This window comes from Dreissena polymorpha, chromosome 9 (assembly GCF_020536995.1).
Source record: "Dreissena polymorpha isolate Duluth1 chromosome 9, UMN_Dpol_1.0, whole genome shotgun sequence".
Classification (NCBI taxonomy): Eukaryota; Metazoa; Mollusca; class Bivalvia; order Myida; family Dreissenidae; genus Dreissena; species Dreissena polymorpha.
This window is the reverse complement of record NC_068363.1, coordinates 14,812,147-14,934,555: the sequence shown is the minus strand read 5'-3', so window position 1 is coordinate 14,934,555 and position 122,409 is coordinate 14,812,147. Positions and strand designations below refer to the sequence as shown.

The 122,409-nt window shown below is 35.2% G+C and overlaps 3 protein-coding genes and 1 long non-coding RNA gene across 4 annotated transcripts; 3 read left to right on the top strand and 1 right to left on the bottom strand.

Moving 5' to 3' along the window:
• Positions 1–1,391: 1,391 nt before the first annotated feature.
• LOC127845540 (kinesin-like protein KIF28) lies at positions 1,392–71,071 on the bottom strand. Its single transcript, XM_052376551.1, has 27 exons — positions 70,492–71,071; positions 68,367–68,405; positions 67,719–67,795; positions 61,659–61,698; positions 56,539–56,663; positions 46,818–46,896; positions 45,374–45,627; positions 44,710–44,859; positions 41,352–41,449; positions 39,946–40,043; positions 39,491–39,641; positions 39,136–39,214; positions 38,476–38,582; positions 36,983–37,182; positions 35,708–35,853; positions 34,093–34,239; positions 31,857–32,013; positions 28,555–28,642; positions 27,762–28,055; positions 26,602–26,871; positions 24,479–24,646; positions 18,016–18,144; positions 17,446–17,544; positions 16,187–16,225; positions 13,547–13,621; positions 9,765–9,944; positions 1,392–1,796 (listed from the first exon to the last, which is right to left on the bottom strand). The coding sequence occupies exons 1-27, from the start codon at positions 70,503–70,505 to the stop codon at positions 1,671–1,673; spliced, it is 3,429 nt and encodes a 1,142-aa protein (XP_052232511.1). The 5' UTR covers positions 70,506–71,071; the 3' UTR covers positions 1,392–1,670.
• Positions 71,072–93,799: 22,728 nt separating this feature from the next.
• On the top strand, positions 93,800–96,676 carry LOC127845656 (uncharacterized). Its single transcript, XR_008033307.1, has 3 exons — positions 93,800–93,940; positions 95,445–95,544; positions 96,421–96,676. It is a non-coding gene; the product is annotated as an uncharacterized LOC127845656 (long non-coding RNA).
• A 5,655-nt stretch (positions 96,677–102,331) lies between these two features.
• LOC127845877 (protein-glutamine gamma-glutamyltransferase K-like) lies at positions 102,332–111,660 on the top strand. Its single transcript, XM_052377053.1, has 12 exons — positions 102,332–102,706; positions 103,275–103,388; positions 104,168–104,342; positions 104,716–104,857; positions 105,202–105,305; positions 106,411–106,573; positions 106,976–107,088; positions 107,498–107,580; positions 107,718–107,916; positions 108,266–108,426; positions 110,333–110,472; positions 110,710–111,660. Exons 1-12 carry the CDS (start codon positions 102,548–102,550, stop codon positions 110,846–110,848), a joined length of 1,692 nt encoding a protein of 563 aa, XP_052233013.1. The 5' UTR covers positions 102,332–102,547; the 3' UTR covers positions 110,849–111,660.
• A 1,227-nt stretch (positions 111,661–112,887) lies between these two features.
• Positions 112,888–117,693, top strand: LOC127845273 (uncharacterized). Its single transcript, XM_052376103.1, has 2 exons — positions 112,888–114,012; positions 114,299–117,693. The coding sequence occupies exons 1-2, from the start codon at positions 113,360–113,362 to the stop codon at positions 114,798–114,800; spliced, it is 1,155 nt and encodes a 384-aa protein (XP_052232063.1). The 5' UTR covers positions 112,888–113,359; the 3' UTR covers positions 114,801–117,693.
• The last annotated feature ends 4,716 nt before the right edge of the window (positions 117,694–122,409 follow it).

The window sequence follows — 122,409 nt, the reverse complement described above, 5'->3', positions numbered from 1 at the left end:
CACAATTAATAGTATAACATAATGTGAAAACACAACATAATCAAAAAGAAAATTAACATTCAAAAACAGTTATTGATTAATTAAGTAGACAAAAGGAGCTATTCTATTCAGAAGAAATATGCTGAAATAAAAAAAATATTGTGTAATGTTAGCAGCACTAAGTGAGTAAAATAATCTCCATGACTAGACGGTAATATCAGTCATTTCATATCTGAGATAATATATAAAAGTACATAATCTATAGAATGCTGTTAAAATAAAGTAAACATTATTATAACGTTTAACACTAGTCATATAATGAAGACTGTCAGGCCTAATGGCAAAATGTTTTTCAATGGACCAGAAACCATATACATGTATCACGAATGTGCCTTCTCTTCTATTTGATCAAGAGCTTTTGACCCCACATGACTCAATTTCAAAATCAACTGGACATATTGGGTTAAATGTTCTGATGACTTAGCTTTATGAAGATTGCATGGGCAATACATGCAAAAACTGGGGTGTTCACAGCTATTTTTTAAAATTTGACATAGTGATCTAGTTTTAACCCAATGTGACACAGTTTCAAACTAGGGTTTGATTTGATTGTGACAAGCATTTTAACTAAGCTTCATGAAGATTAGGCAATAAACTTGGCCTCCATTGTGTTCACAAACTTTGTCTTTAGTGACCTACAGTAATGATCTAGTTTTAAATCCCACATTGTCGATTCTTAACTCCCCTATGTTTTTATTTGAATAAAAGAGTCATTTTTTACCATCTTTGGAAAATATGCCGAGTTAATTTATAAAATTTATTCATAATTTTTCTAATTTGTCAACACATGGTACTTTCAAAAGTAAATATGGAAGTCCAAATCCACTGTCCATTTGAAAATCACCTGTTTGTAAAATTGTATTAAAACTTTCTTTTTATTTAGGAAAAAAAGGATATTTTTTTAAGTCTTGGTTCCCCAATTGGGTAAAAATACAAAGAAAAAGATGTGGATAAATGTTCTTACTAACTTCCATGAACAGAGGGTAGTAAATGTTTTCTCTATATTGATCTTAAGGTAAATGTTGTTGAAAACAACTGACAAAGGGCGATCACAAAAGTCAACCATAAGCCTAGAAGTTTGAACAATTGTCAGTCCCATGCTTATCTATTCATATAGTATTGTGTTCAAAGTAACTGTACACTATTATCAAATATTATATAAGCGAATATAATTCTTGGAAAAATTTTGGTTTTGACTCCATTGCAATAGTATATTGTAAATTTGAAATGTTAAACCATTTTAATACTTACATAGTGTAAATCATTACAAAGCAGACAAGATAAATGGCGGAAATCCTACAACTTTAAATCACCAAGCTAATAAATTGAGATTTCAAATTTATTACATTTTATTTCAATTTTCAAATAAGCACATATTAGTAGTTATATTTATAACAGTTAAGAAAAACTGAAGACAGGAGTTTTAAATTGATCATCAAAATAATTACATAATGAACTTGCTTTCTATCCGTAAGAATAAAAACTTTCTTAAAAATGCATTCATTTCTTGATCTAAAAATATAAATTAAGTAGACGATTAATGATAACTAACAACAAAAATGATTTCTCCATATTTGTAAATGCTATAAAAACAACACAATCAAATGAACATAATCATCATTGTCAATACTTTAAAGCAAATATTTTTTCTTGATTTTGCCACTGTCCTCATTGCACACACAGGCTGAGCTCCCGTCTTTGCGTCTGCCCTCAGCCGACCGCACGGTCCGTCCATTCTGCATCTGAACCTGTTCTTGCTGTGAAGACAAAAAGGGAGACAACTCAGTCATGTACTACTTGCCATGCATACTACTACCAATCAGGTAACTCTTTGTGCTGATATCTAGCAAATTATTTGTGTGTTAAATGTTGAGCACATGCTGACAAATACGATATTCAAAAACCCATTTTAATTCTAAGAATATAATATTTTTAATTAATTGAAAGTGACCACTTGTAATTGTGTTTATAACCAGACGTCTGGGACAAACACCATTAACATAATACACAAATCAAAGATTGAGTTTCAAACTGTTACATCTGCTGTACAATTAAATCAAATACCTCATATCTATTTGGCTAAAGGTTTATTAAAATGCTCCTTGTGTTCTGCAATAACTGCTTGCTATTGCGCATTTTCAAGAAAGTAATCTAAAAACTAGCTCTTTGTTTTCAGGTGAAAATAGACTTTTCACGGATTGCGCTTTACTTGGCAAAAAAACACTTATACTTTGGTAAAATTAACCCAATTTTGTTTCTTTCAATTATAAGTCCATCTGGTAAGTGATGTTGAAAGGACTATACATATAAATTGGTAGTTTCAGTTTTCCAAAAGCTAGCTCATTCAGAGACCTGTCTATTAGTCTTAAACAGGCTATGCTTGGTAATCTCAGCACAAAGTGTTACCTTCTGTGATTTGTTCATAGTACAGGAATTCGTGATATACAAAGATAGCATGATTCAACTGAACATTTAACATTACATTTATTGAGACAAGAGTTAAGCATTTATTACAGTAAATTTGATCAAGTTTTACTACTAAAATAGGTCAATTTTAAAGGAAAGTAATTTAATATTAAGGATTATTATGGTTTAAACATCATATTCCAATATTTGAAATATTGTAAATAATCAGGAAACAAGCAAATTTTGTTGAATTGATATCCCCTGCCAATATGCTTCTGGAAACAAAAGAGTTATACTTGACACTCAAAAAAGCATTTTTTCAAGATACAAAGGGCCATTACACCTTTATTATCCAATGGTGTACAATGCCATTTGGCGTGCATCATCCTCATATCCATATATATACTCATACCAAGTTTCAATGAAATCCGCCAAAGCACTTCCAAGATATGGCTCCGGACACAAAAAAACATTTTTCCAAGATACACAGGGCCATAACTCTGTTAGTAACAGATGGTGTACAATGCCATTAGGCGTGCATCATCCTCTTATCCATATATATACTCATACCAAGTTTCATTGAAATCCGCCAAAGCACTTCCAAGATATGGCTCCAGCACACGAAAGTGACACTCAAAAAGCATTTTTCAAGATACAAAGGGCCATAACTCTTTATTATCCAATGGGTACAATGCATGTGGCGTGCATCATCCTCTTATCCATATATATACTCATACCAAGTTTCAATGAAATCCGCCAAAGCACTTCCAAGATATGGCTTTGGACAAAAAAAGCATTTTTCCAAGATATAAAGGGCCATAACTCTGTTATTACCAGATGGGTGTACAATGCCATTAAGTGTAATTATCCTCTTATACATATATATACTCATACCAAGTTTCATTGAAATCCGCCAAAGCACTTCCAATATATGGCTCTGACACAAAAGTGCCGGCCGGACGGACAGACGGACAACGCCAAAACAAAATCCCTCCGCCTATGGCGGGGGATAATAAACTTAAACTGTTATCATGTTTCTCATTAACTTACATAAATATTTATTTATATAAGTAAATACTTAGTTTAAGCCAAGAGTCTGCAAACTACAACACACACATACAAGCAAAAAATGCATTCAGTTACTAATAAATATCATGTTAAATCAACCAAAAACACAATGGTGCTGGTTTTTAAACACAATGGTGCAGGTTTTTAAAGTTTAAATGGCTAACATATATGACATTTAAGTGTTTTAATATATTACACAATTATACTCATAGCGTAGTTCACATATATTCTTTATTCTATTCAGAATAGGTATCATGTTTTACATTAAGTGTTAATTTACTAGTTTAAAACTCAACAAAACTAAATAAACAAAACCAACAATTTCCATCTATAATGTGTATGTATTTGGACCTAATACAAGTACCAGTTTGCTGAAAATGACAAATATCATTTAAAAAATAAATAACAATATATACATTTTTGCGCAACAATAGACAATGAATACCTGAAAGAAAATCATTGAGGTCACTAAACATTCATGTAAATGCTATAAATGTTGCTTAATTAAAATACAATTAGTGTTATGCATAAATAGATCTTATGCCAAATGCTGCCAGCGTAGCTCCAGACCTCCCTGGGCTTTTGCACAGTCTAGTACCCAACTACACTGTCAGCAAGAAATTCAGGCAATGTTTTATAGTCTCATAAGAACAGGGTAGCTCAAGACCAGACTGCATAAATGCACAGACTGGCCTGAAGCTATGCGGGCCAGGTGTGGCATAAGACATATCTATATGGGTCGCGTATAGCATGAGACCAATCTGTACGGGCCACGTATAGCATGAGACCAATACGGGCCACGTATAGCATGAGACCAATATGGGCCGCGTATAGCAGGAGACCAATCTATACGGGCCGCGTATAGCATGAGACCAATCTACACGGCCGTGTATAGCATAAGACCAATCTGTGTGGGCCGGGTATAGCATAAAACCAATCTATACGGGCAACGTATAGCATGAGACCAATCTATGCGGGCAGCGAATAGCATGAGACCAATCTGTGTGGGCCACTTATGGCATGAGACCAACCTATTCGGGCCCAATATGGCATGATACCAAGCTATGAGGGATACGTATGGCATGAGACCAACCTATGTGGGCTCCAAATGGCATGATACCAAGCTATGAGGGCCATGTATGACTTGAGACCAAGCTATGAGGGCCACTTATGGCATGAGACCAAGCTATGCAGGCCTCATATGGCACGAGACCAACCTATGCGGGCCCCATATGGCATGATACCAAGCTTAGGATGTGGTCTGCGCATGGCATGAGACCAAGCTATGAGGGACCCGTATAGCATAAGACCAATCTGTGTGGGCCCCGTATGGCATGAGACCAACCTATGTGGGCCCCATATGCATAAAACCAAGCTATGATGTCCGCGCATGGCATGAGACCAAGATATGAGGGCCACGTATGACTTGAGACCAAGCTATGAGGGCCACGTATGACATGAGACCAGCTATGCAGGCCTCATATGGCATGAGACCAAGCTATGCGGGCCCCATATGGCATGAGACCAAGCTATGCGGGCCACGTATGGCATGAGACCAAGCTTGAGGTCCGCGTATGGCATGAGGACCAAGCTATGCAGGCCTGGTATGGCATCAGACCAAGCTATGTGGGCCACATATGGCATGAGACCTACCTATGCGGGTCCCGTATGGAATGAGACCAAGCTATGCGGGCCACGTATGGAATGAGACCAAGCTATGACGGCCCCGTATGGAATGAGACCAAGCTATGCGGGCCACGTATGGAATGAGAACAAGCTATGCGGGCCACTTATGGCATGAGACCAAGCTATGCGGGTCTTGTATGGCATAAGACCAAGCTATGATGGCCCCGTGTGGCATGAGACCAAGCTATGTGGGCTGGGTTATGGCATGAGACCAAGCTATGTGGGCCACGTATGGCATGAGACCAATCTATGTGGGCCACGTATGGCATGAGACCAAGCTTTGTGGGCCACATATGGCAGAGACCAAGCTATACTGGCCCCATATGGCATGAGACCAACTTATGCAGGCCACGTATGGCATGAGACCAAGATATTCAGGCCATGAATGGCATGAGACCAAGCTATGCCTGCCACGTATGGCATGAGACCAAGCTATGCGGGCCAGGTATTGCATGAGACCAATCTATGCGGGCCACGTATGGCATGAGACAAAGCTATGAGGTCCGTGTATGGCATGAGACCAATCTATGAGGGCCCCGTATGGAATGAGACCAAGCTACGCGGGCCCCATATGGCATGAGACCAACCTATGAGGGCCCTATATGGCATGAGACCAAGCTATGCGAGCAACGTATGGAATGAGACCAAGCTATGCAAGCCACGTATAAAACAACCGTAGTGGATCCAGTGTGGCTGGAATGTTATTCAGGGTAAATTTTGCATAAATTTTGGATTCGTTGCAGCCCTATATGGAATGAGACCAATCTATGTGGGCAGCGTATGGCATGAGACCAATTTATGCTGGCCTGATATGGCATGAGGACCAATATGTGCGGGCCGGATATGGCATGAGACCAATCTATGCGGGGCCACATACGGTATGAGGCCAATCTGTGCGGGGCGGGGTATTGCCTGAGACAATCTATGCAGGCTGGATATGGCATGAGACTAATCTATGTGGAAAGTGTATGGCATGAGACAAAGCTATTCAGGCCCCGTATGGCATGAGACCAATCTATGCGGGCCCAGTATGGCATGAGACCAATCTATGCGGGCCCAGTATGGCATGAGACCAATCTATGCGGGCCGTGTATGGCATGAGACAAAGCTATTCAGGCCCTGTATGGCATGAGACCAATCTATGCGGGCCCAGTATGGCATGAGACCAATCTATGCGGGCCCAGTATGGCATGAGACCAATCTATTGCCGGCCCAGTATGGCATGAGACCAATCTATGCGGGCCGTGTATGGCATGAGACCAATCTATGCGGGCCCAGTATGGGCATGAGACCAATCTATGCGGGTCGCGTATGGCATGAGACCAATCTATGCGGGCATCAAATGGCATAAGACCCATTTTCCTGGGACTAGGATCATTTGTTGTGTTAGTACAGCAAATTTTTGGCTCTTGACACAGTTCCAAGTGACTCATCTTTTTCTAAGAGGTCATCATTATAATTATACAATTGAAAAGTTGCAAAAAAAAACAGATTGCAGCCGCCATTCATGCATTAAGGACATTGCCATGTTAATATTTGCAACCTATCAATCTATAGCAATGAGTTGATTATCACATGACAAATCAACAATGTTTACTTACAAGAAAATATTGTTTTCACGTCTTATGAAAAATCGTGTATCCATTTGTTGTTTTCAATTCTTAGAAACTTGTATGACCCTCACAGTATTGAACCAAAAGCAACCAAACATTGAAGCTAAAACAAAAAGACATTTATAAGAGACTTTACGCAAGAGCTTTAAAGCATTACCATGACATGAAATCAGGTTTTAACATTTTAAAAGTTAATTTTCTTCAATAAACTTCACAAAATTATGTTAAATTTCCATTTCCACTTCCTTCAAAATTCAGCACAATTCCAGTTACCATTAATGATGGAAACTGTTTTTTTAAGAACATAGTCTTTGACCATTTTGATCCTGATTACAAACTTCATTTAAGTTTGCTGTAATTAAAGTTTCATCAAGGTTGGTCAATGCCGCAGATTTTCAACTTAATTGAAAATTATGTAAAAATACTTACTATTGAGAAAAAGATGAAGTGACCCCAGAGGGGGCAATCACTTAATTTATAAACAATACACATTGACACACAGTTTTGTTTGTAATATTTCTAAATTTAATCTAATTAAATCTAATTGTGTTAGCCAACCTTCCACATAAGAATTGACTTCGATCATTATCTGATTGAAATTTCAATAAACTTTCCTATCATATGCACACACATTTGTCCTGTTTTATTGTTTTAAATTAAAACATTGCTATTCAAGGTGGTCAAAAGACTTTATAGCAGGATAGACACAATTTGATTAATTGTTACTTATACAACAATTTGTGTCTTAAGGAATGGAAAGGCATAATGGTGTTGTCAAAGAAATGCACACCATGGTCAAAACATGTTCTGTTTTAAAATAACATGTTTGTTACAGTTTCAAACAAACATATTAAAGAACAGAACATATTGTCTGTTGTTTGCTTATTGTTTTTCTGCTCCCATGTTTATAGGTGTGTATTAGCTAGCCACTGATGTTTTGTTTATTTTTTTAAGATATTCTAACAAAACATTAAAAACAGAAACATATACTATGCACTGCAAACAAACAAAAAATCTAAAAAGTAATCCTCACACAATTTAAAAGCATTGAAATTGGATGTTGTAAACATAGTGATGAAAAGTATATCAATGGAGACAAGATGGATATGACAGCCCCAAAATTCTCTTCTGAGTTCAAGGTTCACTTATTGTTGAAGACTTGACCTAGTGACCTAGTTTTTCACAGAACTTGACCAATATTCATACAAGGCCTGGATATAGTCAAGATTAACAGTTTGACTAGGTTTTATGAAGATTGAGTCACAAATGTGGCTTCTAACTTGTTCTCAAACATTTTTCTAAGATTTTACCTCATGACCTACCGGTACTTTTATGGTGAATATGACCAAGATTTGCACCAAGCCTCGATATTGTCAAGATAACATGTCTTACAAAGTTTCATGAAGATTGAGTAAATGTGGCTCCTGAATCAGAAATATAGTTTTTTTAAGATTAAACCTGATGACCAAGTTTTTGGACATGTGTGACACAGATTTGCAATGTGCTAAATACTGTCAAGACAAATTGTATGACCCAGTTTCATAAAGAGTAATTAGTAACAACCTTTTTTCATGATTTGATCTGATGACATAGTGTTTAGACGCATGTGACTCAGATTTGAACAGGGCCTATAATAGTCAAGATTAACATTCTGAATAAGTTTCAACAAGCTAAAATAATAAATATAACTTGTGAAGAAGTAAGAGGTTTTTCAAAATGTGACCTAGTGACCTAGTTTTTGCATAAACAATGTGGTATTCTGAATTTAACAAGCTTAAGGTTGATGATGTGCAGTAGCTCGCCATAAGCACTTCAGGTCAGCTCAAAACAGTAGACTACAAGGTGCAAATAAATGATGCATATAATTTGGTGCGCAAATAAAACTTATAAGACAGATTTCAGACGTCATAAGCCTATATAGATGGTGCCCCTAGGCAACTCACATGATGCAGTTTTCCCGGGTAAGATTTACCCGATAGCAGGCTGCTGCTTTTAGAATGGTGCATCCTAGTCTGATGCATGTAAGGCGCTAATTCTACGGAGCCAAGTGAGTCAACGTCACTCTCTCTGCGTTTCTGATGTCAATTAAAACGCATGCACTTGTCATTAAATGCAGCAAGAAAATGATATATTTTTTTTCAAAGATTAGTTTTTAAGAATCATTATTTTGATGTTACTAAAGTATATTAAAATAAGATACTTGTAGATTAAAATGTTTGAATTTTAATTAGTCACATAATATTGATTCGATTTCAATAGCATCAAAGGTTAAAACCTGTAACAAAAGTAGCAGGTTGGTAAGGAAATATACCGGTAAGCTTATCAGAAGTTTTGCTGTAGTTTTGACAGGTGTAAAAGCCCTGTGACTAAAGAAATAGAGTATTGTGTGCTGTATGGTTTGACACCTGTGAGAGAAACACTGCTGAAATCTTTTTAATGATGTGATTGGGAAAGTGACTACATTGAAAATGTTGTTATACAGTGTTGGTTATTTGTCTAAAAAATAATTTATTTTTTCATCTTTAAAAAGCTTTTGTTATTGAAAAGCCTCACCCGGTCTCAGGGAGTGGTTTATTTCCTTAAAATTCCTTTTACTGGCAACACTAAATAATGGCGCAAAACAAAACTAAAATAAATCCGAACATTCAAACAAGGACTAATATGGTTTGTGCAAGATCTTAAGACAAAATACTACCAGAATGCATGTAGACAGTGGTGTAAAACTTGCAGCCCCCTGCAAACAAGCCATGCTGGGAACACACAAACGGAACAAAAGGTTTAAAATAGATATTGAACAAAGGTAAACTGAAAAAGAGAACCAATCCATTTCAAACATACAGGCTATACAAAACATTGCAATTGTAAAGAAACGGGAACAGGTTAAAATCCAACATGTGCAAACAAGATATCAAAGCAAAAGCTGTGAGGGTTCCATACACTTGATAGTCTTACATCCATAAAGGATTTGGATCGCGTAAGTTGAAGATCTTTGTGATGCAGATGCTTGACTTTCTCGTATGTAATCATTCCGCCATTTTGTTCGGCCTCATTACATAGATCGTCTTCCTCCTCACCAAAGGCATAGATGCTTATCACGTCATCCTCAACATTTGTATTCTTATGCTTTTTATTCTGTAAGGTAATAAGTCCACTTTCAATGACAAAATTTGCAGCCATGCGTTTGTTTATTCAAATGACTGGCTATCCTTGTCTTAGACCACTAAAGGCTGCTTTCAATCCATCAATTTCCTTAGGGCTTCACAAGTTCACAGAAATCATCTAATTAATAAAGCACAACATTTTAAACAGTTCCCACAAGTTTGCAAAGCAAGAAAATTATAAGGCTAAAATCAACAAGTATTTGCATTTTGGGGTTCACAAACACTAAGGGTCTATATGATGGTATGTCTAAAACAAAGTCTCCAAAACGAATAAACAAATTAAATGATGCAAAATTTAAACAAGAGCTCCACAGATGGAGACAGATGTCCCCAGACAAGGCCTTGACACCAAACCCTCAATCCTTTGATGACATATCAAACGGAAACCAATTGGACACTTGACCTATTGACCTCAATTTAAACAGGGTCATCCACTGTCCAAGGCCAATGAACATGGAAAGTATCAAGCCAATCAGTCATTTCGTTGATGAGTTATTGATCATAAATAATCTGGTGTACCGACCGTCCGACATCAAGCAAAACAATATACCCCCTCTTCTTCGAAAGGGGGCATAATAAATAAATTGCAAATACATATTGCACTATAGCCAAAACCATGAGTTTGATGGTCATTTACACACTTGTTCCTTATAAACCCCTAACAGTTCTTTAAATGAAGTCTTCACGAATGACAATCATTAACACAATTTTGTATGTAGAATTTTTTGGAAAGTTAATTGTTTTCTAATGTGTTAATTTAACCTTTAACAGATAAAGTGTTATTTACTGTTATTTAAACAGTTAAACATAGTCAACTTAAAAAACAAGAAACCGTCGGAGACGGGTGATGCTCCCCATAAGTTTTTTTTGCCACAATATTGCACTATATATTAAGATAAAAGGAAACGTCTTGAGGGCACATTAGTTGGGGGACAAGAATTTTTTTATAGAAAATTTCAAAGAGCCTTTATCGAAAATTTCAAAGAGCCATAACTCTGTGAAAAATCATCCGACCAGAACCTGCTGATAATATGCACATCTCCTCTTGGTAGTGAAGCTTCCCATAAAGTTTCATTGACTATATATAAATTTTAAGGGAGCATAAAAAAGCACACAAGAGGGCTTAAAGGCCCGCCATTGCTCACCTGAGACACAAAGGAACTGAACTGTTCTGAGCAGCTTTTGAGATGTTTCCATTACCATTTTAGAAATCTGCCAAGACATTATTAACCCATTTATGCCTAGTGGACTCTCCCATCCTTCTAAATTGGATCAATTTATTTCCAAAATTAGGGATGTCTATTTTTATATTTAAAATATTTCTTACATAAATTCCTTTAAGCAAACAGCGCAGACCCTGATGAGATGACGCATGATGCGGCGTCTGATCTGGGTCTACGCTGTTTTCTAAGGCCTTATTTCTAGACGCTAGGCATAAATGGGTTAAAACAAATGTTTGGAGATAGTTACATGCTGAGTTGTCTTAAAGGTTTTCACAATTTACATATATAAAGGAAATAAATTTCCCATAATGCTGGGTCAATGTTCACAGCAGGGTAATGTTTTAAAAAAACTGGTAGCAGGCAACCATGGAATGTTACGCTTCAAATACCAAACCTTAGGGCCTTGGAATTTTATAGGATTTTTTTTTATGTTTTCACTATGTTTGTAAAAAGAATACAAATTACCCCTAGGGTGAGGCCAATTTTGACCCCAGAGTCATGATATGAACAAGCTTAGTAGTGGACCATGTTATAATGTTATATGCCAAACATATTAACACTTACCAAATACTAAACCTCTGACCATTGTGATTGAAGAGAAGATAAGATTTGTAAAGATTTGTTATATATATATTTAGTTCAGGTGTTACCTTCAAATGAAATGGAGCAAAGCAAAATGAACAACTTTGAAAGAGGGTCACCCAAGGATCATTCCTGTGACTTCCGTTAAAATCTGTCTTGTGTTTTTGACGAGAATTTGTAAGAAGAAAAACGTTTAAACACACAATCACACACACACACGCAAACAAGCATCTGTATGCATGTACTGATGGACAACAGACAGCACTGTATCCTACACTGATGGACAACAGACAGCACTGTATCCTACACTGATGGACAACAGACAGGACTGTATCCTACACTGATGGACAACAGACAGCACTGTATCCTACACTGATGGACAACAGACAGCACTGTATGCATGTACTGATGGACAACAGACAGCACTGTATGCATGTACTGATGGACAACAGACAGCACTGTATGCATGCACTGATGGACAACAGACAGCACTGTATGCATGCACTAATGGACAACAGACAGCACTGTATGCATGCACTGATGGACAACAGACAGCACTGTATGCATGCACTGATGGACAACAGACAGCACTGTATGCATGTACTGATGGACAACAGACAGCACTGTATGCATGTACTGATGGACAACAGACAGCAGTGTATGCATGTACTGATGGACAACAGACAGCACTGTATGCATGCACTGATGGACAACAGACAGCACTGTATCCTAAAAATTCCTGATGAATACTTTACGCTCAGGTGAGCTAGTAAGACTATAGTTTAAGGTGAGGTGATACAATATAGACCAAATGAAAAGCGTGACATGACATTATTTTACCAAATAATTGAGTTACACATGCTGCATGCAAAGTGAACATTATTTTATTATACATGTACACATGTGCATACAGTATATAATATTCACATACCACATATTATGAGAAGAACTATAGAAGGACAATAATGCATGCAAATAATGTACCCTTTATATGTTTATGTTTAGAAAACCTCTCAAGTTAAAGCAGTTTGACTCATACACACATCTCTACACTTATTCATTAGTGATTAACGAAACAGTTATCCAAGGCTTGGTTAATTTAAGTTCAATTCTTTGTGTTGAATCATTAATTCTGAGTAATGATAATATGCCTGTGTATCTTAAATAGTGATACATGTATTGTTATTTGTTTACACCAAGATTTACTTTCAAGGTGTTCAGCATCTATGACATTCTGCTTTTAAAGTTCTTACATCTAAGTGATTGCATAAATCAGGCATTGACATTTGTATCATGCTTGCTATTGATTATAAGAAAATATGTGGTAACAGTGCATGCATTGTTCTGCCTAAGTGCTAGAGTATGGGTGGTACAAGGTACATGTCAAACTATGCCACAGTTACTCCCCTCACTCACTTTTGTACGGATTTCTAAACAAGACACCGCACTTTCATTTAAATATTTTGGCATTCCTTGGTGGTCCCTGGTGACTGAAGTCTTGACAAAAATATGTATACCTCTTTCGTTTTGATTTCTTAGAAAAGAGGTTTTTTGCAAGCTGGGTTCTAGATTGAGATGTCTTAAAACTACATGTTGTACTATCAGGACACCAATCGAAAACGTTCATATTTGATGCGTTGTTATCAGTCATAACTAAACTGTATTCAATGCAAAGCAAGAGGAATAAGGTGGTGTGAGTTTGTGTTTTTGCTATGAGTATAAACAAATTGCATTCAAGACAGTTACGTGGGTAACTTGGGTGCCTTACACTGATGTCATTAGCATCAGCATTTATAGGCTGACTAGCTCTTCTTTCTTGTAGATATTTCTCAGCTTTCATGATCTATGGAGATATAAACATGGAGCTGTAATGACTTGTGTCATGCGAAAATGGGTTTTATGCCCTATGCAGCCACCATAGCTCCATCAGCACAGCATGGTCTGGAGCTAAGCTGTTTGCTATTGAGACCACGAAACTTTGTCTTACCATATAGCGGCCACATTTGGCAAAACACCCATTTTCGCATGACATGATTCTAATAATAACCACTAAATTGTCATGAACTACTTTCTACAAGGTCTTATTTTTCTAAGATAAACATAAAATAAAAATACTGAAAACAATCACAACAACTATAAGAGTGGAAAACACTTTATAAACAATTGTGATAACATGTAGGATGAGTTGTGAACAGTTATTTCTTTTATGCTTTCCTGTGGTTTATAGAAATAATATCAGTGATTAAAAATTTCATTGCATTTTTTTGAAGTCATGATACTCAATCTGGAAAATTAAATTTAACTCTTTGAAAAGGTAAACGAACAGCAGATAAGCATAAAATGTAGCTATTGGTTTCTGTCGATTAATGATTTTTTTTATTGATTGATAGAAAAATATTTTTTCACTCATTTCTCTGATCACTCATCAATCAACATTGATAATCAACAAAAACCAACAAAATCCTGTATACTTCAGTAAAGGAACAACATGTCAAGACTTGGCAGGTCCACAGTTCCTAACACAAGGTCAGAGGTTGATCTGTTCATCTGAGGCTTATGTTGTTAATGATGCTGATTAAATTGACAAATAATACTAGAGGAGACAAAACAAGATTACAGTTTTAATATGTCACATGGGATACATCATTGTTATTTGGGATAATATTGGCGGATCATAGACGGTGGTATCTAATAAAAACATATAATAAATACATATATAATTATAGGTAACCACCAAACTGCAACTTCAAGTCTAAAATGAGGGCGTGAAATTTATTGTAAGTGATAATGATTTTGTATTTTCATGTATGTAATTCCAGAACCATTTTCTTCTATAAATCTATTAAAGAAAATGTTTCCTTACGTTAGACTTTTTGATAGCTCATATAAGAAATGGAAAGATTTAAAGCCCTTTGTTCGTTGCTGGTTGGAGAGTATGCCCAGTATATATGAGGCATATTAATATTTAATAGTATTTGTAAATCAAGAACTGGTAATGCTATAATGTAGAACTTGTTATTGCGCAATACTGCAACTGGTGGGTGGGGTATTTTCTGATCAAGAGAAAAGCTACACATACCAATTCTCTGCCCTGTAAAACAAGTTATAGACATAAGTGACAGTAATTGGATAAGTAAAAGCACATGCATTCACTATCAAGTGCTTTCACTAAATCTTAATTGAAACAGTCTCACGTTACTCTCATGGGTAAGGACATAATTTAGTAACATGATGATGATGATATTATAGTGAAATGTATATAAGATATTCTGTGATTAGTCACCAATAATGTAATACTTCAAAACTAATTTCTGTTTTATAAATAATCTTTTGGGAAATTTCTGCTGTTATAAGGCAACTAAACTATATAAGATGATTGGCAATTATAATTTAAAATAGTATTAAAATACAATTATAAATAAATAAATATTAACAACAAGAGTAACTTCCCATTATGAGTTTGGACTTACTTTATTTCAGATTGATTTCTATAAAAGCTTATTTAGGCTTATTATATTACCACACTTTATAATAAGATGTTTTGAGGCCTGCACCAGTGAGTTGTTAACCCTTTGCATGCTGGGTAATTTGTTGTCTGCTAAAATGGTGTCTGCTGAATTTCTAAAATAAGCATTTTCTTTGATTTTTTCAAAGAATACTATCAGAAAAGCAAACAGTTTGGATCCTGATGAGACGCCACTTTCTGTGGCGTCTCATCTGGATCCAAACTGTTTGCAAAAGCCTTCAAATTTTGGTTCCAGCACTGAAAAGAGTTAATATCTGATAAGCATTGTATAAATTAAATTAACAACAGACCACTAAAGGCAAAGCAAGCTCCATCATCTACAAACAGAGATTAACCGTATTAGGTTATTTATCTATAAATGAAAGAAGTCTTTGCATTCAATAAACTAAAGGATTCATTTACATTTTGTTCAATCTTATTCCATATAAAAACAATGAAGGTGACTTTTTAATTGATAATACAAATTGACCATTTTGTTGTTTTTAAAAATAAATTTAAAATAAAAATACACAAGGTAAATTGTACTACAATGATCATTATTTATGGAGGAAGGCATATGCTTTTGATTCTTAACTCTTAAAGCCTTATCATTATTTTCAAAATAGACTCAGCCAATATGGATATATGTACATGTACCAATTATTATGCTGACAATGGTCATCAGATTGTTCATTCTTTCAAGATTATTAATAATAAGTCCCTAAGACGGGATATTTTTTAATTATTCACCATCCCTAATTTTTACTTGTATGTTCTTATGATATTCAGTAAAGATTCTAGTTGTCTGCTCAAAGTTTAATATACAGGCCGAAAAGACTATTAAGTATTAGAGAAAGCAATCTACCACCAATTGACAAAACTAAGACTCTCATTCCAGCTTACATTCAAGTGGTGGTGGTGATGGCGATGTGAAGTAAGAACCTGAAAATGTCCTCGAAAAATAATACCTGCATATTATTTGTTACTTGGAAATGACAAGTCATAGAATGGTCAGAGGACAACTTAAGGACTTGATGTGTTGAACTATTAGAAACTTATTGAAAGACTCAAATTGTATTATGGTAATATTTGTAATCTTGTTAACATCAAATTCATTTTTTGTCTGAATGTTATTAATTATGGTTTTGTAAAAATATTAAAACAATTAAATATTACACATTTATTTCAGGTAAACATGTGTTATAAGACATAACATGAATTTTGAGTATTCCAGTTATTCAAAATATTTATAGACAATTATTAAAGTAGGTTAACTTTAAATGATTAGTGCAACCACCTGAAAATTATATGCTTTAAGTGAGTTAGTCAAAATTAGCAATGAAAACCAATGGTAATCAATACTTTACACTAATCTTACAAAATCATTTTTGTTACTATTAATCTGTTCTTTGTAAAAGTGACGTTTGAACAAGCACCCATGATCTTGTTAAATCAAAGAGCTTGTTTATGATTTATAAATTGTGGTCATGAAGGGTCTTACAGTTTTGTTTAATACTTTTGTTGTTTGACCTTACGCCCTGTTCCTATCATAGTTGCTTAGGAGTAAAGATTTAATGTACCAATTTTAACTACAATAAAAAGAACTATAGACACACTGTTGATTTTGAAGTGGTAGCCAAGTCCTTTGTTAATTATTAAATCCTTAAAAAGATTCCCATATCCATAAGATGGCCTGGATACTTTTTCAAATTACATTATAAGCCCAGTTTTATACTTCTAATCTTCCCAGGGACTTTGACATAATATATTATTCAGGATAATAATCAGTAAAAGATTGCTTTTAGGCAAAAGTTTATAATTATTTCCTTACAATTCCACTTCTGGGGAATTATGTTTATTTATTTTTTTAAAGTTTATTTTTAATTTTGTAATGTTCATTTTGCCATATTAACTATACACAACCAATTTCTGAAAATTAATGTCACCATATATAGTCCCTCGAAAGATATAATTATAATATAACTTAGGATGGATATGAATTTGGTTAGCATGATATAATCACAACATATTCTAGACTGTTATCTGCAGTATAGTGAGGCATTGTACTCGAATACATTTGTGCATGTCTTAGAAAGATTTTGATTTATGAACACACAAGACACACAAATGATGAGTCTCAGTAAATATCAGGGTGACCTTACTTTGTCCTCACTCACAACTTCAGTTTTACTACGTTCAATTGGGGGCAGAATGCCTTTGGCAATACTGTCACGTGATTTTTGCTGCTGCGCTTTCAACATCTAAAATCAAATTTTAGCACATTTAAAAATATAAAACTGTGTATTTGAAAAAACTTAGACTATATTCTCTATTACAGAGAAAAGTTTCTATTAACACTTTTGGGTAAAGAAATCATACAATATCCAAACTTATACGATATTTGAAAATACCCACAGCCTCTCTTGTAATTGTTTATTTACCAAATAATATTTGTCCTGCATACAACAGTTAAGCCTTTTTTAAATGATTTAAATATTCAGTATGGCAACTTAAGTCCAATTTCTTATGTTTTCCCTTTTGGGGGGTCGGTAGATTTTTATTAACATGAAATATTTATTGTAACACTTTTGGCAAAGTCCCCTATTTTTTCCCAATTTTGAAATTCCCTCTGCTTTTCCTACAGGAAATTGATTCCTCTCTGTTTCCATATTTTCAAGAAACAGTGGCCACCCTGTACAATTCACGTGGAGCCTTACATCATGGACACTAACCTGGTTCAGAAGAACCACTCGAGTTTTAAGCCGAGTTCCAGAACTATGAGCTACCGCCGAGACTGCCCTATAAAACGGCTCAAACTGCTTTTCACTGGCTGGCTTGCTCTCCCATTCCTTGCAGATATCCTGAAAAACAGGGCTTATTGAATATAATATAATAGAATAAAGATCAAGAATTTTTGGGTTTATAAATATAACAAATACATTGTTGTTCTGCTGAATCAGGATTCATTTCAAATATGATAATATAGTGTTTTACTGTGGAGTGCTCAATGCGGGACTTTTGTGTTCTTTATTTGGTAGCTGACAATTATAAAATCTACATTGCTTCCTCTGCTGACATCTATATGTAATGTGATAAACCATTGCCCATTTGATCAACATTAAACTTTGACCCGTGACATTTTTTCTTTGCTAATGCGCGAGAACCTGGCCAAACTGAACCATATGAAACTGAAACTCTGTATAAATAAAAAAAAAAAAAATGCCAAATGACTGAAATAATAATGTATGATGTTACAAACGTAACTACAAAAACCTTCCTGATTCCTTTTGGTGGTGCTGTTTTGTATCATTTTGCTATTCTTTGTATTATTGACATGTTTGAATTCTTGTTTAATAAACAATATATATTTTGGTACAAACAACAAATAAATATATAAATAATTAATCAATAATGCAATTATTTTACCCATAAACATTTCTCATTTTTCACTTAATTGGTAAAATCCACTGACAACAAAATGTTCTAAAACCTTTATAAACCTAACATCTCTGAAACCTAACGATCCTCTTCAGAGCACTTAAATTGGCAACCAAATTACAAAAAATCCATATAAAAAGTCAGTAAGGGTTGAACAAGATGTAATTAATTTGTATTTTCCTATTAGTTGTATATGACTGACACAATATACTGTGCCTGTCATGATGACTATACGCTGCATATTTGAATGCACGTCATTGACTGAACCTTAGTCCATATTCATCAACCTAGTCGTGGACTTAAGAATAAAGCATAGACCTAGAACCACTACAAATAAGTAAAGTTTTTTAATATCTGCTAGTGATTACCTCAGTAGCAAAATGTTCTTCATGATGAATGATTTACATAGAGGGGGTTAATGCAAAGATGAATATACAAATCTAAAGAATATTCTTTATCCTTAGGCTTAAGTTTAACAAGAGCAGTGCATAACCGGTGCCAATGCTCAGCTGCCGGTGCAGTTTTGAATAAATGAAAGCTTGTCACCATTTTTTTTTTTTTTTTTTAGAGGTCACAGTGACCTTGACCTAGTGACCCAAAAATGGGTGTGGCATGTAGAACTCTAAGGTGCATCTACATAATGAAGTTTCAAAGTTGTAGGTGGAAGCACTTTGATTTTAGAGCCAATGTCATGGTTCAAACAGAAATCTCAAACCTAAATTCAAGCACTTTTCAAGGACTTTTCAAGGCCAAATTTTCATTATCAAGGCCGAGAATCGTATGTTAGTTTCCTTTTAAAAAGGCATTTTCACCCGAACATGGGTATCCATTTGCTTGGATTGGTCTTTCTTGTTTAAACTTTCATCAAAAGACACTGAGTACTGTCCACTTACAGAACTATCAAGTAAAGTTTTGAAATGTTCAGCTAGCCCAAAAACGGCACATATGCTGTCTTGCAGTCTCCGCAAGAAAATTTCTGTTCTTAGTACCGTCATGGAACATAACCTGATTTAACTGTGTAATGTTTTAAGTGGAAATTAAGGATTGATGTATGCATACGGTATGCAATACCCACAAATCTTCCACTTTCAACATACTATTTTTTGTAATGAATTTGTCTATGGATGTGTGCGAGTTTGATACTGCTACTGATGGTTGCGAGATCCTGGAATTTGAATATCTTCTATCTGCACACTTTCTGTGGCTGTACCTTCCTGGTTCGACACAGATGGGCTGTTGTTGTTTTAGATTTAACAGTTTTAACAATAGTACCTTCCTGTTTCGCAAAAAACGCATCGCAAGAACCCTGTTTGCATCTCAATTTCATGTTTCTTTGTGGATTTCCCCTTTCTCGTGGCTTTTCAAAGCGCTTTCCCACATCCCCCTGATATCAATGGTCTTCATACATACCCGACAATGTGCTTTTCGAATAACATTTGTTTTCTGTACCCAGGAATATTCAGTTAACCACCCTGGTTTGAAACGACACTTCCCCATCGCTGCGTTTTCACTCGCGAAAATTTATCACAATGGAGAAGCTCTGACGTAGTACACATTATCTGTGACGTGTACACATACCGTTTCGTACTCAATAGTGTACAAAACTTATATTTAGTAATCAACTTTTTGCGCGAAGGAATTTATGATAAATTTTCATATCATTTCCCTTAAGAACGATTTAAGTTTAGAAATAAGCACTTTTCAAGCACTTTTTCAAGACAAACCTTTGTTAAAGGGCTTTTCAAGCCTAGGACTCGTTTTCAAGCACTTTTCAAGCCCTGTGCGAACCCTTCAATGTTAAAGTTTTAGCACAGCGGACGCCGGACGGTGGCAAGACACAACACGTCGAGCTGGCTATGACAATACCTAGGGTTTTCTCCAAAAACAGCAGAGCTAAAAATTGGTTGGTGAGTATGGGCCCTGAACCTATCCATATGACCTCATTCAGCAGAGCCTACCTGCATGGTGAGTATGGGCCCTGAACCTATCCATATGACCTCATTCAGCAGAGCCTACCTGCATGGGCCCTGAACCTATCCATATGACCTCATTCAGCAGAGCCTACCTGCATGCGCCTGAACCTATCCATATGACCTCATTCAGCAGAGCCTACCTGCATGCGCCTGAACCTATCCATATGACCTCATTCAGCAGAGCCTACCTGCATGCGCCTGAACCTATCCATATGACCTCATTCAGCAGAGCCTACCTGCATGCGCCTGAACCTATCCATATGACCTCATTCAGCAGAGCCTACCTGCATGTGAGTATGGGCCCTGAACCTATCCATATGACCTCATTCAGCAGAGCCTACCTGCATGTGAGTATGGGCCCTGAACCTATCCATATGACCTCATTCAGCAGAGCCTACCTGCATGTGAGTATGGGTCCTGAACCTATCATATGACCTCATTCAACAGAGCCTACCTGCATGTGAGTATGGGCCCTGAACCTATCCATATGACCTCATTCAGCAGAGCCTACCTGCATGTGAGTATGGGCCCTGAACCTATCCATATGACCTCATTCAGCAGAGCCTACCTGCATGTGAGTATGGGCCCTGAACCTATCCATATGACCTCATTCAGCAGAGCCTACCTGCATGGTGAGTATGGGCCCTGAACCTATCCATATGACCTCATTCAGCAGAGCCTACCTGCATGGGCCCTGAACCTATCCATATGACCTCATTCAGCAGAGCCTACCTGCATGCGCCTGAACCTATCCATATGACCTCATTCAGCAGAGCCTACCTGCATGCGCCTGAACCTATCCATATGACCTCATTCAGCAGAGCCTACCTGAATGCGCCTGAACCTATCCATATGACCTCATTCAGCAGAGCCTACCTGCATGCGCCTGAACCTATCCATATGACCTCATTCAGCAGAGCCTACCTGCATGCGCCTGAACCTATCCATATGACCTCATTCAGCAGAGCCTACCTGCATGTGAGTATGGGCCCTGAACCTATCCATATGACCTCATTCAGCAGAGCCTACCTGCATGTGAGTATGGGCCCTGAACCTATCCATATGACCTCATTCAGCAGAGCCTACCTGCATGTGAGTATGGGCCCTGAACCTATCCATATGACCTCATTCAGCAGAGCCTACCTGAATGTGAGTATGGGCCCTGAACCTATCCATATGACCTCATTCAGCAGAGCCTACCTGCATGGGCCCTGAACCTATCCATATGACATTCAGCAGAGCCTACCTGCATGGGCCCTGAACCTATCCATATGACCTCATTCAGCAGAGCCTACCTGCATGGGCCCTGAACCTATCCATATGACCTCATTCAGCAGAGCCTACCTGCATGTGAGTATGGGTCCTGAACCTATCCATATGACCTCATTCAACAGAGCCTACCTGCATGTGAGTATGGGCCCTGAACCTATCCATATGACCTCATTCAGCAGAGCCTACCTGCATGTGAGTATGGGCCCTGAACCTATCCATATGACCTCATTCAGCAGAGCCTACCTGCATGTGAGTATGGGCCCTGAACCTATCCATATGACCTCATTCAGCAGAGCCTACCTGCATGTGAGTATGGGCCCTGAACCTATCCATATGACCTCATTCAGCAGAGCCTACCTGCATGTGAGTATGGGCCCTGAACCTATCATATGACCTCATTCAACAGAGCCTACCTGCATGTGAGTATGGGCCCTGAACCTATCCATATGACCTCATTCAGCAGAGCCTACCTGCATGTGAGTATGGGCCCTGAACCTATCCATATGACCTCATTCAGCAGAGCCTACCTGCATGTGAGTATGGGCCCTGAACCTATCCATATGACCTCATTCAGCAGAGCCTACCTGCATGGTGAGTATGGGCCCTGAACCTATCCATATGACCTCATTCAGCAGAGCCTACCTGCATGGGCCCTGAACCTATCCATATGACCTCATTCAGCAGAGCCTACCTGCATGCGCCTGAACCTATCCATATGACCTCATTCAGCAGAGCCTACCTGCATGCGCCTGAACCTATCCATATGACCTCATTCAGCAGAGCCTACCTGAATGCGCCTGAACCTATCCATATGACCTCATTCAGCAGAGCCTACCTGCATGCGCCTGAACCTATCCATATGACCTCATTCAGCAGAGCCTACCTGCATGCGCCTGAACCTATCCATATGACCTCATTCAGCAGAGCCTACCTGCATGTGAGTATGGGCCCTGAACCTATCCATATGACCTCATTCAGCAGAGCCTACCTGCATGTGAGTATGGGCCCTGAACCTATCCATATGACCTCATTCAGCAGAGCCTACCTGCATGTGAGTATGGGCCCTGAACCTATCCTATGACCTCATTCAGCAGAGCCTACCTGCATGTGAGTATGGGCCCTGAACCTATCCATATGACCTCATTCAGCAGAGCCTACCTGCATGGGCCCTGAACCTTTCCATATGACATTCAGCAGAGCCTACCTGCATGGGCCCTGAACCTATCCATATGACCTCATTCAGCAGAGCCTACCTGCATGGGCCCTGAACCTATCCATATGACCTCATTCAGCAGAGCCTACCTGCATGTGAGTATGGGTCCTGAACGTATCCATATGACCTCATTCAACAGAGCCTACCTGCATGTGAGTATGGGCCCTGAACCTATCCATATGACCTCATTCAGCAGAGCCTACCTGCATGTGAGTATGGGCCCTGAACCTATCCATATGACCTCATTCAGCAGAGCCTACCTGCATGTGAGTATGGGCCCTGAACCTATCCATATGACCTCATTCAGCAGAGCCTACCTGCATGTGAGTATGGGCCCTGAACCTATCCATATGACTTCATTCAGCAGAGCCTACCTGCATGGGCCCTGAACCTATCCATATGACCTCATTTAGCAGAGCCTACCTGCATGGGCCCTGAACCTATCCATATGACCTCATTCAGCAGAGCCTACCTGCATGTGAGTATGGGCCCTGAACCTATCCATATGACCTCATTCAGCAGAGCCTACCTGCATGGTGAGTATGGGCCCTGAACCTATCCATATGACCTCATTCAGCAGAGCCTACCTGCATGTGAGTATGGGCCCTGAACCTATCCATATGACCTCATTCAGCAGAGCCTACCTGCATGTGAGTATGGGCCCTGAACCTATCCATATGACCTCATTCAGCAGAGCCTACCTGCATGTGAGTATGGGCCCTGAACCTATCCATATGACCTCATTCAGCAGAGCCTACCTGCATGGGCCCTGAACCTATCCATATGACCTCATTCAGCAGAGCCTACCTGCATGGGCCCTGAACCTATCCATATGACCTCATTCAGCAGAGCCTACCTGCATGGGCCCTGAACCTATCCATATGACCTCATTCAGCAGAGCCTACCTGCATGTGAGTATGGGCCCTGAACCTATCCATATGACCTCATTCAGCAGAGCCTACCTGCATGCGCCTGAACCTATCCATATGACCTCATTCAGCAGAGCCTACCTGCATGGGCCCTGAACCTATCCATATGACCTCATTCAGCAGAGCCTACCTGCATGCGCCTGAACCTATCCATATGACCTCATTCAGCAGAGCCTACCTGCATGCGCCTGAACCTATCCATATGACCTCATTCAGCAGAGCCTACCTGCATGCGCCTGAACCTATCCATATGACCTCATTCAGCAGAGCCTACCTGCATGCGCCTGAACCTATCCATATGACCTCATTCAGCAGAGCCTACCTGCATGCGGCTGAACCTATCCATATGACCTCATTCAGCAGAGCCTACCTGCATGCGGCGTTCTTTCGCCGCTAGCCTCTCGTACTTTCTTTGTAGCAACAGGACCTCAGTCTTGAGATGTGATTGGTCGGAGGCTGTCTCCAGGGCGAAGTGAGTGTTACGACGTGTGACACCTGCGTGGGCAGGACCCTGTCCTAGCTCCATCTGGCGTAACTCCTGCAAAGAATAAATATTGAGGTCAAGTAGTTTGAACTTAAATTTAGGCTTGATTGCATTAAGACCTTTATGCTTAAATGTTCTTTTTTAGACAGGTAGGACCAGTACTAAATTGTCTTTGGAAAGATTTCGGAATGATTTCTGATTAGAGATTGAACATGGAACCTCCTGGTTCCAAGCAGAGCAACCTTGTCTCTTTACAGCTGCAATCTGTATTTAATTAAGGGTTTAGAATTAACCATTAACAAGTGTTTGAAACAACAAAGCCAGTTAGTCAACACCCTTGAAAAACGCAATACACAAAATGAGTAATTAAATTGTTAACAATAAGCGCTAATCATTACTATTCTATCTAAACAAAGTCACTCATTCCATACAGCTTACTTACATTTATGTTTTACAGGAATGCCACGTGTCAGTTGAGTACACAGTATAATGTGCATCCACATTGAGTCAAAATGGGATTAATATTGACTACAAAACAAGCGAAGTATGTATGCGTTGATTACATTGGATTTTAATGTTACATGCCTATGGTAATTCAGTCTTAATTTAGTTTGAACACTAGACATATTAAATTATTTGTTAGGATCTTAAATTCGTCAATCAGTACACTGAAGAAATAGACAATAATTAATGCCTGATGAATAATAATGGGTTCACAGTATTTGACATTACACAATGGTGAACTCAGGTAGCTAGGATTATTTTAATAGATTAAGTACCCGATGAAAGCAATTCCAAACATCAGTGATTTGACATCTTAAATCATGTGTGAATAAGTTTGTTTATTAAGAGTGCTTGTCACATGCTTAAAACGGATATCAATTTGGTTTCAATATTTTCATACCAAATTCGAATGTACATGTATGAAAGTGTATAAAGTACATCTCTAAATTGCATTTACATAGTATACCATACCATAACATCAAGTACTTTTATCATTTTTTTAAAATCCCCTATCTTTAAAAGCAACCAAGAGACCAATAATTAATAAAACAAGAGCACCGCATAACGGGTGCCAACGCTTGGCTGCGGGTGCAGTTTTGAATAAATGAAAGCTTGTCCGACTTTTTTTTAAGAGGTCAAAGTGACCTTGACCTTTAACCTAGTGACCCAAAAATGGGTGTGGCGTGTAGAACTCATCAAGGAGCAGCTACATATGAAGCTTCAATGCTGTAGGTTGAAGCACTTTCATTTTAGAACCAATGTTCAAAACCTTGACAAAATGTTAAGGTTTTAGCACGACGCGGACGGCGGACGACAGGAAACGACTAGCTGGCTATGACAATACCTCAGACTTTCTCCGAAAAGAGCCGAACTAAAATTATGTTACTACATCATCAGTTATTAATCATGATAGTTTCAGTAAAGGGAAGTAATTCTAAGTCTATAGGAGGTAATCAAAATAAAGCGAAAGTCGCCAAATTGTCACAGTTTTTTTTCATGCACTTTATTTACTCTACAATATTAATTTCATAAATTTTATCCAGTTTGGTTAAGATTTGTGCACCTTCATTATCTTTTATATTCATCCTTGTGTAATGTGACAAACAATAATCCCACTTCCCCATCATGTTACAATTAGCGCTACATGCAACATTAAAATTAAGCAATGCGTTTCCGTTCAAAATAATTTTACTAATTGTTTACATTTCAGGTAAGCTTAACATTTGTATCTAACATATAATATTTTCTTACACTACAAGTGTTTGTTATGTCATTTTCAGCTGATTAACAAAAGTACTAAAAAAACAATTACTTAATCATATTTCACTTTACAATCTTGTAGCATTTTATGAAGAAAGACCAACAAACTGAAGAAGTGACTGCAATCAAACCCCTCTCAAATTTCATTTGCAGGGGCACAATAAGATCTCAAGTAAAGGTCTACTATAATAGATAAATATGCTAAAAAATATTGAAAATTATCAAACAATAAAATGCCAGCTTACTCGAGTTGTGTAGTTCAGAAGCTTGGGATCTGGAACTGTATCTTCCTGTGTGCCATATACCATGAACGTTATACATCCCCCCTCGAAAAACTCCAAATGTTCCTTTGTGATTTTGTTGAAAGAAAACATCTTTGAATGCTTAAACTCTGGTTTAAGGGTATTTTTCATCAGTTTTGTTTCGGTTAGATCTTTATCTTTGTACACTCTGTATTTCACTTGTATTCCTTTCAGAAACCTGGACTTGAAGATTTCCCCGTGTTTGACTGTCACCTGTTTAGGAACAAATAATTATTGTTTGCGTATATATATTATAATTATTTTGATTGTAATTATATTAATTAAACACTGAAAAACGATTGTAGGACAAACAGCACCCGGACAATCGGCACCCAGTGTTTTTTTGCATACGCGGACAGTTGGCACCCTGTAAAATTTGTCGACCTGGTCAATCGGCACCCGATTTAATTGTATACCCGGACAAATTTACAGGGTGCCGACTGTCCGCGTATGGAAAAAAAACACTGGATGCCGATTGTCCAGGTGCCGTTTGTCCGGATACCCTGAAAAACAAGACACTACAAATCAGAGAGTCACTGATGTTGTTTGACATGCCGTAACATAAGTTCTATGGCAGCTTTTATTATGATGGACAATCCTACTTTTACTTATATGCTCCCTATAAATTACTATAACTTTCGGAAAGGTCCCTAATGGTAAATAATAAATGCACAAAAACTTCTCACGTTATTTCTTGCACAAGCTAAATACTAAGTAGGACACAAGTACTGCCAATGCCAAACGTGTTGCCACCAAGAGTAAAACATGTCGCCTTTTAAAGGACAACTAGTCTATACAAGCGTATTCTCAGACTCTGAATTACCAGAGTTATACTGGATGAGTTCTTACTGCCAGTGTTGTACAATTGCACTTGTGAATCACAACAATAACAATCATGTTATACAGGAGCTGCAGTGATTCATGTTGTTTTTTTTACCTTAAGCTTAAAGCTTAAACATATTTTATTTCCAAAAGAAAATAATGACATTGTTACAAGGATATACATAAAGCCCATACATACATAATTGAAAAAGATTGAGACCAAAGTTCTACAACATTGCGAAGGTCTTTCTCTATTGATAGTCTTAACATATTATGTTTACCTTAAAATGGTAGGGTTTTCCAAGTAGCTCCTTAGGGTTGTCCACAAAAGCCTCCTCCTCCAGAGGCTTGCCGTCCTTCTGGCAGGGGGCCACATGTATGACAATGAAGCCCTCTTCCTGACCCTTGTAGTCCGTGACCATGATCTTGTCCTCAAAGTCCAGCGCGTACGAGAGCGACTGGAGGAACACGTTTGCCGAGCCGATCATGACGTCCTCTGTGGGCTCCCAGAATGGGTCTTCCTCCTTGGGGATCTTGGATATGTCGTCCCCGTCTAAGAACTTCTGATACAGGTCCTGAAGACAGACAGATGCACAATGTGACCATTGTATTGAAATAATATTTGCCCCTTCCCCACCCAAAAATAAATTAATTAATAATGATAACCTATGCTGATAGTGGTTATTGTGGAAAATAAATAAATATATGAGGAGATTGCCCAGAACTATTAGGAGTAGAATATATTGAAAACATTGTTCCATGTGCTTTAGATATGTAATAATATTGATTAAAAAGAAACACATATCTTAAGAAGCTTTTTATACAGGTTGTGATCAAAAAGAAATATGAGTGAATATTAGTATAATGACAACATTCTTGGTTATATCACACAGCAACACACTGACACAGGTCAACACACTGACACAGGTCAAATTCATTTGATCAATCGATAACAGAAAACAAAATGTATTTAACAAGACAATATTAAGTTCTAAAATCATGGATCATATTAAAGCAGCACTGACAAAATTATTTTATTACGTAAAATGTCCTTCAACAAAAGTGCATACCCACCTGTATCAAGTAACGCCTGTTCATGAACTTGCCCCTCTCCCAGAGCCAGGTGTTTTCATTCAGTAAGTTCTTCATTTTTACTGTAACTCTGAAATCAGTGACATATTTCAATTTTAAATAAGCATTCATTACAGAGAGACGCTAATTTTGTTGTGTGTTTTATGTATGTTTAGATACACTTGCAGAATTATAAAGAAGTAAAAAATAATCCTCATATTTCTGATCATCATTTGACATTAAATGCAGATAATTTTTATATTCAAAGGAAAATGCAAAAGTATCATGTGCACTTTGACCTAATTTACTGCTTATTTTATTATTCCCAAATCAGATTCTAATAATATGTATTATTATTGCACATCATTCAAACTTATTTTTTAAGGTATAAAAGTGCAACTTGTAATGTTCACTGCCCAACTACTACTATATACTATAGAAATAAATCCCCAAAAACATTTTCTCATCAAATATAAATTCAATAAACCAAAAGTTATGCACAGCACACCATGTAAGTTTTTTTGTTTGCTTTTAGCCACACATGAGTGTTTAAAACCACATACAACATACAAAAACCGCTGGACACATAGCATCTACATGTAGCATTACAACCTGAAGCTAGAGATGATGTAAAACCTAAAACATAAATCTTCCAAACTGCAATATGAAGTCTAGACAAAAACCTTTAGCAAGGAAGCAAAGTGAAACCTCTGTTGCAGAAAAAAATACATGTTAACATTCTAATTTATATAAAATCAGAACACTTTTTATTTCGTTGACCCTATAATCTGATTTTTATAATATAATTTAACATAAGGAAATTTTAATTATTTCAACCAGAAGTGTAAACTATTTATATTTTTAATTTTTACAGATTTCACTGTAATAATGATGGACCCTAATTCTATTAGTGATTGGGAGTTTTTCCGTTTTGGTTTTTACTCTTATGGGCTGCCACTACTAAATCAGAGGTAGGGCAAGAATGGATAAAGCATTTGAGCCACGCTCTGTGAAAAGGGGGTTGAATGCACGGCGTAAAGTGTCGTACCAGATTAGCCTGTGCAATCTGCACAGGCTAATCAGGGACTACACTTTTTTCCTAAACTTGACTTATGCTAATTAGACTTTCTGGAAATGAAAAATAACATAAAAGCGGAAAGTGTCATCCCTGATTAATCTGTGCAGACTGCACAGGCTAATCTGGGACAACACTTTACGAATATGCATAAAACCCTTTTTTCACAGAGCACTGCCCATCTATGTCATGATTAAATAAGTTATACGGGCATGCCGAAAAGTTATTTGATTTAATATCATGCAATGATGGTCATGCCATCTACACACTAAAAGGATTAAGAGTAATCATTCAGATTGTTCAAAATTTTCTTTCATTGGAAATGTGACAGTTTCAGGCATAATACACAATCTGCATCACTCAAGTGTAATATCCAGTGACACAGTGTGGCATGTTGGTTAACAAACAATACATTATATTAGGTGGCAGTAGACTACATATGCCATGCTGGCCTTATATGAAACCAAAGGGACTCAAATGAAAAACAACGGCTAGGGATGAACCAGTCAAATATGATTTTGTAACTTTTTTATCTTTCTGACCATTTGGTTTTCGCAATGATAACTATTACCCTGTTATACAAGAAGATGTATGTAAACCAAGCATAATTTCAAATAACTTTTGTGGACAAACGCTTTGGTGACGCTGCATATTGCATAAAATAGTGTATACTGCTAGTACATGCAATAATATCAGGGCTTTTGTACAGAAATTGATACATAGAATAGAGCAAACATGTACAGAAAATTATCATAAATACAACATGAAATAATATCAAGATGTTTTTCTTGTATAAAAGCCCTGTTGTTTCAGTACAAAAACCATGTCCTTTTAGACACTGATTTTACTTACTGTAATCTGTAAATAGACAAAGATTAAATATTACATTTGGCAAAATAACATAACCAGTCTCTGCAAAAATATTGCAGTCAACGTTTGTAAGGTAAACATCTTATGGGTAAAGGATTGTATGTGAAATTATAAGTAATTTAAATGCTCTGGCAAAACAAAATGCACATATATATTTTTTGTAGTAATTGGTCCATTATTTATGTAGCAAACCTAGTGCAAAAATAAGTATATCAAGTTTAACAAATTCTGTCAGACACTCAAATTGTTTGTCAAATATCTCTGACTGCCAGTCAGGTTTCAAAACACCTGCTTCATGTGACTATGATGCTATTCCATCATTATAGTTAAATTCGAATAAGTGTTTGTTTATAACATTTCATAGATAATGTTTTTTTTTGTTAGATAATGGTGATCAAACTATCTCATAAAATATCGCACTAGAGTTTCAATTCTATAAAACATATTTTACAAGAAAAAGCAACAAACAATACTGCATCACTGGTGGCGATGTTGTTTTTTAAGCTCATCCAAGCTCAACCTGCTCATGCCATTACCCTTTGTTCATCTTTTTTTTATATGTTAATTGTTTGATGGATGACAAGAATAAGACATGATTACATGTTCAAACATTAATCATACAGCTCACCCCAAAACCTTAAACATTTCAGACTTCATTGGTGCAGTAATAAAAATAATGGATTAACACTTGCAATTGATGTATTATTTTTATCAGTGATGTTTAGTATATATCAGTGATGAAAAAGCCAAAGCACAACAGTCTGTTTGAACAGCAAAACCCTATTCAGCTTAATCACTCACTGCATGCTTTGGTAATACCGCGGTATGACATAATTAACATGGTAGTCTTAGTCAAAAACAGATATTGAAAAATTGAAAATTCAACATTTATAGAAAATACAGAAGAATTGTACTTAAATATGTTATGTTAAAATCAAAAGCTTAGGACATAAAGTGAAGATTTATTTGTTGTTTTTTTTTTTCAAATTTAGTTCAATTGTTGCAAATTTATTATATAAAATTCCAAAATTCATAATTTCTCTGTAAAAATATTTAGAACACAATAAAAATTAATATCCTTGACACATACAGGATGTTATCGCAAACTAGTCAGACGAGTCTTTAGATTAAGTTTAGTTAAATTTACTTGTTAAAACTCTCAAAATAAATAATCTTAGAACATAAGTTTTACCCAAAAATTAATCAACATTATATTGTTGATATTCAATATTTGTCACAATATTGCTAAAAACCTTTACAAAACAAAACTTATCACAAGATGTCAAGCTGGTCTTCCATCTTAAGACATAAACTTTTTATAAACTAATCACATTTTCTCCCGTAACAACATGACACTTACGAGGTGCTAGTTGTAGTGCCGTACGCGGCTTCTTGAGCGGCGGCAGATATGAGCACAACCTCAAACGATTTATGTTTGTTCAGTTCCTCTGAGATTGCATTAACCTCAGACACCATAGGCAGAATTTCCAGCACCTGCTCTTGAGCTATCTGCTGATCTAATAACGATAAATAATGCTTTTGAAATACATCAATTTTACTTCAAGGAAGCGAAAAATTAAATATTCACAGTCGAAGCAAAATGGGACTGGTTTTGGTACGCTGCTGTATGTTGAGGATGACCTATAAGCTTTATAACTGTAGAAGTCATTCCAAAGATCTGTTAAAAAGTTATGTAACCAACACACATGAAACCTGAGCTACCTTGCAAAAACAGAAGTTATAAACAATTCTTTGGTTTTCATTTGACCTTTATACATGTTATCATATTGTTATAGAATTGTGTACCAGTGTAATGAAAGAACAAAAAGAAATACAAACAATTAAAAACTAGAGCTTTGTCACAGACGTGACGAATACCCCCACATTCCGCATTGACACATTATATTATGCATGTTGTCTTCACAAAAAACAGCAAACACCGCACTTAGTGACCCAATTGACCTAGATTTTGACCCAGAATGGCCCATGTTCGAACTTGACCTACACATCATCTAGATACAACTTCTGACCAAGTGTGGTGAAGATTGGATGAAAAATACTTGAATTAGAGAGCGGACACCATGCTCAATGTTTAAAATGCACTAAGTGACCCCCTTGACCTAGTTTTTGACCTGCCATGACCCATGTTTGAACTTGGCCTAGACATCATTTAGATACAACTTTGGACCAAGCTTTGTGAAGCTTGGATGAAAACTACTTGAATTAGAGAGCGGACACCATGCTCAATGTTTCAAACGCACTAAGTGACCCCGTGACCTATTTTTTTACCAAGCATTATCAATATTCGAACTTGACCTAGACATCATCAAGATACAACATCTGACCAAGTTTGGTGAAGATCGGATGAAAACAAGAAACCTTCGGATACGGGTGATGCTCCCCAAAGGTTTTTTTTGTCACAATATTGCACTATATATTCAAATAAAAGGAAACCTCTTGGGGGCACAGTAGTTGGGGGGACAATAATTTTTTTATAGAAAATTTCAAAGGGCCATAACTCTGTGAAAAATCATCCGACCAGAACCCGCTGATAATATGAACATCTCCTCTTGGTAGTGAAGCTTACCATAAAGTTTCATTGAATTCTGGTCATTAGTTGCTGAGAAATAGCCCAGACAAAAATTGTGTACAGACGGACAGACAGACAGACGCACACACCGATAGACGAAGCGGCGACTATATGCTCCCCCCAAAATAAATTTTGGGGAAGCATAACAACTTGAATTAGAGCGGACACTTTATACGGACCGCCCGACCGACAGACCAACCGACCGACAGACAAGCTCACTCCTATATACCCCCCCTAAACTTTGTTTGTGGGGGTATAATAATTTCATAACATGTGTACAAAAGTGATATGCCTGCTACTGGGCTACTGAATCAATTTGTATATTCCATGTTTAATGCTACATGTTGATGTGTGTACATATTCCATGTTTAATGCTACATGTTGATGTGTGTACATATTCCATGTTTAATGCTACATGTTGATGTGTGTACATATTCCATGTTTAATGCTACATGTTGATGTGTGTACATATTCCATGTTTAATGCTACATGTTGATGTGTGTACATATTCCATGTTTAATGCTACATGTTGATGTGTGTACATATTCCATGTTTAATGCTACATGTTGATGTGTGTACATATTCCATGTTTAATGCTACATGTTGATGTGTGTACATATTCCATGTTTAATGCTACATGTTGATGTGTGTACGTTTTGTGTGTTAGTCATTCTATACAATTAGAACATCATATTATTTACATAAACATTCAACTCTCCTCCAAATGTTTATTCACTTTCACTTTCACTAACTATTGAATGTTCATTTACTTATTCAACTGGGATGATTGCACAAGGAACCACGCACACCGTAGATAGAAACTAGAGAGCTTTTGTTTTTCTTACTTTATCCATTGTCTTGGTATTTCAACAGACATACAAAGCACAACTTAGTTATAAGAACCCAATCAATACAGCAACATGTGGCATAAATCTGCAAAAAGCTATCTGAAATTTTATGCTTATTTAGGTAACAAACATTTCTTCAACCATTATTAATGGGATACCTTTTGACATGCCAGCTCCCATGGCAGTGGCGAACCCTTTCACCTGAGCAATCTCCTTCTGTGCAAACTCCCACGTGATCTCTGCTGGAAGATCTTCAGTCACCTCAGTCTTCTTGGGGTTCATAAAAACGTACAGGTGGTTGGAGCCTGCAAACGTTAACAGTAACAAATGAGTCTAGCTCTGTGAAAATGGGGTTTAATTTATGTAGGTAGAGTGTCATCATAGATTTGTCTGTCCATTCTGAACAAGCTAATCGGGGAAAACTCTTTCTTCCTAAACTGGATTTTTTTTAAAGGGTCTTCCTTTAAATGCAAAATACAGAACAGAACAGAACAGAAAGTTTATTCATATAACTTGAACATTTACAGTTTATCGTTACATATACAAAACTGACAATATATAAGCAATAAGCACATGCATAGTAATGCGAAAGTGACCAAACTAGTACATTAAAAGGTGTTAAAAATGCACTAAGGCCATCAAATTACTCAACGTTTGCATTCAATGTATCAGTTCTCATTTTAAAAGCATTTTTACAATTTATCGCGAGTTTATTTAGGACTTTGGTTTTATTATTTGTTAACAAAAGAATAAATCTATGCATACTAGGCCGGTTATAATAGAATTTGTCAATTTACATTTTTCTTATATCCGTAAAAATACAATAAAAGCAGAAAGTGTCATCACTGATAAGCTTGAGCAGACTGCACAGGCTAACCTGGGATAGCCCTTAACAATTTGCATGCTGGGAAATTTGTCGTCTGCTAAAATGTCGTCTGCTGAATTTCTAAAATTAGCATTTTCTTCGATTTTTTTTCAAAGGATACTATCAGAATAGCAAACAGTTTGGATCCTGATGAGACGCCACGTTTTGTGGCATCTCATCTGGATCCAAACTGTTTGCAAAGGCCTTCAAAATTCGGTTCCCGCACTGAAAGGGTTAAGCCCATGCATTAAACCCCCTTTTCACAGAGCGACACACACATGCTTTCCCCAATGCAGTTACGTTGTACAATAGGGAGGACAATAAGCAGAAACTTGGATTGATTGATACACATGTATCATCTCATTATTTCAACAGGCCAAATACTGTCAAGTCCAAATCGAATTGAGTGTTACATGAAGCATGCACACAAATCATTCAAAATGCATCTACATCCTGAATAAAGTTTTCTGAAGTTAATTCAAATTCCTATCAAACTTACTGAAATGGAAAATCTCAGAGAAGCAATGCCGAAAGATCATCTTATAAGTAAAACAGGCCAAAAGCCGTAAAGTCCAAATGAATTTGATTGTTATGTGAATCATGCACAAAATCATTCAAAATGCATATGCATCCTGAATAAAATTTGCTCAAATTGCTTCAACATTCTTTTAAAAATAACTGACAATCAAAATACCCAGAATAACACTGCCAACTTGACTCTTCTCTCCAATAATTATGGGATTGACATCAATCATAAATTTTATTAACTCAATTACAAAGAATTAATTCCATCAAAACTATTGACAGTAAGAATATCTTTTTACAAGATGCGCCCATCCAATTTAAATCCCTAGCATTCTGCATGGCCTCACACACTGTCAATAATATGTCATCGTCAGTTCATTTACCAAACAGCAGCCTGTCCTTGTGCACAAGTTTCTTCTTGGTAGTCAAGGGCACGCCGTTGACCTTGGTCTTGGATCCACTTCCCGACACTGGCTCTATCTCTACTATGTTGTTCTTGCACATCAACACTGCATGCTCCTTCTGGATACTGTCATACAATGAAGCAAACATGCAAGACTGGTTTGCTTACATTATTAGTCTTGTAGGAACGGGTGTCCACAGTGCATGATTGGAAGGTTTCTTTTAACCCTTTCAGTGCGGGAACCGAATTTTGAAGGCCTTTGCAAACAGTTTGGATCCAGATGAGACGCCACAGAACGTGGCGTCTCATCAGGATCCAAACTGTTTGCTATTCTGATAATATTCTTTGAAAAAAATCGAAGAAAATGCTAATTTTAGAAATTCAGCAGACGACATTTTAGCACACGACAAATTTCCCAGCATGCAAAGGGTTAAATATGCTGATGATATTCTACATTGTCTTGGGTAAAAAAAAAAACAACAGGGTCTCCAAGAACAATTGTGTGCCCACAGGATCTAAATCCACAATGGCCACCAAGATTGCCGACCAAAAACCCACTTTTTATATTTTGCTCAAGACAATTAAGAAATTTATCAGCATATCTAAAACAACTTTGTATCATTCACCATGAACCTCTGTTTCTACTTGACTATATGATATTTTAAGATGTGTACAATATATATCAAGCATAAGTACATGAATGTCATTATGGCATCTTATACTGCATTTTAAGCAAGCAAGAGATCATGAGTTCAATCAACACCCTTTTAATATTCTTCCAATCCCCTTGAAGACACCATGTACTTGTTCTGCCCTGGGAATGAAATGGACAGGCCATCAATAAGCCGCAGGTTTCCAATTCACTTGAGTTAAAATAAATATGTGCAAATCAAAAGTACATACTGAAACTTTTTTGCCATTAATGCAATAAAATATGCTTAACTCTTGGATACTAATATGCTTGTTTTATTTGTGTCTGAATGTATCATTCAGAATTTGCTCACAATTTATAAAACATTCATTTATTTTCAATTATATTCGAAAAAATATTCCCAAATGAAAATACAAGCTAGATTCAAAATCTATATTATAATAATCGCTACAAGCAAGTTCATTTACATTAAGATATCAATGACATTTACAATATAGAACAATGACTATCTGAAGCCATGAAACTTAAGTTTTGTTGCTAGGAAAGAATACAAAAGCACAACTTTTAGGGTCAAATCTTACAAGAAATAGTTCACTACACTACCTTAGACCACTGAGGCAAATACTCTGCGCATGTTCTGCATCATTTCGGCCAATGGTTGTCTGCCCGTCCTTGACAAAGTGAACAATGACACCAGACAGCATGGGATCTTCATTAAGATTGATGAGGTGAATGTCCATCTTGCGGCGGTCCATTTTGGACCCCTCATCCAAAGCGTCTGTCTCTTGTTGGGCAGCCGCCAACTGTATGTTAGTCAAACACAATCAATTACAGAATACTACATGGAAATAAATATATTTCGTACATATTGATTCCTTTTTTGCTCCTCCATGTTTAACATTATAATTGAAATTTATTTGGAATCATGTGCGGTATAAAACATCATTATGGGTTAAGAAATTACATTAATTTCAGAGTTTGCGACCAAGTAAAAACACACACAAAATGTTCATCTCTTTAGCAAGATTGCTTTTGTAAAATTGTTGAAACCTAACAAATATTACATGAAGGACTTGTAGGCACCTATCTTACCATTAGTACATCACCCTTCCTAAATCTGTTTGGTAAGGCAAGAATTGGGCTTATACCATACATGCCATAATTTTTCAGACCAATTCCGGGACATTGAGTTAAATTGTCCGGGACTTTTGCCGATTTTCCGGGACATGTATAAAATGTAGCGATATTTATAGACATTTGCATTTTTGGTACGTTTTTTTTTGTTTCGCATCGTTAATTGCAAAAGTTCGAAAGCCTATCCGAAATACACTTGATCTATTAACGTCAAATTAAGCATTACTACTTCCGTTACCTTATACAAGCCACGTGTTTTCAGTGTAAGCGTTCTAAACATAGATGGTGACGTCACTGCGTTATTGTTATTAAGACCGGTGTGTAACGCGTAGTTGTTGATACGCCTTTATTCATTTATAACATTTATATAATAAAAAATACAACAATACAGTACCGTTAGATCGTCAACTCAAATCAATTCACAATACATACAACCAATCACAATAAAACAAATACAACAAAACTGTACCGGTAGATCGTCAACTTAAAATCCGGACAGTCACACTGCTTTTAATTTTTTACTCAGCGCTGTTGGACTTCAGATGTGTGAACAACTATCCTTTGCCCTCACGCAGCGGGAAATAATGACGTAGTTGATTAAAGTCAATTAACAACCACATTAAACAATGCCGCCTTTTCGGTTTGACCGCGAACGTGAGACAATCGATATGATAACAGGATCCCTGTTAATTGATCGATTTTGACACGTAGCGTGGTCTGCCTATTCGGGTAGGCATTGTCATGGAGACGCTGCAGATATACACAGATTCAAGGTGCAGTTAAGCCTAAGATAAGGTACATGTTAAATATGGATTTTGTAAATTCCGGGACATTTGACAGATTTCCGGGACAGCGGGACAAGTTCTTCATTTCCGGGACTGTCCCGGACAATCCGGGACGTATGGCATGTATGCTTATACAATTAAATGTAACAACACATACAAAGCAGTCCATTACATTACCTTCTGGTCCCAAGTCTGTGTGTTTTCTGATTCCTCTAACAACTGTTGATTGGCCAGCAACTGGGCTCTAATCTCTTCTTCCATCTGGCGACGCATGCGATCTATATCTGCATGTGGGCAATGGAATATACTGTAGAATCCCCTAATTTTAGCATAAGTATAATTTCCTGCTTTGTGTGAATGTATGACCACCACAAATATTTACAGATTTAACAATTAAATAGTAACTTTGCACAGTACACTGTCATCCACAAGTACATGTTCAATGATGTGGTACTTCCATATGTAAAATTATTCAATTTAAAGTCTAACAACTTAAAATATTAATTCCATTTTGTGTCTAATTGCGTAAATTTGAAATATTTGAAATGTTTATCTGAATAATTACTGTTCAAATAATGAAAATGAAGACACTTTTTGACAATAAAATTTCAAGTTCTGGTCATGTTCACCTGTGGTTCTGCAAGAAAAATGCATGAAAACATGCTAACCAATGCAATGTGACATTGCTTGCAAGGAAAGTGAGGGAGTTTTCATGTCAATATAAAAACGTACCGCACAGAACATTTTAATCTTCACTTTGTTGAGTGTTTTCTAGCTTTAATATTAGTTAAGTTTGCAAGAATTCACTTCTGTTTCTGCCTATATATCATTACCTACCTTCTGGTGACATGCCGGCCTCCTGCTTGAAAGTCATGCCACCCCCTTCCATGGCCCTACGGAGACGATCATTCTCCTCCTGCAGGGGACATGTACACATTAGAGATTAACTTTTGATATAAAACTAAATACCGAACATTTGTTAAATGAAATATGGAGAATATAGTTTAAATCTGGGTGAATATCAGAGTTTTAGCAAACTTAGACAATATTTTACAATTGTCAGATGAGCAAATAATCTTATATTAATCCACATATTTTGGTCCTTATTTGAAATGAGATGAAATACATGAACATCTGTTAAAAGTATGTCTAATTATAAATGTTAGATATTTTATAACAACTTCTTTAAAACCTTCAGTTCTCTGATCAATTTGTCAAGAGGATTTTCATTGATGACCGCCTTATTCTGAATTTTCTTTGCTCGATCTGCATAACGCAAGGTACTCAGTGTCTCGTCATAATTTATATCGGCTGGCGACAAAGCGGCAATCATAATGGTTTTACTGTAACAAAATACTGCAATATCTCAAAATCCCACCATTATTTATATGGTAATTAAGTCAACGTATCTGATTTTTTAAAATTCTACTGCAACTCAAATAAAATTTGTTCCCTGTTTTCTTTTTCTCATTGATTAATATAATTTTAGAAATTATAAAAATAATTATACAATTTGAAATCAAACATTTGAAATAATGAAAGCCAAGATTCTCTCAAAAACACAAAATTCGCAGGACAAAATCAATTCAAAGAGCCTCAATAACAAATTTAAGACAAAATCATTCTCAATGAAATTCCTGTGCTTACCTGTTCCCACCAAGAGCGTTCTGTAGTAGTTTAGTAAGGATGGAGTCTCGATAGGGCACCATGACTTTCTTCTTGCCCATGGACAGGTCAGCTAGAGCCTACCAGAGAATAAACCATGTGAGGAATGTGGTGTAATCTAGACTCTGTCACAAACCATACTAATATCTATCAGCTAGAGCCTACCAGAGAATAAACCATGTGAGGAATGTGGTGAAACCTAGACTACCAGAGAATATACCATGTGAGGAATGTGGTGAAATCTAGACTACCAGAGAATAAACCATGTGAGGAATGTGGTGAAATCTAGACTACCAGAGAATAAACCATGTGAGGAATGTAATGAAATCTAGACTACCAGAGAATAAACGATGTGAGGAATGTGGTGAAATCTAGACTACCAGAGAATAAACCATGTGAGGAATGCGGTGAAATCTAGACTACCAGAGAATAAACCATGTGAGGGATGTGGTGAAATCTAGACTACCAGAGAATAAACCATGTGAGGGATGTGGTGAAATCTAGACTCTGTCACAAACCATACTAATATCTATGCACAGCTATGAACAGGGGGCAAATAATGAATGTGTGGATCATTTGGGGATGAAACAAGTGCATTAAACATCATATTACACAACATGGTGATCTACATTAAGTTTCAATATAAGTGCTTGAGAAATGTCAATGAAGTTCATACCAAAAACATTAACATTTTATTTGGACAGACCATAACTTCCCTGTCAGAAAAAACACCAAAAGAACCAACTGGCATTTTGACTCAAATATGACGCCTCTCAAATTGTGTATGCAGGGTTATAAAAAAGCAATGTATAGGTATGTATAAAGGGTTTCCCTTATCAGCCTGTGCAGTCTGGTTTTAGGGCTGATCTGGTACAACACTATTACCAGTTATTACAGTATGTCTATAAGGGTTTAGGAGCATTTTTCATTGGCCTTTTTGTCAAGCAAATTGTTACAACCTTTTGCATTTTCACATAAAAACAGCACCCTGGTCCATCAATCCACACAAGAAAGATGTTATTCCCATATTATAAAAGGGCTTGGAATGAAATCAATCACTCGCATTCATTTCAATAGTTCTTTTAATCCATTGGTTAAAACATAATGTCAATTTATTTTCATAAACATTTATCATCTTATTATATTTTTCTTCATTTTATTGTGAAACAAAAATCAAAATGTATGCCTAAGATTTTCAATTTTCTTGACAATGTGTAAGATCATGTAAAGCAACAAAATTGCAAAGACATTTATGCGGGACACAACAGTGTTGGTATTGGGTAGGTTCTAATTTTTTCTATTAAACACAAAAAGCAAAGTGTTGTCTCCCAATGTTAAGACCACACAAGAGCTGTCTGAAGACCACACACAAGAGATCTGTTACTTACTGAGATGACATTTCCCAGGGCTGAGAGGGACTTGTTGATGTTAGCCCCTTCTTTCAATCTGTCCCCAGTAGCTCCTGTGCTGTCAGCTCTCTCCGACCCTTAAAAATTGAGATTTCTTTTTTATTTCAAAGAAGGTTGAGGTTGATTAATGATTATTCTAATTTACTTATTTGATTGTAATCTGTGACTGTGTCTTGTCTTTTCTTCAATGCTTTGAGTATGATTAATATGATACATATAGGATCTGACACTCGTTGTCATATCATACCATATTTTATTAAACGAGTTCAGGAATTTTGTTAGTAAGCGAGCCTTTGGTGAGCTTACTAACAAATTTCCTGGACGAGTTTAATAAAATATGGTATGATATGACAACGAGTGGCAGATTTTTTTTATGACATGCTTTCAAGTGAGCAAATTAAATAAATATTTACGCAAACATAATGATAAATCCTGAATGTTGTTTACATTTCTTGACGTCATTTGACGTTGCAACGTCATTTCAGCAAAATAACAATTGGTCAATAAACGAAAACTTAGCCAATGAAAACGCTTAAATATGTTGTATTACACATGTGTAATATATACGGAATATTACGCTAGTCAATTGTTCCAAGAGTTTGTATCACTCGAGTGGCTTGTGTGATGACGTATCACACAAGAGGCGGAGCCTCGAGTGTGATGCGAAATAGCACAAGCCATGAGAGTGATACAAACTCTTGGAACAATTGACTAGCGTAATATTCCTTTTATTATATACAACAACTAACGAAAACAGTTAACAATTGTATTTTTTACTTTAACAAAACTGACAAAACAATGACTTAAACGGTACGCCATAGTTTATTTAAGACGCGTATGAATACAGTTTATGTAAATTAACGTGTAAACATTTGAACCGGGAAAACAGAGATTGCCGACACACGTACCTTAATAAATGCCATCATTAATGCAATGTTTATAACAATATAGTTGACAACTTTAATCCGCTGTTTATAACAAAAACGTTGAAACAATATGCACTTCCACTTATATCTTCCATGTCTGTATAGAAATTTAGTTTAAACCACACTATATAATTGTATTCCTATCAAAATATACATTTATGCATGATAAACACACACTCCAAAATACGTTTTGAATTCGTTCGATGTTTTTAACAAAAAGTTTACTGTTAAAAAAACCCACGTCCGATGGAATGTCCTTAAATTCCATAGAGTTTAGATAAAACTATTGTGTTTCGTCACAGAAATGACGTCACACGATGTACTACGTAATATATTTCGTAATATAAAATATTTCTATTTTCGGTGCGCAGAATGTGACGTCATTAAATGGGTCAAAGTAGTCCGGCTACATGTAGTATGGTAAAACAGAATTGGAAACAGCGAGTAGCGTAATACGGGATTTTTTATTTCAACGATTGATACAACCTGTATTTTGTTAAAAGCATTAAACAGGTATATTATTAAAAAAAATATGTAACGGTTTTATTACATGGCATGTGATAAATATATATCTCCCACAGACAACACCTGGTATGTGAACATATTTAATTATATAACAGTTTAGTTCAACGCTCTGCTAATTTTTTTTTATGATAAAGCTATTTTCAAATTATTTAACTTGCAATTGATAATAAGCTACAAGGTACTTGAACAGAAAACATAAAACATTTTGCATTGACAAAGAATAGCAAGCAAACTTTTGCATTATGAATGTTCAGAAAAAGCTCTCAAAGAAATATTGTGCAAAATTTATGTCTCATAAGTCATTCAATGTGTATTCATGCACATGAATAAACATAACAATTACAGCCATTTTGCACCTAATAAATACTAGCCAGGCTTTCATGAACTTGAATGAACTTATTCATTAAAGATAATTTAGCCTTTGTCGGCACGGGTATTAATGATTTATAGCCTGAACATGCCATTAATCTGGATTATCATTTGAAGACCCATTTTTTACTGTGACTTTCTCCAATGTACTTCCTGTTTTCACACATTAACACTGTTCATCAATCGTACAAAAATTAGCAACTTTAAAATGAATTTTGTAGCAACTAAATGAATCACTGTCTATTGTCAAATCCATTTGTCAAAAACTGAAATTGTTCTTCAAACACTATCACAATTGTACTTCAGAGACCAAACTCTGATTAATATATAAGGCATTTGGCAGTATTGCTTTACTGGAGTCCCGGAGTGAATCACCAGAACCAAATACAGTTTGTGCATTGATTTGCCCTCGATATCACCTTTTATATGGTTTTTGCACATAAACCTAAAAAATGCTACCCATTTTTATACCAAGTTTAAAGATAATATCTTATGAACTTAACGATTTATTGCGGTATTAAGTGTAATTCTATTTTTTGTGAAAAAAATGCCAGAAACATGACCTCTGAAAAAATAAGGGTCATGCACAATTTTGTCAACTCTTTTACAATGTATACCAAGTTTTGTGACAGTATCTTTTTGTGGACGGACAGACAAGCAGAGGGATACCCAGTGGAAGAGATTGACAGACAGACAGACAGGCAACCCTGTAGCTCATAGTGTACACCAAGTTTCATAATAATATCTTATCATACTTTTTGAGTCATTACAATCGTAAGTTTTGTTCTACTTTCAAGTGTCTGAGTTATCTGACCTTTGATCTCTGGTAGTAAAAAAATGCCATGCACAGTCCCTACATTGCCCTTTATACGAATACCAATTTTAATTTAACCTTTACCACTTAGATACATATTTTGACGCATTTGTAGTCCCACAGAAAGTTAAATTAATAAAAGACCTTTCTACAATATTTAAGTTCTAAAGGCTTCATTTCCAACCCTTAGATACTGATAAGCAGCAAACATCATAAAACCTTAATAGACTGTGAGTTACTCGCAGCTTTTCTAGTTTTATGCTTTTTGCACATCATAGCCATTTTCACTTTGCCTCTGAGTGGGAAAGGGTTAAGTATCTTCAGTGCTTTTTGAGACATTGCAGGACTGATGGACAGACAGACATGACTGTCGGAGGGTAAACCTTCAGTCTCCTTCATAAAAAGTGTACATGGAGTAACAGAAAAAGAAATCTTCCATGTTCCTAAAAAAAAGACAAAAGTTGTAAATAAAGAGCAGCATTGTAAAGTTCAGTCCTCATCTTACTTGCCAAAATATTTACCTTACCATGCTTGAAATAAAATAATGTGTCATCATCGTTGTATAACAGCCAATAAATAAGTCTTTGTCATTTGGATGCATGGATTCAGACATTTGTGGTTAAACAAGGCTTTGTTTACTGACCAATTAACAACACAAAATCCTACAAGGCTTATCTAGGGACATATCAAGTCATTTGCATACCAGCCAAGTCCACCAAGTTCATCGTTGAACTCTTCTTGGTTTCGCCGTTGTTTGTCTTGATAATCTGGTCGAAAACTATGGTGACTACTGTGTGAGCTCTACTGCTGGTGGCGTTCATGTTTGTTGATGCCACTGTTCGAGACTGGGTGCCTGAAAACATGGCATAGCTGATTATTTATCTTTTTTTCATCACAGCACCTCATGGTGTTAATGATTGGTACAAATGAAAAAATATATTGTTTTATTTAAAAATATCAGGACACTTAAATAAATCTTTGAACAAACGCAGACATGCATAAAATAAAGTGTAATCCATTTAGGCAAGTAAATGGACTAGCAAATAGTACTATTTGCTATAGTACTAGCAAATCAAGTCCGGAAAATATCTTCATTAAAGCATTCATTTACATGTTGATCACATGGCCATAGTTGCATGCTCAGTCCTGTTTTCTTATCTTCACATGTACATTGCAGACTATACAGATAAGGCTTCAACCTCAATGAGTTCAGCCAACTCTATTTATATTCAAGCAATTTATGACACACAATTTGAAAATTCAAGAATTTTAAAACTCACAAATACGTTTGTTTTCCGAAATCTCAAAATTTCAAACAAACAAAATAAATTGTTTTCAAAGTAAGTTACACTTATTTGTAAAATTACCTTGCTCCATTCTTTTTTCAATCTCTGAGTAGCTTCCCACAGGAACCTTTTTCAGACCCTCCACATAAAACATGCCCAGTTTGGGGTTTTGCCGAACATTAAGGCCGCCCTTAGGGTTGTCCTTTGAAAGCAGATCACGCACTTGTTCATTGTAGATTTCCAGCATGGAAAACAGGACCTCGTAACGTTTATTTGGGTCATTGTTTGTTGACATGGTTTTAAACAACTCATCGCAAGTGATTGGAATAATACCCCTGAAACAATAATAAATCAATATTATGAACCATGACTTCTGCTTTATATTCAATGACTCTGAAAGTAAATTAACATGTTGGACTAAGAAATAACGTTTCCCTTTACTTCGGAACAAAGAATTATGTCAAAATGAATTTAGTTATTCACAATCATATCAATTTGTCATACTTTACAATCATAATTTAGTCTGGAAACTATGTACAGTCCAGAGTATGCACCATACATTGTTCAAGGCAAAAATGTCTTTATTTCCATCAAATAAAGATCCTCAGAACATTTGTTCCCTTTTACTGACATAATGAAGTAACTGGAAGAACACAGACGGAAAAGTTTTTTGTTGTCAATTTTTGTCATTTTTTTGTTGTTGTCATTTTTAACAGCATGTTAGTTATAGAACAGCAATAAGTTAGCCCTTTATCATTTTGATACGTATTTTGACGAATTTGTAGTCCCTTAAAAAGTTTTTAATTAAAGACCTGTCTTACTAAATTCAAGTTTTAAAGGCTTCATTTCCAACCCTTTAGATACTGATGAGCAGCAAACAGCTTAAAACCGGAATAGAAGATAACCTACCTGTTGACTCCATATCCCATGAGTGAGTAGGGCAGACAACTTACCTGTTAACTCCATATCCCACAACTGAGTAAGAGAGACAACCTACCTGTTAACTACATATCCCACAACTGAGTAAGGGGGATAACCTACCTGTTGACTCCATATCCCACAACTGAGTAAGGGAGACAACATACCTGTTAACTCCATATTCTATAACTGAGTAAGGGAGATAACCTACCTGTTAACTCCATATCCCACAACAGAGTAAGGGAGATAACCTATCTGTGAACTACATATCCCACGACTGAGTAAGGGAGATAACCTTCCTGTTGACTCCATATCCCACGTCTGAGTAAGGGAGATATCCTTCCTGTTGACTCCATATGCTACGACTGAGTAAGGGAGATAACCTACTTGTTAACTCCATATCCCACGACTGAGTAAGAGAGATAACCTACCTGTTAACTCCATATCCCACGACTGAGTAAGGGAGATAACCTACCTGTTAACTCCATTTCCCAAGACCAAGTAAGGGAGATAACCTACCTGTTGACTCCATATCCCACGCCTGAGTAAGGGAGATAACCTACCTGTTAACTCCATATCCCACAACTGAGTAAGGGAGATAACCTACCTGTTAACTCCATATCCCACAACGGAGTAGGACTTTCCAGAACCGGTCTGTCCATAGGCGAACAAGGAACAATTGTAACCTGAAACCACCGGGATAATGATTACAACCGCTTCCAGAAAACTGATCGATAAAAAAACAAGAAAATGTAAACATATTTCCTGTACGAATTTTAAACAGGAATATAACTTGAGCAGTGTGATTGCACAAAACATATTCATGCAGCATTTATCATAATCCTTCATAAATTTCATAATTAAAATGTCTGCCTAGAATTATTATATGTGCCAATTAAAAAAGGAATAAATGTGCAACTGTGCTTTGTTTTAATTACATTTCATAATTGAGCGGTGTCATGCGAAAAATCGGTCTTATGTCATATGTGACCAGAGCAGTCCCCCATATACCGTTGTCATGGTTTCATAAGAAGACATGGTAGCTGTCAATGAACAGGCTGGTCTTGAGCTACCCTAGCCATACATGGAATTCAATCAATTTTTGGATCACATGGCTCTTTTATTTATGATTATTTCAGCAACAAATAAACTGGAGTGAATTTCAGATAAATAGGCTTTATTTAAGTCACAGATAATGTTTGCCTATTTTATGTAACTATTTATGACAGTAAAATGAAATAAGAACACTATACTTTAACAGGTCCCCCGCCTTCAGTTTCAAGTGTATAATGTGCCCCAAATGCTGACACATTGCAATTTTAATTTGTTTGAAAAACATGACATGGCAACTTTGGCCAGTTGATTGATTTCGAAGTATTACCAATCAACACATTCAAATCAACACATGCCTATACTTACACAAGTAACAGTTTAATAAAAAATAAATTTGGGAGAGTATTTGTTTCCTGTAAGTTTAATTTTGGCTTCAAACTAAACTGATAAAATATATAGAGGGTACATTTCTCTTCTTTCTCATACAGACATGGATTTGTTGACAATCATTATGAAAAAAACGTTATGAATAATACATTTGATTATCTTCTTGGATTGTTGAATGTTATGCTTGACCTCATTTCTTTCAATAGTTCATTGGTTTCATGTATTCCATGACAGGTCTGGTGATTGTTATAAGGTATATAACTGCTCAATCGTTTTGAGAACAAAATATGAAATCCTTGATTAAAATAAGTACTTCTACAGGTGGTGACATTTAAAGGGATATTTTCACGCTTTGGTAAATCGACAAAATTGAAAAAAGTTGTTTCAGATTTGCAAATTTCCGTTTTGGTTATGATATTTGTGAGGAAACAGAAATACTGAACATTTACCATGCTCTAATATAGCCATTATATGCATCTTTTGACGATTTTAAAACCTAAAAATTATAAAGCGTTGCAACGCGAAACGATTGAATAATTTGGAGAGTTCTGTTTTTGTCGTTAGATTTTGTGAAACTACGAAGATTGCTTATATAAGGTATAAAATACATTAAGTATGTGTACTCCGGGGAATAGCTCAGTAGGCTAAAGTGTTTTTACTTCAGGACTCTGGCAGGACTCCAGGGGTCACTGGTTCGAAACCTGCTCCAGGCAATGTTCTTTTCGTTTTTTTAATTTTATTCTTGATTTTTTATTGGAGCTTTTACGATCCAATGTTTACATTTATCAATATAAAGCATTTAATGAATAAGTTAAAAAATGCCAAAATCTGTGAAAAGGCCCCTTTAATCAGGCAAAATAATTGACTGACTCACAGACCATAAGTCTTTCATGTGCTGATAACGTTGAACATGTGCCATTGCCACAAACATACATGTGTGCCATAAAGAAAATATTAGATAAAATCTTAATTTATATCTGTTATTTAACCTTTGACCTTAAAGTGTTACCTTGACCTTCAACCTACAGATTAGGTTATACTGCACCCCACTCATAATGTTTTTAAATACTGCGAATTTATTTCAAAATATTCAATTGACAATTGAGTATGTTTTGACCTTTTTGCTTGATTTGTGATGTTGACCTTAGACCTAGTGACCTGATTCTTGCAAGTGAAACTCCATCTCATCATGCTGATCAGTTTTGCGTCGTTATCTGACAATCCATCAATGCTGGACAAAGTTATGCTTCAATTATTTTAATTATGATATTGACTTGAACTCAGACCTTTGACCTTGAATTATGACCTTTACAATGAACTCAGATATTCTCCCTGGACAGTGAAGTTATGCTTCTTAAAAGTGCAAATTTCCTTTTGACATCTGACCTTGACTTGTGACCTAGACCTTGGACCAGGGGAACTGGTTTTGTGCAAGACACTCTGCCTTATATCTGGCTGGGCATTTATGACAAGTTAAATGAAAATCCATCCATGCCCAAAAAAATTATTGTTCGGACAAAGTCTCTTAAGAACATATTTCCTGAACCTAAAATTGCAACCTTGACCTTGGGTCTGGGAACCTGGTTCCAACATGTGACAGTCTGTCTCTTCATGCTAAATACCTAGGGAGGCAAGTTATTTGAAAATCAATCCATGCAAGAGGAAGTAAAGCCTTGAACAAATAATTCCAGGATAGCACCCACCCGACTGTCAAAATTAATCCACCAACTGCTCAAGAATTACCATATGGCCATTTTTTGTAATGGGCAAGTTAATAATTGTACAGGAGCTCAAGATAGAGGAAAACACAACATAAACCAACTAAAATATGGACATAATACGTTATTTTTAAACAGCCCGGGTGTACTTTGTCCAGGGTTTTCCATGAAAATCCATGGAAAATATGAGGCTGGAGTATTCGGACTAATTAAGTTTCCAGCCTTTTCCAGCGTCAATATTTAAAAAAAAGGGTGGAAAATTGTCCCTGGTATGTGAAAATAGCCTGGAATAGTTTCCATGGTTTTCCAGGCTCCCTGGAATAATTACCATGGAACAATTTCCAGGGTTTTCCAGCCAGCATGGAATAAATACCGTCCGAATACTCCATGTAATCTGGAAAACCATGGAAAACCATGGATTTTTTTCCAGGGTTTTCCAGATTACATGGAGTATTCGGACGGTATTTTTTCCATGCTGGCTGGAAAACCCTGGAAAATGTTCCAGGGTTTTTCTTTGTTTAATATTCCATGGATGCCTGGTATAACATGGAAAATTGTCCAGCGTTTACCATGGTCACTGAATAGAAAAAGAAATTTCTGGTCTAAAAACAATATTCATGTATTAAATGAATACAATACTCACAGCTTAAATAAATCATAATTTAAGGTTAGATTAAAACAAAACAAAAAATCAACATAATGCCTTAGTTTCTTCGATGTATTATTTTCTTCACAATTCATCAAAATATAACATCAGATTACAAATTGTGTTACATTTATTTAACAAATTATTCAGATCAAACAAGTGTTGTTTAATACATGCTTACAAAGTCTCTAGGTCAATTATCATAAATCAGGCCCTTACATAACAGAACAGGCGCTACTTTAAAAGTTAAAAAGTATAATGCAACCTTAACAACATGTATTCAAAGTAACAAAATACAAGCAAGTCAAGTAATATACAGTAACAATTCACGAACCCTGTACAAACGATATACAAGAAACAAAATGAAAAATTAAAGTTATTTTAGCTACTTCATGTTTGTCACAATATATGTAGCTGCCCATGAGCACAAGGATACTATTTTTCTCAGCTACTTTCACTTTAATGCAATTTAGGTGCTGAATTTCATTAAAAAACTTTTATATCATTTTATTGTTCAAAGAAATTCAGAACATAATGCATGTACATGTATTACTTTCCAAGTGACAATTTAAAATATAATTGCAAGTCTAAAACTTGTGAAGGCAGCTTAGTAAATTATAAGTACCCAGGTGGGATAAAATTACAGTTTTTAAAAACTTTTTTGTTAATTAGCTAGGCTTCAGTAGGTCGTGGATCTTTTATAGAACTTGTACTGCTGTTATACTGTAACGGCTCCTGCATGATCTCTGAAAGAAAAACAAAGCAAACAATATTACAAGAAAGTCATAAGTTTTTTACATTTATCTGTAAAAGTAAATGTGCAGCAATCATATGATTGAATATCTATACTTCAATGCTCATTCATATTTAAATCTATTTTAGATATTTCATATCACTGCTCAATTCGGTACATCTGGCTTTTTTGTATTTGAGCGAACATTTACGATCCTAAGTAGTTAGCAATTATTTCTTTTCCATTTACTGAAATTTATTCTCTTAAAGTTTGCAAGCAGGCTTTAATCTACTTGCAAACAGGCAACCACACAGGAAAACTGAAAACTTTCAAGTGAATATATTGGTGATTTAACTTATATTTTTATATGACTCTCTTTTATTTTGAAATTTATATTGTTGTTTTCTTAAATGCCTCAAAACGGGGTTCACTATAGCATGTATCTGGAAACTCAAACATATATAGGAATTTTATATTCAGATATTGCTATATGAAAGTTATGCTAATTTGCTAATTCATATAAAAATAACCTGTAATTGAAACTAGACCAAAATATTGGATACCAAAAAGACAAAATACTTTCAGGTGGTTAACACTTAATTACTTATATGAGCCCGGGGCATAACAATATTTTACCATGAATTTGTGGCCATGTTAGTCATCTTGGTAAATGCGCCAAAAGAGCCGCTTTGCTGTCTTGGGTTATTTCCCTGCCAAACTCTGCAGTATCTTCCATCAACTGGTCAGCTACAGTTAAAGCACATAATGAAAATGTATATAGAATTCAAGTATTGTTTTAAATATTTAGTAAAATGGTCTTTAAATAATAATTTACAATGAAGTTAATACATCACAAAGCATAGCATAACAAAATTTGTAGGTATGATTAGTACAAATTTATTATTGCTATAATTAGAATGATGTGTAATTCTATTGGTATGAAAATGCACAGTGAAACATAAAAAACAATGCTATTGGTTTAATTAATTTATTTATAAACATTAACAGCATTAATGAGCATTGAGTTCTCATCATGCACAACACATAACTCCCTTAGCCTCAGTTCCCTAGCCATGCATTATAAACTTCCAATACTACATTCAAGCTTATTAATATCTCCACATAGGACTTCCTTTATCAAGCTGCAAACTGCACTTAGTGAAAATGTGTGTGACAGCTGCTTTTAAACTTCTATATTTGCCATACTTTTACCTAAAATGTCACATAAAAAAGGTCTACAATGATGACATAAGAAGAATAAACTTAAAGGAATATTTAGAAATAATGAAAAGCACAAACCTTCAGTTGTTGTTCTATACCTAGACAGACTTCTGAAACACTTGTATGCATCACTCTTTAACAACATTTCATGTCACTTTCCAAATGATATCCATACATTATAATTTTAAGAAATTCTTGTTAATGGAAAAACTCATTAACTCTACTGTTTGTGAACATTACATTAACTTCATTTTAACAACAAGTTTAACCTGCATATTTTCTGCAATAGGCCAGAATTTCAATCTAACAGGTAAACTTTCTGTATTTGAACTCAGCCAATCAGAAAGGCTGTGATATTTTATAACCAATAGATTAGCAGCAGACATATCTGACTCACACACAGGTTTATCAGATAGTTTGTTAATTGCAAACCTGGACTGTAGTTAAATATTGAGTGTGTATACACCTTGAACAGGGTTAAAGAATTTAAACTTGTAGACATTGCTTTGAAAGTTACTACTATTACTTCTACTACTAGTACTACTACTACTACTACTACTTCTGCAAAACTACTACTACTATTACAACAGCCACAACAACAACAACAACAACAACTACTACTACTACTACTACTACTACTACTACTACTACTACTACTACTACTACTACTACTACTACTACTACTACTGCTACTTCTACTTATACTACTACTACTACTACTTCTACTACTACTACTATTACTACTACTACTACTGCTGCTACTACTGCTACTACTACTACTACTGCTTCAACTACTACTACTGCTTCAACTACTACTTCTACTACTGCTGCTGCTACTGCTGTGGCTGCTACTACTCCTGCTGCTGCTGCTGCTGCTACTACTACTACTGCTACTGCTGCTGCTGCTGCTGCTACTACTACTACAACTCCTGCTGCAGCGACTACTACTACTACTACTGCTGCTGCTGCTGCTGTTACTACTACTACTACTACTACTACCACTACTACTACTACTACTACTACTACTACTACTACTACTACTACTACTACTACTACTACCACTACTAGTACTTCAACTACTATATTATAAGTAGTTTAACTGCTTATACAACTTATACAACAACCACTTTTACTTCTACTCCTACAACATATTCTACTGCCAGCCTCAGCATTACTACTTCTACCACTACTACTACTACTTTAACTACTACTATTTCTGCCCAAACTATGCACATTGTTTTATGTTTTATTCATATGTTGTGTAAAATGTTGAACTCTGATTTACTTTGAATAAAATGTGTTGCATTTTTATAAGTTATTTTCTCCTCTTATAAAGTCTAAGTTTTTTCCAGGGTCAGCTGAAAATGTTAGAGTCTTTTCCATGCTTAAAAAATTCTATGTTCCACTTTCCATGCTATCTGGAAATATTTTCCTTGGTTATCCAGCCTAAATCCAGCGTTTTCCATTCCTTTTCCATGCTTTTCCATCCAAGGCTGGAAAATGCTTGAAAAAAAGTCCACTTTTCATGGACATTTCTAGAACAAAACCCTGGAAAACCCTGGAAACTGTTTCAAATTCCAGGGATTTCCATGGAATTCCATGTTATACCATGGATTTCCAGCCTAAGTTCCATGATTACCCTGGACAATGTACACCCGGGAGACGCTATATATCATAAATTACACTTTGGAAAAACTGGCAAATGGATTGGTGATAATGAAAACTACATTGATATAAATAGTTATTTATTATCGTAAATTATCCTCTTAACCAAATTTACAAATTCAATTTAATATTCTAATTGTATATAATGATTTTTATTTTCTGTTCAAGATTGTTCCAAAGCTTGAAATATTGAACACTGGATAACGTTCCTCTGTTAATGTAAATCGATCACTTGACCGCTGGACTCTAAAACAGGATTACTTCTATAACAGGCCACAAAATTCAAGTATTAGTCTTTGTATAAGAGGAATTTATTAGCCAAATTTGAATTTGCTATTGATAGTAGCTATTGACCTCTTTTACATAGTCATGTTAAGTTTTGATAAAACAGTACTTTGTCAGGGGTTAAAATTTAAGCACACTTACATTCCTATAACAGAAATTAAGAAATATTTTACTGATATAAATTAACTTCAATTTCAAACACACACAGCTGATAATTATTTATTCATTATATTTCATAAATCAAATACATTTATTGTGGCAGCCATTTATAAACATCCAAATAATTATATTTGAACAATAGCTTTATATGAAAGAATAATGAGAATCAGAACAGTGCAAAGTCTGAACTGAATGTCTTCCCACACATTGACTGCCCTTTGAAAACCACACACTATTTATTATGGCAACCACTTAAACAGCTTCTGCAAACTGTCGATGAATTATTGACTTCGCATATTCTCTCAACAGCTCTACATGTGACTACCTACTTGCTTCCAATATTCTCAACAAAAATTGAAGTGGTATAAGGAACTATTTGAGGAGTTAAATCCAGTTTAGGAAATGTTTTGCAAAGGACCTTTTTCTTAGAGAATATTAATGTCAATATGGCACAATAAAAGTTATAAGTGGTGTTATTTATCTGTTTTTACATCCCTGATCATTGGCCAAATGTATTTCGTCTCTTTTCTTACAGAAGTGATATAATTTTAAAGATCTGATAATCAATTAGTATTTAAAATGAATATTCATATTTAATGTTTTTCAATTAACAATATATATATGGTATATAGAAGTAAATGTGCAAACAGCATAAAACCAGAACAGCCTGCAAGAAACTCGCAGTCTGTTAAGGTTTAATGCTGTTTGCTGCTCATCAGTATATAAGTGTTGGATATGAAGCCTTTAAAACTTGTTCAAAGTAAGAAAAGTCTGTAATTATAATATATTTTTTTGTATTTAACTTTCTTATAGACCACAAATGCATCAAAATACGTTTCTTAGTGGTAAAGGGTAAAGAAAAGCTTAAAACCCTAATCACATGTCTTGGCAAATGGTTCATTTTTCATGCCAAGCAAGTACATGTATCTGAGTTCAACACTCATTTGGTATTGTATTCATTCCATCATTTTTACAGTTTTCTGTCTTTATTTCAATGAAATTAAAAGAAAATGGCTTAAAACAACACTAAAACATCAAATGACATTTGAATATACTCGCTATTGCATTTGTTTGCTGTATCAACAGACTTGAAAACACCAAAATTTATCAAAAAGCAGTGTTTGTACTTTTACTTTTACTGGTTGGCCCATTGCCACTTTATAAAGTTCACAAAACTTCAACTATAGTGAGTCAGGTTAATTCATATGTACAAATCATTTTCGCATGTCGTGGCACAAAATGTATGTGATATTGTATACAATGTTGTAATTTTGAGAAAATTTATGACAACATGAACAATAACAAGGAAGTACTCAGCTCAAAAGATTAGACATATTTTGACGCATTTGTAGTCACTTAGAAAAGTGAATTTAATTAAAGGCCTTCCTTACTTGATCCAAGTTTCAAAGGCTTCATTTCAAACCCTTAGTTACTGATGAGGAGCAAACAGAATAAAACCTGAACAGACTGTGAGTTACTCGCAGGCTGTTCTGGTTTTATGCTGTTTTCACATAGCATGATTTTCACTTTGCTTCTGAGTGGGAAGGGGTTAAATTGTAAGCATGTTTGCAACAGGCAATTGATACCAGTATTAGGATGATGAATTAAGTGACATGAAGTAATTAAATGCAATCATAATACAAAATGAGAACGTGTATGTAAATTATGTCCAATAGGTTTGACAAATAACTGAAAAGCTTTTCAAATTGCAAATTTATTTGCTTAAATTCTTGATATTTAAAAACAGCAATATCAAGAAATATCCATTAAAAATATTTATGAGCATGGCAAATAAATATTCCTTTTATGTGCCATAGAGGTATATCTTTATATTATATTGTTTTATATAAAAGGCACTTTAAAGAGAACATGAAGTTTTATGACTTTGATGAACTTAAAAGATGTAAATTAACTTTTTTTTACATGAAACATACAGACAATTTCAATAGGTGTATGATTTGATAATAGAAAATTTAGGACATACATCAGAGTTTGAAAGATGAAACAAGGTGAAAAGTAAATAACATTATTTTTGAGACTTAAATTATGAAAATTTTGTTAAATGCCTCTAATCATTTTTTGATGAATTTACATGTAGAGTTTGATTTTAATGTTTTTCTTTAGTTAACCAGTATAACTCAATAAATTGAATACATGGTATTTTTACCTATTCAAAAACATAATTTATACTTAAATTGAATGTTTTTCTTTAGTTAACCAGTATAACTCAATAAATTAAATACATGGTATTTTTACCTATGCAAAAAATAATTTATACAAGTATAGACAAAATTCTCAACTTAAAATAACACTTCATAATTAATTTGGGGCTCGACCTCAACAAATTAGGAAAATCATCGTAAACTTATTGAGCTAAAAAGAGTTCAGTGTTTGGCATTAGGTTAAGCGTGAGCTCTTTTAAGATTATCATTTAAATCACCCAACTATTGTTTCACTGTACCTTCAAAAGCATTGTTCAGGACCCCCTGGCCAAGGTCGTCAAAAACTGTCCGCTGACAAGCGTATGTACTTCCTCTGACTGGCTCCGCGCTTCCATCAGGTGTCATACGGAACCCATCATGTGACCTGTACAATGTTGTTTATGAGGAAATAATAAATATAAACGTGTGCATTATTGGGAAAAACCAGCATGTGACCTCACGGTATATGCTATAAGAAGTTATAACAAATACAAACCTACACAGTATTCGGTTTCCATGACATGTGAACAGTATATGAATGACATATACTATAATCTTGAAGTTTAATTTGTTTTGCAATGACATCATTGTTTTGAACGAACATTAACAACATAGACTTTAACAAGGGCTGTTAGTAAAACATGCATGCCCCCCATATGGGCTGTCAGTTGTAGTGGCAGCCATTGTGTGAATACGTTTTTTGTCACTGTGACCTTGAACTTTGACCTAGTGACCTGAAAAACAATAGGGGTCATCTGCCAATCATGATCAATGTACCTATTAAGTTTCATGATCCTAGGCCTAATGATTATTGAGTTATCATCAGGAAACCGTTAAACTGTTTTGAGTCACTGTGACCTTGACCTTTGACCTAGTGACCTGAAAATTAATAGGGGTCATCTGCCAGTCATGATAAATGTACCTATGAAGTTTCATGATCATAAGGGTAAGCATTCTTGAGTTATCATCAGGAAACCATTTTACTGTTTTGAGTCGCTGTGACCTTGACCTTTGACCTAGTGACCTCAAAATCAATAGGGATCATCTGCCAGTCATGATCAATGTACCTATGAAGTTTCATGATCCTAGACCTAAGCGTTCTTATCATCCGGAAACCATCTGATGGACGGACCGACGGACGGACCGACCAACCGACCGACATGTGCAAAACAATATACCCCCTCTTCTTCAAAGGGTGGGGGGGGGGGGGGCATAATTGATAAAAAGCAAAAATGTCGTCCATGTTTGGCGCAAATATTTATGATATGGTGTTTAATGAAAATCAAACCCAAACTAAAACGGTTCCTAATCAAGCAATTACAATTAAGTTGTGGCCCGTAGAGTGTTGAAATTTCAGCTAACATACACTCAAGAGTTGTATTTATAAGAATTGCAATATTAGCTGCATGGCTTCTAACTTACCAAGTACAGTAATAAACAAGACGAAACTTTTAAATAAAGTGAAACACAGTCGTATTTTTTCCTGAATGTTGGAGATACCCATCTTTATCCTATGATAAATTACATGTATGTTAAATTTCTTAAACTCAATATTACTTTACTTAATCTCTTTTACACAATTCATAAAATTCAAACTCAGTATTATATGAGCTGTTCTACTTACAACTAATTATACAAAATAAAAACATAAACAAAAATATTAACAATTTGATGTTCATGTAAATATTCCTTCAAAGCCTGATCAGAATCAAAGCTGAAAAAAAACATAAATATTGTTCTTTACTGTTTTATTTTAAGCAGAGATTGTGTAAACAACAGCTTTCAAGGCTGCATTAAATAACAATACATATCAATAAATGGCCATCAATAACGCAGCTGTATTCAAAAAAGACCTTATTGAATATTGTATTCAATAAATTGCTTTATCTTCATTGTATTTTGTTAAACAGTATCAGACATTCAGCGGGATTTGTAAAACTAAAACACAGATGACAATGAAAATTGGTCAATGAAAATAAAAGCACAGGCATAAAAACATTTCAGGACTCAAAATAAAGTTTAAAGCCTTGGATCTGCCCACAGATCATATGGATGAGCCTAGTACATGTACATGTATTGCATAATGTTGCAAATAACAATTTTAATAACATGATACCTCCAATTGACTATAAAACTTAATTATCAATTACAAATGAGCCGTGCTCTGTGGAAAAGGGGGTTTAATGCATGATCAAAAGTGTTGTTCCAGATTAGCCCGTACAGTCTGCGCAGGCTAATCAGGGACGACACTTTCTGCCTAAACTTGATTTTTGCTAAAAAGAAACTTTCTTGAAACAAAAAATATCACAAAAGCGGAAAGTGTTGTCACTGATTAGCATGTGCTGACTGCACAGGCAAATCTGGGACGACACTTGACGCACATGCATTAAACTCCATTTTCACAGAGCACGGCCCATATATAGTATAAACAGAGATATTGAGTTGTTGCAATTGCAAGCCTTATCCAGAGCACGCCCTTACCAAAGAATGGGTAAGTATAATAGTTCTGTCTATTTGACGAACAGTGAAGCTAAAATACATAGTCTAGTAAATTACATTTATATGATCATAAAAGCTAAGCAGACTACAAAAGCCTAATTCAGGCGCTTTGATTACAAGTGTTTAAAAGTAATTTTAAAAACAGTTTAAATCAGCAAAATTGCTTTTACATGTATTAACATTTGTAAGTACATGTATTCCCACTGTGACAGAACTTGGAAATTAAGGGCAAATATTTGCTTTTTCTCTCTGTATTAATTTGTTTTAAATTTCAATAATGTAGTTCAATATGTAGAATCAACAGGTTTCACTATTGATAAGGTCAATATCATAAGTCAATTGCAAACAAAGCATGAGCACATTACATTATAGTAATTGTTCAATTTATGTTCATGTATAAACTTTTATGAGATGGAACAAAGCAATATCACCCACGGAGCCTAATATCATCTATGTCAACCACCTTTCAGACGTCTTTGATACTTAGGAATTCCCATATTGTACTTTACTACTAACCAAGTGGTTGGCCAAAAGGCGAATTTTAAATGGCGTCATATGTATCACCAAGTTTAATACATGTGAGCAAAAAATGTAACTTATACGACAGTGTTCTACATTTTTTTCATTTGGCCATGCAAGACTGAGTGACAGGCAGAATTATATGCACTAACCACATTTACATGTAAACCACTACCATGGGTAAAGCTTGCCCAGGAAAATTGTGTGAGTTTACTGGTTATGGTACAATAGACTCTCTGTAAACCGGACGGTCTGGGGACCAGCCTGATCGTCCGGTTTTCCGAGAGTTCCGGTTTACCAAGAGTATGCATATTGCCGAAATATACATTGTATGCATTGTGTACAAAATCATATAAGAATAAAACAAACCATATACATTTACATGTACCATGTGATAACTGTACTCATGTAATGTTTATGTTTAAAGCATTCTTAAAAAATGTGTTTTATTCGATTAAACCAAAAAAACATTCCAAACCGACTTGTTTTGATTAATCCCAAAGTGAGAGTGGTACTTTATACATGTACGTACATGTACATGAGTACGTGAAATTTGTCATATAGGCGAGTGAGTTGTGTTTGAGTTCGCTATAAATAGCTCTGAATTATTAAAGACAATTTTGATGAATAACGACACAAATACGATTGTTGTGGACACACGATGTATTATTCAAGACATAACATATTTCACAAAACATACACACACAAAAAGCAGCGTCATAAAATTATTTTCAAGACATTAATGATCTCAGAAGGTATTGTCAAAACCAACACATGCACGAAGTTCACGATTTCTTGAAAAAGTCCGCGATCACTCTCTGCTTCAGTGCACATTTCTGCTTTACAATCTTAATGCTGAAGATGCGTTTGAAATTAAGCAAAGGCAATGAATAAATTTGCAAACAGATGGATTGATATTAAACGGTCATATTTCTCACAGTTTTATTTGACAAACAAACAAACAACCATTTAAGCGTTAAAACATTGCTATAAGATCTTTTAAACTGCCCGAGAAGATCCGAAGAAACGGCATGCATAAATTTTGTAATTAAATTATTTATCATAAACTTAATAAAACGTTCGAGTCAATCACTTTTTGGTGTAATCACATGTCTATTATAGACATACACAGTTTGTTTAGCGCGGTAACGACTTGACACCTTTATGGTATGTTTAATCAGATTATCGATAATTGCGAGAGCAAAATGTGTGACACTGCACGCGCTGTGCTGACTAGGTATTGTCATTTTAACGCCTCGGGCATCTTGAGAATTAGGACCGTCTGGTTTACTCAATGTATTTTACGTTGAAAATGACCAAATTCACAGAGATATCCGTTTGGTTTCCCGTTTTGAGAGAGTTCAGTTTTTTTAACATTTTTTAACAAAGAAATAGGAGGAGAAAATACAGGACTGGTCCGACCGTTCGGAATTGGGAGAGTTCCGGTATTCTGAGAGTCCAGTATTGGCAGAGTCTACTGTAATATGTTTAAAATACTGTAACCCAAACACAAGGATCATGATGGCCTGAAAGCCCTCATCTATAATCAAGGTATTTTAAATTGTTGAAAAAAGTAAACTGATTACCTAGTTTTTTTAGGCATGTGAACTAATTTAAAACTTGGCGAAGATTTGGTAAAGAAAAACATCTAAATTAAGTTTCAAAGTACATATCATAGGTTTCAAATGAAGCATTTAGAGTGTTCATAAGGTTTTTTAGGATTTGACCTTGTGACCTAGTTTTGAAATTTTGAGAAAAAATCGAACTTGCTTCAGATAATGTCAAGAAAAACATTCTGACCAAGTTTCATAAGGACTTAATAATAAATGTGGCCTTTCATGTGGTAACAAGGTCTCTGACTTTCAACCTACTGACCTAGTTTTAGACCAAACTTGACCCAGATTCAAACTTGACATAGGTTTGTCACAATAAATATTCTGATCAAGTTTTACCTCTTGCATGGTAAGGACCTAAAGGTTGATGACACATGATATATACTGCACGACAGACATACCCCAATCAAAATAATGAAAACAATAAAACAAACACTTCTTGAAAACATTATTTTTGAGGCTAGAAGAATCAAGCACGTTGGTTGCTATGTCAACATGTCAGTAGTCCATACTTCAATTACTGTCTCAAACTTGTTAACACATGTAAAGAGTTTCCTATCCCTTCAGATTATGATTGGACTGGCCATATAACATTTTTCATAGACACACCCCACAAGTTATTTGACTGGGCTGGGAGTCAAACCTAAAATCCCGGCTTTTGCAGCCCAGCAAGTCTGTGCCATAATTTTTCCATAAAAATGTGTATTTTATACAATATAATAAGAGTTTATGATGAAAAGTCTACTTACCAGTACGAATAATCAAATGAAAATTTCTTTGGGTCTTCATCTGCAAAAAAGGATTATAAGAGTTTTGATCTGGCATGTAGACAATACTGGTCATTTAAATAATTATACACCATGCTCTAGTTCTAAGTTCTATGTTTTCACATTTTTCCCTTGTTATGGTTAAACAAAGTTCCTGGCATAACATTCAATTTTGCTTAAAATGTTTTCTAGTGACCTATATTTGAACTTGGCCTAAACACCGGATATAGGTTGACCACCAAACATTATAATATATGCTAACCATGACTTCAATATTTGCAACATTAGAAGTTTTTAAATTATATTGCAACTACCAGTACCACACACATAAGCAGTTTTAACCAAATTTTGCGGCTACCAGTACAATATAACATTACTAAGAGGACATGATTGGACAGGAACTAATTAAACAAACAGAAAACAACACACACTCGCACGATTACAGGGCCCTCGTTTGGCACTTTTTACTGCCCAATATCGGTGGTTTCCCCCATGAAAAGTATACTTTTTTCCCCTATTTCAGCTAAAAATTTCCCCCTCCAAAAAAAAAATTTTTTTTTATTTTTTTTTATTTTATACTTATGTTGCCAGCTGGTATCGTGCTACATGTACTTACCTTTAATTAAATGTATATTTATGTAAATCACATTAAAATATAGCAATTTTATGTATTGAATGTTTGGTGAAAAGATCTTCTTAAATTCCCCTTTTTGCCCAAAACAACGCGAAATTCCCCTCTAAGGGCCCGGCCCCAATCCCCCAAAGTGTAGAGAGGGCACTGTGTTAGATTACATATGTTTGCTGCTTTAATTATGTGTTTATTTATTTCATTTCATTGTCATTAGAGTAAAAAATATATTTGAATACAAGGATGTTTAATTGCTTATGAATGATTAACAATGATCAACATCTAACATGAGTTAAAATTGTTAAGGTGTTTTATATGAGATATTAATTGATAAAGTGCAATTTGATTATTCATCAATTTACACTAAAAATAAATAAAATAAAAGTTGATGGCTAATTTTCACAACTCCTTTGATGTTCAGTGTAAACAAAGCATTTTAAACCATTAGAAAAGAAATAAATCTTCAAACAGAATTCAAGTTGATAATAAATTCTTTTTTAAAGGGGCCTTTTCACAGATTTTGGCATTTTTTAACTTATTCATTAAATGCTTTATATTGATAAATGTAAACACTGGATCGTAAAAGCTCCAGTAAAAAATCAAGAAAAAAAGAAAAAAAAAGGAAAAGAACATTGCCCGGAGCAGGTTTCTAACCAGTGACCCCTGGAATCCTGCCAGAGTCCTGAAGTAAAAACGCTTTAGCCTACTGAGCTATTCCGCCGAGTACACATTCATGACGTATTTTATACCTTATATAAGCAATATTCGTAGTTTCACAAAATTTAACGACAAAAACAGAACTCTTCAAATTATTCAATCGTTTCGCGTTGCAACGCTTTATAATTTTTAGGTTTTAAAATCGTCAAAAGATGCATATAATGGCTATATTAGAGTATGGTTAATGTTTAGTATTACTGTTTCCTCACAAATATCATAACTAAAACGAAAACTTACGAATCTGAAACAACTTTTATCAATTTTGTCAATTTACCAAAGCGTGAAAAGATCCCTTTAAATGTCAGGTCATATTTTTTCAATACCAGGCTTATATATGCATTACATATTGACTTTTTGATAAATTACTGTTATAAATATAAAGTATTTAAAAGAGCTCATTGAAGTATTTTAAAAGTGACATAAAATTTCCATATTTTTTTTCCAAACAATTGACATCACATTAATTGATACATTTATGAAAGCCGTTTATTGTTCTGTGAAGTTGTTTTACAGCCTGCTATCAAATGTACTCATATAAGGCGTCACAAGAAATTTCATGTAGTAAGTTGTTGTTTGTCAAATGTTTGGGCCTTTGGCACCATTTGCCATGTACATGTAAAAGAGTATATTTTTTCGGAAATAAGTGCCTCAATTTCCTATTTGAGGTTAACCAAAGAAAAAAAATGTTTAAATAAAATGCAACCTTTAGTTAATTTAAAAAAAACAACAACGTCTGTCATTTAGTTGATTGTAACTTGTTTTATTCTTTAACTCTCATTTAATAATGACCGTTCCAATGTCTGTTTTAACTGAAAATACATTAATTGACACAAACAGCATGCGACGGTACCAATGTCTGTTTTTACTTAAAATACATTTATTAACACAAACATCACAATATGTTTAAAATTATTTCTTTATTTATTCAATTGATATGAATTGGTTAGAACAAAAAATACAAGTTTTAGAAATTTACGTCATATTTAGTAAATATAAACTCGATACTTTTGCTATTTCTATTACCCGGTGAGTGCTTCGCATTTATCTAATAAACAAATAAAGAAAATACAGGAATACAGAAAATTACCAAATTATTGTGACTTTTTTTCATGGAACAAGATTTTAGATTATTTATAATCAGAACTGATTATCAGGAGAAAAACACATGTTTATTGCATAAAATTAATCTTCCTATATATTGCATATAGTTATTGCTTAACCCTTTAATTCCCATTTAAAAGCAAAGTGAAAATGGCTTTGTGCAAACAGCATAAAACCAGAACAGCCTGCCAGTAACTCATAGTCTGTTCAGGTTGCATGCTGTTTGCTGCTCATCAGTATCTAAGGAGTGGAAATGAAGCCTTTAAATTTAGTAATAAAGGTATGAAATTAAATTTAACTTTCTATGCAACTACAAAAACGTATCTACATGTAAATGGTAAAGGGCTAAAATATTTTTAGTAAATTACATTTTGTTGTTATAAAATCATATCTTTTAATACACCTCTTTGTGTATGAATCAATAAATGCAGTGGAAGTTATTTATATATTTAACAATACTACGATGTTTTGGGGGCAAGTAGATGTTCACATAAAGTGGAAGTCAAATCCTTGAGTAAACACCCTTGTATACCAATTAAATATTTGTGTGTACCGGGTCATATAATCCTCTCAAGCCAGTGGATTTAGAATAGGTTCACTGGCATTCATTAACAGATTTGATCTAAAAATGATTGTTATAACAAATAAGTGCTACTTGTGCTGATATGTGTTGCTAAGAATTATGTAGTCAGCTTCGGGTTTTAACCTAATGTGATATAGTGTCACAATCCATTCTGTTATGTAGAAGTTATAAAATAAACAATCTGTAATTGTGTATGCATGTTTTTTTTACTAAGATTCAATGGACATATATTATTGTACAAGATTTTTTATCTCCTATTAACTCTTTCAGTGCTGGAACCGAATTTTGAAGGCCTTTGCAAACAGTTTGGATCCAGATGAAACGCCACAGAACGTGGCGTCCCATCAGGATCCAAACTGTTTGCTATTCTGATAGTATTCTTTGAATTTCCCAGCATGCAAAGGGTTAACAGAGGAGGAATTGCAAGTTTTGATTTGCATTATACATTCCAGGCGTGAGCTGATCAGGAAGTTGTTGATGTAGCAGCCAAAGATCAGGTGCTGAACAAAGCAAGTACTGATCTAGCCACAGGTGATTATAAATGGCTAGCAATTAATGTTAATGAACCATTTGTGACTACATTGCCTAGTTTTCATGCATAATTAATTGCTCTTTACCATTGATGTCCCAAACTGTACCCAGAGTAGAAGACTGTAGACAGTTATTTATGGCCTCATTTATAACACAATAGAAGAACATAAACATGAATGTTTTAAACAACAATATTTGGGCATTTGCAATTTTAATCTCTTTTATTTTTGTTTATTGTGTTTTTGTTTTGGTCTTATTTTCTTCCAAAACATGTTTGTTGATGTCTGAGCAATGTAAACACAAACAAATAATCCCTCCAAAATTTATGGTTTTAATTGGGATATGATATAAGCAGAAGTAAGTAAATGTTCAGCCTTTTCAGGCCCGTAGCCAGGGTTTTGAAAACGGGGTTACGAATTTATGCCATCAACGAGTGTTACTGAGCAACGAAGTGGCGAAGGGGTTATGTTCGGGAGGGGATGTTTCTCCTGCAATCGGGGGCTTTGGAGGTCGTACCCCTTGACAATTTTGAAAATGAAACGTAAACTCCTGCATTCTGGTCACTTTTCATTTTTTCAACTGTATTTAGAGACTGAAGTTATAGAGCATTTGTATATGAAATTTCACTTTCACTGATCATACTCAGTGATTGATCGACATGAATATAACATACATGTATTCCCCACCACGTTTTTCAATAACCACCTTTTTCGATCAGTCACGGAAATACACAATTTTATACGGTGTTTAACCCGACACTAGTATGCAGGCACACACTTTGTTTACATATGCAATAACAAATTTATAGAATGTAAAATCAACAATAAGAACGGTATTAAATATCATTGTTAATGTGAATCTTGGAATCTTGATAAAATTGGTGTGTTTTACCATTACAACATTTTACCATTCATATATCGAGCAAATTAAATGGAAATATTTGACTCTTTTCAAAACAATTGTTTGTCTGCTAATTTGTGGATAGTAGAGGCCTAGCAATGCTCTAAACGTTCTAATTGTGGATTGTACAACAAACACTGATTAACAAAACTGGGTCTTCTCTAATGTGCATCAATATTAAAATGAAATCAAAATGGTATAACTGGTTACTTCATTATTGTTTGTACTATTTTTAACAAATTAGTTAACTTTTTCTAGATGAATTTCAGAAACATATCACACTTTAGGCATCATTAAGACCCTATAACCACAAACTACTTGCCGTATGGTCTCAAAGTCCTTAACAATGTATACCAGGAAGTTGAAGAAAAAAAGAATGATGTACTTATTTTCCCATTATATGCTCAAGATCCGTCACAGTTGATGAAAATTAAACGTTAACTTCCATCTGATCATATGATATAACGTTTTTAAATCATTATAGCAACTGTTTAAGAATATGACATTCCTAGTGTAAAGTTTGACATAATTAAAACAGAGTGTAAAATTATGTATGTGAGCAGAACAGATGCCATTAAGTGTTGGCTACAAAAAAAACTTCATTGCTTTGTAACCATGATTTGTTTTCTTGTCATTCAACAAAAAAAAATATCATGACTTAAGCATAGCTGATATTTTTTTGCTGGGAAACCATTTAGGGGATCTGAAAATGGATGTACGGGGATATAACAAAAAGACAACTCAGTCTGTCGAAAATGCTGTGCACAATGTGTTCTTGTTATAAATCGTGGTATAATGCAAAGTTATTAACCAGTGACTCATTAGTCTTCGGCAATAGTTGAAGGGTGTCCTTAATGATTTCAGTCATTTTTGGAAGCTGACATTACATTCCGTTTATTATCTTCTAAAATGTATGTTCTTTTTTATAAGATTATTGTTTTATTCAAGTAAATCAAATTGTTTTTCCAGCCATTTAGATAATTGTTGAAAAAGGTTATTGAACTGCGATTTCAACCCACAATAAGTAGGCTTCAACATTTTGTTATGATATCTATTACAGTTATAGACAGTAATAACAATGACAAAAGTTACAAAACAATAATTTAGTATCAAATATCTATAAATAAGTATCGATTTTATACACATTAGAGTGCCAGGTTAAAAATTTTGCATTTTACAGAAAAAACAAATCTATTTGGAACAAAGATTCCAATGCCATTTTGCGGGGACCGGCTTCTTAGATTTTCTTAAATTTTGCTGTCACAACTTCTGTTGATTTCAAACATTATAGGGTTAAAACTTCGAGAAATTCATTATATTGTGACCTGTCAGTTGCATATTGAATACAACATTATTTTAACGCTTAAATTCTCACTGGGTTCCTGAAAAAAATTAATAACCGTTTTTGCGTCCAATAAAGTTGTGTGCAACTTATAGTACCATTTTAGTCGTCCAAAAACATTGGGTGCGAACACACCCAACGCACCCCCCCCTGGCTACGGGTATGCTTTTTGTATTCTTGTGACACAATGCTGGCTTTAAGTGGATTTCTTAACCAGATTGTTTTTTTCCAAACACTTACTTGGAGCATCTGGATTGTAGATCATGGTCATCTGTCCATCCATTTTGATCACACATTTTGCCTGTCTGTCTATCTCTCTGTAAGTGTGACATAATCATCAGAACATCTAAAAAGCTACTAATTATTATTCATTCTTTTTTTTAACAACTTATTACTGGTGCCATACTTTGGGGGCAAAAATTAATTAGATGCAAAGCTGTTAATCCTGATTATGTTCCTGATTTCCTATGAATGCTAATTAATTTATTTTAAGCATCACAACTCTTACATAATTACTTTTCTGACTTAATTAAATGCCAATTCCTTATATACAAAGGTTACAAAGAACACTGGGAATAGTTAATAATGGTCACACAGAGAGTAATGTGGTGTTACAATTGATATGTGGCTTCATTAGCTTCTTACAAATATGACCAATATAAAACGTACCCAGGTAAATATTCAACAACACTGTCTATGTTATTTACTAATGTGTTATGGTAAAGTATTAAAGAGTTGAAGAAAAAGTAAGGTTATCAGAGTAAATTTTGTGTATACAAATGACCCCCCCCCCCCCACCTCACCCCCAATGCTGATGTCATACGTCCTGATAAGTACTGGTAAACAAAATCATTATGCTTAATTTAAATTATTTTAAAAGGATTTTACCTCTGATTAAAAGGCCTGACCCGCACAGCAACCTTTACCCTGTAAAAAAAGAAACATACCAGATATTAGGATTGATGTAACATTACTGATCTTTAACAAAACTATTGATTGTATGGAATGGTGCCCACTCAATATTCTGAAAGCCTGGTACTCCTAAACCCAGATATTCAAAAGACTCAATTGTCAGAAAGCCCAGTAGTAAGAAGGCAAGAAGACATTGAGCAAGCATGACTGACTTGTCACATCGTCTAAATGACTAACATTTAGCAAAGTTTGATGAAAATAGTTAAAGGGGTAAAGGAGATATGGACTGGACACGAAAAATAGGCTAAACATTTGACCTTGCAGTATGACCTTAACCTTGACTGACACATGCTTTCACACTATTTCAATGATCTTAACACTGTTGCCAAGTTACATTAAAATCCTACATTGCTCATAGGAGATATGGACCCAACACTAAAATACAAGATTAAACTTTTGACCTTTTAACATGACCTTGAACTTAAGTGGGCCAGACTGACTGACTGATTCATGCCTTCTGCACATTGTCTCAATTACCTATAAATTGCAAGTTTTGTGAAAAACTTCAATGGGTGTAATGGACCGGACACAAATATAAAGCCCCTTAACATTTGACCTTAAAAGTATAACCTTGATCTTGAGCAAGCATGACTGACTGAAGCTTTCTGTTCATAGTCTTTATGAACTAGACATTACAGCCAAGTGTAATGAAAATCCTTGAAACGGTCTAAGAGATAATATTGGAGCAGACATGAAAATTGAGGCTACAAAAATAACATTGAAGTATGACCTTGATCTTGAGTCGGCATGTCAATCTCATGCTTTCTGAACTTCGTCACACTGTCCTTTACATTTCAGCAAGTTTCAGTAAATTCTTTCCAAATATATAGGAGATATGAAAATGGAGGCTCACACCTTTAACCTTAAATATTACCTTGACCTAGTGCCCTCATAACTTCTCATTGTCTCAATAAGGTAAAGATTGCAGCCAAGTTTCATGACAATCTTTCAATGGGTACACATGTAGCAGATATTGGAAATGATCCTCAAACTTTTTACCTTAAAGTATTACCTTACCCTTGCACAGGCATGACTGACTCATGCCTTATGCACCTTGTTTCAATAACCTTAACATATTAGCCAAGTTTCTCGAAAATACTTTAAATGGTATGGCTGATGCTGCATTATGTGTGGACTCCGTGTGTGTACAAGCACTCAACCTCATTTACTGTCTAGAATCACAAGTTTATGGCTGCAATTTCCAGCTACTTAGTTGTACGTGAAAGACTTGAATTGTGATCGTGTGTTGTGGGGGGGGGCCGGAGAGCACGGAAAAAAACCCACCTGGCTGCTATGGTAACCACCAACCAAACTCACGGGATCGGGATTAAACCTGGGTCACCTTGGTGAGAGACCCTACTCCAATAAATATGAGGCCAATATCATTGTTAGATTACGTCTTTATATTTGGACTAGAGAGACCCTTGAACCAACCACCACGCTAACTGAACGGTAATTTCTTTAAATGCGTTTCTTTATAATCATCAATCATGATTAGTAAAATAATAAAGGGTTTGGAATGTTTTTCCTCAGTACAACACATACGTTGTACAAAGACAGCATTTATAATTCCCAGATTAATACAAAATCCTGTGTGGCTCAGTGGTAGGGCACTAGGTTATAAGGGAGAGTGCCTTTAACGGGGAAGGCAATATTTTTTCACTTACTTTGTTTCTTGCTATTATTATTATTTTACTGTATCCAAAACATTATAGATTTGTTAGTAAACATATAAGTCAATGTTTTGAAAAAAAAACACAAATATGAAATTATGTAAAAATTCTGATTAAGCAACTTCACAGTTTTTAATTGAATGGCACATAATAGCATCGTTCAATTGCATAATAACTGTGGTAATTCGATAAGACAATCTATCAAGCGTTCCGTATGCTGCACATGAATTAAATTCTGACTTGATCAATTGTTTATTGACCTGCAAGTCAATACAGCTTCGATTGGATATAAATGTACAATGCCTTTCTAATCATTAATATTTAACCGTCTACATCATTGAAATTATAACTGAAAATGTCCAACTTACGATTCTCCCGACATGATTGCGAAAATATGTTATTATTTATAGTAATACGCCAGTATTTCTAATATTCCGAAGAGATCACACACACAGACACACATCACAGTAGTTCTTCAATGTAGCAGACGACTCTTACAGCTCGTTGACAGAATTGCGCCAATTGTCACGCGCTATCGAGCATTGTGTTTGTTCAGCTATAGTGCGTTTTAGGAAACAGTTCAATTAACTTCGTGGCTAAATAGAGAATCGCGCAAAATCAGAAAATGGTACAAGTCGGTAGCAGTTGATATTTTAAATATTCTCTAAATCCATATGTCCGTAAATTTTTGCCGAGTTGCGTATCCATGGTCGTAGATTTTAATAGAAAGATGACAGAAACAGACTATACACATTAATCCGTTTCCATTGTAAACAAAGCAGTGGTAACCGAACCGTGCGATCGGATGGACATTGTGATCCGACCTCAGTGTACGTGCACGTAATACGTGGTGGAAGCACCCGCAATAAATAAATAACTCCACAAAAATGAAATCTTAAGGTTTTTAAGGGGAAAGTCATCAACAATACGTCTCAACTCAGAGATACTGGATTTGTTACCCATTCGTTATCGGGATTATTTATGTAAAATATCGCAATTGTGATCTTCTGGTAAACTTTCTTGTTCAAGTATTTGGACACAATCAAACAGATTAAGCAGGTGGTTTGTTTAAGATATTTGTACTGTATGTAGTAATACTCTTGCATCTTCATTGTTCTATCTCGTTTACTTATTTATCAGTCAAGAGCTGGGATTATTTGACTTGTTCGACCTTTTGATACAGTATTATGGATAAGTTATGTAAAGTAAGTTGAAGAACGCTAATGATTATCTAAGTATCATACTGTAAAACAGGTTTATATTATGAGATGTGTAGTATGGCAAGATTCAGAAATAAGCCGCGTTCTGAGAAAACTGGGCTTAATGCATGTGCGTAACGTGTCGTCCAAGATTAGCCTGTGCAGTCCTCACAGGCTAATCAGAGACGACACTTTCCGCTTTTATGGAATTTTTAGTTTCAAGGAAGTCCATCCTAACCGAAAATCAAGTTTAGGCGGAAAGTGTCGTCCATGAATAGCCTGTGCACAGGCTAATCTGGGATGATACTTTACGCGCATGCATTAAGCCCAGTTTTCTCAGAACAATGCTCAAATTATAAGAACTAGCGTCTCGTTTGGATGACCACAATAAGCAAACGGTTTAAATACAACAATTGTTCTGAACATTCTAAATAAAAGTTCATTAATATATCCTTAATTTTTTTGGGTAAAGTTCATTATATTCACATTAAACAACATATCAAAATACACGTACCTAAAGATTGGTCTTTTGTTCTATCAGAATATTAACGGCAAATGTTAATTTGTATTTTCAATGAAAAAAGTAATTGATGAGACACGGCTAGTGATCTATGGCTCCAACTCTTTTTGGATGCGAGTTGGAAAACGATGACGAAGTCCTCTCCGCTTTCGGGACGGTGTTGAAAAACTATTTTCGCATTGGTATTAGTTTAGTGAAACTATGATGTCTTTATTTACAATATAATATGTGTTTTGATAAATTAGATATTTTAATCAGTCACTTAATAAAAATTATTATAAATATTACATTCACAATGACGGAAGTTGATAATAGTTATGAGTGCTTTTGGGATAAAGTCGTCGAGTATTTGGGTTGATTAAATCCAAGTATTTATTATTTGTGTGAAATGGAAACATTTATCGCGTTAATATTGGTAAATTCGATCAAATATGGATGAATAAATCCTCTTAAAATTACCTGATATGAGTTGACAATCCTTAACACCGAGCGTGTTGGTACGCTAAATGGAATGGTATTAAATAGCAGCTGGGAATTACATTAAATCGTTTAAAAATGCGGTTTATGCGTTGAGAAATTGGAATCTGATTGTGCTCACGACGTTCCACTTAACCCATTTATGCCTAGCGTCTAGAAAAAAGACCTTGGCAAACAGCGTAGACCCAGATGAGACGCCGCATGATGCGGCGTCTCATCAGGGTCTGCGCTGTTTGCTTAAAGGAATTTCTGTAAGAAATAATCTAAATATAGAAATAAATATACTAGACATCCCTAATTTTGGAAATAAATTGATCCGATTAAGAAGGATGAAAGAGTCTACTAGGCATAAATGGGTTAATGTGTTTGTTGGCTGTAATCAACCAGAGTAAGCGATGGACAGAAGTCCCATTGAACACTATTTAATTATGTACTTACAAAAAGAGCTGAACTAATTTCGACAACAATATAAGACCATGGCCGCCCACAGACAGATGGAAATGCGCAATGCTTATGAGGCTACACTAGGCAAGTATAGAAGTCATTTTTAACAGCAGTCTTTTATTCTATCTCATGGAAAAGTGATATAGAAGTGTTGAACATTTGATCAGATTTTGCTGTCTATAGATGGTATTTTAATGCTCGGTTCAATTCTATGTAAAAGCTTGACGTTTATTTCTGTGGAACAATTGCAAAAGTATTTGCCAAAGATATAAACAATAATCATGCATAGTTTGATAGGTTGTTTTCGCCCTCTCTTACACATCAAACTGCATTTATGGAATCTCGAAGTTAAAGGGGCCGTCCAACATATTTTAGCATGTATTGAAGCTTATCATTAAATGCTTTAAATAATTTATATTGATAAATTTAAACATTTGAATTAAAAATCTCCAGTAAAAAAACAAGAATGCAATTTAAAAAAAGGAAAAAAGTAACCATCAACAGGGCTCGAACCACTCAGCCCTGGAGTCCTGGAGTAAAAAGTATCCCGCCTAGACCACTCGACCATCCATGCTGATGCTGACAGCAGATGTATTTTATAGCTATTTAAGCAATCCTCGTAGTTTCCCAAAATATCGTTTCGCGTCGCACGGCGCTTTATCTGTTGGACGGCCCCTTTAAAGGGGCCTTTTCACAGATTTTGGCATTTTTTAAACTTATTCATTAAATGCTTTATATTGATAAATGTAAACATTGGATCATAAAAGCTCCAGTAAAAATTCAAGAAAAAAATTAAAAAAAGGAAAAGAACATTGCCCGGAGCAGGTTTCGAACCAGTGACCCCTGGAGTCCTGCCAGAGTCCTGAAGTAATAACGCTTTAGCCTACTGAGCTATTCCGCCGTATACACATTCTTTACGTATTTTATACCTTATATAAGCAATCTTCGTAGTTTCACAAAATTTAACGACAAAAACAGAACTCTCCAAATTATTCAATCGTTTCGCGTTGCAACGCTTTATAATTTTTAGGTTTTAAAATCGTCAAAAGATGCATATAATGGCTATATTAGAGCATGGTTAATGTTCAGTTTTACTGTTTCCTCACAAATATCATAACTAAAACGAAAACTTACGAATCTGAAACAACTTTTTTCAATTTTGTCAATTTACCAAAGCGTGAAAAGATCCCTTTAATGAGGACCGGTCTTGCCTCGGCTAAGGCTGCATAAAGTGAGGACCCGGAATGTGTTGCAGCACCCCTACATTTTAGATTTAGTTCACTTCCGATAGTAGGGACACATTTCGAATAATAGCGGCAATTACCACTATTTAGTTCTTACTAAAAGATATTCAATTTTGGTTTGGTCTCGGGCTGTGTGGAAGTGGGTATGGTAAACATCAACAAAGCTCACTTGCACCGAGGGGCGGATATCTAACCCAGGTCGGTCTCGATGAGAAGTGCGATTAACAACCACTGCGTTAAAGCGAATCAACGTCTACACCATCTCATACCATCAAGGGCCATACTCTTCAAAGGGTTATATTAACTCTTTCAGTGCTGGAACCGAATTTTGAAGGCCTTTGCAAGCAGTTTGGATCCAGATGAGACTCCACAGAACGTGGCGTCTCATCAGGATCCAAACTGTTTGCTACTCTGATAGTATTATTTGAAAAAAAAATCGAAGAAAATAAATGCTAATTTTAAAAATTCAGCAGACGACATTTTAGCAGACGACACATTTCCCAGCATGCAAAGGGTTATATTAAGTGCATTACGTATAAGTGCAGTGTCCCACAAATCCATTGCCCGGAGCCCGGGGGCTACCGAAATTTTTCATCGGGCTACTGAAATTTTCCAGCTGACGCCCGCCGGGCTACTATAAATCTATAAGAGCGACCGTTGTTTTGCAACATGCGTAAATCACCTGACACGGTTTGCACGCGTCGTGTACTGCACAGCTATTTTAGTTTACAAATTCTACATTAAATAAATGAATTTCGTTGTCCAGATAAAAAGCGCGCGAAAATTGGCGTGTGTGTATTTATTTGTAAATAAAAATTTCGTAGCGGGTACAACATTGCGATCATTTAATTTCCGTTAAAAGTTTCGTTGTGAATTTCAACTAAAGTACCGGGGTATCTCACGAATTATCTGGCATTGACATTTTCTCTTAATAAAATATCATGTAAACACGCTGTATCGTTACCGTTACGCTGTATCAGTTTCTTCATTATTGAAACAAGTATTGTATTGTATACTGACTGCACACAAGTGTCGTAACATACGGATGCAATACGTAAATTCGGACAGTACTTATAGTCGGACACAAGTAAATAAATGATTTAATACTCTCTTGATTTCTTGGAAACTCGGTATTTGTTGTTAAAAAGGGCAATTGCATTAATTAACACCATAAGAGTCAATAGTATTGATCATCTAAACGCTTTATTTACGTTTCCGACTTTACGTACTGTTCGAATTTAAGTACGCATACATGTGCACATACATGTAATATCTACATGTAGTATATGATTTTCTTTTGTACATTTACATTTAAGTACACGGTACCTGTACTGTAACATTCATTTATGATATTGACCGTGTAAATCAGACTACTTGCTGTATTGTGTATATGTATGTATACATATTATGTATATGCAAATGAAGAAATAAAATAAAGATGAAAACTAGCCTCTTATCATTTTGTAGGTAAATTTTATGGGCTACCAAATATTTTTATTGGTAGCCCAGTGGGCTACCTGAAACATAAGAAATTTTTCGGACACTGTAAGTGTATGCTATTTCGTATGAGTAGGCCAATAGGACTTTTCGTCTACAAATATAAGCTAAGATAAAGGCATGGACTTTTTTGGTGTTATTTTTGACGCATCACAATGGCAAGCGGTTCGACGCATAATCCCAAGAAACTAGGTTTTTCATGAGAACATAGGTTTTCATTCTGAGAACCTAGGTTCTCGTAATGAAAACCCAGGTTCTCGCTTGAAAATTGCACATGACTTTCAGAACCCAAGTTTTTATTCGATATCCTAGGTTTTCACCAGAACACAAGTTATATAGTTTTCATGAGAACCTAGGTTCCCAGAATAATCTGATAATCGTACGAAGATAAATAACTGTGGTTATTATGGTATGAAAACGTCAAAGATTTACCTCCCTTGTTTTTATAGTGTTTTTTTTTTCCTGTACAAATGGAATGTGCTATTTATATGTATGTTAACGTTTACACGAATAAATGTTTATATTGGTTTTATTTTAACGAATTACCACATAGACACGAGCAGCCGAGTCAACATTTTACTCGTTCTAAATAATCTTTTTTTTAAGTATAGCCAATCGCATTAGGGAGAAAACAATGTATTCACTGCATGTACGCGGGAAAAAGGTGTAAATACAACAGAGTTGTTCAAGCACCATTGCAATGAAGATAGATACTGGATTGATATGAGACGCGTTTTGACAAAATTGGGCTTAATGCATGTGCGTAAAGTGTCATCCCAGATTAGCCTGTGCAGTACGCAATCAGGGACACTTTCCGCTTTTATGTTGTTTTTTTTCGTTTAAAGGAAGTCTCTCCTCACCGAAAATCTAGTTAAGGCGGAAAGTGTCGTCCCTGATTAGCCTGTGCGGACTGCACAGGCTAATCTGGGACGACACTTTACGCACAAGCATTATGCCCAGTTTTCTCAGAACACGACTCATATGATGGTTGTAATTATCTGTACTTACGCTTCCAGTGCCATTATCAAGCTGCTAGTGTTATATTTCTTTAAAAAAACTCCTCAGTACATATATTTTCCATTTTATATCGACACTTGCTTCATTTTAGTCTCTTCTGTAGTTTTCATACGACGAAATTAAATATCTGACACAAAAATAAAAACACACATTCCTAATGGTTTGAACAATTTTAACGCCGATTGAATGAAACATGTGTCCTCAAAGTACTAAATCCCTTTTTTAAACTGTGTTTGTTTTTATATATGTTTAGTAGTAGGAAGAGCGGTAAAGTTTTGCACAGCGCCTTTGCAAACAATACAAGATTATAATACTATCGCATTTTCACAGTGTTTCGCACTTTGTTTCGGTAGCTATAATTTTCGACAAAGTAATTATCTGTCAAATATCCAACGACGGCCAAATATTGAGTTTCAATTTTTAAAGTTCCTTTTAATGGGATCGATTGTAATTTTGAAGCGCTATCAATTTTCTCGATGTCAATGACGATGTGCGGTAAAGGTTTATAGATAAATTTGAAGGTCTTTGGCATAACTACGTTATTTATAAGCCATAAAACTGAAAATTGACATCAAAAGTAAACAATATGTTGACCTTCAATCATAACATGATTATGACTTGCTCAAAATTTAGTATGATGATTTGTGTCTTCTATAGGTCGCCAAACACTCACGTTCAAACAACATTTTATAAATATTTCATAGATCTGTACATGTGTATTTAACGATTAAATGTATTGTAAAATCACGAAGTAAATATTTAGAAATTAATAAGCAATCTGAACAGTAGTAGGATTTATTAATTTAGAATGTCTTCAATTTACGTAAATACATTCGTTTTAGACAGACAAAAAACTTCGCATAATACATTATACAAAGACAAACAACTTTCGTTGGTATTTTGTTGAAATAAATATTAATATTTTAATGTGAACATACTTCTACTGTGCGTGCCAATTTTTTCCAAAACGTTTTATTACAAGACTCGAAACAGATACATATATAAATACAAATGCAACACAATATAACCATATAATTATAGACAGTGACACACACATGAATACAAAAGCAACACGTCTTAACCCTTTGCATGCTGGGAAATTTGTCGTCTGCTAAAATGTCGTCTGCTGAATTTGTAAAATAAGCATTTTCTTCATTTTTTTCGAAGAATACTATCAGAATAGCAAACAGTTTGGATCCAGATGAGACGCCACGTTCTGTGGCGTCTCATCTGGATCCAAACTGTTTGCAAAGGCCTTTAAAATTCGGTTCCCGCACTGAAAGGGCTAAGTAATACGTTATCGATATAATTGTAGACAGTTATATACAAAGACAAAGCTATTCACATAGAAGATGGACACAATCCCTACTTACACCATAGCGGAAAGAATGACTTTGATACACATATTACACAGAATTTAGAGTTAATGCTTAATGTCTTAGACCATGTTTATTTTTTTATTTAAATATTCTACAAAAACATCATTTCCTCTATACATTATACTTTTAATGGTGTAAATATTACTTTTGTTTATAAACAAAATCACAAACCCTATTACATGTTTGTTAGCGATTACATAACAAATAATTACAAGGAAACACACAGCATCATGTCAACAGACATTTAAAGTTTACAAACCGAAAAGAACGCTGTAAATATAAGACAGTTGCATGTAATTTTGAGTTGAAAAAGCATTAAAAAGTATTTATAAAGAACAAAAGTAGAAAATTAGATGTTCTAGTATATATACAGTAAGAGGACATCGTAACTATAGTTAAAACATCACAACAACAACAACAACCAAAAAAAAATGATTATATAGGCGCTCACGCTTTCGTGTTTGTTAGAATTTTCTTACGTGAGTTAGTGTTTTCTTGCTGAAAGGATTTCGCATACGTATATTTACAAGTGAATGCTGTTGAAACATACACTCCAAATGTGTATGTGCATATTATTGTGAACTTGTACAATTTCGTATGTGTACCACAAAGCAAACGATATTTTGTTATAACGTATATGTAAGATACATTTTAAGAAAAGTACAAAACAACATAGTAAGTAAGAAACAACACAGATCTTAATGTAGTCGAGTCACGATGCCATGATTAATCAGATTTGTGCGCATATTACACACGAATATAATTATGTAGACTATTAATTGTATGGTATAATATCGAAGAATCAGACTTTCGAAAACTAATTTAATAATCAAACGTAATGCCTATAAACAACTGCAACTTTTGGGAACAATTTTTTATAATTATAAAATCAATTACACGATTCATATGTTTTCTGTTTTAGAATCGTTATTTAAACAACTTACTCTACCTATTCTACTGTTAGTAATGCCACCATTTACAAACAAGCTGTTTACAAAACATGAAACAGATTCAACATCGGCCATTACAAGTATTTTATTTTGTACATATTGTCAAGCTTGAGAATAATCCTTTTACGTCCTCTCGGTATCTCTGGCCGCTCAGCATATACACGTAAAAGTTGAGAGCGTGATAAAGGTACAAAATGTACGCAGCTGCGTATCGGATGGTGACCTGTTGAAAAACATTTAACGGAAGGCTACCAAAATTGAAATGAAAAATCGCAATGACAAGCTTGATGGGAATATTTTTACAAGAAACAGAACATTGGATATTAACAGGTTTGTAGTCACCGAACGGAATCTGGAGGATTTATTTTGTCTCTGTCCAAACGATGTACGAAGTTTGATCCATATTACTAAACTGGCTGTACTTATGAAAATAAATGGTATTCCTGTAAAAGAAACCCAGTCAGTAACTACATAGAATGTCGCCCACATATCACATCTTGGCATCATATACTCAACATCTTGAATTATCACGAGTTCGACTGCGACATAATTTCGCAAGAATTGTACAAGCGCAACAGCGATAGATGTCTCGATCACCGAAAGTATCACCCTTGGCACAGTAATCATGCTTTTCACATTAAACGGCATCGCAACACACAACAATCGCTCTGTAGTTATGACAACCAGTGTCCACTGTGACAGTGCCACACTAGTTTGTAATAAGAACTCAAAAAATACACCGACAGCCGGATTGTCAGCAGCGCTATATTTTAAATAATATACAACGATGTTCAAGACCGGACCCATAAATGTCGCTAACAAATCTTCTCCAGCAAGTATTCCAAACAAAATACCAGTTGTAGTAACTTTGTCCCTCGCAACCACTATTAGTATAAGCACATTGCCGAAAATCGACGACGCTATTATCGGAATTTGAAGGTAGTGAAACACTTCGTGCATTTTCTTGAACTGGTTTTCGTAGCTGATACCCTACGTGGCGTTTCCTGTGATATTCATTTCTTCAAAATGCTGCAACCAAACGAATGAGCCTACACCCTGACAAACTATATCACTCGTGATACGTACACGTATATATAGCTAACTGAGTAATGATTAAATGATAGTAAGAAATTGATGGTTATTAAATGATGAAAGGACTCACTGTAAGCCTCAACTGATAATCCCACATGAACGTGTCTTCATATCTTGCCTCCATTATGAGACGTAAATGATTACATAAAAAATACTTCAAAACATGAAAGGTATTAATAATCTGTTAAAACTTATTAAAAACATCAAATTACTATACAATTCAGTGATAATGCTTAATGTTGCTTTGACTATAATGGTTTGAGCACACAATATAAAACATTTTATTCTCACATTTATAGCAGGAAGCATTTTGTAAAACCAAAGTTCTCCAGTGTATGCGATTTACGGAAATGCGTGAATATAAAGACCATTCGTTTAAGAATGTGCTTTGTTTTCATAGAACATTTTCATTAATTCAAAGATAAAAAGCACACCATACAATACCAACTTAAATTGAACATTATGAATGCGATTCTGACATGTCATCCTTATTATATACTTTTCAGTGAAATATAGAATTTTAATGGTTAAAGAAAATTCGGTTTAGGTGTTTCTAATACAAATAACAGTAAACTTACAAAATAATTCCATCAATTACACCGGTCTAGCAGTGTAAGTTACTTTTTCTTGCAATTGAAACAGTGTGTAGAACATTCAAAACAATTTTGTTTCACCATAACGCAATAGAAATCAACACAACTATTTTTTAGCTAAAAAGATGCACAGAATATGACTCTTCTTCCGACGTCTTGGGATTTAAATGTTCTCAATATTGGCATGCTTCTTCTTACATGGTTATTTATGCTTATTCTAATTTAAGTAAGAAACTGTTAAATGTAGTATTGTAATAAATTTTAGACTAACGTACTACATTGCCTTTCAAAATCAAATATACATTAACAAATCTATAAAGTTATTAGAACTGTACTGAACTTTGTGTAATTTCGCCTAATTTCGCATATAGCCATTACTCAGAACGCTTGCTGAGTATATGCTTAAATTTACGAAATAACAAAAATTACACCGTAATGTAGTAAAGTATTTGTTTTCTTTATATGTATACATATAATACTTGTTAAATCTTAACCCATTTATGCCTAGCGTCTAGAAAAAAGGCCTTGGCAAACAGCGTAGACCCAAGAAATTTTCTAAATATACAAATAAATATTCTATAAATCCCTAATTTTGCAAATAAATTGATCCAATTTAGAAGGATGGGCGAGTTCACTAGGCATAAATGGGTTAAAGTTATAAATTAGTAAAGCTCATCAAGCCCAATATGACACCATTAACTGTATATCTTATAAAAACAAAACCATGTGACTGTTCGTAGTATACATGTAGATGTTGTAATATATTGCCCACAATTTAAAATTGTAAATCGAATAAACAACTTGTAAAAAGCATGAAAGACACAATAAAACGATGCATATATAATACAGTGTTTACAGTACCACGTTTTTATCATTCAGGGACGTAGCTGTTATTAGGCACAGCTGGCCCGGGCCTACAATTTTTTTTTTGAAACATGAAACAAATAAAAATGCTTCTTCTTCGAAAAACGCATTAAAATGTTGATCCTGAGGAAGGTGATGTGTTAGAAATCTGCAGTTCATATTAACATAATCCTCAGACATTGGATTCTGGTCGTGTTCAAAAGACATATCTTCCAATTATCAACTCCACTTCTTTCTATGTGCATAGATTCTAGATCGCTTCTTTTCACGTGACTTGCTGTTACAAGTTTATATAGATCTACATGTATATATACTTGTCTCCCTTTCAACTCTACAGTAAGTTGTAATCGATTATCGTTGAATTTTTAAGAAACATTCCGAATGATGTTTACGACCGCGGACATTTAAAATGGAGCACTTGCCTCCGTATCCCGATCCATTGACTGAATCCGGGTCGGTTCGGTCCCTTGATGCTGAACAAAAACAAAATTTAGTTCTCTGACATTGAGATATAACAGTAAAATATCAAAGAAAAACAGGCCAAAGTCTTATATTTTCTTATCTTATTATTTGTCTAGATATGCTTTAAATCTCACCACAGGCGTTACAGGCGTTATAGGATTTAAAAATTTTTAGAGGGAGGACCACGGACCCTCCTTTTTTATGTATCATATCCGGGCCTACAGCTAAAAAAATGCTAGCTACGCCCCTGTCATTAATGTGACTTTGAATTTTTTAACTTTACACTATTGTTTGTTAATTGAATATTTGAACAAACCTTTTAGATGGGTATCATTGTGACCAAGCAGTATGCAGACCGTAAAACTTGCCCTCTGTCGATGTATTAAATGACCACACGTTAAATAGATCTATTAAAGTTGAATACTGACTTCGGGTCTCTTTAATATTTTCGACTGGAGAAGAGAAAACATTTGTTTATGCCTCCATCACTTTAGAAAGGAAGAGCATTCTTGGCAATTTTAAATATATAATTATATTGTTTTGCGATCTGAAAATAAAATAACTCTGTTATTTTTTCTTCAGCAATACAATATGCCTTCTTCGGCGTTCGTTATTAACACGTAAACATTTTTTTATTTAGAGTGAAAATATTCGTTCTTAGTGTTATGTTCAAATTAGTTTTCGATGGAGGAGACTTTTAACCAACGCATTGCAATTGATATTTTATCAAACTAGTACCATTGTAAATACCGGTAAATATCGTCGTAAATACTATTTATAGTATTCTTCTAAAATCTATCTTTCAATGTAATTTTACTCAGAGACACGGGGTTTGTCTTATGCATTCACATTATCGGCTCCTTTTGTCCGTTGTGTTTTCAGATATCTTCTTTCCGAATACATGGCATCATAACCTTCTGGCAGAGGACAAATCAAAGTACAGGTATACCGTCTTCTATCCAATCAGTTTTTTTCTGTCAGTGGTGATCTCATACGATTAAGCAGATTAGACCAAAGTTCACCAATCGTAATTGAATGACAAATTGGCATAGGCGCGATATATTCACTGAATCAAATTATATATTCACTGAATCAAAACCTCGTTCACGCCGGCCGTGTCGCAGGAATTAAGTATTTTTGCAGTGTGAAGTATTAAATGAATACCTTGAACATTTTTTATAACTAAACTTACTATTTGTGTTCTTCGGATAAAACGACAGATAATTGTTTCACTACATAGCTTAAAGAGTATTCACTTTAAATGATCGTTGTCAGGAAATAACAGGTTCACTTTTTTGTTGTGTCTCGTTTTCGGAGTGGCGTCAATTTTAAGCTTATTACGAGCATCTGATTTCTCTTGAAAACTAGTAATATTTAATTCTTCGAAAAGATAGCTTTGATTATAAGTAGGGCTCAATGCTGATGATCAATATGGTAAGATTAATATTTTGATTACTTGGTTTTTCATTATACGAGTCTTTAGTTGTAAAAGGCGACCATATTTTCAAGTAAAATGGCTTTAAATTAAAAGATAACATTATTTTTTTCATCAATTCATTTGCTATCCTTTCCCAACCTTTGTAATAAATGTCAACAGGAATCACGATTAGAAGGAGGTAAATCTTTGTAATATTGTTCTTGTATTTGTAGGTAGAGAATGAATCCGTCGCCTTGTAATTTGCCACACATGCGTTTATAATTGCAAGCTCTAGAAGCGGTACTGAAATACATTTGATGAATTTGTATTGAGTGCTGATGGCTTTTCTCTCATGTGGCAATCGAACCATTTACTGTTGCTAGTTTCGTAATGTAGATCCATGCAAGAGACTTAATTGTGTGAGTAACCCTGGAGACAAATTTGTATGCTAAATTACAGCGGAGACTGCACGTGGGACCTCTGGACTCTGAACCAATTTTCGATACAGTTGACCATGGGAATCTGCAAAAAAAGGTTTTCCAAATCGATTCCAGTGAACAATGTCTCTAAGCTTTGTTTTACAATGGCGTTTATTGGTTCATGAGTTATGACAGCTCGAAAATTGATTCCTACAGAATTTAAATACATGTGGCTGTACCTGAAATTAAAGAAGCCTTGGCGATGCACATGTTTGGTTTGTTGCATATCAACCCATTATGCATGGTTCCCCAATTAAATCACAATATTACCATTCGAAAAATTGGTGGTTCTTGTGTTGATGTCGTTTTTTCGTTTTTATTTTTGTCAGGAGTGCCAGCAATCCATTTGTTGAAGCTGAAGTGTTTGGTCATGGTAGTCAGTAAAAGTAACCAACCTTTAATGCCCATAATTGTATGCAAATAATGCATATGAAAATATAACAAAATACATCACGGGATCTTATTTTGACAATTGATAATAACCTGCATAGTTGGTAAGCTTTGAACATACTCTATGACGTTGACTCACACGGCTTGCTTTATTTCCCTTGCTACTAAATGACTTCTCATCCTAAGGGAGCTAATCAATATGTGTTTACTCAGGCGTTATTCCATTTCATGTTATGGCGTTCCAAAGTAACCTGATGTTTTGCTAGACGTCATGGGATGGGGTTATCAAGACATCAACAGATGTTCGTGATCCTTTTACATTAATAATCGTGTGAGATGGAAATACACAACTTCATTCATGTTTGGTCATGACCACTAGAGCAAAATTGTCTTGCATTAACAACGAATGGTTTATTTCCAGTTTTATACTCGTACATAGATACACCGAAATTAGCGGCGCGAAATTATCATGTCAAGACTGAGTTCTAAAATATATATCAAAAAGTCAATAAATAACTAAATAACTTCCCGGACATGTCAAAAACATTGTATACGAAGAGTTATAAAAAAAACATAAATAAACACATGTTTCTGCAGATAAAAATGTAGTTCTTTGACTTTGTATTTCGCCGGATCCATGTTTTACGTACTCAAATCCCAAAAGAAGAGTAGACTACTAATTTGGAATAAGACACATATAATAACTATAAACAGTTTAAACTGTCAATGTTAAATCATGCGAATATTTGTAATATCTTTTTAAATCGTTAAAGACAATTATGAACAAGCAAATTCGTTTAATTGATATCCCCCGCCAAATAAATTGTATTTATGGATGGGTGTATAACTAAAAGAAAAGGAATAAGTGAAAGGTTGTGCCTGAAAATTGAGAACAATTACATAAAACATGTGAGAATCCATTTTAGTATGGTAGAGTCCTTACCAAATAAGGCATATTTAATCAAAATGTGTGATTTTGACCCTTGTGTGTGACGTTGACTATGACCCTAGCAACCTGGATCTTATATTTGTCACGCAGCTAGATAATGTAAAACAACTGTGGACAGTTATTACAGAATCCCTTGATGCATAGTAAAGGAATTACTAAATTATGAATAATTCATCAAATTTGTGACCTTTGACCTTCATGTGTGACCCTGACTTTAGCCCTTGGGATTATGGGTGTTAAATGTGAAGCACACCCAGATGATTGAGAACAAGTAAGGCAAGTTTCATGGCTCAGACTCATGTGTTAATGGAGATAAAGCTCTAAGCTTATATTAAAAAGCATTTTTTAAAGATACAAAGGGCCATAACTCCGTTATTAACAGATGGTGTACAATGCTATTTGAATTGCATCATCTTCTTATCCATATATGCATATACACATACCAAGTTTCAATGAAATCCGCAAAATCACTTCCAAGACATGGCTCTGGACGGACGGACGGACAGACGGACGGACAACGCCAAAACAATATCCCTTCGCCTATAGCGGGAGATAAAAATCTCACTTGGAGACGTTCCCAATTTGTTCGAAAACACAAGAAACCCTATGGCAAATTCTCCGTTTAAGTTACATTATACTAAATACAAGGTTTATTTAGGGCTGTAGTCGCTACATAAATAACTAAAATTGAATGTTGTTATGGTTTAAACAATTTTTGTTGACTTTTTTACAATAATTTATTGGTAATTTATAAGGTAAAGAATTGGTATGCATTAATAGACCAAATGTAACAATGTATTTTGTAAAATTAATATCTGCTATTATGTACACGCATTCCGTTACATTCTAATAATTGGAATGGAGTTCATGCTACTTCATGCTGACATTGTGTTCATGAAGGTTCTTAAAATGTTTCTATGAAGTGATGTACATATGATTGTTATGGACACAACATAGCTTCAACTAAGCTTAAGAAACGAAGTTAAGAAAGGACAACTTTTTTAGCCAATGAAATAATGAAATAGAATGGTTTTTTTCAATAATGAAAGGATTCATTATTTTGTGTATAAGCACGTAAAATTGCCACACACTCAACACATACCGAGATTTCAGTAATCGGTGAAACAATGTATTCTCTATCAGGTACCGCAATCCCCTATATTACAGCATTTCACATATGGTGTTTTATCATCCTTATGAAACTGATGAAAGAGTTATTAATGGAACTAAATATCATACAACATATGATATGGTTATGCTCAGCGAAATAAAGTGCATCTTCTATGTTAACTAACTTCAAATCATTAATAGTTTTGTCAAACTTTGAGGCAAATACAATTCATGTACATAAATTTTGTTCCAATACGTGTGGTTGGACTTTTTTCAGGTTAAAGTTGGAACAACTTGTTTTGTTCTGAACACGTGGAAAACAACACAAATGCAAGAAAAAAGACCTGTTTGGCATTCTCAAAAAAGTGGTCCACCTTTGTTAAACATATAAATCTGTTTTAAACTCTTATAACTGTTTAACATTCGAAATACTAGTTAATGTATAACATAGTTTGTTCCATTGCTATAGTTTATTTTATTGTTATTATTGTCACTGTAAATAGACTTGTCAAAAATATCTTGCCAAATTTAATTTGAATGTGAGTTGACATACTTATATAAGTGTATATTTATTTGAATCTTTAAGATTGAAGATACATATATTAAAAAACAACATCTTACATAACCTTACAGTAAGCATCTTATATATATGTATTGGCTAAATATAACGGCAAAATGTTATCATCGTAAAATACTATTTTTTAGAATTATAGTGAAAAGGTAACTACTTGAATTATATGTTATGCTAAGTGATTGGACATGTTTATAGCATTTTTGTGCTAATTTTGCCAAATGTTTAAGTTTTAAATCCTTATTAATAACATTCAAATTGCAGTTCAGACTTCCAGCTTTGCAAGTTCAGTTGACAGTATGACGAGTAGCGATGAGACTTTAAATGGTATGTTGTTTACACACCATGTGTGCTTTTGGCGGATAATTTCCACCTCTTCTTTTCGTAATTGACCATGTTTTTGTGTCAGATAATAATATTTCTTACTTTTTTGGTGATACATGATTGTTTTTAGTTGAAAGTCTTGCCACTCTTTACAACTTCCTATCCAAGATAAACAAAATGTGTGTGGATCCATTTAAGTGAATAATAAACTGGATTAGCTGTATAATTTAAGGGTAACCACTTGTAGGATTCTATATAATGCAGGCTGATTTGTTAAATTTAGCATGAATATTATTGAAGTTCATGACGTGTATACATTCAAAAAAACTAATATGCGTGTCTTTACATAACCTTTGCTATTATTGATTCTATAGTTCTGGCTACCATAACTTTAAATGTCGCTTGTTATGATTTTTGACTGGCGCAACTTTATAGTTATGGACCAACCCCATTAGGAAAGTCAACCAGAAATTCCCGAAAAGTTGACAGTTAACAAAGACCGGTCCAAAACAGCTTTTATATGCAGTTATTGGCCCAAATCAACCACTTGATCGGAAAGATTAACATTTTTCACATTTAACTGATATATTCTTTCACAAAATACTATCTTAAACATTTAAAATGTATCTCTTCTGCTCTTACATATCGAGAAAAACAGCGATGTGACAGACTTTCTTGAAATGCAAATCTCCCGAGATTTCACGGTCATATGACGTTATTTCTATTTTTAGTAACATACCATGTGCTCAAGTGTTTTCAAATTCAGAATGGCATTTCCCGGTATTTTAGATTATTCTGGCTTGTTTTGTAAACAAATTGTAGTGTCAGTACAAACTCAAAGTTAATATTATTTAAAACTACCTGATTCACACTGAAATCAGTCTTATAATCCACCATACGTAAGTTGTTAATCACAAATAATAGATTTCAGAAAACGAAAGTAATGTTTACAATTTCAACAAAAAATGTCAAGGTCGATCCGAAAGTATCCAAATGAAAACTCGTCACGTGACAAAGCGACAATGGCGTCAAAATTGTTAATTTCAGACTGATGAGAGTTATTTTCATCTATTGTAAGATGCATTTGAAATATTTGAACCTTAAAATATTCCCAGATGCAGTAATTTATATTCATTCACTAATATATGTAGAATTGTATCCAAGAAATGAGCTTTCTTTAATTTATAGCGTGACATAAATATGTTACGACTCTGGTTGACTTTCGATACGGGGTTCGCTTCAGCGTACAGGTCTGTCAATACTATATAAACTGTACGCTGAAGTTTCTTTAGCTATTGATTCTATTGTTAACAGAGTCTGCCGTTGATATGACCAACATGAATCTTTCTGACGATGTTGATGTGGAGTTAGGGGAAACGGAAGATAACACTGCTGCAAAAGCTACAAGAAAATGACTATTTTGCTCAGGGGTCGTATTCCAGAAGCATCTTAAGTTAAACTTTTATTCTTATCCTTATATTGGAAAAAAAATCGTGTTTCATTTCATATTGCAATATTTTGGCATCAAGATTTACATGAAAATAACATCATTATGTCAATGTTATTTTAGGAATACCAAACAAACATATGTTTGCTTATTTAGTAAAGAAATACAAAACATTGTACTTTTGACCTTAAGTGAATTTATTTAAGAAATGACTTAAGATGTTTATGGAATACCACCCCTGATGGTGTAAGCGGAAAATTGGTGTTGGGAGATAACCAAGCCACAAATCCTACTTATGAAATCTTTTATTGCTAAGAATAGCATGATATACTTGAAAATAATGAGTTTAACTAGCATGAGGAAAATCATTCTCATTTGACTAGAGCATGAGAATGTAACACCATCTATACATTATTACAAACAGTTGTATGCTCTTCCTTGGCGTGATATAATTTAAGGACATATGAGATGTGATCATATCTTGAGTTGCGAATTGAATTTGTAAGGTTAAACAATTTGGTTTGCATGACAAAAATGTTGAACATTCAGTTTAGCAATCTAGGGTGCACACAGATCTATGTTTTCTTATTCTGTAATTTATCCCTAAAAAATGACTCTCATTATATGAGTATTACTATTTGCGTGACTGATCAGTAAACATGAGGAATTTTATCATCTTATACATTCACCCATCTAAATTATCAGAAAGAGAGAATGTTTCTAAGTATTAGTGTTTTTGTTTCATTTTTTCTTCATGCAAACATGAAAAGAAAGCACACCAAAACTTTAAAAAAGTTTACATCTGTGTCAGATCCATGGTATTTTCCCTAAATACAGACATACAAATTAAGTTGTCCAGGCCAAAATTGTTGATAAATAATTAATTAACACAGACACACAACAAGTAGTAGGACAGGCAGTCAATAATTTCGTTATCATTTGGTGAAGTGCAAGTTAAGCCTATGAGGAAACCACACCATGGAAGCTCTTCAATATTTGCGCCAAAGAGGACATAGCAAGCTGTCCACCGTAAAAGTAAACTTATATTCACTGCTGTCTACAGCTCCTGCATTTACGATGGGGTGGCAACACAGTTTCTATCTTCGGGAAAAGCAGAAGCTGATCACCTTTGTTGACAAAGTGCGATTGATGCGACAGGTTCGGGTTCCATGCCACTTGCTCCTGCACACATGTAATGATACTCTCTGAACACTGTGCATTTCATTATATAAATTAATTGACATCGGAAAAACTTTGCGAAACCGTTATTTGAAACTTAAGTAACCTTTTTTCTTAAAGATTTGATTCTTCGAAATAAAGTTTGTGATACAAATATTATTTTTTAGTAACAAATGGTTATTTATGCTATAATATCGTGTTTTTTCACTTTAAAACTTAAATGCACAGTTCGTCTTCCCATGGGATTTTTTTTCATTTTTCAATAGGATTGTTTGTTTTTCTATAGAATTTTTCGTTATTTTCCCATGGGATTATTTCCCCACTATCTGCATACGGATTTAAAAAAAATGTATACGTGTGTTTGTTCTTAGTTATGGATTGTTATTGGTCGGTCTGACGGTCGGTCTGTCAGTCTGTCGGTCTGTCGGTAGACCAGTTCGTTTCCGACCAATAACTCGTCAATGGATTGGATTGAAACTTCACACTCAAACATATGCATTGGTCTTGGATAGTAGATGACCCCTATTGAAATTGGGCTCACTAGGTCAAAGTCACTGTCACAATAAGTGTGAAAATCATTTCCGATCAATAACTCGTCAACGAATTTACCGATTGGCTTGATACTTCACATGCGCATTGGTCTTAGACAGTAAATGACCCCGACTGAAATTGGGGTCACTAGGTCAAATGTCAAGGTCACTGTCACAATAAGTTTGAAAATCATTTCCCATCAATAACTCGTCTAGAAATTGACCGATTGGCTTGATACTTCACATGCGTATTGGTCTTGGACAGTAGATGACCCCTATTGAAATTGGGGTCACTAGGTCAAAGGTCAAGGTCACTGTCACAATAAGTGTGAAAATCGTTTCCGATCACCAACTCTTATACGAATTGACTGATGGCTTGGTACTTCACATTTACATTGGCCTTGGTCAGTAGATGATCCCTAATGAAATCGGGGTCACTCGGTCAAAGGTCAAGGTCACTGCCTGAATAAGTGTCAAAAACGTTTCTGATCAATACCTCGTCAACAAATTGACCAATTAGCTTGATACTTCCCATGGCCATTAGCATTGGACAGTAGATGACCCCTTTTAAATTGTGGTCACTAGGTCAAAGGTCAAGGTCACTGTCACAATAACTGTGAAAATCGTTTTCGATCAATCATTCGTCAACAAATTAACCGATTGGCTTGATACTTCACATGTGCATTGGCCTTGGACAATAGATGACCTCTATTGAAATTGGGGTCACTAGGTCAAAGCCCTGTTGGGGCATATGTCTCCGATCGCGGAACTCTTATAAACATTGAAAACGTAATTGCTCTGATTTTCGTTCAATTTTGTTTGATAGAAAAAATCCCATATTTTATTAGATGTAATGCGAAGGACTTACGCACAATCGAATCGTTGAACATATTAAAAAACAAGCTCAACCAAGTTTGATTAAAACACCATCGTATCTTTTTAAAGAAAAGTTTTATCAGAAAGGACCAAATCGAGTGCGCTTAATAAACACCTGTACGCAAAAAAACACATTATCAAATTTTCACTACATTAATGCGGAGATATTGCATATAATTACAACTTATGGTTCGTATGTCCATATTTTTACTTAATACGCATTCTGTTAATAAACAGTTTCTCCATTATAACTAGCGATGATAAGCTCGATATTCTGCAAAACATATTTAAACGAAATTGACAACATTTTTTTTCAAGATGTCATTTTAAGTTATTTGGAATCGACGAGTTTGAATCGGCATATACAAACAGTCTGTCACTTAAGAGCCAAATTTAAATATATGGAACCCAATCTTTACATAACCAAATACGCAGTTATTAAAAATGCGGATTCCAACGGTGAATCACAACTGTCCAGAATGCTTTTAAATATGCATTCAGTATTCTATTTCAACAAGTGTTACCTTTCAATAGTTTTATGTGTATATGTGTATGTGCGTGGGTGTTAGATATTGAAGATTCTATACAAGTTTATATTGAATAAAATCATAACTCGCATACATTGATTTCAGGTATGTCAATAATAATATTATGTCAAAGTGGTATATCACATCACTAGCATTGATTAACCCATTTATGCCCAGTGGACTCTCCCATCCTTCTAAATTGGACAAATTTATTTCCAAAATTAGGAGTGTCAAGTATATTTATTTCTATATTTAGAATATTTCATGAAGAAATTCATTTAAGCAAACAGCGCAGACCCAGATGAGACGCCGCATTATGCGGCGTCTCATCTGGGTCTACGCTGTTTGCAATGTCCTTTTTTCAGGACGCTAGGCATAAATGGGTTAAGGTCAATTATGGGATTTAAACGTCTAAATTAAGACTGCAAATCACTTACGCCATTACATTATTTTGCATTTTACTTGTAATGATATGCAGAATAAGCACGTCTCTTTTATTTTACTTGTGTAGAATACATTTGGATTTGACCGTTGCTGTATTGAATGCGATGCAATCATTGTCTTCTTGCAACTGTCAATGGTGCTGTCAGTAATTTCGTTGTGTAAGTGTGTACGTGCCTAAACATGTTAAATACCATGCACGAAACAGACAATTGCTTAATTACCCATCTTTGCTGGCCAGCGTTCAAATAACAAATCCCAAGTGAAAGAAAACATATATTGAAACGATTGAAAAGTTTTGGCCAACTCTTAACGTCACTTGTATTGAACTGATACAACTAAACATACTATTACATGCGAATACCATAAACCTGACCGTCTGTGAAAGTGTTTCAAAATGTGTTTGAAGAATAAATCATTGTTAAGGTATGCTGCAGTTGATTTGAGATTTATTAAACAAAATTTAAAAGTAGCGCATTGGACAAACAATCGGTTTCATTATGCATACAAGTAATTTAATAGATAAACATTTAAAACCTTAGTCTTTATTAGCAAAACGCTGCAATAATCACTAGTTAATTATTTCGTCATTTAGTTCTATATTAAAATGTAATGACATAGTATTCGGACTACAAACCCACCACGCATGTTTATTTATTTACACTATGTAGATGATATATGTTGGTTATTCTGTTAATTAGTTATTATTTATGAGCAAATACTGCGCATGACGAAAGTTACACTTCATAGAATTTTACATTAGTTTTGTATATTTACTGTTTCCTGTTTGTTTAAAAGCAAAAGCGATCGAAATTAAACGCATTATAAGTTGGCAATCATTATCTAATGGACGTTAATTTCATTTATATTACGGAATTTTGTTAAAGAAATTATAAAAATAATGTATATACTCGACATCGCTGCCGAGCGAGGATATCATCACTTAAAATGTAATTTACTGATTAAAAGGCATTTATTTAAACGATTAGATAAGCATTATAGACAATTTTGGTATATTTTCATTTCTTAATATACATTCAAACTAGTGTTTGACTCGAGAGCGTTTCTATAAACCTGAGGCTTACGATGCAATGGAGCTCAAATAAATAGGGTTAAACTAAACTATTGTTTTACATATAACGTTACACAGAACGCCTTACGCTGCATATCTTGTAAACTTTATATTTATCCTCTGTTTTGTACATATAAAGGTAAATTGGAATCCCAATTCGTTTGTCCGTTTCATCTTTAGTATGAAAATAAATCACATTGGTTGAAACTGAATCTATATGTATTGATCGTTGTACTGGTAAACAACCCCATGCTTAACTTTCCATGGTACAAGTACCCCGTCATTGCTATGTCAATACCACTCTCAGTGCGTTTAAAATCTAAAACAACTATAAACTGCTTGTTTATGTGATATTTAATGTTTTCAGGATTTTGTTTTCACATTAAAATATGAATTATTGGTGCCAATTTTGTGATTTGCATAATATTGTATATTAATCAGAAGCACACACTGATACAGTAAGGACATAAAATGGTTTACTAGTAATATTTTTCTGTTTTGTACCGGTCTGTGCCATACACAAGATACAGATTTATTACGTTCTTGAACTTTTAATGCGAAAGGAAGCATATTCTAAGTACCATTAAGGGCATAACTTTATGGTTGCGTTATAAACAAAGGGTATAAAATGAGCGTGCAGTGGGTGTCCACTATCTGTCGTGAAAAGCATTGACATTGTTCGCACATACCAGAAACCCGAAAAACCTCGCCTGCAAAAATGAAGGTCGCTATCGTTCTCGCTTTGCTGTGCGCCGTTGCTTTGGCAGGTTAGACGGTTTTATTTATAATAGCTAATGTGTTAGTTACATCTTGTTATTTGGATCGAAGTAATATGATATTTTGCGCTTTTTGATAAAATTTTCGTTGAATTACCGGTAGTGTAATATATTTTTTACCTAATATGCTAGTACGCTACCATCATTATCAAAATTTGTAAACTTTTCTTAAAATCAAGTATATTATAACACTGCAAACCATTTGTTGAACGGGAAGCTTTGATGATGGTTTTCGTGTTTTTAATGAGTAAAATGACAGCTTTTATGTTGAACATCAAAGTACAAACTTACAGCATTTTGAATAAAGAGGCAATTTAGCCAATCATTTAGTAAATATATCATTTTGTAATGTTTTCGGATTCATTACTGGTACATGAATGTCCAAACGTCGTAGATGCATATTGCATTTGATGATATTAAGGGGCCGTCCAACAGATTTCACGTTTTGGTAAATTGATAAAATTTAAAAAATGGTTGTTTCAGACTCGCAAATTTTGTTTAAGTAATGACATTTTTAAGGAAATAGTAAAACTGACCATTTACCATGCTTTAAATATCTATTATATGCATCTTTTGATGATTTTAAAACCTGAAAATTATAAACCGTCGTGCGACGCGAAACGATTGAATAATTTGGAAAGTTTCGTTGTTGTCCTTTTATTTTGGGATACTACAAGGATTGCTTATATAGGTAAAAAATACATCCGCTCTAAACATGAGCATGGATGGTCTAGTGGTCCCGGAGGGAGACTTTTTACTCCAGACTACAGGGGTCAGTGGTTCGAGCCCTGTTGAGGGTTACTTTTTTCCTTTTTTAAAATTGTATTCTTGGATTTTTTTACTGGATATTTTTAGTTCATATGTTTAAATTTATCAATATAAAGCATTTAATGACAAGCTTGAATACATGCCAAAATCTGTTGCACAACCCATTTAAAACTAAAATTCTCGACAGGACATCCTCGCGCTACTGCACATGAAAAATGCATCTACTATAATTATAAGTGTTACTCATTACGTCATTTCATCATAAAATAAAATAAAAGTATTAAATACAATTCAACTTGTTTATAGGATGCACTCTGATGTGCCAGAGTTAATTTGTACTGTGTGATTCGAAGCCCTAAAGTCTATTAGAAATGATTTATTAAACTCTGTAGTTTTCTGTTATCATGTCTCAGACATTAATAGTAAAGCTTCTGTCATGACACTAATTCACAGAGAAATACAAATGTAATTTGCGTGGTGCTCGACGTTCCTTTTATCGCCTGAAACCTTTAATGCTTAACATTGACCGTTCTAAGGCGGTTACCAAGTTTAAACGATTTATGATTTTAGTTATGCTGTCATACGTGTATAATTGTTCTCATTAGCATGTTCAAATGTTCATTTGCATTAAATAAAGTGCTTCGGGAGGGACGAGAGTTTTCCACCTGCTAATTCCCCATATTCCTGTATTTACGACCATTAGCAAGTTTTATTAATATCGTTTTAGAGGAGCCATGCCTGTGCCCTAAGATAATCAGCCCAGTGTGCGGACAACCCCTCGGAGAGGCAGTTGCCTGGTATGACAACGCTTGCCTGGCAACATGCGCGTGAGTTTTCAATTTATTTATTTTTTCTTTGTTGGAACCTAGTCCCATTCTACTACTTGATGGAATAAACTAACAAGTTCATAAAACGCGTGAAAATACATGTACACTTTATAACTTCACCGAAAGTGCATGAAAAAATATGCGACTATGTTCAAAATGAATGAAAAACTATTCATCCCATGTATGAATTTGTTTACAGTTTCACATTTCGTATACAAGTTTATATGGTATAACAGGAAAAAAACTGTGTCATCTGGATAAGAACAAACAGAGAAATGTCATTTTAAATTTTATTTTGACCATATTTTTTTATATAAATAACGCATCGTTTTCCCATGCCAGGATTGTTATTTTGCTCCCATATTGAGACGCGCCATGCGAATATGTGTCTTATAACATATGAGGCCAGCGTAGCTCAAGACCAGGGAGCGCAGACTGCTCAGGAATTACTCTGTCCGCTTAATAAACCATGAAACCGCGACTTTATAGCGGATTTCAAAAACAATTTACAGCAATTAAAATGCTATTGTGGAAATAGCGCATTCCACATTTACTTGTGCGACAACTTTTTGAAGTATTATTTCATATTCATAAATATAGCATACCGTTACATACATAAGCATTATTATTGAAAATCTGTTTGATATGGCAACAATGCCAATTACTCAATTAAAACGCTATCAGTGTCAGTATTAAAATACTCGTTGTTTAAATAGTAATATTCTTTGTGTATTTGGCCATTTCTATTAGATTTATTTATTCTTCGTGAAAGGAAATGTATAAAGGTTCACTACCCCTGATGATAGTTTGGCGCATGCATGATAGAGACTCCATATGGCACCAAACCTATTCCATTATACTGATTTATATTTGTAGCAAAGCGGTTGTCGTTGAAGACAGTCACTGCGGCCATCTGGAGAAACCTGGACATGGAATACCCCTTTTCTAGACTGACCACCTCCTACTTCACCACAATGCGGACAACACTATATACAATTCTATGATGGTTTTTCCACTCTGTCTTTTCATAAACAATGTATCGTTATTAACACAAATTGATTTTTTATTATAAATAACATCCTGCTAAGTTAACTTTATTTTGGCTCGTATAATAAATACTTTTTTCATTTGACGATGTTGTTGTTGGTTATTTAATGGTTTTTTGTTGGTCGCTATGTGCAAAAAACTTATCAAAACGCTTTTATATCACCAGTTGTTTTACATGATATCGAATAGGAGACATCAACTAAAATATATTACTCCGAACCAATAATTTTCGAACCGAATCCTAGTAAAAGGTACCCAGTTTAGTTCAACTCTTCATATCTTTACATTCATTTCTCAATGCCTACACAACGAGTGTCTTATATCAAAGAACACAATTCACAAATAACCTACCCACACCCACCCATACTCTCATTTAAATGAAAAAAATGAAACAAAATAAAATATACATGTGAAACAATACTTTCAGATAAATATCTTGCTTCGCAGTTTGCAAATAGCTGATCGACAACAAATTGATCAGATGTTCTTCGGATATGCCGAACCTACAATCCGTTAAATTAACCCATTTATGCCTAGTGGACTCTCCCATCCTTCTAAATCAATCTAATTGGATCAATTTATTTCCAAAATTAGGGATATCTAGTATATTTATTTCTTTATTTAGAATATTTCTTACAGAAATTCCTTTAAGCAAACAGCGCAGGCTCTTATTAGATGCGGCGTCTTATCTGGGTCTGCGCTGTTTGCCAAAGCCTTTATTTTCTAGACTCTATGCATAAATGGGTTAAATAAGCAAAAAATGTCCGATTGGTGCAATTTGGACCAGCATTATATATGTAAAAGCATCTTGTTGTTGTTTTTCGACGTAGCTGTCTAAACCAGGCTCACCTTAATTGACCTTTGCAAAGAGCAAATACAATTTTGGAGTGATTTCCCGCTCGTTGGCGCACAAAAAAAAATTGGAAAAAAAATTAACTAAGCAAAATAGAAAACGTTCTGTCGTGTCTTCAAACGTGTTAAATCATCATATGAAAACCTGGTTGACTATCTTTGTTGTTCAGTATAAAGTACACAATAAACACCATAGGGAAATCCCCACTATTTTTGTTGATTTATTCATACTGCAAGTGTGAGTCAACAGGAGTTTCTCTCCTGATAATGTTACTGAAGTTTCATAATTTCTATATATACCGTAACTGAATTTGCGTTTTTTTACTTAAGAGAATAGCGAGTATATATAATATTTATAAACATAATGCTTAAAAGATTAATATAAAACACTTGAATAGAAGTGCAGAAGATGTGGTACCAAAAATCAACGTAATCAGAGTTACATACACAATTACAAATTGACTGTGCTGCGTGAAAGGGGTTTGAATGCATGTGCGTAAAGTTTCGTCCCAGATTAGCCTGTTCAGTCCGCACAGGCTAATCAGGGACGACACTCTACGCTCGTATGGTATGTCTCATTTAAAGAAAAGCTATTCATAGCAAAGGTTTAGGCGGAAAGTGTCGTCTCTAATTAGCATGTGCGAACTGCATAGGCACAGATTTTTGATTCGGAACAATTACGATTAAACTTGTCGGTATTGGCTTAAACTTGCTCGCTATGATTTATGTTGAAATAAACACGTTTCTATGTTTGGTACCATTATAGTATTATAGAGTTAACATTCTTCGTTAATATTCCTGGATTGGGTAAATATTGAGAAAATATCAAGTTTGACATTCAAATCGTACATAACATCTGTGTAGTTCAGATTCCCTCGTTCGCGAACTTTATTAATCATTAACATTAAACACACATGTAGCCGTCAGATTTTCATGTTGGAATTAAACTATCACCTGCTTCACTTTAATTGATAAGGCATATTTGAATTGTTAAATATGTTAATATAAAATGTTATTTTCAACTGTATATGTTCAGTTCTCGCTTTTAAACTTCAAAACTTTGGACTTGTCGTAATATTTTACAAAACACACCTATGCCCTGGACACATTTTTCGCATACAATAAATTGTTTAAAAATAGCTAAAATCCATGTGTATCAGAAGTATTTCAGTACGTTTTTCAAACTACGCTCAGTGCGTTTTTTATAATTAAGATGTCAACCGACTCCCTTGCTTGCAGCGAATCGGTCAGCTTGCCAAAGCTATTTGTCAAGAAAACTATTTGTCAAGTGGCAACATCTTAATAGTTGTCCATTTATCAGTAGACTTAAAACATGCGTACAAGCTGGAAGGATGTTAACGTGCACTCTTAAACTAGGGGCAGTTTAATTCTGTTGCTCGTGTGTTTGTTGCATGTTTACTTCTTTCATTTAAAGGTGTTATTTTAAGACTGTATGTTCATGCATAACTAGTAAGGTACCATTAGAATTCATCAGGATTATATAACATCGATGTTATTTGGTTGTTATCCAAACAATCAAGGTGAAACGACAAATATTTAACCAAGTGTAAAGATTGGTTAAAGGAATTTATTCCCAGTGAATATATTTTGTTTAAAGCGCAACACATACTCTTACTAAGAATGGACGGGTTCATTCACTTAGACCCAATTTTTCCGACTAGAATGTTACGCCGTAGGTCTTTGCTGGACAACTTTGGGTCGATCTCCTCTCAACCATCGGCCCGACGGTCTCTGGCACCACATTCGACTTATTTATCGGAGAGGGATGAATTTACTAACGATTCTCGCCGAGATATTCCGATTAATTTGGATCTTGAACTGGAACAGACCAGTTCTCGCCAAATTCCGCGCATCATTCCAAGAAGCAGACACAGTTCGAATTCGACCTACCATTCGGAGAGTGATGACATAACTAACGATAGTCGCAGAGATTTTCCGATTAATGTGGATATTGAACTGGAAGAGACCAGTTCTCGCCGAATTCCACGAATCGTTTCAAGAAGCAGACAAAGTTCGAATTCGACCTACCTTTCGGAAAGTGATGACATTGCTAACGATAACCGACGAGATATACCTATTGATTTGGACATTGAACGGGAACAGACGAGTCCTCACCGAATTCCGCTCATCGTGCCAAGAAGCAGACGAACTACGTTCAATTATGGCCTAGTGTCACGCGACGCTCCTGTCAGTGTAGAACACATTTCCGGGAATGAGGTCAAGGACCTGATTGAAAACCCGCGTAATCTTCGCGTAGAAATTGAACCTAGAGATGTCCGAGAGACCCCGATCGTGTCCGAGAGAGCATCAATAACTGGCAGACCAGAGTTCAGAAGGCGTAAGGGAAGCGATGATGGTGAGGAGAAGGATTACAACCGTGGGGGACGAGATGATACTATTCGAACCAATGACGAAGAAGAAGTAGCTGGTAATCTATTAATGTATTATCGGTCTTATTATACTAACAACCAGCTTCTTTTAAACTTAAATAATTAAATCAAAAACATGGTAAATAACGTTTCTGTTCGTCCAGACATACGCTCGCAAAAAACTGAAAGCAAATATGCTAATTACAAAATGCCTCATTTGTAGCACATTAATTTCTTTGTAATTAACTGTGATAAAAAGATGCTGTGCAACCACTTCTCTACCACATTAGAACTGTCATGTGTTACTCGCACTAGTATGATTTGTGATAGCCCTGAGGCGTCAGGTGACTAATATAGCCAAATTTCATCTTTCATTTGTTGAGCAACACCTTTTATATTATTACTCCAAACACTGCATATTGGCAAGGCATAGTCGAAACGTTTCATTTCTAGAGTAACAAATACAAAGGTCATTGTCGGTACTTGAGAACCGACGTGAGTATTCTGACTAAATAAGCACTAATATTGATTGTGTTTCAAATATTAGTGTTCCCGTAAAAAATTATCAATAAAATAACAATAAATGTCGGTACATCAATCAAACCTCGAACTGAGTGGCTCACGACTCATGTTAACAAAGCTCCTGAGGAAAAACTTCAGGACTTGCCTTAAGTTTATTAAATTCTTTAAGTTTCTTGCTACTTCATGTAAACTTTTTTATATTAAAATGCCTTTAACAAGTAAATATTGCTTGAATGAGAACTTGTAAAAAATGCTTCAATGGGAAATCCTTTTGAAAACAGGAAACATTGCAATCTGATCTGAAATTCTCACTTCAGCTAAATTAAAGTTAATATTTCCTAAAGGATCTTTTTAAATAACGCCTTGGATTATAAGTCTGTGATGATTAGCGCTCGAAAACGGAAAAATAAACGTGTATGGGTCAACACCGACTTATGTGTGTGCCGATTCCGCGAAACCAGTCAATTAGACGAATCTGAAACCAACGTATAATGTCTAAAAAATTTGTTTGGAAAATGTAAAGCATAATGCCTGATCAGGGACCTATACAGGCCACTGGCCAGACAAGAAATAAGAAAAGTCCACATGTTTCAAGGATGTTTGTCTGGCTGATTCACCAAATGTCCCATTATAGTCCAAACTAATCAGGTAATGTGTGTGACAGATTCTTCACATGTTTTGCAGTGGTGTTATTTACACTATAATATAGACGCGACGACAATTGTTCCTGTTATGAATTTGAGTTCAATCTTTTGATTCATTTCAATTTATATTCATCTCAATAACTTAATTCGCTGTTTTATTCTGGAATCTGAAACAAAAAAGCTAATTTGCCAATCAATTATTTCGCGCGTATGTGTTTCTGTCCTGCAACAAAATATGATCTCGTAAAGTGCATAATACTTGTAATATTTGTACTTATTTTAACAGACGCCACATCTGAAGATGCGAAAGAAGACCTGAAAATTACCGATATCGACTACCATGTGACTGATAATGCGGTTGCGCACAAAACAGATAAGTTTCCACACGTTGCAAAGGGACAACTTGTTGTTCGTCGCGGACAGAAATTTGAAGTAACTGTCCAGCTCAATCGCAGTTTCGACATTTACAAGGACAAACTACTGCTTACGTTACAGACAGGTTTGTCGCTTCATTTTTGGTGATGGAAGTGGGAATACTAAGGTGTTAAATACAAAGCCAGTGCATCTCGAGACGACTGTGTAACGAGTTCGAGAATGTCCCATTGTGATTTGCGGCTTGCACTAATACAAAAATGTTCTTGACTTAGAATCATAGGTGAACATCATAAATACTCTGTTGTTATAATACAACTGTTTTATTATTGTTTTCATTAGGGCAAATGTACACATTTAATACTGCAAATGCAATGTGAAAACCTGGTAATATACATAGATTCTACCTGAATGTTATGGTTTTATATTTACCGGGTTATCTGAATGTTGGAGTGTATTTCACTATTTTTACCATTACTAAACCATATTTGTGTTGTTCTCTGTGCGTTTTAAGGAGCTTAAATAAAAATAAACTAAAACTGTTTTTTTTTCAGGTCAAAAGTCACAACCCGGTAAAGGTAACAAAGTAAATTTGACGGTTCCCGACAGAACATTTACTTCGCGCTGGAGAACAGAAATCATGTCCAATCAGGGAACAATCCTGAAAATAGCAATAACTCCGGATGTCAGTTGCATTGTGGGGGAATGGAAAATGGCGGCTTATTTGGCGAAAGCTAGGCCAGACGAACCTATCGTCCACTCCAGCCAAAATATCGCCAACATGACACTGTTCATACTCTTCAACTCATGGTCCAAGGGTTTGTTTATTTTTATTATATTGTTTTTGTTATTAATATACTTTCTTTATTTAGTCTCTGAAAAAAAAACTCATTTAAAAAAAGTAAAAAAAATAGTAAAAAAAAACAACAACAGGCATTTATTACATTCATATCGGAAAAGAATTCTGTTTTTATTTACCTGTACGACGATATGAAATTATGATTATACAAATATTAAAATACTTTAATTTGGATTGCAGTTTTATTTATGAAACTGTCCTTTTGCGTCGAAATAATAACGGATTCTGCTAACTTGGTTACAAATGACCATGTGCCAAAATGACCTCTTAAACTCCAAGGACTGTGCTGATTGACACATTATTCATGTTGAGACTTAATGGCTCCATCTTCTTTCCTGCTTTTTTTCCATTGGGAAGATGACGCCGTGTATTTTCCGGACACTGCCAAACTGTCAGAGTATGTGCTGAACGACAGCGGCTGCATGTTCACCGGAACAGACCGCCAGATTGGAGCTATCCCATGGTTCTATGGGCAGGTAATTGATGCAAGCGACGGGAGATAAGTGCGTTAAAATTTAACACACTTGTTTAACATGTTTTTTCTCTCTCAAGGACTCGAATCGATTAACATATGTAAACGTTTTTGTAAACAGGATTGCAGTTTTCGGGAAAATAACAGTTAACAAAACTAACAACAACAACAACAACAACAAACACGCTAAACCGAATACATCTGACAATCGAACGATCGACCAGCAACCAACGTCGTTCGGTTTCACTGAATTACAATTGAATTCATCCATATTGAGTTTATACTCATTACATCAATATGTGAATGAACGAATACCTTTGTTTTTAATAACAACGGATCGTATAGTGTTTATCATTTAAAAAAGATGTTAGGGTAAAACTGAGGTCGATACGCCGTTGCTCGTATTTTATAGCCCCCTTTCAACAAAAAAAAGCTTTGCTTTATTGATACGTATTCACAATCTTGTACTGAATTTACCAAGTTTCTATAATAGTTTTACCTTTGTTTATTTGTGAAGTTACACAACATCAACGACCAACATGTTGCTTACAGTGGTCATTATTTCGTTCCAGTTCGAACCCGGTATTCTGGAGGCTACTATGTTATGTTTGCAAAAGGCATTCAACTTCCGGTCCGTGTCTGCCATGGGAGATCCCGTGCACGTGTCACGTGCCATTTCGAGAATAGTAAATAATTATTTTACACAAATCCTGTTTTCGTGTCCTTTAATTAAAGAAATAATATAGAGTTGAACTATATTATTGAGTGAGCTACACTATGCAGGAAACTACAACATATTTTTCAAGACCTTGATTTAATATGTTGTAGTGAACTTTGATTCCACTATCATCTCCAAAAATATGGTAGGTAGGTCGGCCAAACGTTCTATTTTTCGTTATCCTTTTTTAACTTTACTGAAGTTACTTAATAAGGTTGGTCAACTGTCAGAAATCTTTTAAGTCGCGTTGTAATATATCTTTCTTTTTATGTAAACATAAAATGTGCAAATATGATTGAATGCAGCAAGTATCGAAAGCTCAAGCTGAAATACCATTAAACAAGCTAAAGCTCGGCACTAAAAGTAGGTTTAGTTGGGTTGGTGGAAACAAACTACGTTGATTAGATATGTTATGGCTTTAGTGGTATTCGATCATGAGAGAATATCTTGAGAACGGTCCCAAAATGGCATTGCTAGCCGGGACCTCTTGATAGACAAATATACACCTACGCCCTTAGCGACCTCTAATGCACTGAATTGATCCAATTCGTTGCCTATTTCAGCTTGCTGAGGTCATAATCTTCTAACAATATATCGCGTGATGGGGAATAAACATTCAGTTCAGCACATGTGCCCCTTTTATTACTTTTTTTCCAATATCAAGTTCAATTCATTTTTGTCTCTTCCTATATCTCGTTTTTGTACGCTCTTAGCGTTTTGATTACGTGTATATACTGTACGCGTCAGGTTAACAGTCAAGATGACAACGGAGTGATGGTGGGTGACTGGTCCGGTTGCTATGACAATGGCCGGCCTCCACTCAGCTGGGTGGGGAGCGTCGCCATCCTTCGCCAGTACATGAAGTCAGGGCTCCCGGTTAAGTACGGACAGTGCTACGCGTTCGCAGGCGTCGTAACAACGAGTATGTAATATGCGCAACCCGATCAGTTAATGTAGAGAAGTAATTATTAAATGAAATAGTTGTTAACACAGCAATGCTCAATTGGTCGTTGTCAGCTCAGGTAGTACTTCACATTACCCCGGATACTCTTATGTATACAGTACCTTCAATGCACCCCAGTTACGGAGAATTCGCCTAATGGCACCCGATCATTCTCCGGAGTATTTTTAGAATATTTTCCGTCCCGTTCCGTATTTTGTAGGATACTTCAGAGTAACCGATGTGCTTTGAAGTAGTAACTGAGTCGACAATGACCAATCGAGCTCCATTGGTCAATACAGATACTAGCTCATGGTTATATCTGTGTATCTGATTAAGTCCACTGTTACTTCAGTGTGTCGCGCCCTTGGACTGCCGTGTCGACCGGTGACAAACTTCTCGTCGGCCCATGACACTGACGGCAGCGTCACCCTGGACGTTCACTGGAACTTCACCGGAAACACCGAGCTGAAGGATCTTAACACAGACTCCATGTGGTTTGTTTCTATTTCAGTTTATTGCAGGAAATCGTTAACTTGTTTGTCATTGAAATACGGCGACGACGTACTGTATAAGCGTTTTAATAGCGGTGAGTCGTCCTGTGTTGAGTTTTACGCTATAAAGTTGTTTAGCCCGATTGAATCGGTAGCACGACGCTTAAAGAGAATCGCTAGGGTCCGTTTCCTGAAAAGACCATATGTTTGAAAAGAATGTATATTTGTCTACAGACAAATGTTGAAAAGCCAATAACTAATCCAAAAGTATGTCCGAAAATGCAAAATATAGTTCGTATTCCTTTTTACCTTATGGACACACTTCCGGTGTTCACTGGACGTTTCAGGAACTTCCACGTGTTCAACACGGTCTGGATGCGCCGGAAGGACCTAACATTTGGACACGACGGCTGGCAGGTGATTGATGCTACACCTCAGGAAATCAGCGGCGGTAAGAAGGTCACCGGTTGTATACGTAAGCCTTAATTTTAAATATCGCGCTCTGTGAAAAGGGTGCTTAATGCATGTGCATATAGTGTCGTCCCAGATCAGCCTGTGCAGTCCGCACTGGCTAATCAGGGAAAGACACTTTCTGACATAAATGGATTTTCGCCATGAATAGTCTTCCTTACTTTGCGCGTATGCATTAAATCCCTTTTTCACAGAGCGCGACCCAAAATTTTCATTCTTTCCGACAATATACAGGAAAATTGGTAATAAATTGTTTTGAAATATGAAAAAGTAACGCTCTGGTTATGATTACAATATCATGTTGGTCCCCGGTTGTAGATACGGAACAGAACAGATAATTCATTTAGACATGGCTTAAGCCCAATCTGTATACGGGCTCATGGAAACCATAACCGTGTAATAAGCTTATCAAGTGTAAATATAAATATAAACTCAACTTAACAAAAATAGTAAAATGATATTATAATAATATACTAGTATATCAACTTAAAATCAGTATTACTTTTAACCAAACTATGTACATGCATTTTGTTTAACAAACAAATACAAAACATAAACACATAAGTCAGTCAGCGTATAACCGAACTTTGGAAATTAATAAATAACAATGATTGTCACCTATGATGGACTAAAACTTGCGAATAATAGACACATGTGTTCACAAACACGAACAAGTGTTGTTGTTTTTTCATCATCATCATCATCATCATCATCATCGTCGTCGTCGTCGTCGTCATCGTCGTCTTCATCATCATCATCATCATCATTATCATCATCATCATCATCATCATCATCATCATCATCATCATCATCATCATCATCATCATCATCATCATCATCATCATCATCAACAACAAGAACAACAACACCACCAACAACAACACCACCAACAACAAAAATATCATCATCATTATCATCATCATCATCATCATCATCATCATCATCATCATCATCATCATCATCATCATCATCATCATCATCATCATCATCATCATCATCATCACCACCATCCTCATTATCGCCATCCTCCTCCTCATCATCAGCATCATAATGATCATAATCATCAATTTTCATTTTCATCTTAGGTATGTATGCGTGCGGTCCCAGCCCCGTTGCGGCCATTTTAAATGGTCGCTGTGACGTCGTGTATGATACGTCATTCCTGTTCGCCGCCGTCAATGCCGACCGCGTGCACTGGGGCCGACAGAAAGACGACACGTGGAAAGTGATTGCTATAGAAACATCTGCGTACGTGCAAAGAATTATAATTTGTGTACTTCTTTCAATATATCTCTTCAATGTACATTGTATCTCTTTCAATAGTACAAAAAATAACAAACAACGATTATTGATTTAAAAGTGAAATTTTTAGACGGCTGGTGGTATATTTGATAAAATTGTGAAATGCGCTTGATTTTCGTTTTATTTAAATTCTAGTAGTATTAATGATATTCGAAGCTAGAAGTATCGGAATACATTAAAATTTAAAAAGAGATAAAGCAGTCTAAAAAATACATCACGCCAAATTGGCTGTTCAAGGTTACTATGGACTCCATGCCATGGACAGTAACTCTCGAAAAATACATGCTGATATTATTTCCGAATTGTTAATTTTCTTTGTTAGCAATCAGGAAAAGTATACTTTTGTAGGACCGGGAAACGTCTGTGCACTAAGGTAGCCGACGGACGCCCGGTGTCCGCGTCACTTACGCACTGCGATAACTTGATAGATGACGTCACTGACCAATTCAAACATAAAGAAGGTAATGTTGAACGCTTTCAAGTAGAACCCATTTATGCCAAGCGTCTAAAAAAAGGCCTTGGCAAACAGCGTAGACCCAGATGAGACGCCGCATGATGCGACAGTTGATTGGACACTTCGTATATCGTTTTCTTACGTACACAAATAAACGTGTTTCATGCTTATAACCCCTTTGCGATAGTGCAATGTTTACTTAAACGTAAATTGTTTCAAACCAATCCATATGGCTTTACCATTTGTAAACTGTTCAGCATGTCGTTTTTTTTTATACATAATTTGAACAATTATGTTGATTTACTATTAGTTCTACGGACTGATCTATAACCATCAAACACAAGTATGCATAAACAAAATAAACATGTAAAAGAACATCAGTTGTGTGTATAAAGTGGCATATTACCTACATTCAGATACCGGAAGGGAACGCGCGTCAGTGGTGTTAGCCAGTACACTGTCACCTAGAGCGCGCAAAGACGTCTACAGTAAACAAAACGTAAGTGTCCAACGTCATTTAGTTTGACATGAAATTTCCCTCTGTATTGCTGGTAACGAAATGCATGCCCGGTACTTATCATAAATATTCAATAAATAATGAAGATTGAGGTACAATACGATGCCTTATATTGACAGGATATTGAAATGACTGTCCAAGGACCAGATAACGTCATGGTTGGTTTTGACGTCAGCATATCAGTCACGTGTAAGAACAAGAGTGAGGAAAAGAGACATCTTGAGGGTAACGTGTTTGTTGAGGTCATCACATACACGGGGAAAACGTTAGCCACGTGCAAAGTCGAGGAGGCAAAACTGACTCTTGGTGGCTTCGAACGTACGTGACCGAAACTTATCAAGTACTTCATTATTAAACGTAAAATCAAATATAGATCAATTATGTTGGCACTGCTGTATTTATAATAATTTCATATTTACAACTAAGTTTCAAAAAAGTTTTTCTTCAAACTACTTATTTATATTAAATTCACCCCCAGACAGTCTATAAAACAAACATTCGGTATCATATAATTTAAACATAAGTACAAAGTAACGAATTTTGAAAAAAAAAGAATTTGGTTTTATATGTACTGAACTTAACAGTTCGTATTTCACAAATACTTTTTATAATACTTAGATTATTACTTATGCTGGAAACCTTCAGCCATTGCTTTTCTCCTAAACAGGTAAATTACTCGCCATTCCTGTGAAGGCTGCATCATATATTGACCACGTGACAGAGGCGGCTATGTTGAAAGTGTCGATACTGATGCGTGACACTCAACGTGATAACCTGTATGTCGCCCAGGAGACGTTCCGATTGAGAACCCCGGATTTAAACATCAAAGTAAGTGTTGAGTTGTGTTGTTGTGTACAAGTTAACGAACTTGTATGTTGTGACAACTGACCCCGCAAAATGTTTACATCAGGACAAAATATATTATCGTATTTACATCGGTCAAAGATGATACCTGCACACTGCGCGATGTCGGCATATGCCGCCATTCCAATTCGTATATCCCACGCTTTAAAAATATCATCTTCACATCGCGCCAATATAATTTCTATATTGGCCCGATATTGGAGTTTTACAACGGCCCGAGATCGGACCTGCTTCACGGCGCGATGTCGGCCCAACATCGACACAGGCATACTGCCGTCGTTCCACCGCAATCATCCCGAGATTCGTAATCAATATTCGTGTGTACTATCGAGATCTTTTCATTCTGAATAACTTCTTATATAAGAAGTGAGAGGTCTTAATTAATTGAACTAGAATTATCCCCTAAAAATAATAGCTCAATTTCAACATCAGACCGATATCCGCTCCTCATTGGCTTATACGTTATGTTAAGATGTCAACAAACTCATTATCGCTATATGCCGAAGTTGGTCGATTCCCCTTGTATTTAGACAGATATGTCAGGATCGTGAAATACTTTTTGAAATTATATACTGTAAAAGAGGGTAATTGTATTCTTAAACACATTTTATTATCACAGAGATTAGAAATTGAACGCAAAAATAACACAAACAATTGGTCATCGAAAGTACGGGACATTCTTAACCAAACCGGTTTTAACGATGTATGGCTATTCCCCGAATCTGTGAACGCTAATCAATTAATACCGCTACTTAAAACCAGATTACGAGACCAGTATATCACTAACTGGAATACAAATGTCACATCATCTAGTTCAATGATTTAATATAAAGAATTGAAACCAATATTCGAAAGATCTGCGTATCTTGATATTGTTGAAAATAAAAAACATAGGAATATTATTGCTAAATTACGTTTGTCGTCTCACAAATTATTAATTGAAACGGGTAGACACCAGAACATTGTCAGAGATCAACGCAAATGTGTTTTATTCAACCTCAATGACATCGAGGATGAATATCACTTTGATATTAAATGTCCTTATTATGCCGATATTAGGAATACATTAATTCCAAAGTATTACAGATCACGACCTAGTATGTTCAAGTTTATAGAACTACTTAATTGTTCAAACAAAATAGTGTTAAGAAAACTTGCCATTTTTTTTTTAAAATGCTTTAAGTTACGAGAAGATGTGCTGTATGTGTAGTATTAATGATATATCTTCCACAAAGACAATAAGCTTAGAATAATGTTATATTTGTAACAATTATTAAATTTCGTGTTAACATTATATGATCACTTTGTATTAATCCCATCCATGTGACATTCTCACTAAAACATGTTGTGTGTGTGTCATTACTTTTTTAAATTGATATTTCCTCAAAAGGATGTATGTTTTGTATATAATTGCCACGCATGCTGTTATTGCATATGTATGTTTATGGCGATGAGCTGTATGCTTAAGCTAAAATAAAATATTCTGTTCTGTTATGTACTGCATTCATACAGCCAACACCGGACTGATATAGTGATGCTTGCCAGGAATTCAATGAAAATGAGCGCATTATTTCCTTGAAGTTTATAAGCATATGGCTACATTGTCGGGTAATAGTTTAATACGCATGCGCTATGAGATGGTATACATACATATATACTGCAATAGGAGAAGGGAATTTCCAATGGACTATGGTATGCTTTATTGAAAAGGCCATTACCCGGTACATATTTTTACCGTAAAGGTCCTCGGGTAAAAAAATAGCAACACGTTAGAACCAAGGCTGTTATCGCTGTTTATTGCTATAACTACACAATCAATGCAGTTATTTCAAATCTTTGAAGCATAACCTCGGTCTTCCATTTATTTTAGTGTTACAACAGCAGTTGCCAAGTGGACAGGGAGGTGACCCTGCGTATGAGCTTCTCAAACCCTTTGGATCGACCCCTTACCCAGAGTTACCTCTACGTGGAGAGCGCAGGTGCAGATGATCCACGCCTACTTCCCGTGAGGTAGAGTGCAAAAATACCATTACATACAATCCACTATAATTATTACTTTAATTTTTGAATACATTATATAAAGTATTTTATTAATGGTAAGTTACATATAGGACCCTGGTTACATATTCTTATCTCATTCGATGTAATCTTGTCCATATTTTCAGCAATATCACACAAATCATAATAGTTTCCCATTAAAACGATTTAAATGTTCAGTTCTTCAATATTATAGCCCATGCTTTACAGGAGCACGCCTGCTTCGTGTGATATGACATGCGACGTAGAACTGACGTTTCAAAGAAAGGGACGTCACTCAATTTACGCGAACTTCTTCTGCAAAGAGCTTCACAGCGTCAAGGGCGTCTTTGAAGTTTATGTGCAGTAATAAACATCCACAAACTCCAGTCCTAAAATTGACCTCTTTCTTGTATGTTTCAAGAGATATGGTAATACATTTCATTTATGTAATATTCAAATGAATGGACTATGACGTGTTAACGACATTCGTGTCGTGGTTCAATGTGGAATCTGAACGCGTTTTAATTTTTCGTTTACCGAGCTTCAGATAGCATAATCTACCGCAATAGTTAAAAGAATTATATGAAGTCATGTATATAGTTAAGACATACATATAAATAGTGACACATTTCAATTGCAGTATATTAACAGTAAAGCAGTCATTTTTGGAAGTATTGTAGTTCTTTCAGACACGGGGGAAGGTCAATCTATATGGCCAGAGACGTAGATGTTATCTATCTGTTATGGTATAATTATGCATTTAGTATGCATTTATTGTGCATTGAGATGTTCATAGAGTTTAACGCCGGTGCGATTATATGAATGAAGCGCTTTTGAGGCATCGCGGTACATGAAGGATACAGATTAAGTAAAGGAACAAATAATAAGTTTAACAAATACGTTAGAGTACGTTAACAAACGAAAACATGATTGTCACACGTGTATAGTAAAACTTGTTAAAACTTGCTCGGAACATTGTTTACTGCGACAATTTATCAAATGAGAATAGCTCTAATTCTATTTTGAATGTATCTCATAAATAAATACAATTCACCCACATTTTATCACATATGTTTTATTTATCAAGATAATAATCGCTTACAGTATACATGTAATTATAATAATGTTACAACTACATTTTATTATTTATTTTTTAATAGTATGGTAATAAAATATGTATGATTTTATTTAGAATGTGTGCACATATGAATAAAAATGACATTGTGACATTTTTGTTTTATTTTTCGGCGTAAGCTGTATTAAGCCAGCTTTTCACCCTGACTTGACCTTTGTAAGTGTCCAATAATACTCAAATAAAATTTCCCGCGGCTAGGTACGAATGAATACACTTCATTTATTCCATTGGCTGATTTGAGTATAACACCAGAACATTGGAAACATATCCGCGTCTTTGTAACACTGTTTTACTGCATGAAACAATTTTATCTTTAATGAAAAGGCTCAATAGATAGAACAGTTTTACAATCAATTTTCGACATAAATACAGTTTGTGCGTTCACCTTTTATTTTCAGAGAATTACCAGCGCAAAAGTGTTTATACTAAAGGTTATGTTGTCATATTTAGTACTTACTTGCATTGCATTTCAACTCGCGAGGTTTCGGGTCAATTCGCGGCCATTTGTGAAAGTCAGAGTTTATATACAGTTCATCACCGGAGTTCGCAGAAGGGGTTGCGGTCATTGTGTTACACCGGTCTTACTGACAATAACGTAGTGACTGTAATGCATTGCATTCCAATCCGCAAGGTATCAAGGTCAGTTTGCGGTCAGTTGCAGAAATCTTTATATAAACGCCGTCTCGTAAACTTTGTGCACTTGAAGTCTGTTTTGATCAGAAAGATACTAAATAAAGATATTCGGCGATATTATTGTGGTATGTCAATCATCGATTTTTAATATGGTTTCAACATTTGCATGATATGGACCAATTTTGATAAAATTAATTAGAAATATTTATCCATATAGACCAGTTTATTAAGCATGAGCACAATAATTCGCCATACTATAATTATGCAATTAAATAAGATTCGAGTATTGCCGGCTGACCTATATGCACTCGTTTATTTTCATGTTTCTTGTGTTTTTCTATTCTGTAAATATAGATATCTGAGTATTAATATCACATAAAGCAAAATAAGCCACGAAATCTGGCGCAACACCCCGTAATTGATTTGCTTATGATGTAGCTAAGAACTGCGCAGAAAAAAGGCATCCGCTACTTTTTATTTCATAGAGATAACTTTTGATCGTTCATAAACATCGACCACAATTAACGCGGTATATCTTTTTTAAAGATATTTCTTGTTTATATTAGTTTTTCAAATATGTAGGACTTCGTTCATTTAGTTGTATCGACAATGGCCCTTGATCATTTAGAGTCACTCCCCTTTGTTTACAAAAACTGACAGATGGCGAACAAAGGTTGGCTGACAAGCAAAGACACGAAAAATATTTGAAACTGTTGGATCGTGCGAAAAATAATACGTTATGAGGATGAAAGAATGGTATATGAATACTGTTTTATAAATGTGAAATGTGTAAACACAAATAAACTGATTTATTTCGTTTAAACCCGTGAACAAGAAAATTCAAGTGCGACCTTCGATAATTCATACCAATAGGCAATACCATACGGCGCACGTATCTTCAGCTGACGTTTCTCTTGTTCAGTTGTTTGCTACTGTAACGATATGGTGAATTCAATTATTGAAACATGATCACAAGAATACGCCAATGACTTCTTTACTGCATACATGTTTCAACAAAAGCATTCCTGAACACTAATGAAACTCAATCTCAGCCCTTGTTTTTGTTCTTTCACTCAACTTACCGCTGTCAAGCTATAATAATATAAAACCATGGAATCTGTCATTGGCCACATTACAGTGTACAAGTTTGGAACGAAGTATACACCAGTGCAAACAAGAAAAACACGATTTGTTGTGCATGCGAATAGGAAATTGCACTGTGACCGCCCGGCTTTGATCTCTAAAATCCACCATCTTCTAGCCATTCATCGACAAGAAACTCAAGGGTCACACAAACGCTTAAGGATATATGAACCAGACTCTTTACATGGACTAAATTCTGATGGATATCCAGTTATTTCAAGAGAGGAAGGTTGCCACAATATTCACAGGGAAATAAAGTTGGCAATCCGACAATGTTATGAGGAGCAAATCAATGAAAGCCAGCTCTATCCAGTTGGAGAACTTTTCATGGAATTGTTTCAATGTCAGCAAAGCAAAAAATCCCTCTTTAGTCCACTTTTTGACTATTCTGCAACATGTAAAACACATAAGGGTATAAGCAGTTTATATCCATTCTCAGACAGGCAAAATATCTATGCAACATTTGAGTACTTTATGCATCATATTTGCTATGCTAGACAACATCTCTGTCAAACAGGGAAGGACATAATAAATCAAGAAATAGAAGAAGACTCTGGAACCCTGCCATTGTCAGCAGCTTTGCAGAAGAGAGACTCTTCATTAGTGTTGATACTACTCAGGTAACAACTAACATATGGTGGCTATCATTTTGTGATTTACTGTTAAGTGTTTATTTTTCAACCATCTTATAATTCTTATTAAATAAAATAGTAATGCATTTGTAATGATTTTCATCAATAATTTGCAAAATTTGAGTATTGAATAATATATACTAATATATTAAATGAAATTAAAAAAATAAATAAAAGAAAAGCAGGTTTGATTTTAGCCCAGACTTTTTTGTACCAAAATTTCATTTATTAAAATAAATCAACTGGTTTTGAATTTGCATTTTTGAAATTCAAGGTATGGAGCTGATCCGTTTAAGACTCTTGAGAACTTTGAAGAACACATGCGAAATCCAACAGAGCAGATACTGGATGATCTCAATGGTTTGTTCTTGTTCAGAAACACTGCGTTCAGTGCACAAGTGTGTGCTGAGCTGGCAGCTGAAGAAGGAAAGGCTCGAGAATGCTTGATGCTCATACGTAGAGCTGTGCCTTGCATCCAGCTAGATTGCTCAACATTTATCAGAACCTCTTCCCAAAATGACTCAGAATCAGAAAACAATGATTCTGAGAGCCTGCCAGTTCGCCATGTCACAAAGTACAGTGTGCTGCCAAAACTTGCTCAGACAATTGATATGGATTTGTTCAAAGCTCCGTCCAACCTTAAGCATCTCTGTCGATGTGCAGTTCGTAATAGAATTGGCAATAATTGGCAAAAAGTTAGCAGTATTCCGAAAGGAATTCAGTCACTTCCTTTACCTCGACGCATGAAAGAATACCTAGATTTGCTGAGTGATTAATATGATATTTGTTGGGTTATCAATTGAACATATTACAACATAATTATATAGTAAAGTTTTTTACATTATTATTGTAAAAAATATTTTTATGGAAAGACACTTTGATAAATCAAATGAGCCTTATTTTGAAAAAACTGGGCTTAATGCATGTGGGTAAAGTGTCATCCAAGATTAGCTTGTGAAGTTCGCAAGGGCTAATCAGGGATGACACTTTCTGCCTAAACTTGATTTTTGGTAAGGAGGGACTTCCTTGAAACTAAAAATACCATAAAAGCGGAAAGTGTCGTCCCTGAATAGCCTGTGCAGACTGCACAGGCTTATCTGGGACGACACTTAATGCACATGCATTACGCCCAGTTTTCTCAGAACATGACTCAAATATGTTGTCCTGGGAAAACCAGACTTAATACATGTGCTTAAAGTGTCTTCCTAGATGAGCATTCGCTTTTAATTAATAAGTTTTTTGGAATTTTTCTTTAAAGGGAATTTCCTTCTAAACTTTTAAAACAAAAGTCATATCTAGGTGAAGTGTTGCTGCATGGCTCAACAATTTATCCTGTTTTGCTGCCAAATTTTTTGGGCAAACTATGATATGCACAACTTTAAATTACTAATATTTATTTATAACATTTTAAATTGTAAGGATTACAAATAGAATACGTGAAATTATCATATTCATAATAAATCTATTGTTTTATGACCATGTTGCAATAAAACATTTTTAAAGATTTTAATCAGAAATAGAATATTGCTGTGATATACATGATTATTTATTAATATTTATCTTTTACAGATTTTTTGTTCATGTGCATGTTTAATTTGAAATAAAATTTTAATTTATTTGCATGAAATCCTAGTGTATTTATTTTAGTATTGGTTTTAAATAGCAAAGCTTTTTATGTAAAGATGGTGTAAAAGGGGTGAAATAGAACCCTTTAAAAACATTTGTATCATACCATCAGAAAGGCAGATGCATATATTGCATTAGTTTTGAGTGCATTTTAATAATGAAACTTATTGTCATTACTAATATGTGTTAAGGCTTTGATACGAATTCTGTTAATTGTATATACTGTGTCTCTTGCTGTGAATATAAAATCACTATACAGATAATATGTGATTTTTTGCAAATTGTGTTGTTTCCATATTTTCTCAAATATTGAACCTTTAATTGTTTTAGCTGTTGGTTTAAGCTGAATTTTTCTTGTATCAAATTAGACATTAATCAACTGCATTTGTTTAAATGTGATGATGTAATTTACCTTTATTAATTTCTATGAAGAACATTGATTAACTTTCCCATTTGTTATATGATTGATTATGATTGCATGAAAACAAATCAAAAGTAACAGTTGTTTTAACAGTATATTCATGTATGTGCTTAACATTTGATTGCTTGAGATTTGCTTAAGAAATATGTCATATGCTTAAAAGTATGCCCCCTTCAAAGTAGACGGGATTAAAAATGCACTTTTTTAGTTTTACAGTCAGTACCAACAAAGTCCATGTGATTGTATATACTATTATCTTTAAGTCCCCAAATCTAGTCAAGACTTACTTTATCACCACCTATAGCCTGTGTAGAAAGTAACACCACTTTTCATACATGTAGCTCAAAGGTCAAGGTCGCACTTAAAGGTCAAAGGTAAAATTCGGCTAGTATACATCTCCACCAGGCTTATATGTCTTAATTAATTAGGCAATTTTAAAATAACATGCAAGTGATGATAACATGTGAACATCATTGCTGGCATACATGTGTCTATAGCTTATTTCACAGAGGTGAAGTTCAAAAGTCAAATAAATCTTATGTTTTAATTCTTTGTATGCAAAATTTGAAATACGTAATGTGTTATAACATTTAGTGTAAGGGACACACCGTTTGTATGTGTCTAAACATGAGTAGTTGGGGCATCTGTGATACATTTGATTTGATTTTGAATGGTAAGTCTTCACGTTTTTCCGTGTATTTTTTGTAAATTTTATTGCTGTTTTTACATATTTTAGAGTTAAACATTGCGTGGTTAATTTTTAACATGTCCATGGTCTTTATTTGCCCACAAATTATTTAGGCTTAAACATACAAAATATAATTAACCAGTTTCATATGTGTAATGTTTACCATTTTCGTTGTATGCAAACACTCTGAACTGTATTTCTCAATGTATTTGTATGTTCCTGACTCTAAACAAATGGATTTGTGAGTACAAATCGTATATTTATACAGAACAAAACAGATTATATGATTCGCGTTCTGAGAAAACTGGGCAAAATGCATGTGCGTAAAGTGTCGTCCCAGATTAGCCTGTGCAGTTCACACAGGCTAATCAGGGACGACACTTTCCGCTTAATTGGTATTTTTCGTTTAAAGGATGTCCCTTTTACAAAAAAATCTAGTTTAAGCGGAAAGTGTCGTCCCTGATTAGCCTGTGCGGACTGCACAGGCTAATATGGGACGACACTTTACGCACATGCATTATTTATAAACAGTGATACAGACAGAAATGTTGATTTAGTATCTGATCTCACATTTGACATCTCATTTATGAAGTGAAATTCACCATAGTTTTTGAGGGGTTAAGTGTTGCGCGACAACATTAAAATGTGTATAAAGTCTTATATTTATCAGTCTATTATTTATTGTAAAGTAAATCTATTTTTACAAAACAACGTCCGGCATGTTAATGTGTAATTGTGCATGAGTTTATTTTAGACTGTATATGTGTTTAGAATGATTATTTATTTATCTATCTACATGTGTGCGTGTGGTAATTGTAACTTATATTCATAACATGTATTTAAATTATAAGTTATTTTACTCCTACATGTACCTTTCCTTTGTCTGGTTTCTTTTATTCAATTTTATTATACAAATAAACTTATTGTCATCCTATTGGAGTTGAAATTTAACCCAACACTTGATTTATTATTGGCACGTGTAATTCCTTTGGACTCCCACCACTTGTTCGTTGACGTTGGCGGAAGAATTTTAAACAATTGGATTGTTTGCATATTTTCTTCCCATCAAATCACTTGACTGGCTCTAAAGCTCTCATGTCACGCGATTTAAATAATTTCCTGTTTGAAATGGCGAAAGTTTTTAGGCCGGGGAATTACATTCAACGTTTATTAAACAACTTAAACTCATATTTTTGTATCAAATAATATTCAATAGTGCATGGTTCTACATGCGTATGCTTTATAAAGTTATAGCATACTGCGGATAAATTTAAATGCCTTTAAAAATATGAACATATGATAATTGAAGTGATCATATTTAAGCTCGACAAAATGTCACGCTAAAAACAACAAACCGCGTAGATTTATTGCTTGTTATAAAGATCAAAGAAAAGAGTATTTGTTTGTGCAAGAACACTTCGGGTACCTGTGTCAGTTTGCAAATGATCCACAACAATCGTTATTATACGACAGCTCGCAGTATGTCAATGTCAGCATTGCTGACCTGTATGTAATATTAGGGTCAGCACTCGCCGATATCGACCAATATTGATCAACTTAAGTAAAATATGTGCATAACTAGTTAAAAATAAAACAATAAAGTGTATCCATAAAAAAGTATGATAGTGGCAACGTTTACCCCCATCTGGACGTAAAAGCTTTTGTGCCCAATGTAGCTAACCAGTGCAGAACATGCTCATTGTGAGCGTTTGCGATCACTTTTGTCCTTTTGCCCATTATAGACAATAAAGTTATTCCCAGTCTGCATACAACTTGGTCAGGCCATGTGTCCCATTGATAACACAGTCGAGTTCGAAAATGGTTCCGGTCCGTAGAAAAACAAATGGTTCCGGTCCGTAGTAAAACATGCTCGGCGGGGGGGGGGGGGGGGAATTTTCTTATATCGATATAGTAAAACCTTAAGAACATTCATTTTTGCCCAACCTTCATGTAACTTACACAGAACATTTACATTTGTTCGGATCATATCTCGAATTTTTTTGACAACGGTTCCAGTCTATTGAAAAAATAACCGACAGGGGCGGGCAGTTTTTCTTATACGGCTATAGTAACACTTTTGGAACACGCTTTTCCCCAATCTTTATGAAACTTGCTAAGAGCATGACAATTTTGTTCAAATGAAGTCTTGGTTAAAAATGATTCGAAGTGTTTTTCTTGTGCCAACATTGAAAACACTCAAAACAACGAGAACTACCATATGTTTTTTGTTTAGTTTTTTTAATTCTACAATTTTCTTACAACGATTAAAAAACAACCAGCAAATACAGCGGCGAAATTGCTATGACTTCTGTGTTTTGACCACTGCATATTTTTCTTGCATTTTACCGTTTGAAATTCTTAATTAGTGGCGTGTGTGTTTTGGTTTTTCCAATCGTTTAATTATATACAAATTTTGATACAATTCGACAAAAATATGTAATTGCTTGGCCTAAGTGCACGCAAAGGGCCTAATTTATTGGATCCCACTGAAATGTCCTTTCGCTACGCAACACATGAAAATAAAACAAGAGGACATCTGTAACGAGTTGCTCAAGATCACGTTGAGTCACAGGTTAAAAATAACTTAATAAAATTTTCGTAGACACATAATATAAGTAGACTCCGTTTTCGGAAATACCACTGCCACAACAATCAAACACATTATGAAAGCATAATTTACTATAAAAAGTTTATCACGGCTCCTTGTTATCAGTGATATAAGAAAGTTTTTGTGTAACTACATCGGCAGGTGTGAACAACTCTTGAACGTGCACGAGATTATTGCGCTTTATTATGACAGTCGGTAATTTTGAAAGGTGAACAAAGGTGCATTTAGCAGTTTCACCAATTTCGTATTGGCTCCATAGATTGTATGTTCGTAAACAAATACAGACCTATTATAAACTGTGAACGTCAACATTCACGAATATTCCTTACTATAGACAGAGGCATCGGAATACAAGACGCGGTGTTTGGAATGGTCATCGTAGTTCTGTAAATCAGTTGTTTTAAGAATGAACTTAAAATTTTCGTCCATCACATCCACCCCAGCAGTACTCGGAGACATGAGTGGTAACGTTGCCACTACAGATGTGTCGATGGAACATATAATAGACGTCAACACGTGCTTGATGATAGTGATTTACTTAATAGCTACACTTACCGGATTATTTCTGAACAGTCTTGTTATTTTTGTGCATTCCGCGAAACTGAAGAAATCTACTCATCTTTTTACATTTTGTCTCGCAGTGAGTGACCTCATTTACTGCCTCGTTCTAGTCGCTGAGGTTGTGAAACTTGTCAACGTATTGTCAACGAAACAGACGTACGTCATCGACGTCGTTCAGTCCTACGTCGGATATTTCGCCGGTCTCATGTCGGCGGGGCTCGTAGTGTGCGTAGCCGTTGATAGATACATGCGGGTGCGCAACCCACACGTGCAGATGTCGCTGCGGTACAGCGGTGGGATCATCGCCGCGTTCCTTACGTCAACCACTGTAGTGACGCTGCCGTACGTCGTTGTGCTGGCAACCAACCCCCGCAGACGCGCGGGTAACCAGGAGGCCGCAAATTACACGGAGGTTAGCTACATGTGCTCTGAACCTAGGTACGAAACCAGAGTCGTCACGCTGGAAAACAATTCGACAAGAGAGATAACCGACATCGCTTTTGACGATGATTACTTCCAGGTGGCATTCCTCTGCGTTCTCATCGCGTGTTTGATGCTGGGATTTGCGGTTCTGATTGTCGTCTACTGTAAACTTTCTGGTATTCTTGTTAAGAAGAACATTTTGAGAATGTCGCGTCCGGTTTCCAGCAGAGAAGTGTCGAGCGTTGATTTCGACACAGACGACAAGAGTTCCATACTCCCGGAAGTGACGTTACATATTTCCCGTCCGCGTCCACACCGACAAAGCCGCGTGGCGTTTGAGACTGACCTTTCAAGAACTGTTCGCGAGCAAGGTTTGCTCGATAAAATACACACCGTAGACTACAAGTTGGGAAATACAGAGACACATGCCGAACCTTCGTCGCCTCTAAACCACTTTCGGGTCCCGTACCGGAAGTCGGGAGAGGAACGCCGCTCTTCGAACATATTTTCAATCACGTCAAACTCACGAACAAATAAGATATCATGCAGGATTGTTCTCATGATGGTTTTAGCAATTGTGTTGTATATTTTCTACACACCTTCGTATATTTTTCAGCTCATTATGTTAGTCAATAAGCCTCTCTGTGGACTATTAAGAGACAATTTCAGGGGCATGTCAGTGCTTTTGTTAAGATCAAACATTATTTGTTGCATTCTTAACCCTGTTTTATACGCCTTTTTTAACAGGCGATTTCGGAGGACAGTAAAAGGATGTTTTGCAACACGCGGGAGATAGATCTGTCCCCAGATAATTCCAATTATTGTTTTGTTTTCAATTTTGGTTGTGAGTGTTTTGTTATTGTACAATTTTGCATTCATTAAAGTTACTTTACTGTATTTGCGTCTTTTGTAAGTCCTAGTACAGGAAACACACTGCAATATGTTAATAAAGACAAAGCGCACCTATAACGGTTTTAATTTACTACTTTAATTATACGCAACTAACACAGTATTCAATTAACTACTATTTGTAAATGTACGCAACTTACGTTGTTTTCAAGACGTTTCAAACCAGAGACCATTGCTTTATAAAACACGCGCTTTATATACCGGATAATATTTATATTGGCTAACCATATGACGTTTGAAATTTTAGAGGATATTGGGTTCAGTATAGACAATTTTTAGACTACACTAAAGTAAATCATATGAATTCATTACGTTACTGAAGTCTCCGACTACTTTTACATCCTTGTAACTGTTAAAATACTCGTCGCCCTTCAAAACAAAGACCAAATAAGCAATTCACAACTTTTTATCAAATCAAGGTAGAAACGAAATATTTTGTTCAGATTATGAACATACTTCACTATTTCCCAATACCTTGCATTATCAATCGAATGTCAAATACAGGACACAAATGAAAATATAACTACAGTACCGGTAACTATAGATTTACTTTATCCCATAATATGTCTCTAAGCATGCTTGATATCTTTCCGAGTGTTTCGCTCTTAGGAAGATTGTCAAAATAAGTGATTACACATGAGGGTCTAAAAGGCCCAAAGTCGCTCACCTGAGATTTAAAGAAACTGACATATTCTGAGCAGCCCAAGATGTCATTAGAAAAAATGTTCTTACCAGCTTTCATGAAGAGTGAACAATACATTAAGTTTTTAGAGTTCTAACAATGTTTTACTAGAGCCATATAAGTATAAATTCCCCGCTCCCTGCATGACATGTTTTTCAACCAACCGGAACTATTTTCGAATTGTACAAGATATCATTGGGACAAATCTTCTGACCAAGTTTCATGAAGACCGGTTAACAAAGTTTTATTATAGCCATATATAGCCACATAAGGAAAAATGCCCCGCCCCTGGTACCCATGTTTTTTAACCAACCGAAACCATTTTCGAATTCATCCAAGATATCATGGGCACAAATCTTCTGATCAAGTTTCATGATGATCGGACAATAAATATGGCCTCTAGAGGGTTAACAAGGTTTTACTATAGCCATATTAGATTAGGGCGGCCATGTTTTTCAACAAACCGG

Excerpts from the sequence above, each read along its gene's own strand:
- LOC127845540 (XM_052376551.1), bottom strand. Across the intron at positions 39,215-39,490 it reads AATTGATCAGAGAACTGAAG|GAGGAGAATGATCGTCTCCG; the intron begins GTTTTAAAGAAG and ends TGTCCCCTGCAG. Across the intron at positions 17,545-18,015 it reads GAGTGGTTCTTCTGAACCAG|ATGTTGAAAGCGCAGCAGCA; the intron begins GTTAGTGTCCAT and ends ATTTGATTTTAG.
- LOC127845877 (XM_052377053.1), top strand. The coding sequence starts at position 102,548 with ATGGCTCCATCTTCTTTCCTGCTTTTTTTCCATTGGGAAGATGACGCC. Across the intron at positions 107,089-107,497 it reads CCAATTCAAACATAAAGAAG|ATACCGGAAGGGAACGCGCG; the intron begins GTAATGTTGAAC and ends ACCTACATTCAG. Across the intron at positions 107,581-107,717 it reads ACGTCTACAGTAAACAAAAC|GATATTGAAATGACTGTCCA; the intron begins GTAAGTGTCCAA and ends TTATATTGACAG.
- LOC127845273 (XM_052376103.1), top strand. The coding sequence starts at position 113,360 with ATGGAATCTGTCATTGGCCACATTACAGTGTACAAGTTTGGAACGAAG. Across the intron at positions 114,013-114,298 it reads TTAGTGTTGATACTACTCAG|GTATGGAGCTGATCCGTTTA; the intron begins GTAACAACTAAC and ends TTGAAATTCAAG.